The following is a 124,728-nucleotide window of genomic DNA, read 5'->3' on the forward strand; positions in this document are numbered from 1 at the left end:
ACAGTACGTGGGTTCGAGCCCTGAGTCAGGATCTGTGCTGACAGCTCAGAGCCTGGAGCCTGCTTTGGATTCTGTGTCTCCCTCTCACTCTGCCCCTCCCCCCTGCTTGCGCTCTGTCTCTCTCTCTCTCTCTCTCTCTCTCAAAACTAAATTGCTATTAAACAATTGTTAATTGTTAATTTAAAAATAAATTTAAAAGTTTATATATATTGTCCATTCCTCTCTCATATAATATGAAAATAGTGTAATCTTTGAAGCATCTTATGTCAGTTTTACCAGAGATGCTGATTTAAAATGCAGATTCATTACCCTGCCCAAGATGTACTGAACCAGTATGTCTCTGAGATCCGGCAGTGACATTTAACTGCATGACCCAGTGATTTTTAGGTATCCTAATGGAATCTATTAGGAAAACACATCTTGAATTATCCTAAGGTATTTTCAATTACAATAATTTATTTTTTATTAAATTTATCCTCTCAGGATAGGAAGTTAATTTTCTCTCACAGCTCTGAGATATAGTGTTGATTCTATCAGTCTTTAACCACAAGATCTCATTCTGTTGTTTCATCATTATAGTCTTAATTTATTTGTCATATTGCTCTGATTTCTCTATCCTTACTCATCAGATAATGGTCTGGTATTTTATACATATATTAATTCCATTGCATTCTCAGGAAGTTCAGTAGAAGAATACCTCACAAGTATTGTTCAAAAGGGGTGCCTGGGTGGCTCAGTCAGTTAAGCATCTGACTCTTAATTTCGCCTCAGGTCATGATCTCACAGTTCATCAGATGGAGCCCCATGTCAGACTCTGAGCTGACAGTGTGGAGCCTGCTTGGGATTCTCTCTCTCTCTCTCTCTCTCTCTCTCTCTCTCTCTCCCTATTCTACCTGCCTTCTCCCTCAGAATAAATAAATAAACTTAAAAAATGTGCCTTTCAAAAGAACCAAATAAGTATTGGTCAAAATATGACAGTGGAGTATAAAATAAAATCTGAGGAAAAAATATACTTTAAAAAGCTGTGAAGACTGACCCAAAAAAGGAAACAACAAACAGTAAAAAGTGAAGAGCTATGTGTTGTCCAATTCAAGAAATTAAAAACAAAATAGAATAAATCCAAAGAAAATGGAAGCACATAATAGAATTCCAGGCTGACATTTATTTTCCCTCAAGACTTTAGATATAATTCCAATGTGTTTTTATATTTATTGTTGCTGATTAGAAGCTTGATGTCAGTCTGATTTTCTTTTCTTTTTTTCTTTCTTTAGTAGATACTCTATTGATATTTTCTTGCACACTAATATGTGTGATAGGAGAGGATGAATTTGGGGTATTTTAAGGAGGTAAGGGGGCAGGACTTGAACACTCCTTGATAAGGAGGATGGAAGAAAAGAGAAAAACCAAAGATGATTCATTCCATTGGGAACAACAAAAATACAAGCAGATACGGGGCAAAGATGAGATGGGTTAGGTCATTCCAAGAGAAGATTCTTGTGTCTGGAAGCCTCTCTGGGTTTGAAACTCTGGAAGGGGTTTCCATTTATAGATTGAAGCTACAGATACAGGAGCTAGCATATAAAAATGTGATAGATGTTGGAGCACCCCACGAATGACATGTTGAGGATGTGGAGTGCAAGAGGGTACAGAGTGAGAAGAAAACCCAGGACGGGATCCTGAGGAATACTAATGCTTTAGGAAAGAGCAGTGAAAGAGAAGCCTGAGAAGTGTGTTGAAATGGGGGAGCCAGAAAGATGGGGGTGGAAATAGTGGAGAGTGCCATCAGAGAAACCAGCAGAAACAAGTTCAAGGAAGGGATGTTTAACCAGGTCAAGTGCAGCCAAGAGGGCAAGCAAGAGAAGGGATCAATTTTGTAAGGAGGATGTCACTGGCCACCTCGGCCAGAGAGACATCTTCAGAAATGCAGAGCCGAGGAAGGTGAGGAAGGAAAGCAGGGAGAGAAGACTCTGGAACAGCTGAAGTGTGGCAAAGAAAGAGACGGGGTGGTGGCTAAAAGAGGAAGAGGCATTTTATTTTGGTTTAAAAACATTTGAGTTTTTCTGATAACAAAACTAGTTACATATTCTTGTCATAAAACCTGTGGAAAGCAAAACAAAGTGTAAAGAATAGAGAATTCTATAAACTCAGCTGACAGGGGTAGGTGACAACTATCCATCCCTAGGTGATGGTCCTTTCACCCACGTATGTTTAAATAAAAATTGGCTACTTTGAAGGATGCTTGTTTCATTTCATACATCATGAGCATTTTCCATTTCAATAAATAACCCATGGTTTTTATGATGAAGGAAATGATGTTCATTGTAAGATAAAATGTCAAACAGTATGGTCTCAGATAAGGTTATCGGTGGTGTGGGCTTGATGTGTGTCCACTGAGAGGAAAGCAGGGGCAGAGCAGGTGTTGAGGACAAAAGAGACTCTGCAGTGAGGTGGTGGCTGATGCCAGGAGGTGGAGGAGGAGGCTGGAGGGAAGGGACTCAGAAGCAAAAAGGTGGTATCTTCTGCTGAGTGATGGGGGCGTACACCAAAGTATGACATGATGGCTGCAGGGAAATGGTGACAGGGCTGACCACGAGGGCTGCTGAGAAGGGGAAAGAGCTGTTTCCTGGTGACACACCTTCCGGGGAGAGCGACCTGGGTTTTGATCCTGGTTCTGTCCCTTCATCAGCTAAATCCTTGGCCAAATTACCTAATCTCTCCTAACCTCAGAAGTTGAGATAAAAAGGTTGAAAAATAGATGGTTCGAGGATCAGTTCAGGCTTGGGGTTCAGCTCAGCTTGGGTGGAGTGAAAAGGAACTTGGGAGATGAAGTTACTGCCAAGACAGTGGTTTAAATGATAGATTATGAGATCTTTCCTCTTGACAGATGGGAGCAAAGCAAGGAAGAAGCTAACAGTAAAAGAAAAGAAAAGAAAATTCTTTTCTTTTCTTTTCCTTTTTTCTTTTATTTTCCTTTCTTTTCCTTTCCTTTCCTTTCCTTTCCTTTCCTTTCCTTTCCTTTCCTTTCCTTTCCTTTCCTTTCCTTTCTTTTCTTTTGAGAAAGGGCATGAACAGGGGAGAGAGACAGGAGGAGAGAAAGAGAGAGAGAGAATGTCTTAAGCAGCCTCCACATTCAGAATGGAGCACAACACAGGGTTTGATCCCATGACCCTGGGATCATGACCTGAGCCAAAATCAAGAGTCAGACACTCAATCAACTGAGCCACTCAGGTGCCCCAAGGAAGTTATTTTCAATCTAGTGAAGTTATTTTTACATGTTTTACTGCACTGCAAATTTCTATCCCCCAGAAATAAATACTATGACATTTTCACTTATGTTTTGCCAGTGCTTATAGAAAGAAGGAAATGATTGATACAATGAAACATGTAAGAGTATGGACCCTACAAGGGCACTTGTCTGGCTCAGTCAGTAGGGCACGCGGCTCCTGATCTAGAGGTCATGAGTTTCAGCCACACACTGGGCCTAGAGCCTACCTTAAAAAAAAAAAAAAAAAAAAAAAAAAAAAGCAGGGACTCTACAACCAAATTTCCTGGGGTCTGTCCTCTGTTCCATAACTTCTGAGCTGTATAACAGTGATTCTCAAAATTTTTGGTCTCAGGATCTCTTTCCACTCTTAAAAATGGAAGATTCTCAAAAGGCTTCTGTGTATGTAGATTATACAGAGAGATATTTATTATATTAGGAACTAAAAAACTGAGAAAGATTTTAAATATTAATTTATTTAAAATCACAACAAAAATGTTAATATTCCTTAGTTTTTATGAAAAAATAACTGTATTTTCCAAAACAAACATTTAACGAGATGGGTATGCTATTTTACATTTTTGCAAATCTCTTTAATGTCTCGTTAATGGAAGAAGACAACTGGGTTCTCAACTTGTTGCAATATGTTGTTTTGGTTGAAGGATATAAAGAAAATCTGATCTCACAAATATGTTGTTGGAAAAAACGGAAACATCTTTCCCTTTCTTCCTGCCTTCCTTCCTTCCTTCCTTCCTCTTTCTTTCTTTCTCTTTCTTTCTTTCTTTCTTTCTTTCTTTCTTTCTTTCTTTCTTTCTTCCTTTCTTTCTCTTTTGTTTTAGTTTTTAATTCCAGTTAGTTCATATATAGTGTTGTATTAGTTGCACGTGTAGACTATAGTGATTCAAAGTAGGCATATTTCAATAGCTTTTTCAGATAGCAGTGGGTATTTTTTTTATAGTATACCAAAACTTGACAAATAGTAGTTTCTTAAACGTTAGTTGCAACATAGAATCTGAAACCATATCAATGAACTTCTTGTAACCTGTTACATTTGAATCCATTTCTTTTCTTGTATTTGGAACAGATCATTTGGAGGCTATTGGTTCGATGTGTAATGCAGATCTTCCAAATGCTGGCACATTACCATATACAATCTGATACAGATGAAAAAGATAATATCATCCATCTCATTTATCCAAAGGATACAAAAATGCTGATTCAAAAGGGCACATGCACCCCAATGTTTACAGCACTATCGACAATAGCCAAATTATGGAAAGAGCCCAAATGTCCATCCATTGATGAATGGATTAAGAAGATGTGGTTTATGTATGCAATGGAATTCTACTCAGTGATGAAAAAGAATGAAATCTTGCCATTTGCAATGACGTGGATGGAACTAGAGGGCATTATGCTAAGTGAAATTTGTCAGTCAGTGAAAGGCAGATATGATACAATTTCACTCATGTGGAATTTGAGAAATTCAACAGATGAACATAGAGGAAGGGAAGGAAAAATCAAAACAGAGAGGAGGCAAACGAGACTCTTAAATACAGAGAACAGAAGGTTGCTGGATGTGGCTGCGGGGTTGGTGGGGGGTTAAGTGGGTGACGGGCATTAAGGAGGGCACTTTTAGGGATGAGCACAGGGTATCATATTTAAGAGATGAATCACTGGGTTCTACTCCTGAAGCCAAGACTACACTGTGTGTTAACTAACTTGAATATAAACTTTAAAAATATCATTATCCATCTCAAAACTTCTGAGAAACTTGTGGCACTTGGAAGAGCATGCGGCTCTTGATCTTGGAGTTGTAAGTTCGAGCCCCACGTTGGGTGTAGAGATTACTTAAAAATAAAATATTGGGGCGCCTGGGTTGCTCAGTCAGTTAAGCATCCGACTCTGGATTTTGGCTCAGGTCATGATCTCACGGTTAGCGGGTTCGAGCCTCGCATTGGGCTCCACACTGACAGTGCAGAGCCTGCTTGGGGTATTTTCTCTCTCTCTCAAAATAAATGAACTTAAAAAAAGAAGAAAATATGAAAGATGTGCACTCAAGGGTTCAGATGTAATAAAATTAATATGTTTTACTGCTTCATCAGGAACAGTATTTTTGTCTGTTTTTTAAATTATTTTTTTAATGTTTATTTATTTTTGAGAGAGGGAGAGAGACAGAGTGTGAGCAAGGGAGGAGCAGAGAGAGAGGAAGACACAGAATCCAAAGCAGGCTTCAGGCTCTGCGCTGTCAGCACACAGCCCGAGGTGGGGCTCGAACCCACAAAGCGTGAGATCATGCCCTGAGCCGAAGTCAGATGCCCAACCGACTGAGCCACTCAGGCGCCCCTTGTCTGTTTTTTTAAGCCATGAGGATGTGGGGGTGAAGAATACTATGACTAGCGGTATAATTTGGTGCTGGTGTCTTGGATTTGTACTAAGGCACCAGCAGTTTCCCCTCACTGCCTTTGCATTGATGCAAATCCCAGCACAGCGGAGAGTCAAATGACACCTTCGTGTCATTATGAAAATAGTTTTGACCTCACAACCCCCTTGAAAGTGTCTGGGGGATGCCCAGGGGTTTGTGGATCCCACTGTGAGAATCATCGTTTGCAGAGGAAGTTACCTGGCTTCACAGGGTTTCAATTTCCTCATTTATCAAACAGGATTAATAATGCTACACCTACCTCATAGGATTGTCATGAAAACTAAATCATTTAAAACACGTAAAACATTTAAAAATAGTGTCTGGCACATTATGTTATGCAAGCATTTACTAATATTATAGTCATATATCCAATGTCATCAAATGGTCTTCCAAAATAAGTTTATTGATAACTTTGGTCCATACTAATGTAACATAATTGTTGGATATCAGGTTGTTTCCAATTTTTCAATACCTTTATGAATAAATCTTTGGTACTTCTCTGATGACTTAAATTCCTACAGCAGAACTGCCCAAGGAGTATACCCATTTCTTCACAGTACTATTGAAAAGTGTACAGAGACTATCAAAGTAGGACAGCTAAAAAAAAATAGGGGCCTATGGGCCCAGTGAATATTTGACTTCAACAGGGAGCATTACTTAAGGTGGACATGATCTAGGGTGTAGCCGTGAGTGTGTGAGTGGCTCAGTTGGTCAAGTGTGTGACTCTTGATTTTGGCTCAGGTCATGATCTCGGGGTCGTGAGACTGAGCCCCATGTCAGGATCCTCGCTTGGCTTGGAGCCTGCTTAAGATTCTCTCTCTCTTTCTCTCCCTCTCCTACTCATGCTCTCTTTCCCTCTTAAAAACAAAAGAAAGAAAAAGAAAAGAAAGTTCCAGAAGTGTCACAGTATAAAACTATTAAAAAAATTTTTTTTAATATTTATTTTTGAGAGAGAGAGAGAGAGAGAGAGACAGTGAGCGGGGGAGGGTCAGAGTGACAGGGAGACACAGAATCCGAAGCAGGCTCCAGGCTCTGGGCTGTCAGCCCAGAGCCCAATGCAGAGCTGGAACTCACAAACTATAAGATCATGACCTGAGCTGAAGTCAGCTGCCCAACTGAGCCACCCAAGGGCCCCAAAACTATTTTTTTCATAAAACTCAAAAACAAGCAGTACTGAAAAAACTATGAAAAGGAAAAATGATAAAATGTAAAATTCTGGATAATAGTTATCTCTGGGGAGGCTGTAGAGGTGGGTTCAAGAAGATACACAGAGGAATGTGGCATTAGTAATATTCTAGCTCTTAAGTTGAATGCAGATATGTTCATTTTGTTGTTATGCTTCATGATTTATATGTAGGTTATTTTATAGGTCAAATATCAATTACCTCTTTAAATATAATAAGAGGATTATGTGATTTAGAAACTGAAGTAGAGCTGACAGTTACATTAGTTTCAGGTGTACAACATGGTGATTTGCCAGGTCTATATGCTATACTCACAAGCGTAGCTGCTGTCACCATACAACACTAATACAAAACCATTGACTATATTCCGTTTGCTGTCCCTTTCTTCTGTGTGCTGTGACTTAATCATTCCATAACTGTTAGACTGCACCTCCCAGTTCCCTTCACCTGCTCTGCCCATCCTGCAACCTCCACCCCTCTGGCAAACCACCAGTGTTTTCTGTATTTACAGGTCTGTTTCTGCTTTTTTTGGTGTTTGTTCCTTTAAAAAAAAAATTTAAGGTTTTTATTTATTTTTGAGATGGAGAGAGACAGAGCATGAGCAGGGGAGGGGCAGAGAGAGAGGGAGACACAGAATCTGAAGCAGGCTCCAGGCTCTGAGCTGGCAGCACAGAGCCTGATGCGGGGCTTGAACTCAAGGACTGTGAGATCATGACCTGAGCCAAAGTCAGACACTTAACCAACTGAGCCACCCAGGTGCCTGTTTGTTCCTTTTTTTTAGATCCACATCTAAGCGAAATCATATTTGTCTTGCTCTGTCTTACTTAGCATTATACCTTCTAGGTCTGTCCCTGTTGTAAATGGCAAGCCCTTTTTTATGGCTGATATTCCAGTGTGTGTGTGTGTGTGTGTGTGTGTGTGTGTGTGTGTATCTCACATACATATCTCACATCCTTATCCATTCATCCACTGATTGTGTTGCTTCTGTATCTTGGCTATTATAAATAATATTGCAATAAACAGAGAGGTGCATGTGTCTTTTCAAGTATTTCTGTGTTCTTTGGATAAATACCCAGAAGTTGAATTAGTGTATTATATGGTATTTCTAATTTTTTGAGGAACCTCCAAACTGTTTTCACCAATTTCCACTCCCTCCAGAGTGTACAAGGCTTCCCTTTTCTTCATATCCTTGTCAACACTATTCTTATTTTCTTGATACAAGCCATTCTGACGTGTAAATTGAGATCTCATTGTGGTTTTGATTTGCATTTCTCTGACGATTGGTGAGGTTGAGCATCTTTTCACGTATCAGCCATTTATATGTCTCCTTTGGAAAAAGGTCTATTCACGTCATCTTCCCATTGTTTAGTTGGATTGTTGGTTTTTTTTTTTTTGGTTTTTTTGGATGTTGAGCTGTAGAAGTTCTTTTTATTTACTTTAATTTTTTAAAGTTTGGGAGAGAGAGAGAATGCAAGTGGGGGGGAGGGCAGAGAGAGACAGAGAGAGAGAGAGAAAGAATTCCAAGTAGACTCTACACTGTCAGCGCAGAGCCGATGTGGGGCTTGAACTCACGAACCACAAGATCATGACCTACACCAAAGTCAGGAGCTTAGCAGACTGAACCACCCAGTGCCCCGAATTGTAGTTCTTTATATATTTTGAATAGTAACCCCTTATCAGATATGTATTTGCAAATATCCTCCCATTTAGTAAGCTGCTTTGGGATTATGTGAATTTTGCATTCTATTCCATACCCTATGAGAAAACCGTCCTCTAAATGTGGTGCTCCAAGAAGATGGAACAGGTTTATCTTGTGGCTTCACAGGCCTCACCTTGTCAAAGTCAGGTCTCAAGGATCCCTGGTCTTCAGTGTTTTCACTGCTGACCACTTTCCCATCTCCTCCACTCACCCAGCCAGTCTCTGAGCTACTCAGTTCTTCCCAAGTGCCTCTGTGTCATCAGCACATACGGTTCCTGCTGACTGGAAACATCCCCATCTCTTCCCTGTTGGCTGATGGACATTTCGCCCTGATGAACATAGAGGACTCAGGTGTTACCTCCAGGAGCCTTCCCAGAGGCTGTGAGGGTTTGGCCCTTTCTCCCATTCTCACAGCGCCTCGCTCGTGGCCCTCTTTGGGCACTTTCCGAAGTGTGTAAACACACATTTCCAGGCCGGCCCTGCTCCAGACTCGAGTCTCCAAAGGCCAATATTGTTTTATTTTTAATTAATTAATTAATTAGAGACCAGGTACTGAGGACTCAGTAGGGGACACTCTCCTTCGTGCCAGGCACTCCTCCCCTCTCTCACACTTACAGCTACTACTACTGGAGGCAAAAGGAAACAAAAGTTGCCAAGCTTTATTGAGGCGGCAGTGGTTACAGGTAACATATCTAAGCCTACACCCCGTCCCACCCTGTGCGGCCCCTGAGCAGGCTCAGCCACCCTTGCCCCCAGTCTCATTTCTTGTCCTCCTCCTTCTTGTCTTTCTTGCCATCCTTGTTGGCCTGGGAGGCGAGGGACCCCATGGCATTTCGAATAGCTTCATTGTTGGGATCCACTCCTGGCAGGTTCTCCAGGACACTCTGAAGGAACTCGGGGTCCTGCATCACATCATAATCCTCCTCCTCCTGAAAAAGGGCGGGGGGCCTTGGGGTAGGGGCTGAGCCATCTGGGGAGCACACGGCTGCCTGAGCCTCTCTCTCCACCTGACTGGGCGCGGGGACACCTCTGGCCAAGAGTAGGAAGGACAATTGAGGAAAATATCCGGTGCCTATATGCGGTACAAACTCACACATTTAGTACTGACCAGAGAAACTGGAACTCAGCTTCCTGAGCATACAGCATAAAATCACATGCCATCACGTTCAGATTTCTTGCTCTCAGATACCCATTCTTTTTTTCCGCCTTTCACCCTGGTGGGAAGACAATATCCTACACACCCGTCCAGACTGCTCCCACCAAAAAGGAAGGACAATTACAGAACATGAGGACACTTACTCAACCTTGACTGTGAGCGTCCTATTGCCTTAGCAAAGTTTACCAACAAGAAACGTATATACCTCTGTTTCTTTCCCTGCGCTCCTCAAAAAGCTCAGCTGTGAAACCCGAAGAGTGGTTTCAGGCCTGGAGGGTTTGAGGACGTGAACACCAGGGGACTTTAAGCATGATGGGGATGGGGAATCACTGCTGGCCCTCACCTTGGCAGGCTCAGATGTGTCCATGGCTGAACTGGCATCAATGTCGGCTGATTCTGCCTGGCCAAACTCTGAGGAAAAGAGGTCAGTGTGTTGAGCTCCACTTCCGGACCCAACCTCTCCGCCTGAGCACTGAGTCCCGGGGCCCTGACTCACCTGCACCCTGTAGGGACATCTGCATGGCGTAGGCAATCTGCTCTTCCTCGGTCATACTGCTCAGGTCGGGGAGCCCGGTGCGGCCAAACTCCTGCTGGCTGATGGTCATCTTCAGCAGGGCATCATCCGAGTCTGGAAAAAGAAAGAGAGTGGTAGAGTAGAACCGGTGCCAGGGTCCACACAGACCCACCCCCAAAGCGTTCCCCCAGCCCATATACTCCCGGGGCTGCCGGGCCTCCCCACTCCTTCTCCTGCACCTCTATCCTGGGCCACTGGGCACCCTTCAGCCCTATCCCTCACCTTCGGCCCCGGCTGTAGCAATCCCGGCCTCAGCAGCAGAGGCTGCAGCTGCCCGCCGGGCTTCCTCCTCCTGCCGCTGCCGCTGCTCTTCCATAGAGACACGAAGGGCCTGGCAAAGGGCAGGGCAAGGTCAGTCATTCTGCCCGCCCTCCTCGCGGGCACTGGGTGAGTCCCCTGAGGGGTGGGAAAGGAACACAAAGGGGCAGCTTCTGGTTTATGTACATGGGGAAGAAGCTGGGAGGTAAGAGATGATACAGGGGAAAAGGGAGGACTTGGAAGAAGCCTGGGCTTTAATTACAAGTGAACAAGAGGCACTGACACTGGTGCCCCCGGAGATCACACAGATTTAAGGGGAAGAGGGACCCGAAGGGAGTGTGGGAAAATGAGCAAGGGTGCTCGGGACTGTCTAGCCCTAGAGAAGCTAGCTATGTGGCGTGTGGGTGTGTGAGTAAGGAGGACAAAGAAGGACCCCTGGGCTCTACGTGAGGTCAATGTTTGCTCACCAGGGCCAGCTCAGGATCAGCACTGGGATCCACTCCAAATTCAAAGTCACTGGCACCAAGTCCCAGCATGGCACCACCTTCACCAGCCAGAATCGGAGAACTGATGAGGGCATCGGCCAAGCTGGGCCCGGGGGGCACTGTCACCAGATGAGAACCGGTACCATCTTTGCCATTCAGTGTGTTTACAAACGCTGTCAGCTTCTCTGTGTTCACTTCCTGAGGGAGGCAAGGACACAGCAGGCTCTCCTTCCTGCCCTACTCCCCGTCTTCTGCCACTTCAGCTTTTGTTTGTAGCTACTCTCTCACAGTGCAGGCACTCCTCTGGGGAAGGACTGTTCTATTTACAGCCAAATCAAGTCCATGCCCCCCAACCTGGCCTTACTCACCTCTTCCCCAAAGTTGATAATGTCAACATTCACTTTTTCCTTCTTGAGACGTTTAGCCAGCTTCACCAGCTAAGAAGAAAGAAGAGAAATGAGGAAATCTGTTCCATACCATGAGGGGAAATGACACACCTCACAAAAGCATACGGAAACTGGTTAACCTCCCCAAGGCCCCCCAACAGAAACACTGAATTCTGTAGATCCACCTCTCCCCGAAGTGATGAACCCAATGACTCTGCCAGGCTCCCTTAAGGCCTGAGAGACCCCATTCCCAAATGTCCCAGCTGTCACCTGGACTCACATCCTTCTCATTGTCCTCCACAGGACTTCCCACAAAGGCAATGATGCGCATCTTGTGATTCTTGCCCTGTCGGTGCTTCAGAGCCAGCTTGTAAAGAGAGAGGAAGTTCTCACAGTCAGCCAGAGGCATCACCTAGCTCGCTCCCTGTCACTCTTTTTTTATGGTTCTTATGGTTTCTACATTCCACAAGTCCACCATCCTGCTCACACACATTAGACACAGAAGGGTCTAATCCCTCCTTCACCCTTCCTCCTTACTGTGCCTCTGTGTGGACAAGGAAGAGGGGTGAGTCTTAATTCCAGGGGTCTTTTCCCTCACTGTCATCACTGGTCCTGGAATTCATCCCACCGTATCTTTTCTACTCATTTCTGAGTCCTTTCTATTCCCCTGCTCTGGTTCTGGCTCAAGACTCCAGGGGAGAAATGAACAACGTTGGGGGCAGAACTTCAGAACACGGGGAAACAATCAAAGGGATCCAGTAGGACTCACGTGGGCCACGCGGATGCCAGTGCAGAAGGTGATCTTGCCCTTGGGTTGGACAGTGTGAAGCTTGGAAAGGATGCGGCCGGTGTCAGGAGTGAGTGTGGTCAGCACTTCACAGTCACTGGGATGTAGGGAAACGGTTTCTGTGACTTCAGGTCAGGACAAGTGCCTCAAAAACTGTATTTGACTCTTCTTTCCTTTTTTTAAGTAAGTTCTACGCCCAATGTGGATCAAGAGTCACATGCTCTACCGACTGAGCCAGCCAGGTGCACCTGACTTGTCTTCTCTTTAAAGACCTTTATAATAACTGTAATCTCTACTTTTCTTAATCGAACGCCCAGTGTTTAGAGAGTAGACCTTAAAAGTTCTCATCACAAGCAAAGAAAAATTTGTGAGATATGGGTGTTAACTAAACTTAGCACGGTGATCATTTTCACAATATATACATATATCAAATCATTATGTTGTATACCTTAAACTTATGCCATGTTATACGTCAATCATATCTCCATAAAAGTGGAAATAGTATTCAGTAGATATGAGCGCAGGAAATAAGTAGTTGATTTTGCAAACTTGCCCTCTTCCTCCCAATTTCCCTTGAATTCCTGTTATCCTGCCTTCTGGGGGATAACATGACAATCCCTCTACCATAGCTCGATGCTATTGACTATGTCTCCCACCTGCTCCATCTCTAGACCCACTGGCCAGCTGACAACACGGATACTGGGACGGGAGGCTACTCATCTGAGGGTTATCAGTCCTTAGACCACTTCTAGGGTAAGAGGACATGTGATAAATGCCCTGGGGACCCTTATCCCAAATCACTTTTCATTGAATTTAAAATATATTGTGAACTCTCACCCCAGAAGATCTAGTTTCATAATTGTATTAAATTCAGATTAATATTAAACTCAAGTTATGATTTACATTTCCACCAAATAGTGAAGAAACTAGTCTAGAAGGTGGATAGGCAAACACAACTTCACAGAACCTACGAAAGGGTGGCAACCTGGATACCACAGTGGGTCACATGTGGGAAGCCACCCACCCACCTACCAAGCCCCTCCTCCTCTGCCCCATGTACTTGGCCAGTGTGATGAGGCCCACGTTGTTCTCAGGGTTGCTGCGGGTCTTGGAGTGACACACTATGTTGACAGCGTCCTGCTGGGCCTGCAGCCGGGTGGGTAAGAAGTCCCCATTCCGCATATATTCACTGTTGTCCACGCTGTCAGATTAGGAGAGAAGGAAGGGAAAGAAGACATATTGTAGGATCTCTCTGAGACATTCTCTCTAGTTCTAGGGACCCCCTACCTCCCTGCAACACTTTTCCTTTGAGAGACATTGTAATGTACAGCAGTGCATTTATATGTGTGTGTATGTGTGTGTGTATATATATACATATATATATACACACACACATATACACACACACACACACACACACAGACTTCCAAGCATTACACCAGACTTAGAGACTCAAAATGAGAGAAGGGGGAAACAAAATTTAAATCTTCACTCCACAAGTGACTCTGATAAGCACCAAACATTGAGATCCACTCATGTACCACAACCACCTTCTCATAAGAGGCATGTAAGTGTTATTAAGCACTGTCATGGATGTATATTCTAAATTTGCCTTTAAAATGTGAGCATTCCAAAAGTAGAAAATATTTATAAAATAATACATGATTGGCAGCACTGAGTGCAGGAAAACACAACGCAATCATTTGGTTAAATGTTCAACAGCTTTGACAGCTGGACTAAATTGCAAAAATGAGATTACATGGATTTGGAGTCTCACTTCTTTTATCCTTGCAGTTTTTCCCAATCTAAGGGACCCAGATAATATGAAATATAAGCTCCAGCTTCCCAGAGACTATAAGAAGGCAAGTAAATGAAGCCGTTACACAAGCCCTGAGCAGGATCAATTCCTGATGACTCGAGATCCTCTAGAACTCTGTCGATGATTCTCTGTGCTGAAGGGAGGAAGGAGGGTCCTCCTAGATGAGACACTTCATTTCCCCTGGCTAACAAAATATGGTCCAGGTGGCAATCTTTTTCTTTAGTATCCTCTGGCAATAAATATAAACCAAACATGATGAAGAGAGGTAATTAAGAAACTACCCTAAGAAACACAAATGGGAGTAAAGAACAGTGTTCAGGTTCAGGTTCAAATCCCCAATCTGTTACTTATTAATACTATGATCCTGAGGAAGTTACTTAATTTCTCTAAGGTCTAGTTACTTCATCTGTAAAATGAATTTTTACCTGTACAGGATTGCTACGATGATGAAATTCATAGAAAGTACTTAGCACAGGGCCTAACAATAAGCATGAACACACAGACTAGTTTTCATAGTGGAAACTCCATCTATGTAAAGGAGATCAAGGGCTGACTCGACTGACCATGCATTATATTCTTTTTTCCCTGATACACTGTTTCTGATTATTCTCCCAGCAGGGAAGTAACAGTCTCTCTAGCTTCAAATACAGTAGTGAGTCCAAATATAAAAAACAATGGAGGCATTGAGGACCATCCAACTGGACAGCTACTAAGTATAAGTACTCTGGGCAACAGGGCAAGAGCAGATGGCTAAGGGCTGGAAGAAAGGCCTCATGTAAGCAAGGGGACTTGAGCAGTAGGGAGAACAGACAGTGGAGAATGCGGCAGCAGGGCTCCCACTTTGACAGGCATCAGAACACAGGGAGGGTGATGGTAGTATGGTGGGATTAAAAACACAGATGCCTTGGGGGTGGGGGAAACACAGATGCCTGAACACCTACGTATGCATCCCTAGAAAAGTGTATGTGCACTGTTTAGTTTTTCTAGTTTTGACCTCTATATGAATCAAATAATGTATCTATTTCTTGACTACTTTTGCTCAAAGGTATATAATTTTTCCCAACAAAAACCCAACTCAAAATAAGGGCTTAGGGGCACCTGGGTGGCTCAGTTGGTTGAGCATCCAACTTCAGCTCAGGTCATGATCTCTCGGCTTCTGAGTTCGAGCCCCACGTCGGGCTCTGTGCTGACAGCTCAGAGCCTGGAGCCCGCTGCTGATTCTGTGTCTCCCTCTCTCTCTGCCCCTCCCCCACACATGCTCTGTCTCTCTCAAAAATAAAAACATTAAAAAAATTTTTTTTAAATAAGGACTTATGATATTATCCACCTATTCCATAAAGTCTTCATTTAAAAAAGAATACAGATGCCTGGACTTCCCTGGCTGGGAGTCTGACTCAGCAGATGGAGAGCGGAGTCAAATACTTGCAATTTTTAATAAACTCCTCCAAAGAATTTTCATGCACAGCAGATTATGAGGCTCTACAGAAAAAGAGGAGTGGCTCTCATCATTATTCTATGACTGGACTGCTACAATTGGCCACCAATATGTCTCTCTGGACCTAATCTTTCCTCCTATACATCAAGCCAGGCCAATATTTTTTTAATTTTTATTATTTTTTTAAGTTTATTTACTTTTGAAAGAGAGACAGTGTGTGAGCATGCACAGGGGAGGGGCAGAGACAGAGGAAGACACAGAATCTAAAGCAGGCTCCAGGCTCTGGGCTATCAGAAAAGAGCCCGATGCGGGGCTTAAACCCACAAACTGCAAGATCATGAGCCAGGCCAATATTCTTTTTTTTTTTAATGTTTACTTATTATTTTGAGAGACAGAGTGCAAACAGGGGAGGGGCAGAAAGAGAGGGAGACACAGACTCCAAAGCAGGCTCCAGGCTCTAAGCTGTTAACACAGAGCCCAACATGGGGCTCAAACTCACAGACCGCAAGATCATGACCTGAGCCAAAGTTGGACACTTAACTGACTGAGCCACCCAGGCATATCCCATGCAATATTCTTAAACGCCGTTTTGTAAACGGCTTGGCATCCCCATGGCATGAACTCTTTCAGAAGTCCTCTGTGGAAGGTACCAGACAGAGGTCGACCTCCTGAGCCTGACATCCATCTACCTCTGAAAAAAGAAAGAAACTACCTTACACCAACAACCTTATAATCAAGTCACACTAGCCTATTTCCTAATTCCTAACCACACCTTGGGCATTTACACTTCAGCAGCTTGGTTTCTGCCCTTCCCCCTAACTGTCTGTCTTTCCTCAACATTTGTCAAAATCCCTTCAAGGCCCCTCTTAAATTCCCTCTTGAGGACTCCTCAAGTACACTGAACCTAACAGATGTACAGCGCTGTACAGTTTACAGAGCACCGTCACAAACATTTTACCCACCTGTGCTGTAAGGCAAGTGGAGGTCACTACTCTCCCCAGTGAGAGATTTACTAGATTCTCCAGAACATAGAGCTGGTAAGTACCAAAACCACAGGATTTTGTATTCCAAATCCTGTCCTTTTTCTACTCTAACATGCTCTCTCCCAGAAGTTGCCAGATTTAGCAAATAAATAAATAGGACTCCACTCCCAGTTAAATTTGAACTATACATAATTAACAAATAACTTCCAGGGCACTGGGTGGCTCGGTTAAGCTTCCGACTTTGGCTTGGGTCATGATCTCACGGTCCATGAGTTCGAGCCCCACTTTGGGCTCTGTGTTGACAGCTCAGAGCCTGGGACATGCTTGGGATTCTGTGTCTCCCTCTCTCTCTGCCCCTCCCCCACCCCATCTCTAAAAAATGTTAAAAATTTTTTTAATTTTATTTTTAATTTTAAAAAATGTTTATTTATTTCTGAGACAGAGACAAAGCGTGAGTGGGGGAGGGGCCGAGAGAGAGGGAGACGCAGAATCCAAAGCTGGCTCCAGGCTCTGAGCAGTCAGCACAGAGCCCAACACGGGGCCCAGGCTCAAAATCACAGACCACGAGATCATGACTTGAGCTGAAGTCGGACGCTCAACCGACTGAGCCACCCATGCGCCCCCCAAGCAAAAAAATTTTTTAAGTAACTTTTTAGTATAAATGTGTCCCATGCAATATTTGGGACATACCTATGGCCATTTTTTATATTAAAAACTATTGTTTATATGAACTATTCAAATTTAGCTGTGTATCCTATATTTTATCTGGCAATGCTATCCCCCGCCCACCAAAAGAAAACTCAGGTGGTTCTTCCATCCAACTGGCGATTTGTGTTTGTGTACTATTTTGTATTATATTTTACTCTCATACTTCGAAGAAATCGTTGAAACCTCGCAAAAGTTTGTGTCATCTTCTACTCCAACTTATAATAAAATACTCAGCCCAAGTCTGAGACTGATTAAGAGATTTAGCTCACCAGATAAGGGCTTTAATGTCAGACAGCCTGGGGTTTAAATCTTGGCTCAGGCAAGTCATTTAAAATTGCTGAGACTCGGTATCTCCATCTGTAAAATGGACAGATATTTACCTAGGAGTGTTGTGAGGTGTAAGTGAGACAACGTAAATTCACGCCTGACACAGAGAAAGCAATTTACAAATAATACCTTTCGAGATGATACAGGGAAAGGTAATGGAGACAGAGATGAGCAACCGGGGCTGGGAAAGAATTTACAATTTCCCTTCCTAATACCCATTATTTTGAGAAGCGGAGGGTAGACTACACGATGAGTCTGAGAAGCAGGACTCTGGCTACAGACAGCAGAGTTGGGGATAGTCTAGAGAAGATGACGCTAGACTAGAGCAAGGCAGCAGGGATCGGCTGGTCAATGACAGTCCGACAGCTGAGGGATACTGGGGGTACTCCGGGCCCATCCACCTCTCCCGGGCCCTGGGATGACTCAGGAAGTCGATGGAGCTCCTTCCTTCCTGGCCCTGGGCCGCATCTCGCCGACTGGTCCCCCACCCCCATCCCAGCCCACCCGGCCTCCGCGCGACATGCGTCGCCCACCCCATCCCGCCCCATCACGGGGCCCCGAGGCAGCTCCTCACCAGACCATAGTGCTTTCCAACACCATCTTGCCACCTTCCTCCCTCCCGGACCGGTTCTCCTAGACTGACAAACAACAACTTCTCCGATTGGTCCAATGCTCACCACCAATCATAAGGCCCCGCTCGGCGAGGGGCGTCCGCCTCCAGCCTCCGCGCTGCATTTTGGGAATTGTAGGCGCAGCCAAAATGGAATGCACTAGGGACGTAGGACGTGGGTAACACGCAAGAGAGCCCTTCTTTGCTTTCCGTGTCTTGCAGGTTCTGTGGTTGAATTCTCTGCTGGCTGATCTACGAGAAGCGGGGAAGGATCCTTTGAAATTACTGTGGATGTGTCTGCCAGCATCGTTTTTTTAGAAAGTGGTGGGATGGCCAATGACGTTCCAGCTCCGTCAGTTCCCCATAGCGCTTTGTGCACCCAACCACCAAGCCCTTAGCCTCCTGAATTGAATGTGTATCTCTTCCTCCCATTTAATTAAGGGCAGGAAAAGTGTCTTAATCTTTGCAATCCCTAAGCCCAGTACAGAGCCTGACACATGGTAGGAGCCAAGAAAAGGTTTGACAAATCAATCCTTTTAACTAATCTCCCAAAGAATGGGAGACAAACTAGTAAACCATTTTGGTTTGTTAATCAAGAACAATATTCATGGGAATGCAAGCTGGGGCAGCCACTCTGGAAAACAGTATGGAGGTTCCTCAAAAAACTAAAAATAGAACTACCCTACAACCCAGCAATTGCACTACTATGCATTTATCCACGGGATACAGGTGTGCTGTTTCAAAGGGACACATGCACCCCCCATGTTTATAGCAGCACTATCAACAATAGCCAAAGTATGGAAAGAGCCCAAATGTCCATCGATAGATGAATGGATAAAGAAGATGTGGTATATATGCACAATGGAGTATTACTCAGCAATCAAAAGGAATGAAATCTTGCCCTTTGCAACTACGTGGATGGAACTGGAGGGTATTATGCTAAGTGAAATTAGTCAGCCAGAGAAAGACAAATATCATGATTTCACTCATATGAGGACCTTAAGAGACAAAACAGATGAAATAAGGGAAGGGAAACAAAAATAATATAAAAACAGAGATGGGGACAAAACATAAGAGACTCTTAAATATGGAGAACAAACAGAGGGTTACTGGAGGGGTTGTGGGAGGGGGCATGGGCTAAATGGGTAAGGGGCACTAAGGAATCTACTCCTGAAATCGTTGTTGCACTATATGCTAACTAATTTGGATGTAAATTTAAAAAAATAAGAAAGAAAATTTAAAAAAGGAAAAAAAGAATAACATTCAAAAATGCTTTGGATTACTTTTCCCTACACACACATGTAAAACTGGAAATGCCAGGCCTCTCCACTGGAGGGAAAGCGTAGCAAGGGACCAGGCATGGCTACAGAACACCATATTTAGAGATGGGAGAGTGGAGTGTTGTGGATATTACCTAAATGTTGGTTTAATAGATATGCTCAAAAGTTATTGGTAGGCATCACAGCTTGTATAGGAGTAAAATCTCCCTATTACTAGAGAAAAAAACTGTCAACATAACCATAGACAGGAATGGGGAAATAAGCACAGAAAAATAATTGCAAGTTCAAACATAACCAAAATATTTTGCAAACAAGACAAGAAATACATTTAAAAACTAGCTACACATTGTAAATAGAGACACACAAAACTAGTGATAAAAGGTAAAAATTGGGGCGCCTGGGTGGCTCAATCAGTTAAGCGTCTGACTTTGCCTCAGGTCATGATCTCACAGTTCTTGAGTTCGAGGCCTGAGTTGTGCTTGCTGCTGTCAGAGTGGAGCCCTCCTTGGATCCCCTTTCTCCACCCCATCCCCGCCCCTCCCCTGCTCACGCGCTCTCTCTCAAAAATAAACATTTTAAAAAGTTAAAAATAAAGGGAGAGAGTTAAAAAAACTATATATATGTATACATATACATGTATATACATACAATATATATGTATACTATATATGTATATATATATATATATATATGTATATATATATATATATATATATATATATATATATATATATATCAGGCAACAGTAATGAAAGAAACCATGTATACCTATATTAATATTATACAAAATAGAAATCAACACAAATAGCTGAAGTAAGATCAGGAGAAGGGTATTTCATAAAATATAAAATCCATCAACAAAAAAATATTCTGGGTTAATTGCAATAATACAATTCCAAAGACAAATTGAATATCAAGGATAACTATAAGTTAGTATTCTTTTAAATGTATAAGTAAACGAAGACAAACATTCAACACAAACAAACTAGGAAATGAATGTTCTGGAATGTCATCACTGTTCTGGGAAAACGTGATCCATGATACCTGTGCAGGGAAGTGTCACCATCTCAGCATTAGTCAGACATTTAATAGGTTGTGACCAGTTTTTAGTCACTACACTTTTTTGTTTAATTTTTAATGTTTATTTATTTTTTTTTTTTCTTTTTTTTCTTTTTTTTTTTTTTTAAAGATTTTTTTAATGTTTATTTATTTCTGAGACAGAGAGAGACAGAGCATGGGTGGGGGAGGGGCAGAGAGAGAGGGAAACACAGAATCCCAAGTGGGCTCCAGGCTCCGAGCTGCCAGCACACAGCCCAATATGGGGCTCGAACTCACAAACCGTGAGATCATGACCCGAGCCAAAGTCGGTCGCCCAACCGACTGAGCCACCCAGGCGCCCCTTTATTTATTTATTTTTAAGAGAGAGAGAGACAGAGGGCAAGTGGGGGGAGGGGCAGAGAGAGAGGGAGACACAGAATCTGAAGCAGGCTCCAGGCTCTAAGCTGTCAGTAAGTACAGAGCCAGACGCAGGGATTGAACTCATAACCTGAGCCAAAGTCAGATGCCCAACCGACTGAGCCACCCAGGCGCCCCTAGTTACTACACTTTGAAAAGTCTATGGAGATATTGCAAAGAATGCAAAATATAATGACCATCAAAAAATGAGATAGTGAGGGGTGCCTGGGTAGCTCAGTTGGTTAAACGTCTGACTCTTGATTTCAGCTCATGTCATGATCTGATGGTTGGTGAGATGAGCCCCAAGTTGGGCCCCACACTGACAGGTCGGAGTCCCCTTGGGATCCTCTCTCTCACTCCTTCTCTCTCTGTGCCCCCCCACCCCCGACTCCCCCTCTTGCTCTCTCTCTCTCAAAATAAATAAATAAACTTAAAAAAAATGAGAGTGAAAAATAGATTGACTTAATTCAACCTGGAGAATCAAGAACCAATACTCTTTGAACAGAGATGTCCTGTTAGCATTATGTCAGAAGTTGTTAAGAGAAATGAGAGTTGCAACAATGTGCACAAAAGACAAAATCTGACAGCATCACATTTTGGTAAAACGAGAGCTCTATAATGAAAAAAAGAACAAAACAATCCACTCATTTACCTGTGGCTCAGGCACTATTCTGGGCTCTTGGAGGGGAACAAAACAAAATCCTGCCCTCACAGAGCTTACATTCTATGGGGGAAGGCAGACAGTAGTAAGCCAGTGAGGAAGCAAGCAAATAAATGAATAAATAAAATATAAATATTATGTATTTATATAATTTAATATATATACTTTTATATTTATATATTATTTTATATATTAAAATGATATATTTATATGTGAAATATATTGCATTACATTAAAAATATAAATAAATATATAAATTTGTTTTCAAATAATGGTGATCACTTCAGAGAAAATTAAACCCGGGTGGATGTGGTTTCTGTTTTATATAAATAGGACATTAAGGAAGCCTTATATTATAGACACCTAAAGGATACCTGGGGAAAAGAGCAAGTGAAAATGACCTGAGGCAAGAGTGTACTTAAGAACTTGGAGTCTACTAGAGGTGGGAGTAGAAGGACAGAGGGAGGGGAAGACCAGAGAAGCAAATGTAGTAAAGAGGTTGGTGTACAGTCTCGTAGATCATTTTAAGGATTCTGAGTGAGTTAAGGAGCTGTTGCAGTTTTCAACAGACGATTGACAGGATTTGACTTGTGTTTTAACAGTATCACTTTGGCTGCTACAGAGAAATGCCCTTGGGGAAAAGAGCAGGAGATAAACTGGTTTAGGAGACCACTTCACTGATCAGATAATATGACGATGGCTTATTCTAGGGTGGTAACAAGGGTGAAATGGTGATACATGGTTGGGTTTCAAGTATTTCATAAGATACAAAACTGACAGAATTTGCCAATGGATCTGATGGAGGTTTTAAGGGAAGGGAGTGTTAAGGAAGACACTAGTTGATTCTAGACAACTAGAAGCATGGAGTCATTATTTTTTTTAATAAAAAAAAAAATTTTTTTTTAAAGTAGCTCCATGTGCAACGTGGGGCTTGATCTCACAACCCTGAGATCAAGAGTGGCAGGCTCTACCCAGCCAGTCAGATGCCCCATCACTATTTCTGAAGATGGGTTAGAAGGGACAAGAACCAGAAATTCAGCTTTGGTCATGGTTAGGTTTAAGATGCCTATTAGACACCTGGATCTAGATGTCAAGTAAATGGGTGGATATAGGAATTTGCAGTTCAAAGGAAAGGTCTAGGCTGGAGACGGAAATTTGGGAGCTTTTAGCCAATATTGAGATAGTCTTTAGATCATGAGGTGATATGGGGTTTGAACAAATTATATAGGTCTTTAGGCTACTGTGAGGACTTAAAAAATTACTTAGGGAATGAATGTAGACTGAAAGAAGGGGCCCTATTATTGAGTTTTGGGGCACTTCAACATTTAGAGGCTAGAGAGGCAGGCACGAAAAAAGAGATGTAGCAGTGTAGCACCATGCTACAACCTAGTGAAAGTAGTATCCCAGAAGCCAAGAGGAGGGAATAAGAAGCTGTCAGATGCTGCTGCCATGTCAGAGGACGGACAGATTTAGCCAGATGGTCACCAGTGACCTTATTAAAAGTTTTGGTTGGGTGGTGGGGGCAAAACCTTAGAGGGAGTTCAAGAGAGATTAGGGACAAAAAAACTATTAACAAAAATTCATCTGTAAGACAATTAGCTAACTCTGACCACTGGCTGGAGATTTGTTATTAAGAAAATTTTAAGGCATGATAATATAGTTATATATATATTAAAGTTTGTAAGTTTATTTTGAGAGAGCAAGCACAAGCAGGGGAGGGGCAGAGAGGAGAGACAATCCTAGTCTGTGCTGATGGCACAGAGCCCGATCAACGTGGGGCTAGAACTCATGAACCTCGAGACCAAGAACTGAGCCAAGACCAAGAGTCATACTTAGTCAACCTACTGAGCCACCTAGGTGCCTCTCTCTCTCTCTCTCTGTCTCTATATATAATTTTTTTACCCCTATATATTTTTTTATTTAAAAATTTTTTTTAAACATTTACTTATTTTTGAAAGACAGAGAGAGACAGCGTGCAAGCAGGGGAGGGGCAGAGAGAGAGAGGGAGACACAGAATCTGAAGCAGGCTCCAGGCTCTGAGCTGTCAGCACAGAACCCGACATGGGGCTCGAACCCACGAACCGTGAGATCTTGACCTGAGCTGAAGTCGGACACTTAACTGAGCCACCCAGGTGACCCTACCCCTATATATATTTTTAAAAAGGGTCCCTATCTCAGTTAAATGTTGAAGTATTTGTGGATGGAAGAATACAGTGTCTGGGATTTATTTTAACTTAATCCTTTGGAGGTGCAGAAAGAAAGTGGGGATGGACTAGAAAGTAATAAGTGAGGGGCACCTGGGTGGCTCAGTCGGTTGAGCGTCCGACTTCGGCTCAGGTCATGATCTCGCGGTCTGTGAGTTTGAGCCCCGCATCGGGCTCTGTGCTGACAGCTCAGAGCCTGGAGCCTGTTTCGGATTCTGTGTCTCCCTCTCTCTCTGCCCCTCCCCCACTCATGCTGTCAAAAATAAATAAAACATTAAAAAAACTAAAAAAAGAAAGTAATAGGTGAGATAGATTGGCCTTACTTCTGTTTATAATTATTGAAAGCTGGACAATGCATACATGGTGGTTCACTACTCTTTTGGTTGGAAATTTCCATTAAGTGAGAGAATTAATTGGAAAAAGATGCTGTATAATGAACTTCTAGACAGTAATTTTTCAAATGATATTGACCTTTTTGTGTCCTTGCAAAACTAAAGAGGAGCACCTGGCTGGCCCAGTTGGCTTGCGACTCTACTCTTGATCTCGGGGTTGTAAGTTCGAGCCCCCACGTTAGGTGTAGTGATTACTTCAAAATAAAATATTTAAGAAAAGAGGAAGAAAAACTAAAGAATACACAGTTTAATCTGGAATCTATGGCAAGAAGGGATGAGACCCCAATTCTAGTGAATAACTTTCAGAATAGCCGAGATCGACATGCTTAAAAGAAAAACGTTAAACCATGGTCTCTTGCTTTCCTAAACTTTTAGTTTTATGTGGAAGTAGCAGCTGCTGCTCATTAGAGGGGCCCTTTGACCATCAGAGGGTGTCTACTGCACCTATTCAGCATAACAGGTAAACTTATGCCTAAAACATGTTCAGATTCAAGTCCTATTAGGGAAGAAGTTTTCTCCTTATCCAGTCTAAAGGAAGGCTGAGCCTATGGCTTACATTCAAAACTTTGAGAATCCCCAGTTCCTTTTACTCCAATTACTTGTTCTATCATAGTTTGCTTTTTTATCACCACCTCACTCCTGAATTATTATAGTCTAATCAGTCTGCTTCTCCTATCCGATACTTTGAGAGAACTTTGTCAACAGATTAGTCTTGGAATTATTTTGATCGTGTCCTACAGGCAAAAAACATTCTACAGTTCCTCACTGCCCATAGTAATTTAAAATAAAAAATTCCGGGCACCCGGGTGGCTCAGTTGGTTAATCGTCTGGCTTCGGCTCAGGTCAGGATCTCGCGGTCCATGATTTTAAGCCCTGTGTCGGGCTCTGCTGACAGCTCAGCTGACAGACTCTGTCTCTGTCTCTCTGCCCCTTCCCCCGATCACATTCTCTCAAAAATAAATAAACATTAAAAATTTTAAAAACAGGGGTGCCTGGGTGGCTCACTCAGTTAAGCGTCCGACTTCGGCTCAGGTCATGATCTCACGGTCCGTGAGTTTGAGCCCCACGTCGGGCTCTGTGCTGACAGCTCAGAGCCTGGAGCCTGTTTCAGATTCTGTGTCTCCCTCTCTCTCTGCACCCACCCCCCACCCCCCCCCCCCGCCATTCATACTCTGTCTGTCTCAAAAATAAAATAAACGTTAAAAAAAAAATTAAAAAAAAAATTTTTTTTAAACAATAAAATGAAATAAAAAATTCCTCAGTCTAGCAGTCAGGGTTTCCTGTGTGTCCTCCACCTACACCAAGATTCTCATTCAAGTCTCCTCCACCATTGCTTCTGCTGTGGTCTCTTCCTTGTTCTCTGTTTTGGAGAGACACCTCTAGGACCTTGGGCTCAAGTACAACTTTCTCCAACACTTCTGGTCCACAGTGACCTCTAATTTTCTTACATATTCCATACCATTCTCCAGACAGCTGAAATCCTTCACTGTATCCCATCTAACATGTTGTTTTTGTGTACACACATGTATGTACACTATACGCTCTTGAAGGTCAATTACTTCTTTTGACCTCCACTGCCCAGTGCATTGCTTGCTACCTGCCGCTTATATATTTGTAGAATGATCTTAACAAGGTAAGGAATAGTGCTGTGGAAAGAATAGTATTAACTTGCTTCTCTCCAAAGCCCCCCACCTACAAGCCTTAGAATGAACACCCCCTCTTTGGCCTAGTTTCCCATCACAGTAAAAGAGCCTAACTAAGCTCAACCTCACAGAAGAGGAAAACAGAACTGAGGGATGCTTTCTCTATGCTCTTCTAAGTGATGCCTTAGGGCCAGGTTGGGGGAAGGAAAGAGAGGGAATCTGAAGACCAACTTGTCTCAATCTTGCTTTGTCCCTCTCCTTTCCTCCTAAACTTGAGGAAGATTTTCGGTGCTGGATCCCAAGATCCATCAGTTAAAATGGGTTGCCTTCTAGGCAACAGACCTACGGTAATTCCCTTCTTCACTCACCGCTTTTCCCTGTCAAATTGAAGTTGTTATGGTGGAGGGGTGGCTGGAAGGTAAGGAATGAAGCCAGCACCAGCCTGCACCAGACTGAAGGAACCTGGGGAAGACACAGTATTCGCTCAGAAAAACACAAAGAACATGGAGCCTGAACTGGGGCAGGAGATGGAGCGTACGGTGTTATGAAAAAGAATTAGGAAGAAACAAGAGGTCTAAATAACTGATGAAAGTTTAATACATTAAAACCAAGGATTTATCACTTTTATATTGCATTTGCGATTTCTGAACAATACAAAGTAGAGGCAAATAATGACACTTCATAAAAATGTTGATTCCCCATTCCCTTCCCTAAGACCCAGCCTCCCTCAAATATTCCCTCCCACCCCCTACAGAACTCTGTCCTGAATAAAACACTTAAATACATCATAAATAGTAAATTATGAAAAAAAATAGCAAGAATTGTTTCTTTCCTTCTTGTAAAAAAGAACATGGCAGCAAAGACAGGCAGCCAGAAACTGGCTGGGGGTGTCTAATATAGACAGTTACTTGGGGGATGGGCTACCCTACTATCAAGGTCGGGTGGGATGGACAGGAGAGTCTTCAACAATCTGCCTGAGATGCCAGGCCTCCTTCTTCCCCTGGCAGGAGTAGGAGGATCAGATGGGGAACCACAACTCTTGGAGACGGGAACAAAGGGATTACAAAGCCCCCATTTCCGAGTTCTCTGTATGAGAAGGGGCAGGGCATGTGGCACAGCAATGACCTCACCTAGGCAAGAATCTGCTGGCTCCCTGTGAGTCTAAGAAAATATCCTCTAGCCTCATAGCTAGACTGCCTGTTAAATGGACACAGGTGTCCCCTTTCCACTTGAACTCCACGAACAGAACTTTGTCAGAAAAGGTGGGAAGGGCAAGGAAGAAACCTTTCGAGAAGGATCCAAATTCATTTGATTAAGTCTTCGTATTTAGAAAAACAAGCAGAATATATTTCAAATTGCAGAACAGTAATAATCGTGATGGCCCCTCAGTGAGTCGGGTCCTGCCTAGGAAGGGCTCTGATCTTCCAGCCCCATGACTGCCCTTCTGTTTCAACCAAAGGGGTAAAGATTACCCCATGTCCCACTCTCTCCATTCCTTCAGCCTTAAGAAATTCATCAAGAGAGGAGGAGTTAAAGAGGAGCTGCTCTTGGCAAAGCAGTTCCACACTTCCATTTCTCAAACACCAGGGGGCTCTTCTGAGGGAACCCCATGAACAGGCAGCTCTCCAACACTTCTGGAGTTTTGATCTGAAACTAGCTTGAAATTGTGTGCTGTGCGCTAGTCTTTCTTTTCCTTTTTTTTAAGAAAAAAGAAAAAAAAGGAAGTTGGGAGTTGGTTTAACACCATTACTCCCCCAAAACCTTTACAAAAGTTACCAGGGTCTTCTTCCAGAGAAAGAGCTAAGGTGGAGATAAGGTGCCAGCCAGTCTGTCCTGAGGAAATTAAGAGTCCAGCTCCTGGTGAAGGGTAGATGAGGAAGAAAACCACCAAGTCCAGCAACCCCGCTTCTAGCAGGAAGAACTGGGGGCTTGAAAACAATTCATTTGTGGAAGCCAAGGCTGGCCAGTTGAAAACTCATGCCACTCAACTCAGAAGTGGGGAGGACGCTGCTGTCCTCAACTGTCCGAGGCACTAAGGCCCATTTGTAAGGAAAGGGATGGAGAAGACGATCTTCTTCAGGAAAGAGACAGCCCCCCTAGCCTCCAATATGCTTCTTCTGTGATGACCACGAAGAAGAAAACTCAGCATTGCTGGGGCAAGGGCTGGCATCTTGGGATCACCAAGCTGGTAGAATCTTGTTCTAAGTCTTCTGAATTTTTTTGCTCACTGGAAAGGGAAAGAGTGTAAAATTAAGGATGTGGAGTATGAGATGAGGAGCCAGGAATGGAATTCAAGTTAATTTCAACCTGATTAAAAGAATTAAGAAGTCTTCTTCTATTTCAGTCTCTGCTTGCAAGTACAAGGTTCCCAAACCACAAAATTCAAAAAGGCAAGATTCAGGGGGGCACCCAGTCCCTTAACCTTGCCAATTAACTCCTTGTTCCACTCCATCAGTGATCATCTTTATACCCTTCAAAGCATTTACCTCCCCCACATCCCAGACACTCACATGGGTGAACTCTGACTCTGCAACTTCAGGCTTTTCCAAGAGGATTGAACTAACAGGAGAAAAAAAAAAAATGGAGGCAGAGAGAAGTATTAGAAGATAAAAAAGAAAAAGGACCCTCCTTTCAAGTCAGATCTTATACTGCTTCTCCATATTTCACTTCAAGATCAATTTAGGATTCAGAAAGAAAAGGTTAAGAAACTACCAGATTTAGAAGCATGCCATTTTAATTAACTATTTATCATCTTGAGTACTACAAAGTATTTCCTAATATCCTCCCCTTCTGTCCTCAATTCCCAGGTGTGGCAGGCACTCAGTGATCACTGCTGCCTGATATTTATGCCATTGTAAAATTTTCTTTTGAATGTAGGCTGGATTTAGTGATTCTCTTCTAGTGGACAGATGAGAAAACATCAATTCTGAGATTAGGTTACCAAATACCCTACCTAGCTTCCTCTTTGGCTCATGCTCTGTTTGCTCTGAGAGAAGCATGTGACAAGGAACTAAGGAAGTACCACTGGCCAACAGCCTGCAAGGAACTGAATCTTGCCAACAACCACATAAGTGAGTTTGGAAATGGATCCTTCCTCAGGCGAGCCTCCAGATGAGGCTACTTCCCTTACAAACAGCTTGAATGTAATATCCTGAGAGACCTTGAGCCAAAGGCACCCAGCTAAGTCACAATGAAGTATTTAAGCCACATAAAATCTGAGATAATAAATGTTTGTAGTTTTTAGCTGCCAAGTTGGAGGTAATTTATTACACAATCGATAATACAGCTTTTTGTACTTGAAAGTGAAGTGCTGCTGAACTAAAAATCTAAAAAGTGGAAGTAGCTTTGGAAGAGGGAAGTGGGCTTTAAGGAGAGTTTTAGTGAAAGTTTAAAAGTGCCATGAATATACTGTAGAATTTTAGACTTGAATAGGTGAGTGGCCAGTGTGGGCTGACAGGAGAGTAAGAAAGATCTTACTGGCAAGTGAAGGAATTTAGTGGAACAAAGTTTAGCAACAATATCATATGCAGTTATGTGAAAAGTAGAATATGTGCCTAATGAACTGGGTGATCTAGCAAAGGAGAATTCTAAGCAAAGTCCTGAAGGTGCCATGCAATTCCTTCTTAATAATGCTTAGAATAAAACTTAAGAGAAGAAAAAGATTAAGGGAAGGACTATTAAATAAAAGGAGGACTTGCCAGGACTTAACGGTTTTGAAAATTCTGAGCCCCTCCAGATAGCAAACCACGCTGAAATTAAGAAACGGCTTGTGAACAAGCAAGGTTTTATAACCTGAGTACTACCAGGAAAATGTGCCCTAAAGACAAAGCCAATGGTATGACTGTAAAACATTTTTTTGAGACCTCAGAAAAATCAAAGTTTGTTGGTTAGAGTACTATTCAATCATGCAAAAGGCCATCCAAAAAGATTAATATCTTGTAGATCCTCTCAACAACAGGCTCTCTAAGAAGCACAGGGCTTATATCAAGACGGTCAGTATCTGTGGGTGTGGCTTTTGTCTGAAGGACTGAATCCCAATGAGATTCATAGGAGGTCCACAAAATCTATGAGGGCATTATAACAACAGAAACATTACCAGCTTGGACTGAAAGGGACAGAAACAGTACAAAATGAAGAGACCACTGGACCCTAAAATTGTACTGGCAAGAGAGCAGGCTGACAAAACTACTCAGCTGCAAACACATTCTACCTTTTGTGAAAAGGGAAGACCCAGAAAGCAAAACCAAGACTCCAAAGGGTGGAGCCAAGAGCCATGGAGAATTACCCCCATGTTTTGAGACTCGATAAAAGAAACTCCAACAATCGCTGGATTTTGGACTTAGCTATGCACCAGTGACTCCTCTGTGCCTCCTTCGCTCCTCTTTTTGTACAGGAATGTATACAGTGGTTATCTCCTTACTGCCTCACCACTGTCTGCTGGGTATGAAGGGAGAAAACCTCTTTATTTTTCACAGGTCAAAAGACTGAGAGGAACTATACTCGAGGAACACCACCTGGGGAATTCGTTCAAACCAAGACCTAATTCAGAGGACAAAATTCTGGAATTTGAGCTGCTGCTATAATGGGGATGGGACTTTTAGAGACCATGGGAGCCAATGAACGCATTTTGCACATGGAGGGATGTGAATTATTGGGGGCCAGAAGATGGACTGTGACAGGTCACTCATTAGGTGGCTCCCCATGATCTCTGCTTCCTGATATTCATACCTTTGTGTAAGCCCTTCTCCTTGTGAGTGTGGGCGTGTGGGCCACATTTAGCGACTACAATGCAGTACAGGTGACAGGATGTCAATCTTGAGGTTAGGTTACAAAAAGATTATGGCTTCTGCAAAGGTGCATGCACTCTCATTTACTCACTCTTGAGAGAAGCCAGCTGCTATGTGCTGAGTTGTCCTAACAGAGAGGCTCACGTGGCAAAGAACAGGAAGGTCCCCAGCCAACAGCTGGTGAGGAACTAATGCCCTCTGTCCAGTAACCCACAAGGAACTGAATGCTGCCAATAAGCACATAAATGAGCTTAGAAGTGAAGCCTCTCAGTCAAACCTTCCAGACAAGACAGTAATCCTGGCCAACACTTCATGAAGACCCAGATTCTGACCCACAGAAACTATGATATATGCTTGTTATTTTAAGCCACTAAGTTTTAGGTTAATGTATTATGATGGAATAATCAACACACCATGTAACAAAATTAAATCACAATCTTCATACTGGATTCTTTTGCAAGATTGACTGTTCATTTTCTTCACTGCCCAGGAATCTTCCCAGGCTTACAAAATAAGCAGAGAATTCTCATCTAACTCATCAGGAGATAAAGGGTTGGTTGGGGCGTGTTTTGACTGAATATCAGAAAAGTCTTGCACACCCCCCTAAAGATGGAGAGATATTGACACTTTTCCAAATCACTAGAGATCAGCTAAAAGAAAGTAAACCTGCAAAAATCTAGTGAGGAGCAAATGACAATGATCTCTTGAAGAAACAACTTATGGAGGTTCCTAAGGACCTGAAGAGAGACATGAAAAGATTATATGGAGAAAGGGGCCAAGGAACCAACCTTGTAGATTGCATTTGTAAAGTCTCTCCAACTACAGGTGAGAAATAGGGGTCAGGAATAGTCGTGACCTCACTGATTTTCTCCAAAGGTGGAGTCTGAGGTAAAACATCAGGACGACCGAAGTGGACGCCTGGAAAAAAGAAAAGGGAAGAAAATCAATAAATAAAAAAGAAGACAAAATGGGGTGGGGAAAATATGGGGGGGGGAAAAATGAAGCAACTTGGCTTTTCCTGGACAGGAATGGAGAGTAGAGGTCCTAGGCAGATAAGACAGGGCTCCGAAGGAAGGGAGGGAGTGCCCACGCACATGGGAGCCCCAGCCCTGGCGCTGACCTGGCTCCACTTCCGCCTTTGTTGTCACTTGTGCCTTGTGCTCCCCAGAGACCGATGTCTGGTAAGTAATGCAGGAGTTGCCGCTGGGGCCTGCTCGCCGAGAGAAAGATGAGCCAGACCGAAACTTTTTGGAAGGAGAGGGCTTCACTTCAAAAGGGAAAGAGAAAGCCTACTTAGCACCCACCTAAGAAACCATCACCAAGACACAGATACAAATCGCCAGCACCCCCAACACAAACCCAAAGGTGCTCTGCAAAGCGGGCAGAAGGACTAATGTCAACAAAGACAAGCTCTATTAACTACTCTTCAGAGGACAGGGTGTGCATCTTGGGTCACCTCACTTTGGAAAGCAGAGAACCTAGACGAAAGGAAACACACACACACACGCACATCTTTCCCCTGCTACATGCAACCTCGATGGCTTTGCTTCCACCCGATGAGATGTCCTCCGCTCCGTCATCCCCTTGTTCTTTAGTAACGTCCTCCAGGTCAAGCTGATGAAGATGACCCTTTCACTCTGCATCCTTGTAGCACTTACGCACACAGCACCGTGATACTTTACACTTGTTTATATATCACTTTGAAAAGACTTTGAAAAGATTTTTCCATGTTTCTTTAAGACTGTCTGGCATGCCTAAGTCCTCTCTGCCTCACTGAGGGACGACTGAGGCCTAAGATGAGGAGATGGGAAGGAGGAGTTGGAAATGTGCCAGGGTCAACAGCATGGAAGGTTTGGGAAGAAGAATACTGGCACTTTCCAGTCACAAAAGTTGAGGAAAGAGAGTGAGAAGGACTGCTAAGCAGAAATCAGTAAATGCTTCTCCAACCCTTTGATCCCACTCTGAGAATTCCTTGGCACTGGGGATATGAACAGAAAATAGAACACCTGTGATATCCTTGTCTATCTCTGTAAGTCTGGCTCTATCTCAGCCTGTGGCGTGGATCCTACTCCCACAACGACACTTTTTCCCCACCAATCCCACTTCCTAGAAATGCCCTTCACCTCAATGACACACGGAGGGACAGCCAGGGGGAAAGCAGCAACTCGGAAACCACGGGGACAGACAGTGTGACTGACATAAAGACGGGCAGCAGTTCTCACGGGATGTGGGTAGAGCAGAAGAGGCTTTGGCAGTTCCCTGACAGAGGTGTCTTGCCCCCCCATCTCCTGGAGTAAGGGAGGCACTGGGGGGTCATCTGGTAGAAGCCACTTACAGGGTATCTTCTTGAACACTGTGTTGCACATGAAGCGTTGGAACCGTTCAGCATAGAAGCCTGGCCGATGCACCGATACGGTGTCCTGCAGAGCAGAAGAGAGGGCTGCAGAGTTAGAGATGGGAAGGCCCAGCAAGAGGGCCTCTATTTAGTCCTAGGGCTGCTTTCCCCTAGGCTGAGACCCAAGCAGAAGGGCAGAACCCACAAATGAAATAAGAACAAACGGAGGGGGCAAATCAGAACTGAAGGAGGCAGGAGAGCCTCTAGCAAACTGCTACTCACCCCATCATGTACCAGAGCTTTCCAAGAGTGCTCCAACTTCTTAACAAACCTGCCGAGAAAAATGTTTATCACACAGCCCCACAGTTTTTAAGTGAATGACACAGTTTTCTCTTTTAGAGTTGAAGAAGCTGGGAAAGCACTCCCTCTATAAAACTGGCTTTCCAAAGAACAGACACAGTCATGCTTGTTCAACATGGAGATCAAAGCTGTTTCCAGGGAAGTCACTTAGCTTCCCATAGAAAGAGAGCAGTAATTATGTCCCTGGTAAGTCAGAGACAAGAGCATTTATTACAAAAGGAGAACTGAAGGAATAGATGGGTATGCTACTAGGGGGAAGAGAGGAATTAAAACTGGATGATAAGACGCTGAAACGGTAAACCAAGTATTGTCCAATCCTCAGTAGTAGCTGAAACCTGGGATCCAGCATTCCCAGCTCTCCCCTCACTACCACCTCACTACCTCCGTTCCACAGGCTAACACTCTGCACAGAACACAGTGATCCTCTTGTTTTTCCTCTGAGGAAAGAGGAACGTGTTTCCAGCTGTATCCCAATGTGGAGTGTGACTCATCTCACAGGTTTCTCACAAAGAGCCAGACAGATGGTGTATTCTACCCTGGTGCTTCTGAGGACTGACTCAGCTCTCCACAGAGGTGTGTGTTATGTTTGGGGAAGTGGCAGGGTAATGAAGCCAGGGAGACAGGCAAAATCAATGAACCAAACCATCATTTAAAACCTAATGAGGTAAGCAGCTGGGCTGCAACTCACTGTTCTTGTTTCAGGAAGAATTTAGTGACAAACCCACCTGAAGGAGAAATGTGAGTGGTTATCTGCAACCACTCTGCCCCCTCATTTGGGATCTGTGCACTCCTCACCTGTAAGACTGAAGAATGTCAATGATCCCAATATAAAGCAGCAGCCTTTCCCCCTTACTATTGCGGGCCGGGATGCCACCCATACTGTTCCGGAAGACAAGAAGAAAAGAGTTAAGAAAATCTTTGGCCTGGCACACGGGGTTCTCGTAACCTCGAGTCAGATCAGGACACGGAACTGAGACCTAAACATAACCGTCCCATCTCCCATAAACTGGGGAAGAGTGAGAACCTTCCTCCATCCCCAAGAACCACTCTGGAGTACGTATTACAACCTCTTTGCCTCCAAGTTTCACTCACCTGCCCCCTCCGACCCTAATTCCACCAAAGAGAATCTAATATCACCTCTACTCAGCCATGTTGGAAACGTTCCGATAACTGAACTTCCTCAGTACTTTCATATTTTAATTCACGCCCACTAGGACACTCTTCTTGAGAGTCATGGTATCCTTTACCGTGACTTAAAACTGAAACTACCTACAAGACATTTATACTTCGCGGTAAATATGCTTCCCTGATAGATCCACCGTGGTAAGAAGGACATCTTCCATAAAGCTGCCTATAACAAATTGCTTTTGGTGAAGTTTTAATATAATAGGCAGATGTGTCTAAGACCCTGAGTAGACTCTTTTCAAAAAGTCTTTTAATTTCAAATAGTTCTCTTTCTCAGATGTGCTATAAATCCCCAATTTAAGACTTCTTCCTTTCTTTTCATATTCTTAAGAAAGTTCATTCTATAGTTCTATAAATACTAATACTGTCAACTTAACTCCTGAATCAGGGTTACTCTTATTCCAGAAGCTGGGTCCCCTCCTCAAGAAAAACCTACAGTGAGTCTATGTTCTCCTTTCCGGTGTCCCTGAGCCCACTCACTGGTCATCAGTCTCCATGGTGCCACCTCGCCGAGCCTCGCCCTGGATAGATTCCATAGCTGTAGAATAGAGAGCCTTTTGGGGGGCTGGTCTGCGAGTATCAACTGAATACTGTGTTTCATTGCCTAAGGGCTCTCGTTGGGCATGATCTATGTTATGGATTGACATCAAGAGGCTATAGTCCATTATCTTGAAGCTCTGCAGCACCTAAGTGGAAAGAAAACAAAAACAAAAACCATGATCTGAGCCTTGGGAGGTAAGAGAACTCTTTTTCAGGACCTCACAGCTTTCCTGATTCAATTCTTTTTTTGTTTTTTAAAGACATATTTTTTAAATATTTAATTTTTTTAAATTTATTTATTTTGGGGAGAGACAGAGTGTGAGCAGGGGAGGGGCAGAGAGACAGAGACAGAGACAGATAGACAGAATCTGAAGCAGGCTCCAGGCTCAGAGTTGTCAGCACAGAGCCTGACATGGGGCTTGAACCCACGAACTGAGATCATAACCTGAGCTGAAGCCTGACACTTAACTGACTGAGCCACCCAGGCACCCCAATGTTTATTTATTTGAGAGAGAGAGAGAGGAATGGAGAGAGAGGAACGGAGAGAGAAGTGAGAGAATCCAAGCAGACTCCACATCATCAGCATGGAACCCGATGTGGGGTGTGGGGCTTGATCCCATGAACCATGAGATAATGACCTGAGCCAAAATCAAGACTCGGACTCTCAACCGACCAAGCCACCCAGGTGTCCTTCAATTATCTTTTTTTTTTTAATGTTTATTGGTGGGGGGTGGGGGGAGCAAAGAGAGGAAGAAAGAGAATCTCAAGCAGGCTCTGTGCCGACACAAGGCTCGAACTCACAAACCGTGAGATAAATGACCTGAGCAGAAACCAAGAGTCAGATGCTTAACCAATTGAGCCACCAAGGTGCCCCTTGACAGTAAACCTCCAGGGTTAACTACATAGGCTTATCCTTTGCTCCTCCTAGTCCCTGAAGAAGAACACATTAACCTCCTCTGGTCACCATTTACATCCCCTCAGCTTTCTTCCTTTTGAGTAAATATATATTAGACCACTGCCTAGCCCACAAGACGCTCTTTGTTCTTTCCTTGTATCTCTTTATTATTATTATTGAGCATTATTTTCTCAAGGGAACAAGGAATACATACTTGAATTGTAAAGAATCCACAAGGAAAGTCTGGTAAAGTACACTTCGTGATAGAACAGATCTGCTGCAGGACCTTATATGCCCAGCTTCAATTCAGTTCAGTATTTAGCGAAGCCCTAACATCTGTATGCGCTGTGCCTGCTTATTGGGGTACAAAGATACTTGAGAGGTTCTGTCCTCAAGGATATTATAATTTAGGAAAGAAAACTACAAAAGTAAATGCAATACAGTCTACTATGTGCAACAACAAAACTGCTTACATGACTAGTGTAGAAGTCAAGAAGTGATACATAAATAAGCTTATGAAGGATAAATTGGAAAATAAGTCCAAATAAAGGCCTAGAGACATGAAACAAACAGCATGTTACATCCTGTGAGATGTAATTTGGTACTGCTAAAACAGAAAATGCAAAAAAATGGTGTGGCAGATTACAGAGGTTGATAGGGGCAAAACAATAACAGGCCTGATGTGTCATATTAAGGAGCCTCGATTGTGGGGTGCCTGGGTGGCTCAGTCGGTTAAGGGTCCAACTTTGGCTCAGGTCATGATCTTACAGCTTGTGGGTTCAGGCCCCATGTCAGGCTCTGTGCTGACAGCTCAGAGTCTGGTGCCTGCTTTGGTGCCTCTCTCTACCTCTCCCCTATTCATGCTTGCGGTCTCTCAAAAATAAATAAACATTAAAAAAAAAATTGTTTTTTAATAAAAAACAAGGAGCTTGAATTGTATCCCACAGTTCTCAACCCTCCTTCCATCCCAGAACAGTGTGTGAAAGGGTGTACTCCCACCAGTTCCAGTGGCCCACTTTGGTGATGCAGCTCAACCAAGGGTGTTTTGGTAGGTTGGTGGAGGAAGGGATGAAGAGAGCATAGGAGTGATTCTTTTTTGTTGTTGTCATTGTTGGAGAAAGAGGGGGGTGGGCAAAGTGAGTGAGTGAGAGAGACAGTGAGTGAGTGAGAGAGACAGAGAGAGAGACAGAGAACTTCAAGCAGGTTCCACACCCAGAGTGGAGCCCAACACAGGGCTCGATCTCACAACCTGAGATCATGACCTGAGCTGAAATCAAGAGTTGGATGCTTAACCAACTGACCCACCCAGGCACCCCAGGAGTGATTCTTATTAAAGTTTGAAACCAACTCTCTGCTCCATTGTATCTAGTCCTTTCAACCAAAGGACTCAAACTAACATATAGGCATTGCCCTGTAAATAGATGCAGAGTAAGCAAAGAACAAGGATGGACAATGTTACGGAGTAGAGAAAGATCCTACAGTAACAGCTGAGGAAAAAAAAAATCAGTAGGAAAAAGTGTCACGAAAAACAAAAAAAAGGTATGTTAAGAAAGTGGAAATAGTCAACTGTCAAGCTGCAGAAAATTCAAGGAAAGACTCTGAAGTAGTCTCAGGGCACTTGGGTGGCTCAGTCGGTTAAGCACCTGACTTTTTTTTTTTTTAAAGCTTACATTTTTAAATTTTTTAAAATGTTTTTATTTATTTTTGAGACAGAGAGAGACAGAGCATAAGCAGGGGAGGGGCAGAGAGAGAGGGAGACACAGAATCCGAAGCAGGCTCCAGGCTCTGAGCTATCAGCACAGAGCCCAATGCGGGGCTTGAACTCACAGACCGTGAGATCATGACCTGAGCTGAAGTCAGACACTTAACCGACTTGAGCCAGGCACCCCAGCACCTGACTCTTGATGTCAGCTCAGGTTATGATCTCAGAGTTCAGGAGCTCAAGTCCTGCTTTGGGCTCTGCATCGACAGCGGGGAGTCTGCTTGGGATGGTCTCTCAAAATAAACATTAAAAAAAAAAAAAAGTAGTTGTCTCTATTTGGCATCCCAGGTCGTCACTGGGGAGAACAGTTCATTTGAAGAGAGAGCAAAAGCCAGGACAGTGGGTTGAGGCAAGAATAGGTGAAGATAAATGAAAAGGAAAAAATAGAAACATCATTAGATAGACACACTGAAAAAGGACCCTCCTAACCTTAAGATAAAAGAGAGAAAAGTTTGTACGTAGAAAGAAAACAGTTGGTAGAGGCGGAAGCCAGGGGAGGGAAAGGAAGGAAGTTGTGAAGCAGGATCCTAAGGAAATAGTCCTGCAAAAGGGACTGACCCGGACTAAGACACCAAGTTGGGCAGAAAGGAGATTAAGGATGGGTGACTGCAGACATATTTATAAATTGGAGATGGGGGCAGGACAAAGGGATGCTATGGAACAGAAGAGCAAGGTAGTCTGTTGAGAAACAAGGCTGGGGGATAAAAGTTAGAAAATGGTTTGGAGACAGTCCCAATCATGTGACATCTGTGCTGAAAGGAACAGGAAGTGGACTGGTGGACAATATTGAGGCTGGACAGCATCAACCTATAGAGATGCCAGTAGACACAGGTGTGTGATTTCCTTCAGCAGCACACAGCTTCCAAGATATAAATGTGGATTTGGTAGGCAGGACCAAGATCTGAGGAATGATGCTAATATGCAAATAAGAATACAGGATTATGAGGCCTAGGAGAGGTAGAGAAGAAAATGAAGCCAGGTGTGGGGAGGATAAACAGAATGTAAAAATGTAAAGGCTCAGCAATGACCTAATGTAAAAGTTATTTTATTTCAATTTTTTAATTAATTTTTTTAAATGTTTTTTAATGTTTATCTTTGAGAGAGAGAGGGCGGGGGAGGAGCAGAAAGAGAGAGAGATACAGAATCTGAAACAGATTCCAAGCTCTGAGCTGTCAGCACAGAGCTCGATGCAGGGCTTGAACTCATGAAACAGGAGATTATGACCTGAGCTGAAATCAAAAGTCAGTCACTTAACTGACTGAATCACTCAGGTACCCTGTAATTAATACATTTATATAAAACAATTTTTTTTTAATGTTTATTTTTGAGAGAGAGAGAAACAGAGACAGAGTGTGAGCGGGGGAGGGGCAGGCACAGAGGGAGACACAGAATCCAAAGCAGGTTCCAAGCTCTGAGCTGTCAGCACAGAGCTCGCTGCGGGGCTTGAACTCTCGAACTGTGAGATCATGACCTGAGCCAAAGTCAGATGCTTAACTGACTGACCCACCCAGGCTCCCCTGTAAAAGTTATTTTAAATGAAGTCTGGGACATATAGAGCTAAGGAACTGAGTCCCATCTCGTACAGATTTGATGGGAGAATAATAACCTGTTTAAGTGACTGAAATTTTTGGTATCTGAGAGTAAAGGAAATATGACAAACTCACCAAACAGTCACGCTGTAAGGTCTTACATAGAGCATTGTACATATCAGCATCCAAAAAAAGACCATCTGGAATGTCTTGTAAGAAGTCCAGGTCTTTAAAGGTGGGTAGAGGCTTCTCTCGCTCTTTTTGGGAAGCCCGCCGTTTGTAGGTTGAGCCCTTGAGGTCATATTTCATGTGCATCTTGACTGACCGTGGTAAGAGATTGTTCATCACCACAATTCGAATGTTCTTACCACCTGCCTGCACACAGTACAGTCCATAGAATTTAGGCAGCAAAGTGCGAGGGTTCTGGTTGAGGTTCTGTGGGCATGAAAGTAAAAAGAAGTAAGACAACAAGTCAGCTGATTTTCAGTGAAACTCAAGGGCAAAAAGTTGCCACCCATCTTTCTTTGTCTGCTACATGGGGTTCAGGTCCAATATGTCTGCCCATAAGGCCACATCATATTTGCTTACAATTTTCCAACACATCTATCTCAGTGATCCGATTACCATCAAGCTGAGCCACAGACCCTCCAATCCAGTAATCAGTCAGCATACTCAATGTATGATGGACATATTCTTTCAAAGAGGTTCAAGAGAAGATCGTATTGAAAAAGTCTTAACTCTAAGCCCTTGGTATAGCATATTCTTGTGGGTGTGATGTGAAGCAAAACTAACTTCTCCAGAAGCTCCAAGGGCAGTCAATCAGAGTAAGATGGAATAGAGTACTATCAAGGGAAGTAACCCTCATTCTCCTGGTGTAGGAGGTAGACTAAGAACAGAAAACAAAATTATCACTGAATATCACCTTTGGGTAGGACGGTCTAAGCCAAATAACATTTAAAATATGACAGATAAAACCCTTTTGGCCCCAGAGAGGCAAGAGAGATGGGCCCAAAAGCCCCAAAATGAATTACGTCTTTAAGACAGAAGTGCTGACATCATGTTGCCCTGCTGACAAGAACCACCCCACACCCCAACCCCCACCTTGCTCAAGAGTGGAGTGGGCAGCACAGGTGGCCAAGTGCTCTTCTTTTCTCACCATGTAGTATCCTGGAAGCAGCTTCTGCAGAAACTCCGCCTCTTTATGCTGGACCGTTTTAATGATGAATTCATCGTCACTGGACACATAGAAGAGGGAACCACTGGCCCCAGAGCTGCAGAGTTCAATCAGTGGCTCACTGCAGAGGGAGTACTAGGGCCCAGAAAGAAGAGAGCAAGAGGTTCAGAAATACCAGGGCTTGTCCAACCAGAAATTAAGTACAGATGCAATTCTAAAGTACAGAAATTAAGTACAGATGCTATTCTAAAGAAAGACTAGAAAAGCAAGACTGTGGAGAGAGGGTTTTCCTTTGGGAGGATCCCTCTGGTACTGGAGTCATAGGGTCCTGAGATCCAGAAGCTTACCAAGTAATCATCAGGCCGGATACCAAATAACTCCCGAAAGTAACGGAAGGCAACAGGTGCATAGGTTTTGAAGCGAAAGTCATTGTAGTGATGAGCAGGAGTCAAGTTGCTCCCTTCACTGTAGGGTTAAATAGAAGAACTTATAATTTACCAGTCCCTGTCAACCAAGGAGTCTACCCTGGACAGACACTCAGTCACCCAGAGGCAGGTCAGTACATCCCTTCTGAGAGAACCAGAGGTATTAAAAGAGGCAGTTACTTAACGGGACATTGGCACAATATGGGGATTAAGACACGGGCATAGAGAATCACACTGCCTCTTACCTAGTGCACTAAATTGCTTTTACGGCTCACTCCACAGGCCAGAGGCTCATGGAAGTACTCAAAAAACAGCATCTGCTCTCCAAATTCTCCAGTCCCACATCACCCCAACTAAGATCAAGTTAAGGACTGGACAGTGGGCACATGCCTATGTTAGACCTGAACCCCTAAAACTGCCCTCAGGTTGATATGAAAAAGCCACACTTCCCAGGAAATTCCCATGAACATTAACCTCTGTACCTGGGAAAGAAGATACTCTCCACCACATAGAAGTCTTGCATGAGGACATCACGCTCTGGTTTGGTGCTCAGGCTTCCCACAGTGTGAGTAATGCCTAACTGGATGGCACCTTTCAAGGCAGATGAGGTTGTCTGAGAAACAGAAGAGAAATGAGAGGAAAGATTCTAGTATTAAATCTGATCAGAACAATAAAAACTCTGGAGGGAAGAGCCAGAAGCACTCCAAAGGCAAATGCCCTTCTAATACTTCAGACTAAGCTGGGGCAATCCAGTTCCTCCAACCTCTTGCTTAACTCGGCAGTTAAGCCTGGTAAAGACTGGCAGGGTACAAAGATACACAGTAGCAATGGCAGACTGTCTGAGTCAGCCTCAGCTAGGCAAGGTGTTCCTGCCTATCCATATCTACATTTGGAAGATAACGTCCTGAGACAACAATCTTATATCTCACTCCAAAGGTTCCTGCCCCCAGAGGACCTGGGGCTTCTCCAAACATTTTATTCATGGAATATAGAATGTAACTAAAATTAACTGATATTTTGATTGACTACCTGGCTACAAAAGGCCTTTTAAGTCCTTTTAAGGCAGAGCCTGATTGGTGTCCCAAGGACAACAGAGTGGCACAAAATAGTTCCTAAGTGAAAAAAGCCTGAAAGACTCAAATTATTTCCGCGGGAAGTATTTAGATTTAAAATGATCACCCTATGGTCAAGAGCCCCACTCTTACAATCCTATAGGAAATTATCAGATCATCTAGATCTGTGCTGCCCAATACACCAGCCATGCATGGCTATTTGTCAACTTAAAATCAAAATAAACTAAAAATTCACCTTTTCAGTCTTACCAGCCACATTCAAGTATGACCAGTGGCTACTACTGGATAACACAGATTATAGCACATTTCAATCACTATGAAGTTCTACTGGACAGTTTTGCTCTAAATGATTTCCCTCATCCCCAATCCCCATCAAGTATTAAATTACTGGTACTTCTATTTAGTCCTCATTAAGCATTAAAATTAAAACTAAATAAAATTAAAACTAGAGGCTGGCTCAGGCGGTAGAGCATGTCTCTTGATTTTGGTGTCATGAGTTTGAGTCCCACATCAGGGGTGGAGATTGCTTAAAAAAATTTTTTTTATAACTAGATTTTTAAGTGTGTGCCTCTCCAATTAGACTAGAAACTCATCTTTTTGTCTCAATGTTCAGCACATAAACAGAGCTCAATATATATCTGTGGAATTGACACTGGGCCTTGGGCCCATTCCCAGGGAGGGCCAGGTGCCCGACAGACTTCAGTCCACCTCTATTACTTGGGACAGTGCAATAAAGGCAGAGAACACATGTAAGAAAAATCTACATGGGCCAGAAACAGGACTCCAAGAAATCATCACACCCCATATTAAACAAAGTATAGATGCTCAATGGAAGGTTGAACACTGTCCCTTGGGAAGCCTGAGAATCTCCAGAGTAGTCCAGAACTGCAAGTAAACTCTAAAGTCCAAGTTGTATGATAGTTCTTGCACAAAGGCTTAGGATATCAAGGAATGAGACAAAATGTGGAGAATATCATCAAGGGGACAGAATTATCCCTTCCTGGAGTAAGATGAAAGGGTTCCACCCAGACATACCTTTTTTTTTTTTTTAAATGTTTATTAACTTCTGACAGAGACAGAGAGACAGACAGAGCATGAGTGGGGGAGGGGGGGGGAGAGAGAGAGAGAGAGAGAGAGAGAGAGAGAGAGAGAGACAGACACAGAATCCGAAACAGGCTCCAAACTCACAGACCGCAAGATCATGACCCAAGACAAAGTCGGATGCTCAACCAACTGAGCCACCCAGGTGCCTCCAGACATACCTTTTTATATGTCGTCTCTCCTGAGGAATCAACACCTCGGTGGCCTATTTTCTTCATGGGCATGCCAGAGGCATATGGCACCTGGAAAAAGAAGAGTCAAAATTAGCACACAATCCCCATGCCATACACCATACAGCTACTGTGATGGTACATTAAAACAAACCGAAACACTCAACCTACCCTTTCTAGAAGAACATTTTATAAAGTCTTCACAAGATTCATTCCGTGCAAATACACAGCTCTAGTGTTGCTTCCCAATGAATTAACTGGCTAAAAGAACACAGAAAATTCCTAGGCACAAATATTTCACTTTTTTTGAGAGAGAGAGAGAGAGAATGCAGGCTGGAGGAGATGGAAAAGGGGGGACAGAGAGAGAGAATCTTAGGCAGCCTCCACGCTCAGCACAGAGCCTGATGTGGGGCTCGATCCCATGATTCTGGGATCATGACCCGAGTTGAAATCGGAGTTGGACTCAGCTGCCTGAGCCACCTAGGTGCCCCACATGCTTCACCTTTGATCCTCAGAAAGATGACATTTAAAAAATGAGTACCAGGGTGCCTGGGTGGCTCAGTTGGCTAAGTGTCTAACTCTTGGTTTCTGCTCAGGTCATGATCTCATGGTTTGTGAGTTTGAGTCCCTTATCGGGCTGCGCTTGCTTGGGATTCTCTCCCCCCCACTCCCACCTCCCCTACTAGCACTCACTCACCTATGCTCTCTCTCTCAAAAATAAATTAAAAAAAAAAATGAGTATCATTAAGGAAAAGCAGAAACAAGAGAACTACGAAATAGCTGCTCCAGGAAAAAGAACAAACCTCAGTTCACAGAAGCAGATAGGTTAAAAGTAGTTCCACAGACCTTCTTTTTTTCACCAACCTCCTTTCAGAAATTACTAACTCTCTAACCTTCAACCCGACCTGAACACTATTTGCCCAAAGTGAATTCACCAGTAACAATGATCTAGCCACTTGCAAATGAAAGTACTGCTAGTTGAGGCACTAAAAAGCTGAGGCAATAAGAGGACTCCTGAGACAGGGGCCTCAGGGCCATGAAGAGATTCCTGTGAATGAGCTTTGGCTTTGTTTTCCACCCACATGACAGCCCCTGAAATGAGGAAGGAGTAACACAGTACAGCAGCTGAGCCTAGAAGGCAATTCCCCACATCAAGATGAAGCACAAGACACAAAGGTATTCTTCATGAAGTCAATACTCCTTAAGTTAACAAGCCAGAGGCAAAAAAGCCCAGTGTAAATAGGGTATGATAATCTTAGGGCCTGATATTCAAGTTTTACTGTTCTTGCTGAGGCCCTTAGTGTCAGAAAACCTTCAGTAAAGAATCTCAAAGATCTTGAAAGAGGTTCTCAAGAGAAAAATCTAAAATCACAGGCCAAAGGGGGTCTGCATTCTGAAGCCCTGTCATAAAACCGAGGAGAGAGGCAAGAAGTAAGAAGAGATTCAGGAAATAATGAATAGAAAGAAAGTTAAGCAAATGGAAGATATTCTGCACAGAAAAGAAAAATTTGGGCAATTAACAGCATCTGTATGGTTAAAAGTTGTTCTTTAAATTCACTGAAGCTATGTAACCAGAAGGCAGTAACAGCAAAAACCAGAGAGTGAGCTTTAGTGCCAGACTGTGCAGGTTTTAACCCCAGCCTTATTGATTCCACTTGTTGTGTGACCTTGGGCAAGTTACAGAACCTCTAATCCTCACTCTTCTTATCTGTAACACATGGATAACAATGGTACTTAGTTCACAGCGGTGTTTACAGGACTAATTAAGAATAAAGGGCACTTAGGTAAATTATTTACTCTCTGGTACACTGTATTTGATACATTAAAAAAAAAAAAAAAAGATAGGGGCGCCTGGGTGGCTCAGTTGGTTAAGCTCAGCTCGGATTCTATGTCTCCTTCTCTTTCTGCCCCTCCCCCACTCACGCTCTATATCTCTCTCAAAAATAAGCACTAAAAAAAAATTTTTGTAATCATCAATGTGAGCTATTAATACCTACAATAAACTGCAACAAAGGTAGTTGTATAATTTCTAGCTTACCAAAGACATGTAAGAATCTAGTCTAGCTTCCAAGATCCGAGGGTTAAAAATAAAGATGTTATAAACAGGTATCCTTCTATCCCAGAATTAAAGCTTTAGAAACATGATATCAATATAAAACTCACCTCAGATGCCATGGGTCTCTTGATTCCAGATGCTGGTAAAAGAATAAACAAAACACAATTACAAGTGTGTACACACACACTAGTACCCACAATCTCTATCAAGCACACTGAAACAATCGGGGTTTGCGTCAAACTAAACCCATGAGCCCCTGCCTCTTGCTCTGATACTAGATCCTTTTGGGAAGGGGTTTTAAATATTCATTCCTCTTCTTCCTCCATACTCACAGAACCCTTATGCATATTCCATTCTTGTTCTAGTCCCTTTTCTTACTCAGGTGATATTTTTTCTGGAAAATATATCTGTTCTTGATACATTTAACCATCAGTCAAGAGGGTCTCATTTGATACCAGGGCTGAAAGAGAACAGGTATAAGAGATACCTAAAGACCCACTGGAGAGTCTAGGGCTTGATAATTTTTCCTTTAGTGGTAAAAGGGTAAGAACTTTTAGAGCCTATCTATGGTGCTTTATTCCTAATTAATTATTTCAGAAAAAAAGGTAAAGAGTTGATCTATGGAAATGAGGCAGCTAAAGACGAGAAAATGCAATGTCAAAATAATGAAGATTCTGCATCTCTACCTCCTCACCTTGATTTCTGCTGTAAACCCAACAGGAATTTGTTGGCATTTACTTACTAAAGTGAGTTTTACTTACCAAATATTTAATCAATGCAGATGTGTAAGACAAGTGTGTGGTTCAATCTTGTATTATGACTTTTATTCACTTAAGTTTAGGAAAGATTGTAAGAATATATTTAGCTAAAGTGACTAAAAGAACCTATCTGTAGAAAACCTACCCTGAAAGGTTAAATCAATTCTCAAGGGTCTGTCATCCCCATAACTTTCATCCATGATCATACTGGAGACACATGAACACTCAGAGACAGACTGTCCTCCCCTTCATATTGGAGAATATTGATCTATACCTTCAAAGACTACTGATATATCACTTCAATCTAATTCTAACGAATTCAAAGGGAATAAAGATTACCCATATTAAAGAAAATTAAAAAGAGACTGATGGGATGGATCTTCAATAATGTAAGTTAATACTTGAGTAGGAAGACCCCGGTTCCACTATATGTATAAGGATTAATGGTGAGGCAACAGACACATGGGATTAAGGGCAATAAGGTAAAGCTCTAATTATGACTGTTTAAGACAACTGATCAAGGGCCCTGAGAATTTCAGAATACAGCTGGGCTCAGAGGCAAGGTTGTGATAATTAGCCGTTAGTTGTACAGAGGCCACAGACCAAGTATTTCTGTTACCAATAAACAGAGCAGTAAAATTTCCTTCCCGATAGTGAGTGAGTCAGGGTGGCAAAAAATGGGGAACAGATAGTTTTCACTCCTCTTCCCAAAAACGGAGGCAATGAAAATGTCACCTAGCTGTTAGGAAGATATGCTACATAAAATGACCCAGAAAACTGAAAAACCAGTAGAGCCCAATAATCTATACCCTTTAGAGATGCTTCATCTTCAATCATCAACTTACTTGGGTAAAAGACTAGGTAAATTAGTAATGGAATCCTAAACTAAGCTTCCAAGGAACAATAAGCCAGGATGATTCAGATTTAGGATTAAAACTGCTACTGACCTACAATAAAGTGTCCACCACCAACAAAAAAAAGTCTAACCTTTTATATCTTATAACCTTTTAGCCAAGAGTCAACATGCTGAGCTATTTAAAAATCAGAAGACCTGGGTTCAAATCTCTTTTAAATCAGGAAAATTGTTCTCTATACTTAACTAAAAAAGAACCTATATTAGAAGGCTTATGTAAAGATTAGATAAGCTAAATCAAATAGACTATAAAGTGCTATACAAATATGTTCTTTCTGCATGATTTCTTTGTTGTTGTTGTTTATACTTGACACACACACACACACACACACACACACACACACACACACACACAGAGGCAGTGAGACAGTGGGGGAGGGGCAGAGAGAGCCGGAGACAGAATCTGAAGCAGGCTCCAAGCTCTGAGCTGTCAGCAGTGAGCCCCACACAGGGCTCGAACTCACGAGCCATGAGATGATGACCTGAGCCGAAGTTGGACGCCTGACTGAGCTACTACCCAGGCACCCCGATTTCTTTTTTTCTTAATGTTTATTTTTGAGAGAGAGCGCACTTGTGAATGAGCGGGGGAGGAGCAGAAAGGGAGACAAAGGATCTGAAGCGGGCTCTGCACTGACAGCAGAGAGCCCGATGCAGGGCTCAAACTCACAAACTGTGAGATCATGACCTGAGCTGAGGTCAGACGCTTAACCGACTGAGCCACCCAGGCGCCCCAACTCTGTGATTTCTAAAGCAAGAGCAAAGTTGGGCCCGTAGCAAGGTTTAATGTTCAATTACCTAGACCTTCATGAAATTTTAATCAGCATCTCAAATTACTTGGCTCCTCCCAACGCGCCCCCCCCTCCCCAACCCTCTTGCAAGTGCGTACATGCAACTATGGAATCAGTGATTCTCAATGAGAAAATCAGTAGGCTTTCAGTTAAGAAGACGAACACTGATTCTGCACTCCTTGGTCAATGCTTGGCCTATCCCTTCCTTTTTTATCCCAGAGGAAGAGGTTTGGAAGCGATCTGGCAGAACCAAGAAAAGCCAACATCCAGCCCTAGTCTGACAGTATTTCCTCCTCTGTAGAGAAGTAGTCACTGGACAAAGTTAAACAATGCAGATAAAAAGGCAGATTAAGTGATTTCAAGGCACAGAGTTAGGTATATGGCTTTCTTACTCCCTGAAAAGTTCTATTTTGCTAGTTTTATCCCACAAAAATTGTAGCTCTACAGCTGCTACACTCTTGCAAAAGTACCCAGAACCAGGATGGGAGGAGTTCACTTAGCAGAATTTTGGTGCCAATGGCTTAGCTATCAGCAAGCGCAAAACTGGGATTAATCCCAAGGACACTATAGCTGAAGCAGTTAGAACAATATTGGGATCTAAATAGTAACAATCAGACCAAGTAATATTCTCTTCAAAGAGAACATGGACCTAAGATTTACTCTATTCCTTGCTTGAAGTTCTGCCCCTGTGGCACAGACCGGAGCTCGAATCTAACAAAAATGAACAATGGAAGGGAAGAAAAAAATATCTAGAGAATTTTACCAGTGTTGCTGTTAACACCCAGGTTGGTCTACAAACCTAATAAAGAACAGAGTGACATTTCAAGGAACCAGATACCACCTGCTAAGGCTTGACCACTTGGTCCAAAGCTCTGTCAATAAGAAACTGTCTACTAGAGAAGTCCATGAGACCGAAGAGTCAACAGCATTGTACCTGTTCACCTCATAATCAAACTTTCTCTTCTGTAAGTACAGAAGGAGGAGGAAGAGGAGCTGAGGGAACTGAAGGAGAAGTTGGGGGGTTGGGGGGAGACCAACTCAGCATGGCAACACCGGGCTTGGTAATGCCAGCCAGCCAATGTTTAAGGGAAATGAGATTCATCCCTATGGATAAGACTAGAATATGGTTTAGCAGAAAGTTTGTTTTCTAGCATCTTTGTGAAAAATTCTCTCTGATAAAGATATGTTATTATCTTATAATCCATATCCATGATCTATATATATCATTCTCTTTTTGGGTAGGGAAACAGTATAGGGCAGAGCTCCAATGTTAAAATTTACTTTACTCAGGGAAAAACTTTTCTCCTGAGAAACTGGGGGCCTGCCTCTCCCATCTAAGCCAAAACTCTCAAGGATTATTAAAATGCCTACATATTGGGGTGCCCGGCTGGCTTAGTCAGTGAAGCATGCAACTCCTGATCTCAGGGTGATGAGCTTGAGCCCCACATTGAGTGTGGAGATTATTTTTAAAATACATAAATTTTGAAAAAGCCTACATCATCAGTCCACACCATGAAACGTGGCATGTGCTACAAGAAAGGACAGCACATTACCCAGGGGGGGCAGATATGGAGGCTGACAGCTTAGCTATAAAGAAGGTCCTAGAGGGGCACCTGGGTGGCTCAATCGGTTAAGTATCTGACTTCAGCTCAGGTCATGATCTCACGGTTTGTGAGTTGGAGCCCTGTGTTGGGCTCTGTGCTGACAGCTCAGAGCCTGGAGGCTGCTTCCGATTCTGTGTCTCCCTCTCTCTCTGCTCCTCCCTCACTTGCACTCTGTCTCTGTCTGTCAAAAATAAACATACATTTAAAAAAAAATTAAAAAAAAAAAAGGTCCTGGACCCACCTCTCGCCAGCTCAATTTTAACACCTCCCAACACCAGTTCAATGCTGAATTATTTCTGCTCCCCCACCTCATTCATTTATTTAAAAACTATTAATTGATCATCTGTTACATGTCAGGAACGATGCCAGGCACTATGGACAGAGTTTTATGTTCCTGACCTAGAGGAGCTCACAAATTTTTCTTTTTTTTTCTGCTATCACTTGGGCAGATCCTCCTAGTTTTCCTTAATGCTGACTGCAAGACTCAACGGAAATGCTGTTACTTTTTTAGAAAGTATTTCTTTCCACTGGCAAAATGTTTATTTGTATAGCACTTTGAAAGCTTACAAACGTATCTCATTTGACCCTTAAAACAGTACTACAGGCTTTGGGAACCATTTAAATTAAGGACTTAAGAGACATATCCACCAAGTATAATGTATGAAACTTGTTTGGATGCTGATCAGATAAGTAGTAAACTAAAAAGATTTCTGGGACAGGAACCTTGAGAGGAGAAATAAATAACGACTACTAATTTTGTAGATGTGACAATACTACTATGGTTATGTCATAACTCCCTCCCTCCTTTTCCCCCTAAAATACAGTCCCGATCTGTAGGAATAACATTATGAAGTATTTATGCTGAAATCACATGAAGACTGGGATTGCTTTAAAATATTCTAAGGGGTGGAGGTAGGGAAATGGGAGAATAGATGCAACCAACTTGCAAAATATTGCTGCTGAAGCTAGATGATGGGCACAGGAGGTTCTTTATAGTTTTCGTTCTACTTTGCGTATGGCTTAAAAATTTTATAATTAAAAGTTTAGGGAAAAAATACCACAGAAGGAAACAAGTCTGGATAATCAACTTCGTCTGACCTGGCTTCTTTCTGAGAGGTTTCTCTGGTAAAAAGTAAGCACCCAGATGAAGTTCTGAAGTAAAATTCTTTATATATTGCACTAAATTCCCAAGTCATGTCCATAGTCTGTTTCCTTCATGACTATGGGACTCCTTCTCATTAACAGGCCCTGGACCAAGAAACATTCTAAACAACTAATGTTGCAGCACTGAAAGCAAGAAATGAAGCCTTGACAAAAAGGCTGCATCAGAAAAAAATTAATCGTTCAAATAACTTATTTTTGACCGGGACAATAGATGATATAGAAACAACCATGGCAATATCGAACCCTAGTTACTCTGCAGAAAGAAGAAAATGGAAAAGACCTAGAGATGCAAGGGTGTACTCACTTTGGGAATTTTAAAAAATTCTAACAACACAAGCTCAGTCTGGCTAAAATCTACAGATGGGTTGTTTGTTTGTTTGTTTGAGAGAGAGAGAGAAAGACACCCCAGGATATGGGGAGGGGCAGAGACAGAGGGAGAGAGATAATCTCAAGCAGGCTCCACACCCAGTGCAGAGCCCGACCCGTGCGGGGCTCCCACAACCGGGAAAGTCAGATGTTTGACTGAGCCACCCAGGCGCCCCTGAAATCTATAGCTATTGATGAAAGTTGATTTTTAAACAAAAGTTGAAAACTCAGCTCCTTCAGTCATAAACAAAGCTACTTGCCCATTGTCAAGCTAACAAATCAATAACCATTTATATTATGAAAAAAGTAATTCCAAAAGGGCCTTTGAGAATTTTAGTCTAATCTTCTTTTTTAAGTAAAAGCAAAAGCATTAAGGGATGTGCTCAAAAATCAGAAAGCAAAGGTAGTGACAGAGCCAGAACACGAATTCACATTCCTAATCCCCAATTCAACTCTCTTCTAAGAGAGTTTTGTTTTCAATTTCCTGGCCACCTAGTGTCTAGAGAGCCCAAGCAAGCACCAAGGGAACTAGAATACTCTACTAAACTAAATTAATCTCAGAACTTCTAAAAGACAATATGAACACAATTTTCTTCCCCTGAGACCTTGCATTTCTTCGAGACAAGGAAATCTTTTTTTCATTTTCACTGATAAGAGTCCTTCTCCTTCAGTCCTCCTCCTCTCCATCTTAAATTAACAATAATGACAATTCTGTCCCTCTGGTAACAGTCATCAATGTTACTGGCAAGAAGAGTAGGAAAATACCTTTTGCTTCTTTTAGTGAAGTTATATTTGTTCTGGACCAAATAATGCCTGTATTCTAGAGCAGTAGAAACCTCTTTCAAGTCTAATATTTGCAAGAGCAGTTTTACAGACGTTAAGGTCCTCACTAGTAATAGAAAAGTACCTTTTTGTCTCTGTAATAAAACATCAATAACTTGGAGACAAAAAAAGAACTCCATCTCAGATTAGAGTTTTCTTTTTGGTGTGTGTGGGACCATGACTGGCTCTGATTAAAAGCATAAGGCTTTTAGGATTATTGAATTTTCAGTGGACAAAAAGAAGGCATCTGATAGACAAACTTTTTGTGTTTGTTTTGTTTTAGGGATCTTGGAACTGAATGCATAATGCATAACCAATCCTTGGCACGTTAACTTCTAAGATACTTTCTGAAAGAATGAAAGAATCAATAACTCCACATCTTATGCACAGAAGAACTCAGAATTTTGTTGTTTTTCTAGGAGAGCTAAGGTCAGAAGGGGAAGTTGTCTTCTGTACTACTTTCTCCTTCACCAAGGATTCCTGGTTCAGTCAGTAACCATTCAACAATAAATAGTTAATCTGGTTTAAAATCACATTAGTTCACACACAGACTTTCAGATTAGTCAGGGGAGCAATAGCAGCACAGTGGGTAGAAATGTGGGCTCTGAAATCAGAACACCTGAGGTTTGAATACCTGATCCATCACTAACTAGGCAAGCTTGCACAAGTTAGTGAAAACTCTCTAGGCCTTGGTTACCTCATGTATAAAATAAGCAAATAATAACATGTTCCTCATATGGCTGTTAAGAGAATTAAATCACGTATAGCATTTAACATATGATAAATGCTCTATAAATAACTGGTAACTATTATCTGCATGTGAATTAGGAAACCTATCTACAGGATGGGAAGGGTCAGAGAAATGAAAAATGCAGTAGAAAGGGAAAAGAAGAAGAGTTTGGACTAATTTAATGAAACAAAAGGAAAGGAAGTTATGTGAAGATTTTGAGGGAGACAAAAGGTAGTTGACTGATTTGTATCATACTGTGGAACTGTAAGAAAAGAACTTTCTGTGTTAAGATAGCATCTTTTTTGGGAAGGGCAGAGAGAAATGGGAGCTAGTATCAAATAATGCTTGCAAGACACCCACAGCCTTCCCAGAAGAAGGCCATGTAGTGACCACTACACAAAGTCTGTCACTGTTATGGGGAAAAGACGCTGGCTGCTAGTTACTGCGAGGAGCTCATGCTTCTTCAGCACAGATACACATCAGATCTACCTCTCTTACGGCTGACCCCACAGCACAGAAAGTTGAAACCTAAATGAGGAAAAACAGAAAGTTATCACTTACTTCGAGGGTTCTACTTGCTTACAGCAGAATAAGCATATTAAAAAACCAAAAACAAAACCCCTCTAAAGTTTAAAATTGTGAACAGGGCTTACTTAACCCGATCCCCAGCACCATACTTGAAATGTACAATTTTTTTGCAGTTCTGAGTAAACGTCCAAAAAACAAGAGAAGCTCTGGCAGAAAATTCCAAGAGTGGTCACAAAATTTGTAACCCAAATCATTTCACTCTGGAGTGGTTTCATATTGACAAGAAAATTTCAGGTGCAAAGCTCATCTGTATATAGGCATCTACCCTTTAAAAAAAAATGTGGGGCGCCTGGGTGGCGCAGTCGGTTAAGCGACTGACTTCAGCCAGGTCACGATCTCGCGGTCCATGAGTTCGAGCCCCGCGTCAGGCTCTGGGCTGATGGCTCGGAGCCTGGAGCCTGTTTCCGATTCTGTGTCTCCCTCTCTCTCTGCCCCTCCCCCGTTCATGCTCTGTCTCTCTCTGTCCCAAAAATAAATAAAAAACGTTGAAAAAAAAAAAATTAAAAAAAATAAATAAATAAATAAAAATAAATTTAAAAAAAATGTATGTACATTTTATTTGAGGGTCTTCCATTCTTGAAGGATAATCTGGTCATGCCTAGCAAAAAGTCTTAAAAACATATATATACAATTTGACCTAGAAGTGAGAATTTATCCTAAAGAAATAGCCAAGTGGATAAAGACGTATATACAAAGATATTTACTGCAGCATTGTATGTAATAACTATTATTGGATAGATACTGTAATTAGAAAAAAATCTAAACAAAAGGAGATTGGTGATATAAATCATGTCATGAATAGAATATATAAACTATTATTCTTATGTATATTTAAGAATAGGATATGAAAAAAGTTAAAAAAATTATATAGTACAATACTTTTGTCAAACACTTATCTATAAATTCACATGTATTTACATACAATGAAAAGATCCAAAATTAGGTTGATTTTGTAATTTTAAATATTAATTTTCCCTTATCTATGTAAAATTTCTGGAAAAAATAATTACATAGATAATTTCATAATTAAAGAAAAGAGATACACAGGGATGGCTTTACTACTCCATTTTCCCTAGTAAACCACTACAAGATAGTCCCACACATACAGACCAATATCACTCCCTCCTCACACATTATCTCAAGCTCATTATAATCATAGTGAGCGGCTGCAGAGATACACTAGAAGAAAAATGTGAAAAGAGAATGTCCAGAATGCACACAATCCCAAGCTACAAATAAGCATGACTCCTCTACACTCACTCTCTGCCACAAATCACTTTGAGATGTTTGTACAACCTGAAACATTCATCAGCACATATAAGAGGCTCTCTCTGAAGAGGTTTATCTTTCATGTCCTCCAGAATATCAGTATTTTCCTATAAAACGGGTACTTAATTTCAGCGCATCTCCTGGATACCAGGCCCTGAAAAATATAAAAGATCTACCCTCCAAATTATGAAAATAAGCTGGGAAATCTTTAATGTTACTAAAATAATTTCAAAACAGCTGAACCAGTCAAGTGCTAAAGTGGAAACAATCCAATCAAGTTTGCTAAAATACAACACTGAATCATCACACCACGTCACAGAGTACTTTTCGGAGAACTCTGGACCAGTCTTAAGGAAGCACTCCATTTTGGTCCTCAGCCCCACCCTAACTTATGTTTCTGATGAAAAAGGTACTGGAGGGGCTGGTTTCTAGTCACTTGGCAAAACACCAATGGGATTCTCCATATATTTGCTTGTTAGCACTGAACTACTTGCAGACTAATATTCACTATTAAGAAGGAGAAAATGTAGAGGAAAAGAAAAACCATCAATATAATTCTGAGAAGTATAAAAAAGCAAACTTCAGAAGGGGAAATGAGTTGACTTTAAAAGAGGAGATAACTGAAATAAAGATATTTCCCGACCATAAAAACCTCCGACATTAGAGTTGTTTCTCCCCCCACCAGAGTGTAGAACAAAACAGACTTGGCCTTAATACCAGAGCCTCTCCCTGCACTTTCAGAACAGAAGCATTTCCGTTGGAGATGAGATGACATCATCCATCAGATGAAAAACTAAGAGGCAGTGTGTGACTGACTTCAATGTTTGAAGTACACATATAATTTGGGGACGCCAGAGGCTGGCCGGATGTGCATTCCTCAGACAACTGGAGTTGCGCCTGGGCAAGTCCTACAGAAGCAATCCCAGAGACCTAGCTCAATGACTTTCCAATACTACCACATCAAACGTGTCAAGGATACCTACACAGAGCACAAAGAGATATAAACAGACTTTTGGGAAGCAAAATGCTAACTCTCAGGGGTTCTCTTGGTTGAGAAGAGTGAGAGCCAGAGGTTTTAAAAGGAAAAAAAAGGCAAAAGCAAAAACCTACACAAAACAGAAACACAATCAGCCCAGTTATCTGCTGCACTTTCTAAAGCAATCTCTCTGGTCCTTGTTACCCTGAAATACTGAAAGCCATTTTAATTACACCCCTGTAGGTGCGAGGCACAACATGTTCTCCAAATGAAAATACTGAGAAATATGTTTGAGGTATCAGCCCACCTCCTAAGCACTCAAAAAACTGTTTAGAAACAAACAAAAAGGTACCATTACCACCCCCTCAATAAGGACTAAACCAAGCCACATCCCAGAGGAAAGCTAAATGTTGTTTCCTATCAAGTGTCAAGTTTTCCTAAGGATCTTCTAGAAAAAAGTCAGAAAGCCAAGGATGCTCCTAGAAACAAAAGCTACAAAGCAGTTTGATCTACCAGTCCTGAGGTCACCTCAGATAACAGCCAACTAAGTAGCAAGGAAATGAGTTACAAGATTACTAAAACTCATCCTGGTAACATACAGCCTTTCTACAACACCTCTGCCACTAGTAACAAGCTCTCTGAACCTCAGTTTCCAGATTTGGAAAATGAGGTTAATTAAAATACCTCTTCATTTCCCTCTAGTGATAAACTTTTACTTCTACAAGGCAAATTTCATGGTTCTCAGGCCTCATATATGTTTTCTTGGCACTAAAACTTTGGTTGAAAAAAAATTGTGTCCTTCCGAAGAGACAGGAGTCTCCTGGATAAGCCACTCATGGCCAAAAAGTATTTGATTTCTTGGCAGATCACCACCTCCTATTTCCAAACCTGGCTCTATCTATCCTCAAAAAGCAAGGACTCTTGATGGATCAGAATGTACAGGCTTTAGCAGAGAAAGTCTATAATTTTAATGATATCATTGCCCCAAACAATGCACTTCAAGGCAATTACAAGGAAAATAAGAGATAATGTTACTTTGTTGTCATCCCTTTTATACAGGTTCTTTTTTTAAGTTTATTTTTATTTATTTTTTGAGAGAAAGAGAGCACGAGTGGGGGAGGGGCAAAGAGAAAGGGAGAGAAAAGATCCCAAGTAGGCTCCACACTGTCAGCCCAGAACCCAAAGCAGGGCTTGAAATCATAAACTGTGAGATCGTGACCTGAGCGATATCAAGAGTCAGACACTTAACCAACTGAGGCCACCCAGGTGTCCCTATACAGGTTCTTGTCAATGAAAACTTGAAGTTTACCAAGTTTGTTTACCTACATTGTTCACTGGAAATCTACTCTACTTCAGCTGATTATGTATGCTAAAAAGACCTCTTCCCATTCTTTCCCCACAACTTCCCTTGCTTACCTTCCTTTAGACCACTCCCCATCAACACTGCTGATCTTTGGGATAGTGCTTCTTCTGGGTTAAACCCACATTGCTCAGTTAAGTATATAAGGTAAATAATAAGATATACTGAACTCCCTGCAAAGAACTTGCCCTCCTTACTCTTGCCAAAGTCTTCCTCAGACTCAACAGAAAGGAGCTTTTTCTGGAATCAGATGTTTACCAATACATTGTCTACAGGGACAACTGACTGGCTCAGTCAGTAGAGCATGTGACTCCTGACCTCGGGGTTCTAAGTTCGAGCCCCATGTTGGGTGTAGAGATTACTTAACAATAAAATCTTCAGGGGCGCCTGGGTGGCTCAGTCGGTTGAGCGTCCGGCTTCAGCTCAGGTCATGACCTCACGGTCCGTGGGTTCGAGCCCCACGTCAGGCTCTGTGCTGACCGCTCAGAGCCTGCAGCCTGTTTCGGATTCTGTGTCTCCCTCTCTCTCTGACCCTCCCCTGTTCATGCTCTGTCTGTCTCTGTCTCAAAAATAAATAAACATTAAAAACAATTTAAAAAAAAAAATAAAGAAAGGAAAAAAAAAATTAAAAAAAAAAAATCTTCAGGGATGCAGAGCCTGCTTGGGATTCTCTCTCTCTCTGCCCCTGTCCCACTTGCGTGCATGCTCTCTCTCTCTCTCAAAATAAATAAACTTAAAAATTATCCTTAAAAAAAATAAAACCTTTAAAAAGAAATACATATTGTCTACAGCCATTACAAACAAACAGACTGGAATTTCACAGGAGAAGAAAGAAAAATGACTGGGAGACAAAGTTTAAAAAAATGGAGTGGTTGAGGAAAAAAAGTTCATTTCAAATAGAAAACTGTAAAAAGAATGATGGAAGCTCACAGGAAGTGTGAACAAAACCAATCAACACATACACAGAAACTAAACAATGCTCTCCTTTGATAGGAAAGGGTGGGGGAGTGAAGCGAGATAGGGGAAACTGGCTAGGAAGGGGTTTCCTCTAGGAAATAAATACCATCAACCCAAACACTCTCTCTTTGAGACTGAATGGCGGACTGGGGTTTGGAACACAGAGAAACAGAGATTCCCTCTACCAGGCTATCAGAAAATAGTATACTTCCTCAAACATACTTTTATCTATGATCAAGAAACACACCCAGTCAACAGAAAGAGAGAAGAAACTAACAACTTTGCTCTTACTTTATGTCAAGCAAGAATACCCTAAAATTCTAGGAAAGAAAATATCCAGATTAAAGGATAAAAATAACCACCTTCCTTCTTTATCCCCAGTTCTGTCTTTGGCCTGGTTTTATCTCTGTTATTCACTTCACAGGCTACAGTTTCCATTATATTATCAAAGAAACACAGACTAATAAAACATGTAATAACTAGTAGCTGGCACCTATTTGGGCAAATATTAATCAGAAGACGTTTGTATCAACCCAGAACCGCACACAGAAACCAACAAAACATACAATTTTGAATCCAAAGCCAACTTATCAGTACATTATTACCAATTAATATCTGATACTAGACACCTAAAAAATCTGTATAAGCATACTTGACCAAGTTTGAGCAGCCATGGCAGAAATAAATGGTTAAACAAAAACAGTGACATTCCGATGTCAGTTTTCTGTCAGAATCTACCCAAGGGAACAAAAGTAAAAAAGAAGTGTCAAAACCCTAATGGAGAAAACAAACAGCAATATCTCTCCCTACTTACAAAATGTCAACCAAAATGGTGAACCTAGTCATATTCTGACTACATGACATTCTGTTCTATCTTTATATTTCCAAATTTCAGTTTCTCACTCCAGTAAAGTGGCTTAAATTGTATTACTATCCACTAGAACAGAAGCACTGAAGGGTAAAGGACCAGCCTACAAATGTTTTACACTGGACACAAAGAACACGGATGGGCGCCTGGGTGGCTCAGTCAGTTGAGTGTCCAACTCTTGATTTCGGCTCAGGTCATGATCCCAAGGTCATGAGATTGAGCCTTAGACTGAGAGTGGAGCCAGCTTAAGATGCGCTCTCTTTCTCCCTCCCCTCCCCCTCACACGAGCGTGCACACACACTCATTCTCTCTCTAGAGAACAAGACAGAACACAGACAACAACAACAACAAAATACTCAACAAAATCCCTACCATTTGGAGTTATCAGATTACAGGCTAATTGACTAGTAGGGCTCTTCTGGGAAGAAGAGAGCTACCAAAATCAAGGATTTATGAGGCTGGCCCTACTATAAAGGTCCCAAGCAAAAATGCTTCAGTCCTGTGTTCTCTGGGGTTTCCCTCAGCAGTTACATGAAGTCAGGAAAGGAGCTATAAAGTTATTTCCAAATCATTTGTGCTCATGATAAAATCACATAGGTGAAGGGCCACAATTTCAGAAATGTTCTTGTCTGAAGCAAAAAGGAACTACAGGTTCATGATCTTCTAATGTTTCGAGTACTTTTTCTTGGGGGAGTCACGCATGATTTTATCACAAAGCTCTTATTTCAGAGAACAGTGTACACCTTAGCATTCTAACTTTACTTTCTAACTCCTTCAAATCAAGTCTCCAAAACAGAAACTCCTTACTCCCTTCATGGTAGTTTAAAAAAGGGATGCAGTGGCTTATTTCAAATCCTTTTTTTTTTTTTTTTAAGATTTTGTTTTTAAGTAACCTCTGTACAGCAATGTAGGGCTTGAACTCACAACCCTAAGATCAAGAGTCACATGCTCTACCAACTGAGCCAGCCAGGCGCCCCTGAATTTCAAGCTCTTGATAAACTAGTCAAACTACAGATAGGGAAACAGGCTCTCTGCACACCGGTGTGACAGATGGTCATACTGTCAACAGCACCTCATCAGGGCTAATTTTATTTTTAAGTGGTGCCACTGTCCAAATAATGAGGATGGGGAGAAAGCAAAAGAAGGAATAAATTTCCTTTGCACACCAAATAGCTGAGACTAGAAGGCAAACTGCATCAACTTTTATTAACAAAGTGTTAAGAACAAGCACATGATGATGGCTGCTGTAAGCTGATATTCATTTATAACTGCTTCCCCCAAATCGAAACATGGTAATTAATTATTCCAATGGGAAAAGATGTCAAACATCACTTAGAGTGTATGGTTTGATCTAACCTCTGTATTTCACATGTCAGCAGAATAAAAGACCAGCTCTGACTTAATGGTGAAATAATCTAGACAGGGAATGACTGTTCCAAATAATCTGTCCTTCTTAATTTGAATTCCAAAAGATTTTGAGCCTCCAAAGGTTATAGGCAGCTTATCTAAGACATCAATCTATCCCTGAATCCTAACGTTCTTAACCTTGAATCCATTTTCAATATTGTCAAAGAGAGTTCCACCAAAACTTAAGTGAGCTCAGCTAAACATCTAAGAACAATAAATTGGTTTTAGAATGGTTACAAAACCCACACACACAATCTCCTACTTGAATTTCTACAAAGCCAGCCTTCTTACCTTTAACAATTTAGGAAATCATAAACTATCACTCATTCATGTCAATGTCCTAATTCCCCTGGTACCATCCAGACACAGCAACACTCACCCCCAATCACAAATAAAACCCATTAAAAAAAATAAAAATTAAAAAAAAACTCTAATAGCCTTTTTTTGCATCAGAATCTAATATCCTTCTTCTTCAATCACATCCTTAGAATGAAATATTTTATTAAATTAAATTTACTAAGGCCAAACCTAAGTGAAAGTGAAGATACACAAAAAAAGTCAACACTATGGATCTGGACACAAAAATCCCATCAGGTTTTCAGGATTATTTATAAACACTTTTTCTTAATTTCTTAATCCAATTGTTTCAACATTTGTCAAAGAAGCAAAGATGGAAGGTGTGAGAAACAAAAGTAAGAATCTGAAGCTATTTTTAGACATTTTTATACCTTGACTTCTCATATGAACATCATGGAGTCAAGGAGCTGTAACGTCCACTGAAACCCAGTATTTTATTTTCTGGTGAAAACACAATAGGACAAAAACATTTACACCATCTGAATTACTAACTGCTAGCTGTAGGATCTGGCAGTAAACATAGAAACATAAAAATATCAAACAATGACATCTGAAAAAGACAGCAGGACTATCCAAAGCAGTAGAGATGAAAGAGGAGGAAGATGATTCCATTAAGTGACAAAAGAAATTTTCCTTTACTCCTAAATCTGCCCACATGGCCAATACTTCCATGGGACAGAGGCTGAATCAAATCCTGGAACATAAATACATGGCTTTTAAGGTTACCCTGGTTCTAATAGAACACCTAACTTCTTATAAGCTTAAGAACTACACACAACCTTCTTTTCTGCATTGGGGGAAAGAGAGAAAAGGTTTAAATTAAGGGACTACGCTAGAAAAACACCTGTTATTTTACCTCATCCTTCGCACTTAGAATGCAACACGAGTTGCTCTGGTCCTCTAATGCTTTTACAGGAAAGGCAAAAAACACCTCTCAAGAAACTAAAAATAGATGTACATAAATAAAACTGCAGCTTATGAAGAAGATACTTGTGACCATGTAGCAAAGCTCATCCCAGCTGGAATATGAAAGCGGGAACCCTCTATTTAGCCAAGTCAAAAGGCAAGGATGCAATCGCAGGCCTAAGGAAATGTCAACCTCTCAAGTACAGCATCCAACATCTGACAGCTTCTCCTGCCTGTAGAGGCAACAGTAACTGTGGAACACCAGACATTTCTGATGGAAGCTCTAGAACAGTTTGACTCAATTTCCACCCACCTCCCCACACTTACACGCATTTTCCCTCCTACACACAATCTGCTGCTTTTCTTGTGGGCTCCTCCGCCCTGCCTCAATCTCCAGTAGTTTCTAACTACCCTGGCTCAGTGCTCCAAGTGCCGGTTTCCTGATACAGCCTAAGCATTCTTCCAGTGCATTTCCTATTATGCAATATTTCTCCACAGCACGTACAACCACCTCCCAAGCACTCCATCATTCCCAGGCCTAATTCCCATCACAACCTCTCTCAGCCTCTAGTGTGCATCATTCCATCTTCTCCATCTGTTTTCTAGGGTCTAGAAACTTCATGACTTCATGACTTTCATGACTCTAATTTTCCGCCTTCCTTCAAAACGCCCTATTCCTTCCCAAAGGTGGGCAGTCTGGAAATGGGAATCCTCCAAGGAGGGTGTCTGATATAAATGCATGTGGGTCGAGCGCGTGCGCGGGGGTCGGCACTGGGAAGGGATGACGCACGAGGGGGGAGGCCTCTAAGGAAAAAGGTCTCCAATAACTCCCACCCCCAACAAAACCCACAATTCCCTAATTCCTCAGCAATCCAAAGAAAACGTCACATAACCCTTAAACATGTTTTAACCCCATGGCTTCTCTTCCACATTTTTATCCGATTAACCCCATAGTCAACTTGAATTCCACCTGCCTCTCACACTAATTCCTCTAAATACAAGGCCTCCGTTTACTTCAGTTTTCTCTACTTCTTTCGGTTTCCCTTCTGTTACCCTCCTACCCCCATTTTCAATCTCCATCCCTTTTCAAGTTCTCAAGTCGGTCTCCTCGAAGACAGCTTGTGTTTTTGAGAGCCTCCCTTTCCTCAATCAAATCCATCCTTTCCTCAGACTCCCCCTGCCCGCTCAGAAAGCCCTATTTGAAAACCCAATCTCCGTCCTCCTTACCGGCAACTCCTCGGACATCCCGTTACAGGTGCCCTCCCAGGTCTCGCTCTCGTTCCCATCGCACAGCCGCCATCAGCCCCCTGCCCACGCCCCGCCATGATTACCTGAGGACGAGGCGCAGGAAGGGACGCCGGGATCCGCGAATGAAAACCCGACCGACGACGGCCCTGAGGAGGCCGACGCCATCTTGGCAGCCCCCTCCCCCTCAGCGGCCTCGCTCCCTTTCAATCGGGCTCTTCCTCTTCTCCGAGTCGAATTTTCTCCACGTCTCTTCACAGAACCCGCGTTCTGCGGGCCACCTCCCTGCCCCCTCCGGGGCCTCTCTCAGACACGTCGGGCTGGGTCCTGAAACAGCTCAGGGCCGCACCATTTGGCTGGCATAGGGGAAAACCGCCGTCTCGCACCCGCTCCGCAACTTCACCAGTGCTCCGAGGGAGCTACTTTCCCCTTTCACAAAGAAGTAGGCTCCAGCCCGCCGCCAGGACCCCGCGTCCGAACCTAACCACACCTAACGAAATAGGGGGGCGTGAAAAGTCCCGGAGGAACAAACGTCCCCGCCCCTCCTCCCCAGCCACAGCCTGTTTATCGCCCAACCTCACTGCTCCACTCGGTGGCCAGGGGAAATCCGGGAACTGCGCATGCGCGTAACCTTTCCAGCGTTCCAGCCCACTTAATGGGGAGGAGAAGAGGGAGGCCCTGAGAGCCAATCGGAAGGCTGGTGTTGGTCACATTACACGGGTTCCTCTTGCCCTAACGAATCCACAGGTCGAAGACTAGCTCTTCCCCGACTGTGAACCAGCGCTACGGTGGCTCTGTGGGTCCAGTTAAATTCGTCTCTGGAAAGGACCCGGCTGAGTTGCCGGAGCTCGGGATAAGTAAGAGCCGGCCCGGCTGGCCTTCAGTTTTAGAGCCCAGGGTTAGAGCTCCCCACCGAGGCGCTGTTGTCAACTCAGCGACGTTAAGCCCTTGAATATCACAAAACATCACATGCGACTATTCTTCCGGCTTTACTGCTTGTTTACTGTTTGGCTTAACATGCGTGCTTGTCTTGCCTTCCTCTGAATGACATTCAAGACAGATCTACACTTGGCTTCAAGCGCAATGCTGGGCACAGTTATAGAATTCAGAAGACCTCTCAGAAAAAGCCACGGAAGGCGACCATATCACAATCTATCTGCGATCCAGGCAAACCCTTGGTTCTGTTAATCAGTGCACCGAACTGCACAGAGAAATTCCCCATTCTAGTCTAGCGTTCGGATTAATAAAGTACCCTGGAGATTGTGAAAACCAGATGGGGAGCTGAAGACTGATCGGACTGTAAGCTGCTGAAAAGCAAAGACTGTTTCACTCTTGTATCTCCAGCTCCTCCCATCTTGTGAGCCTGTACATGGTAGCGGCTCAATAATTATTTGTGAAATTAATAAATGAAGAGAAATTGTGTGTGTGTGGGGGGGGGGGGGGGTCTTGGTTTGCAGCCCCCAAGATGGCCTGGTTATCCTCTATCCGGATGTCTTCCGGGTCCTCGAAAGGGAACCTAGGACCATGAAGTCCAGAGACTACCACTGCCTATTTACCTCTGCCTTCTACCCCTCTCTCAAGATAGAAATAATTGTTTCCCTGCTGCCACTTGCTGGATTATTCATATTCCATTGGGTACTGAAGGTAGACAAACTACATGATTTGCCATTTCATTCAATAGCAATGGAATTGAACGACACTGAAGTATTTTACGGTTGCCTATACATATACCCCTCCACCCAACTAACAGTACAGGAACTAGACAGGTGGGAGCACACTGTCTAGCACAGGATTTGGCTCATAGGTCAAATAAATATTTATTGAATAAATTATACTTGTGTCCATAAAAGGCATGGAGTTGCTACCATTTCCTGAGTTATTTTAGAAATCAGCTGGTGTAGAAATAAAGCTGTTTCTGATTTAAAAATTGGAAATAGACCAATAAAGCCCTGACTCACACAGGCAGTAGGTCAAATAGAGGGATCTTCTCCCTGGGATTTGATCTATGAATTTGATTTCAGCCCTCCTGAAAAGAAGAGATCCCTGTTTTGTAGCTTCTTAGGGGTCTTTGTTTCTCTTTATGTACCAGAAAATGGCTGCTATTACTCCTACTACATGGTACTATGTCAGTCTGTTTACTTGTTGTCTTCCTCACAAGACTGAATATTTCAGGGCAAAGATTACATCTTACCCATTTTCATATCTCAAGCATTTTATATCTCAAGCATCTTTGTGCCTGGCACAAAGTAGGTGCATAATACATGTCTCCTGAATATACGAAGGAATGAAAGCAAAATTCAAAAAGTGGGGCCAGGGTGTCTCTCATCTTTTCCCCCTTTACATTATCTCTGCCTCCACTCCCACTCAATCCCTGGGGTGTCCTCTTAGTCACAGAGCTACTCTTCCCCAGTAACATTCCTGGCATAGAAGACCTGGGGTGACGTGGCAGGGTGTGGAGGCAGAGGCAAAGCAGGACATGTTGGCTTGGTGCCCCAAGGAAATTGAAAAAGGAGTTCACCAATATATATTTTGGAAAAGTAGAGCAATCTGGTGATTTCAAAATAGGTCCACGTATACAGATTTGACAGAAATATGTGAGTGTGCACACACATGCACACACACACAGATTTTATCATATCTTAGAATAGTCCCTAAGGTCAGAATGGAGGGGGCTAGGGGCAAGCAAGATCAACTTAGACACAAAATAAGAGGATGAGTACCTTATTCATTCAATTGTCATTCATTAATTCATTCACTGAATTGACATTATTTAGCCCCAACAATGTCCTAGGCACCATGAGAGTTCCTGGTATACGCAGGTGAAGATAAAGTCCTCGCCCTCAGAAAGATCACAGACTAATGAGAGAGGCAGACCCATAAATCATTAGAGTAAAATGTAATAGCTGCCATTCATAAAGTATGTACAAGTGCTATGGGTTGACAATCATACTCTCAGAATACAAGATAGGAAGAGAAGTTGATAGAAGTTGATACAGGGTCTTGACAATACCACAGACTATTTGATATTGGAAGTATTCCAGAGAATCAAGGCGGCATGACCTCCGTGTTTGTGGAAACTGTGCCAGGAAGAGAGATTGGCGACTGTAGAAGACTTTACTGTCTTATAGAGCCAGAATTTGGCCAGGTAGACAAGTAAGGAAAAGAATCCTAAGAAGGAAAAGCAGGCAGGCACGACGAAGAATTGAAAAGTGATACTAGAATAGGACAATGAGGCAGGAGGTGAAGCTGTAAAGGTAGGGAGAGGCCAAACTATGAAGGATCTTGAATGCCATGTTAATAGTAGTTAGCACCTACTAACCATATGTGCTTACTAAATCCTGTGCTAAGCAGTTTACAAGATTAATATCTCTTAATCTTTGCAACAACTTTAAAATATAAGTATTATTCGTCCCACCTTGTTATTTTCTTACGTAGGTTCCACGCCCAACGTGGGGCTTGAACTCAAGACCCTGATATCAGGAGTCGCGTGCTCTACCCACTGCGCCAGCCGGCGTCCCTAGTTCCAGTTTACAGTTGAAAACTGAGATTCAGCAACTTGTCCAAAGTCACACAGCTAAAAGATCTTAAACTCAAACTCAGGTATGGCTGGCTCTAAAGCTATGCTCTTAAAACACACTACTATTCTGCCTCAAGGATTTTGGACTTTAACCCGTAGATGATAGGGAGTCATTAAACATCTTCGAGTAGAAGAGTGACAAAGTCTGGGTTTTTAGAAAGGTTCCTACTAGAAGCAGAATGGAAAATGGACTGGAGCAGAGGTAGAAGACTGACCTCTTCTAAGTGAAAGTTTGTTGACTCCTAAATTCTGGACTTAGGGTAGTAGGACTCCTGGAGTCACCGAGCCCAATCGTTCCACAGTCCAGGTCAGCGCGTACTGGAACGGGGAGCTCGGTGGTCTCCGCGTTCCCGGTGGGCGGGGCTGCAGAGTGAGGAAGGCGCGGCTGAAGGGACTAGGAGCCTCTCGAAGCTCTGCTACCTCTGCCTGTAGACTACTGGCTTCCGCCACCGCCTACCACCCGCAGGTAGTGGTGTCGAGCGCCGAGTTCCGCTACCCGCGCTGGGTGAGGCGCCTCTGATCGCGGCGCAGTCTCGGTAGGCGGTATGAGTTTGGCTGGGGGCCGGGCCCCCCGGAAGACCGCGGGGAACCGGCTTTCTGGCCTCCTGGAGGCAGAGGAGGAAGATGAGTTCTACCAGACGACTTATGGGGGTTTCACAGAGGCAAGAGCTGGGTCCAGGAAGAGGGAGGGGAGGAAGCTAAAGGGAGTCCTGAAGGGAGAAACCTCGGACAAAGAAGGGGGCGGGGAATGGAGTGGAGCCCTGGTAGCTGATACTCGCGACGGGGTGGGAGAGTCGGGGGTGGCGGGGGTTTAAAATGGAGTACTAGAAGGTAGAGCCCTAGATGGGGTTGGAGGGGTCGGGGATGGTAGGGTCTCCGGAGGCACCCCAGAGTATGGCAGAAACCGACAGTGTACTTTTCTAGTTGCCTGTTTTCACCACACTCTTGACGTCTAACGTAACGCGAGCTTCTCGCAGCCACGCGGTATATAGTCGTGGGCCCACGGTATGGTTCTTCACCAGAGGTATAGAAAGGAATCTCTTTTCAAAAAAGAAAAAATAGAGGAGCTTAGCCTATGCTTTTTCCAGCTTTCAAGTCTCAATGTAAGTGTTTCCTTCGATAACCCTTCTTTGCTATAAAAAGTGTCCCATTTATTTCCTTCATAGTATACATTTCAAATTGTAATTAGATTTGGTTTGCCTGCTTGTTTATACTTTCCTATTAGGTTGTAAACTCTGTAAGGTTAGAGATGGTCTGTTTTGTTCAACAGAATACGTCTAGTGCCTGGGCTAGGGTCTGGATTGGATTGGCACTTGTATTGATTGAATATGTCCATTCTTAAAATAGCCGTTGAGAAGCTAGGGCAAACCAACTACTGTGACAGGTTATAAGGAAGCAGAGAGTATTAAGAACACTTTTTCTTACCTATACCAGACCCCAATGGGGGAAGCAGCTGAATAAACAGTTGAAATACTGTGTGATAAGGAGTAAAATAAGTGGTAAGGATAGGGTGCTGTGGTAACATGTGGGAGCCAGAGTCATTGGTGGGGATGGGCATCCTGGGGGACACGATGTTTAAACTTAGGACAGTATGAAAAGTAAGCTGTGGCTGTATGTACAGCAGTAGGGCTGAGAGCAGGGTAAGGAGAAAGGTTAGCCCACTGAGGGGGTGGAGCAGATGTGTAAAGGTACTGAGTCTGGGTCTGGAGCCTGCATGTCTACTCTCATTCTCCAGACCTTGAAAGAGAATAAAGATTGGTAAGGCTGGAGAGAGTAGGCGTGGGCCAGATCATGTTGGGCCTTGTGAACCATGTTAAGGAGTTTGCTCTTCATCCAGAGGACTGAGAAGATTCATCAAAGTACATGATCAAATCTGTACTTTATATAGTTTTTAATGTTTATTTTAGAGAGAGAGTACGAGCGGGGAAGGGGCAGAAAGACAGGGAGACACAGAATATTTTTAAATTTATTTAATGTTTGTTTATTTTTGAGAGAGAAAAAGACAGTGTGAGCAGGGAAGGGGCTGAGAGAGAGGTGGACACAGAATCCAAAGCAGGCTCCAGGCTCTGACCTATCAGCACAGCCCAATGCAGGCCTTGAACCCACAAACCGCAAGATCATGACCTGCGTGGGAGTTGGTTGCTTAACTGACTGAGCCACCCAGGCGCCCCCAAATTTGTACTCTAGAAACCTCACTCTAATGAAGAGAATGAAAGAGGCAGTGGGAGTAGAGAAACATGGGCAATAGGTTTCAAGACACATTAAGGAAATTGAATCCACAGGACTTGATGACTGATTGGGAGTCATTACTTACACAGCTATAGTTTAAAATAGAATGTTCTCTTCCCTCCCCCAAAGGCCATTTTCCTATTCCTGTCATTTTACGAGTCGTTATTTAATATGTACCCTTCACGCTTCCAAAAAGGATTAAAGGAGGCTTACTATATAAACAAAAAGTAGGAACAGTAAAAATAGAGACAGATCAGAAGTAATTGTACCAGGAGCCTTGGCTAAAATGGTAATAGCAATTGATACTAAATTTAGCTGTGAGCTTCCTGGCAGCCAAACCCTGAATTTCTTTTTTCAGTAAGAAAGAAGCATATACATTCTTTAAAAGAGAAAAACTTATTCAACGCTAAATTCTAGGAATTTAATCCTTATATAAGATGTATAAACTAACAGGGTTTCGGCAGATGATGTAGAAATATTCTCTTATCTAGTCATGTCTATTAATGACCCTCAATAAGGGCCAAAGGAATGGTAGTAAATCCCTAACTTAATGAAAGTATTTTGATTGGATACTAAGCTAATGTGTAGTTGAACTACTATTCTCTGGTGAGATGACTTAATACCAGGTTAAAGCTGAGGGGATTAATGTGTTCCCAGGCTGTCTTTCACAAACATCAGTTGGGAGGAAATGATGGTCATCAGTGCAAGATTGAACTCTGGCTAGCTTGGAGTGTCAACTCTCTGTGCTATTTGCTTGCTTTGGCAGCATATGTACCAAGATTAGCCTGTTGGTCTACATCATTGATTGAAGAGAGAGCCACATGTTTGAGATGCCACCCCGCCCAGTTGACTCCCCTGCCCCCAAGTGTATTTTTCCCTTTACTTTTTAATGGGGCTGCCGTTCTAGACTTAACCTGCACTCTCTCAATTTCAATTCTAGGCCCCATGTTCTCTACTCCACTCAGCTAACCATCTTCAGAACTTTCTGAAACACTCCTTGTATACAGTCTTCCTATCTCCCCAAGTCTTCATTGGCTCCCCATTACTAGTACTTGTACCCAATTATTTTTCTGTTCCAACACACCTGAGGAATGAGACCTATTTCTCAGTAACTTTAGTTTACCTCAGCAATGATTATCAGTACTGGAAAAAGCAAGGAGAGGGAGAGGATTGAGAATCCTTGGCCTGCAAATTAAACTCATGAGTTTATTAGCCTGATAATGTAAGTCTCTCTGTAGACTGAATGCAACCTTTTCAAGTCTTAGAGCCTTATAGGGCAGTCAGGAAATGTTGGAAGAAGGCTGTGCTGGAGTCAAAGGCAATCAGCTAGGAAGATTTCTTGCCCAAGAAAAACTTTCTGCTTTACTTAGGTCTAAATCTTTATTCTATAAATAAGCTATGCACATTCCTGCTTCTGCATCTTTGTTCTTGCTGTTCCATCTACCCATGTTACCTCTGCCCTCTTGGCTGTCTAAACACTACCCACGTTTTATTTTATCTTATTTTATTTTATTTTATTTTATTTTATTTTATTTTATTTTATTTTATTTTATTATTAAAAAAAAATTTTTTTAATGTTTATTTATTTTTGAGACAGAGAGAGACAGAGAATGAACAGGGGAGGGTCAGAGAGAGAGGGAGACACAGAATCTGAAGCAGGCTCCAGGCTCTGAGCTGTCAGCACAGAGCCCGACGCGGGGCTCGAACCCACAGACTGTGAGATCATGACCTGAGCCAAAGTCGGAGGCTCAACCGACTGAGCTACCCAGGCGTCCCTATTTTATTTTGTAAGTTTATTTATTTTGAGAAAGAGAGTGCATATGGGAGAGGGGCAGAGAGAGAAAGAGAATCCCAAGCAGGCTCTGCGCTGTCAGCATGGAGGCCAAAGTGGGACTCGATCTTACAAACTGTGAAATCATGACCTGAACTGAAATCAGGAGTCAGACGCTTAACTGACGGAGCCTCCAAGGCGCCCCAAAACACTGCCAGTATCTTAAACCATGGCTCAAGTTCTCTTTGTTCTTTAGAGTCTCAGCAAACTGTGACGTGATGACCAAATCTGGCCCGCTACCTGTTCTGTTTTAGCCCTTCACAGAAAAAGTTTGCCAACCCCTGCTCTAAAGGAATAAAGTCTAAAGTTTAGACCCTCCCAGATGACCAATCTATAGCAAGTGTGCCTTCCTTTGAGCTCCTATAACACTTTAGTACCATTTGATACCTTATATGTTGTCTTGTATTTAAACTTCCTTTTATAATTATATCCTGTCCTCTGCCTGACTGTGAGACCCCTGAAGGTAAAGACCAAACCAAATCCTTTCTGTATCCCAGGACTTAACGCTGTGTGCTACGGGTAAAGGGCAGTTAATGACTGCCGAAAGAGGTGGTGCTGGAGCCAAAGGCCATTAACTAGAAGAGCTTCTTGCCTAAGGAAATTGAAGAGCTGGGTTGGGAAGGAGAATGGGGCAGCTCTTACCAAGAAACCAAAGAGATTCTGTACCTGGAGGGGCACTGATGACTCCAGTGACAGTGAGAACCTTCTCTCCTTATATCCTCAGGAATCTGGAGATGATGAATATCAAGGGGACCAGTCAGACACAGAGGATGAAGTGGACTCTGACTTTGACATTGATGAAGGGGATGAACCATCCAGTGATGGAGAAGCAGAAGAGCCTAGAAGGAAGCGCCGAGTAGTCACCAAAGCATATAAGGTGCAGGGGTATCCTGGTTTTCTTGGACTCCTGTAATTTCCCATAATTTCTCTTCTGCCCTTCATAAGGTCACAGGACTCCCCATGCCAGTCCTATTTCCCACAGGACTAGTTTTCTCTTAAAATCCTCATCTTTCTCCGTATTACTTCTGTTCCATGGTATCTGATTCCAATTTGTTCCCAGGAGCCTCTCAAGAGCTTGAGGCCTCGAAAGGTCAGCACTCCAGCTGGTAGCTCTCAGAAGGCCCGAGAAGAGAAAGCACTGCTGCCATTAGAACTACAGGATGATGGCTCTGACAGTGAGTGTGGAGATGTTTGGGTCAATTGACAATTGGGTCAATTGGGTCAATCAGAACATAATGAAAAAGTATTGTATTCATGGCAAGTTAACTGAAGTTGACAACTGTACTATGGTTATATAAGGGAAGCCCTTATTCTTAGGAAATATACAATGAAGTATTTAGGGTCGAGAACTAAGATGTGTGCAACTTAATCATTCGGGAAAACACACGCGATGCAAATGGGGCAAAAGGTTAACAGGAAGTGATCTGGGTAAAGGATACATAGGTACTTTCTGTGGACTCCTCTTACAACTTTTTTGTAAGTTTGAAATGATTTCCAAATAAGTTTTAAAATTAAAAATAAAGGAGGTGGACATGAATTCAAAGATTTCTTCCTCTCTGACTTCTTCCCCAGGTCGGAAGTCCATGCGTCAGTCTACAGCTGAGCATACAAGACAGACATTTCTTCGGGTACAGGAGAGGCAGGGACAGTCACGGCGGCGAAAGGGGCCCCATTGTGAGCGGCCACTGACCCAGGAGGAGCTGCTAAGAGAGGCCAAGATCACAGAGGAGCTCAACTTACGTTCACTAGGTCAGTCTGGTTTTGAGACTAGTGGGCAGAGGGAGGGGGAATCTTAGAAAAACGGAGACTGAAGGGCCTGAAGAGCTGGGGGGGGGTTGAAGATCCAGAAGAAGGGAATCAGAGGAAGGAAATGGGGAGAGTGAGGGATTAGGAGCAAGGAGTGAGGCAGTTAGCTGGGCTCTAAAGAACAAGTTACATTGAAGAAAAAGTGTGTTTGTATAAAATAAGAATCGAATAGAACTGAGTTCAAATCCTAGTTCTGCCGTTCAGTTGCTTGTAGGACTGCTGACAGATTGCTTAACCTACTTGCATCTTGCTGTCCTGGTTCACAAGGTGGGGTGATAATGCCTCCTTTAATGATAATCATGAAAATTAGAAATTCGCCAGAATTAGTCCATGAGATGAGCTAAAGTCAAAATTCTTTAAAATCCCTTCAGTTTATGTGCCGAGTACACTGTCACGTAAAGTAATATATTGTACAAAACATATATTTCTTTATAGGGCGTTGAGAGTTGCAAATCATGAGAGGTACACGAGGGAATGGCAGGTTATACACATCCTGTCACATGCTCGATCTGGGGCATACTTCTATTGAGTGAAATAACACATACAATCACCTATAATATGTGCTTTGTTCTCTCTGTCTTTCTCCCCCAACCCCCGTCGAATCTTTCTCTCTCTGAATCTTTTATTTTTGGTCAAACACATATGATTAAACATGGATAGCCCAAATGTGGAGTTGAGTATTGTTTATGCAGAATATCTGGGACCCATCCCATTCTACTTTTATATTTCTCAAATGTAGATAACTCCAAAAGAACACAATGATTGAGAAAAGATTTACTTCAGTTGCAACATCTTCAGGGTTTGTTTTCCTGTTTTGTTATGGTGACTTTAACATTGAATATTTAATCTTTGATGGTAATTCAGTACTTTCAAACAGTAGCTATCCCTCAAAACAGAAATGACTGAGAACCATCACAAACAGTGAGGTGACCTTGATGTCACTGTAATTACAGTCCTCATCCTTTGACCACATTGGTTGGTTTGGGCCACTGTAAGGAGGGTAACACCCGGGCTTCTTGTACCAGTAGCTGACATCGGAGACCCTGCAGAAGCAGGTTCTGCAGGGGGGACAAGAAGTTCATTTTTGAACATGTTGAATTCGAGGAGTTTTTGAGTGGTCCATGCAGTGCTGAGAGTTCAGTGTACACATCTGGGCTTGGACAAGAGATCTAGGCTGGAAACAGAAATTTGGAAGTCTGTAGAGTATGGATAGCATTGATGAGATTGGAGTGGATCAGATCACCCAGGGAGAAAGCATGGGGAAGAGAAGACAGGCCGAAGAGAACCCTGCAGATGTACAAGAGGAGCTTAGCAGTGGCCAGGATTTGGAGAACTTCAGGAGAATTTATCTTAAGAATGCCAAGGAGGGGCACTTGGGTGGTCAGTCAGTTAAGTGTCTGCCTCTTGGTTTCGGCTCGTGTCATGATCTCACAGTTCGTGGGTTTGAGCCCCACACTGTCAGCGCAGAGCCTGCTTGGGATTCTTTCCTTCCCTCTCTCTCTGCCCTTCCCTCCCCCCCAAATAAATAAATAAATATTAAAAAAAGAAAAAGAACACCAAGGAAAGAAAATGTTTGAGAGAGAGTCTCTGCTGAATGCTGCAGAAATGCTACTCAAGAGGAGAACTGTGAAGTGTCCATTTGTTTTGATGACAAGGAGGTCAGATGAACTTAGGGAACACTTTTTGGAGACTACACCATTTTGAAGCCAGCTGGGGAGCCAAACTTATAGAGCTTGGCTGTGAAGGGTGGTTTAAGGAGTAAAACCTATAGGATCTGGGGTCAATGTACAGTTTTCCTTGTTTGTTTTATCTAAGATTAGAGGAACTCTTGTCTTTGGTGAGAAGCAACTGAAAGTTTAATGACAGAGAAGAAAGAAAGGATAGTTAATAGGGTGGGTTTTTGGAGAAGTGAGATGTGGGGGGAGTGGGGTAGCTAGAGTACAGGTGGAAGAATTGGCCTAAATTATGGAGGAGGAAGGAAGGATGGCTTGTAGTTGGAGGTTTATAAACCCATAGCAGGACATTGGAGTGGTTCTCATCTGATGTCTTTTAGGCACTATCACCTGTCAGGTGTTGGGCATAGAGTTGGAAGCTTGAAGATAGTGAAATGTGCTTGAAGTAGTTCAGGGGCGCCTGGGTGGCTCAGTCGGTTGAGCATCTGATTCTTGATTTAAGCTCCGATCATGATCCCAGGGTTGTGAGATCGCGCCCCGTGTCGAGCTCTGTGCTGAGCATGGAGCCTGCTTAAATTCTCTCTCTCCCTCGCCTCTTCTCCACTGCACGCACATCTTCTCTCTCCCTAAAAAAAAGTAATAAGAAGAAGAAGAAAGAAAAGAAATAGTTGAGATAGAATTATCTGCTGGTGTTGGGGGAGTCTGTTGAATTTGGGGAACATGCATTCATGGTGGTTCCAGTCTAGCCTGTTGTGTAGTATTTTTCCAGGAGCACTCAGCAATCCAGGTCTGGACCAGGGAGTGTAGATTGATGAGAGTGACTGAAATGATAGGTTGAGGAACCTAACCTTGATTTAAAAAGGAAACTGGAAGAAAAAAAAGAACAATGAAGACTGGAGGGGGGGTGCCAGATAGAATGAGGAGAGATCCATGTATGGGAGGTATAAAGGACAGAGGATATCTAGAATTGTGGAGCAAAACACCCAAAGCATAGGATGTTGCGGCCAGAGCCTGGGATGTGTGATTTTTAGTATTTCAGAGCTGGGGCAGTTCCCGGCTGTAGCCATAGTGGAATGGAGCAACAAATGTGTCACGGACAGGAAGATGAGATCCGTAAACTGTGGGGATGGGATGTTGAAGGGGCTACCCATGTGCACTTTGAGGTCACCAGGGTGATGAAGGATGAGAAGAGTTGAGTGGAGAGGAACAGTGGAAAGCATTGCTGAAGTCTTCAGAGAGTGAGGGAGTGAGCATGACAGGAAAGAAACATGATCTAGCCTGGTGGCATAAGTCTCCAGAGAGAAGTGGGTTTGCGCGTGGGGAGAGAAGCAGTGGTCTAAAGTTGCAGTGTGGGCTCAACAGGACCCAGGCACACCCTGCATGGGAGGTGGCAGGACGAGAGACCTCCACCAGAGGGCTGCAGGGAGAGCAGAGGCCTTGGGATGACAGGCTTCCAGGAAGACAAGTTGTGGAAGGAATTCACAGTGAGAAACTTGAGGACATAGATGAGTTGGCTGGAGTTATAGAGCAGGAGTTCCAGAAGGTACAGGGAAGTGTTTGAAAGGGGAAGTGTTGGAAGGTTGGCAGAAGGGAAAGAAAGCAACATTACCAACCAGAATTCCAAGTACGAGAGAGGCTAAATCATTGGTGGGGTTTCCAGAGCACACTTTTCTGGTCAGACTTTATCTAGAAGATTGGATGCGCACTTAAGAAACAGAAATTTGGAGTTCATTCAGAGGAAAGGGATCAGGAATATTTTGCCCTACTGAACATTAACAAATACTTGTTGAGTGCCTGTAATGGGTGGCACACCGCATGGCCCTGATAATATGTAGGTAACATGAGTCACAGTCACTGCCCTTCAGGAGGAGACCTGTGTACCAGCGATGAACTACCATAGAGCAGTGTCACTGTCCAGACGGGACTGTGGCGAATAAGAGGAGCGCTCAGAAGGAGGATTGGTTCTTCTGCCCAGCTCGTTGTTGCCATGTGACAACGCAGATGCCAGGTTGCCCGATTTCCTTGTTAATTTTTTTTTTTTTATGTTTATTTTTGAGAGAGAGACAGAGACAGAATGTGACCGGGGGAGGGGCAGAGAGAGAGGGAGACACAGAATCCGAACAGGCTCCAGGCTCTAAGCTATCAGCTCAAAGCCTGATGCAGGGCTCCAGCTCACAAACTGTGAGATTGTGACCTGAGCTGAAGTTGGACGCTTAACCTAAGCCACCAAGGCGCCCCTCCTTGTTATTTTTTTAAGAAGGACCAGAGGGGCACCTGGGCCGCTCAATCAGTTGATTGACTCTTGATTTCAGCTCAGGTCATGATCCCAGGGTTGTGGATCAAGCCGTGCGTCTGGCTCTGTGCTGAGCATGGAGCCTGCTTAAGATTCTCTCTCCTTCCCTCTGCCCTTTCTCCCCGTTTGCACATGTGCCCACTCTCTCAAAAAAAAAAAAAAAAAAAAGAAGGACCAGAAATCTCTGTATTTAAACGTAATTTCCTCATTTTCAAATATCAGTAACTATTTCAAATTTTCTCTAAAATACAATACAGATCAAACAAAACACTTAGAGGAGCTGCCAGCATGTGGCCTCTGCCATAGACTGTGAAAAGTACAGTAATGGAAGTGTCCTAGGCACAGGGGTTAGCAAAAAGAGAGTGTGTCTCAAAACCATGTTTTATGAGAAATGGTTCAAGGAATGGGTGTTGTGATCGGCCTGGAGGGAGAGACCTGGATACTAATTTCAACTATGTAAAGGACTGTCATGGGGAAGACAGGTTGGACCTGTGTCCTTTACAGCTTGAAAAGGTGAAACAGTGTCATCAGGCAACATATTTCAGCTGGAAATAGGAGAGAACTCTGTAATGACCAGAGATGCCTGAAGACGCAGCGCGCTGCCGTGGCTGGGAGTGAGCGGACAGGGCAGCTTGGGCAAACAGGCTCCTCATCCAAGGGTTCCTTCCAGCTCCAGAGTCCTGCTGTCTGAGTGCGTGAGGAGCTGAGTGAACGGGAGAGGTGGGCGGAGAGGATGTCGGGGGTTGGGGGGTGGTCAAGCAAAGAATGTCGGAACTAGGAGGTGCTAGGGGGGCCTCAGAGGATTGGTGTGAGTGGCTTGGGCAGGCAGGGACTAGACAGGACAGACATGAGTGTGGGCACGGGGGAACTCACCGCCCCCTCATTCCTCCCTTTGACCCTGAAGAGACCTATGAGCGGCTTGAGGCTGACAAAAAGAAGCAGGTGCACAAGAAGCGGAAGTGCCCTGGGCCCATAATCACCTATCATTCGGTGACGGTGCCGCTCGTTGGGGAGCCAGGCCCTAAAGAAGAGAATGTGGATGTGGAAGGGTGAGTGCGTCACAGGGGAGAAGGGAAGAGAGCCTTCTCCCTGCCATCCTCAGTTCTCCTCACACAGCTCTCCAATACACAGATGTCCTTCAGGGTCCTCTTCCCTCAGCTGTGTTTCTTTCTGTTTTTAGTCTCTCTCCCCTCTCTCAGCAGTTTTCCCACCCAGCACAGCTTGCTTCTCCCCATCTGTCACTTAATAGATTCTCTCCGATTGTTGCCATCATTCTGCCTCCTTCCTCTCTTTCCTCACCTGTCTTATCTCTTTGTCTGTTGTTTTCTCTCCTCAGACTTTTTGTGTTTCTCTGTCTCTCCCCTCAGACTGGATCCTGCTCCCACAGCTTCTGCACTGACTCCCCGTGCCGGCACTGGACCCATCGTCCCTCCTGCTCGCTGCTCCCGTACCTTCATCACTTTCAGTGATGATGCGACATTCGAGGAATGGTTTCCCCAAGGGCGGCCCCCAAAGGTCCCTGTTCGGGAGGTCTGCCCTGTGACCCATCGCCCAGCTCTGTACCGGGACCCTGTCACAGACATCCCCTACGCCACTGCTCGAGCCTTCAAGATCATCCGTGAGGCCTATAAGAAGTACATCACTGCCCACGGACTGCCGCCCACGGCCTCAGCGCTGGGCCCTGGCCCGCCACCTCCCGAGCCCCTCCCTGGCTCTGGGCCTCGAGCCTTGCGCCAGAAAATTGTCATCAAATAAGGAGAGGAGTAGTCCTTAGAAACCTCTTTCCTGCCCTGACTTGGGGCTCTTAATGTTCCCCTTCCTCTCCCTGGTTCTCCTCTTGGTCATCTCTGACCTTTGCCTGGCCCTTTTCCATCTTTCTTTCCCCCCAGTTCCTATTGGTTTTATTTGTGTTTTTTAATCTAATAAAAGAGAAAGATCCCCTTTGTCTGGTGTCTCATTGAGTTGGGAGCAAGAAGTCTTTGTGAATGTCTGAGTATATATGGGTCTTTATTTTGTTTAATAGCATTTATTATGAGCTGCCCTTTTTAAATTGTAAGTATTCACTCCTCCAGCTGGATTATAAACACCTTTAAATTAGACCTCCAAACGAAATTCCTGTACTCCCCTTTATATCACCTTATATTCACTGCTTTGAATATAGCAAGACACTAAATAAGAAGGAATGACATGATTCCCCTAGTTTCTAGGACTCTGGCTTACATGCAGGAAGGGAAGGAAGTGCCATGGCTGTGAGTGGCCACTAGAGGCTCTCAGGGCTGGGCAGGGTATGGGGGCTGTGTATATGTGATCTCCCACCACCCCCCACCTGGCCAGAGCTAAAATAATAAAATGCTGAGCTCACTGTTCCCCCACCCTCTCCCCGGCACTGGGCTCTTCCTGCCGCGGGGACAGTGCTCCAGTAGCACTGACAGACCAACCGACAGAAGGGGAGGTGAGAAGGGAGGTGGCCACCAGGACTGGTAGGTGGGAAGGCAGGGGGCTTATGGACCAGAGCCTGGTGGGAGGTGGGAGGAGAGGAGCGGCTCCTTTCGGGAATGATGTGGAGTGTCTCCGTCCCTCAGCGTATGTTTCTGCCACTGTCTGTCCTATCCCTTAACCATAGTGTACATTGTCCATGCAAATATCTCACACACTTTCTGGATCTTTCATATTCAGTATGGTGTGTATGTGTAGCTTGTGTGTATTTTCTGTATTGTAAGAGATTGTGCAAGTTTAATCTTCCCACTGTTTTTAGAGAAACTATCGCATTTAGAAGGTATTTCCCACCCATTGGTCCGGTGTCACCTTCCCGTCCAAAGTCAGGGACAAATTATGGGGACTCAGCCCCTTCTCCTGAGACCATACCACCCTTCCCCCAACCCGGCACTCCCCCCAGCTCCTCTGAGCCCTTGCTTTCCCTTAGGATTTAGAGTTTTGGCAAACATAGAAAGTGAAATCTTGATTCCCCCACAATAAAAGAGGAAATGGGGGTAGGGTAAGAGAACTGTCTCTTTTCCCCCTTGCTTTCTTCGAGTTTAGGAAAAAAGACTGGATCGTGGGGAAGAGAAGAGGAATTTCCCTGAAACTCTTTGTATGCCCCCCTTCCTTTCAATAGGAACTGGGCCTGGGGCCAGTTGTGTTGGCAGGGCCCTTGGCAGCTGTGCTTGGGCAAGAGGCATGGACGGACGAGGTTATAAGGGAGGGTGTTGCCAGGATTTCTCTGTCACACAATGGGCAGACAAATCACGCTTGGATGCCTGGGATCCCCATCCAGGGTGGCTGAAGCTGGGGAAGCAGGAAGAAGGAAGCTCTGGTTCTAAACAACATAAGTCCCCACCTTCCCCTGCCCAGCTAGATTTCTAGCCTCCAAGGCATCCAGTTCATCGTTCTGCCCCCTGGCTCATCTGTGTCCTGCTGTGTCCATGTGTATCTTTCCATCATCCAATCACTTTCCCCATTCCCCCCAGGCTCCGTGAGCACCAGAGTGGGGAGGGGGTGGGGCCATCATGTCATCGTATCAGAAGGAACTGGAGAAATACAGAGACATAGATGAAGATGAGATTCTAAAGACCTTGAGCCCCGAGGAGCTGGAGCAGCTGGACTGCGAGCTACAGGAGATGGACCCTGAGGTAGGGGCTCTGGCACAAGGAACCAACGAGGAAACGGGCAGCCTCCGAGCATTGGGGAAGGGGTGGTGGGCCCCGGGTGGCTGAGATCAGGGCTGCCTACAGGGCTTGGAATCCCAAGAGGGCCAGGGAAAAGGTGTGTGCAGATGTTTAGGGAGCCCTGGAGGTACCCCAGATCAGAGGTCTGACTTCCTCCCCAAAACTCATCCCGAAGAACATGCTCCTGCCCGCTGGACTAAGACAACGTGACCAGACAAAGAAGAGCCCAACGGGGCCACTGGACCGGGATGCCCTTTTGCAGTATCTGGAACAGCAGGCACTAGAGGTCAAAGAACGTGATGACTTGGTGCCCTTCACAGGCGAGAAGAAGGGTATGGAGACACTAACAACCATGCCTACCAAAACCCAATGGTCATCTCTCAAGTGCACCCCCTCCAGCTTCCCTCTGACCTTCCAGCTTCTAGCTGCCCAGGGACCTGGCCACCCTGAAACACACATGCCTCTTTCACTCTCCAGCTTTTAGGAGAGATTAGGGGACCCAGGAGTCCTGAGCTGGTAGAGGACTTGGGCCTTACAGTGGCCCCTAGTGACCCAAGACTCCACCTCCTGGAGAAGGAAAGGAAGGAAGCTAGAGACAAGAATCGTAGGAGGAATGACCTCCACCTGAGCCACCCTTCATCTCCCCATCAGGGAAACCCTACATTCAGCCCAAGAGGGAAATTCCTGCACAGGAGCAGATCACTCTGGAGCCTGAACTGGAAGAGGCATTGGCCCATGCCACAGACGCTGAAATGTGTGATATTGCAGGTGGGCAGCAGTGGAAGGTTAGGGAGGGTGGGGAGATCCAGGGCAGGGCAGTTCTAGCCAGGCCATGGGACTAGTGAGGAAGGCCCTGAACAGGACATGAATGTTAGAGAAAGCCTCAGGTCATGGTTTTAAGTTTTTGCTTATGTATTCACTCATTCATTTTTTAATCTAATACATTCACATCTCAGAGACAAGTTTATAGGGATTATAAAGCAGATAAAAGTAGAACTATTCTGGCTGGAAACAGGAGGAAGTCTAACAGACTCCCTCACTCTTTTCTCTTTTTTTTGAATGTGAAACACTGTTGTTTTTCCCTCCCTTACCCTCTAGGGGCTCCTTAGGGACCTTCCCTTAGCCCTGTCTCAAACTTGTTTGTTTGATTTTTTTAAAGTTTATTTATTTATTTTGAGGTGGGGAGGGACAGAGAAAGAAGGAGAGAGAGAATCCCAAACAGGCTCTGTGCTGTCAGTGCAGAGCCCGATGCGGGGCTCAATCTCATGAACCATGAAATCATGACCTGAGCTGAAATCAAGAGTTGGACATTTAACCGATGGAGCCACCCGGGTGCCCCCCTACCCTCAAAGTTTTAAAAACTACCACCTTAAGCAGTTCATAGAAGGAAACCCTGGGACCTAGGGAGAGTGGGAACCTCTTTGGAAGAGGGGGGAGAAGTCAGGCTTTAAAAAACTGCAACAGATTCAGAATGAGAAGGGAGGGGATTTGGAACAAACTCCTTCTTCTCATTCCCTGTCCCCCCTCTACGTACTCTCTCCAGCAATTCTGGGCATGTACACACTGATGAGCAACAAGCAATACTATGACGCCATCTGCAGCGGAGAAATCTGCAACACCGAAGGCATTAGCAGTGAGTGTTTGGAAGCATGGCATCCAGGGCTTTGGGAAGGCAGTCCCAAGGTCTGATTAAAGGTGGCGAAGGGTGAAATGGGGATCATGGAGAGGACATGGTACAGAAGTAATGGGAGAACCAATGGGGAGGAGGTTGTGGGGGACATGTCGTGGTTTCCTTCTGGCCCTTGCCCGCCAGGTGTGGTGCAGCCTGACAAGTACAAGCCGGTGCCAGATGAGCCCCCAAATCCCACAAACATTGAGGAGATACTAAAGAGCGTTCGAAACAATGACAAGGAGCTGGAGGAGGTGAACCTCAATAACATACAGGTATCTGACCCCTATCTATGTTCCAAATAATAAATGGGATAACTATGTGAGTCCCAGATATGTGGGTCCCTTAGCCCACCATCTCTTCTCCTCTGACAGGACATCCCAATACCCATGCTAACTGAGTTGTGTGAGGCCATGAAGACAAATACCTATGTCCGGAGCCTCAGTCTGGTGGCCACAAGGAGTGGTGACCCCATCGCCAATGTAAGGCAACTTGAAATCCCAGCCCCCTCCCCATACATGCACCCCTTGACATGCATCCCTGCCAGGGCTGTCATAAGGGGTTGGGGTTGTGCTGGGGATGCTATTCCCATCATGTAATCTTAGGATGGCCTGATGGAGACTCCTACCCTCAGTCCCATGGCTCTTAGCTCGGAAATCCTCAGATCACCTTCTCGGAGAGCCACAGCTTGCTCTACCACCCCGCCAACTCCACCACACACTTAACCTCCCTGCTTCCCCTACGACCTATGCTCCCTTCCATCTCCCTCTCTCCCCACCTACAGCTCCTCAAGGACTCTTCTCAAAGAGCTGTGTTTCCCTCTTGCTCCTGTTCTTTCTCTCCTCAGTCATCTGTGAAACTGTCCCCTAATCCTAACCCAAGTCCCTACTACCCAGGCGGTGGCTGACATGTTGCGTGAGAATCGTAGCCTCCAGAGCCTGAACATTGAATCCAACTTCATTAGCAGCACAGGGCTCATGGCTGTGCTGAAGGCAGTTCGGGAAAATGCCACACTCACTGAGCTCCGTGTAGACAACCAGGTGAGCTTTCCCTCCCCTGGTCCCCTGGTCATTCAACTAATATTCACCGAGTCTCCTCCCTGAGGCTGCCACTGGGTCAGGATCTCACCAATCTTGTCTGAAACCTCTTCGTTGTCTCTATGAGGGGAGCCAAGGTCAGCACCTCTTATCACCCCTTCTGATGAAACAAGCTTTTTCGACCTCCCAAAGGGTTGGTGGTATGGCGCGGTGAACAACACAGAGAGGGGGGCTGACAGGGTTCACCTCTCCGTCCCCCAGCGCCAGTGGCCTGGCGATGCAGTGGAGATGGAGATGGCCACCGTGCTCGAGCAGTGTCCCTCCATTGTCCGCTTTGGCTACCACTTCACACAGCAGGGGCCACGTGCTCGGGCAGCCCAGGCCATGACCCGGAACAATGAACTACGTGAGTAAATGCAGACATGCTGTATGGGGGCAAGTAGATCCTTCTGAAGCCTGACTTAGGGACTAATAGCTTGGGGTACAGCCAAAGCAATATTCGCACGTGAAGTTTAAATCCCCTAAGTGACTAAAAAGTATAGAAGAGTCTCCCTGACCCCAAACGTATACATGTAGAAAGGCATGAAAGGAGCTAGACATACCCGTTTGGGAGCATGGTACTTTTACTTGCCACATCATGTCTTATTTCGTTTTGTTAATGTGGGGTGGGCGTGCTTGCTGGCCAAAGACACTACCTCTTTATGAGTCTGGCCTCAAGGACCTGGAAAGAAGAGCACCTCTGCAGGAAGTAAGAGATGGAAGAAAGACTTGTGTTTACTGTTCCCTGTTACAGGTCGCCAGCAAAAAAAGAGATAACACTTCCTTTCCCTTTACCAACCAGAGCTGGAAGCCCTGAATGCTTAAATCCTCATCTCTCCCCCTTCCTGTAAATAAAGGCCCTTCTGTCCACTCTGCCTGCCTCCTTCCTTGGGCTCTGGGGTGGGAATCTTGGCGCTAACCCCCAAGGGTTACTGCCAGTTCATCAGGGGATTATTTATACTCTGGGGATCAGCAGACAGAGAGGTTCAAGTTACTAGGAGGAGGTGGGGGAGCTCCCTCCCTTGGTGTTCCCCACACCCCTGTCTTTTCATTTAGTCCTTTCTGCTCTCACAGAGTACCTACCCCAACCCTCTTTCCAGACGTGGCCAGGTCCCCCGGCGTCTACCCACAACCCTGTGTGATCTGAAGGAGGAAAGGACTTTGAGTGGAGGTGGGGAAGAAGGCAGACAACATGAAGGGCACAGACCTCCTTCTGACAGACTTATTAATAGGGCATTGGGCTACGTGCAGCTGACGCTTGGCATGACATTGGTAGAAGGTGGGGGAGGGGTTAGAAGTATGGGGAGTCATGTACATTGCAGGGAAGAATTGGCCAGGCTGAGAATGCAGATTTGAAATCCTGAAATGGAACAAGGAAGGAGACTCGAGGAAAATTCGGCTTCCAGAGCCCACTGAAATTTAGTTCTGAACTGAGTGGGGGAATGGAATGTGTCAGTCCAAGGGGAGGTCAGGGGGTTCCTCTTCATCAGAGTCAAACTCAACATTCTCATCTTTTACCCATCGACCTTGTCCATCTGGGATCCATCCAGAGCTGGAAATAACAAAGAGAATAGGTCAGGAAAAGAGATTTAAGAAGTTAGTAGGGAATAAGGAAAAAAACCAACAACAACAATTGAGAAGGATTGAAAAAAGGAGAGTCAGAGAGAAAAGAGAAAACTTAAGGAAGGTGATTCTGTATCCTCACCTTCGAAGGGTGAGGTAATGATCCAGGGCACGTCTTCTCGTGGGGCTCATGGGTGCAGAGGATGAGACAGTTGCTGACTCCTTGGCCTGTGGGCCAGCCCCAGGCACAGGTTCCCTACTGATCTTCCCACTCTCGGGTTCAACCTCTGGGGGTGGCAAAGGGAAATGGGAGACAGAGGGACGAGGGGTTTCTGGTCTGGGTAGAGAAGAATCAACGTCTATAAAAGTGGTAAAGGATAAGGGCCAATTCTCTTATGAATCCCAACCCCTTACAGCAGTGCTTCCTAAATTGTTTCCCTCAAGGGACACCTGACTGGCTCAGCCCGTACAGCATGCAACTCTTGATCTCAGGGTTGTGGGTTCAAGCCCCACATTGGGTGTACAGATCACTTAAAAATAAAAATCTTAAATATAAATTTGTGTATCATATATATATATATACACACACACCATATATATATCTACACCATATGTATATATATATGGTATATATATATATATACACATATGGTGTAGATATATATATGGTGTGTGTGTATATATATATATGTATATGTATATATATGTGTATATATATATATGTATATATATATGGTATATATATATATACATATGGTGTATATATATATGGTATATATATATATACATATGGTATATACATATGTTGTGTTCCTTAAGATGTTTTAATAAGTGTTCTGCATGAAAAAGAATTTTGGGGGGGCGCCTGGGTAGCTCAGTCAGTTAAGCCTCCGACTTCAGCTCAGGTCATAATCTTGTGGTTCGTGAATTCGAGCCCCGTGTCAGGCTCTGTGCTGACAGCTCAGAGCCTGGAGACTGCTTTGGATTCTGTGTCTCCCTCTCTCTCTGCCCCTCCCCTGCTAACACTCTGCCTCTCTCTCATAAATGAATAAACAATAAAAAAAATGTTTTTTGGAATCAAATTGAGTTTTTTAAAGGCTAGGTTAAATTTTTTGAAGTTTTTTAATTTTAAGACTTTGTAGAGCCCTTAATATATACTAGCCAAATTAGGATTACAAAGTGCCATTTTTCCAAACCTAAAAAAAATTCTCTTTTTCCTGAAATACCAGTTAACATCTCTGGACTACTAGTATTCCTGAGAATACAATTTGGAATACAATCATTTTTGAGCCATCTATCTCCTCTGCCCTTTCCAACCTCTGGCTTTCCTACCCCACAGACCTGTACTTCCGGCGGCAGCAGCTGTTATAGTGAGGAGCTCTGTGCAGAGCACTTTGGGTGGTAAGTCGGGTCTGAGTTAACAGAGGAGCCTGGTATAGAGAGGGGAGACAGAGTCAGAGTCTTCAGAGCCAGAAAGAAGTCAAAACCCTTCAAGCAGACCCACTGGGAACACACTCTCCCCACCCTGATTACCTCAGCTTTGGTCTCTGACCTCCTCAATTCATTCTGCTGTCTTGGATTCTGCTCTGTTCCCTTCCCTGGCTGCTTCTTGCCATAGAAAAGCTGCAGGCCTGAGGAGACAGGGGAAAGAATTAAAAACAGAGAAGCAACAGTGATCTGCAGAGATCTGGAGGATTTCTTCTCTAACCCCTGTCTTCCCTCAAACTTACTGGACAGATGTTTCTTGCCTGCACGGTGGGCAGTCAGCATGGCCAGGGTGTCCAGGACAGGTCGGTGGGGACAGATGGCACAAGCAAAGCTGGACAGGAGGAGAGAAGATATTTGCTCCCGTGGGGGGAGGGGGGGGGTCTCGGTTGTAAGTCCCACCTTGATCTAGCAATTAATCCTAGATACTCCAGCTCTCCCCCCTGATAAAATTTTATTGAGCCTCTAACTGCAGAACCCTCAGGCTTGATCACTCCTCGTCCTCACCGTCCATCCCGTAGCATCAGCGCCTCATCCTCTGGGATGTAACTGGCCAGCAGATCTCCGACTCTTCGTTTCTACAGGGGGATCAGAGAGTTAGGAGAAAGGATCGGACGGGAAACGACAAGGACGAGGATTGAAAGGGAGTAAGGACCATGAGAACAGAGATCACAGGGAGAAAAAGGGGTCACTATCCAGCTCTAGTCGCTCCCTCGCGCCGCGCCCCCCCACCCCGACTTGTTGCCAGAGCAGCAAAACAGCTCTTTCCCAGGGCAGTGAAGCTGCTCCCGGCGCTCTCCTCTAGCGCTTACTTTCAGCACATTGAGTTGACTCCAATCATCACCTTCCCTCTTGAAAGACATCACGACGGAGGCCCAGAAACGAGCAACTCTCCTGGGTTGCTTCGCCTCTCCTTTCAGGCCACCGTAGCAAGATTGGGGCGTCTCCTTTCCTTCGGGTTCTTTTCCGGTTGGCCTCCTTACTTCCCTGGAAGCGCTTCCCAGCATGCACAGCGCTACAGCAAGCCAGCCCCAGCCTGCCGAGGGGCCCGCACTTCCTACACCACCCGGCGACCGCGCGCGTGCGGGGCATTTTGGGAAATGAAGTCTTTTTTTCAAAGAGCTTGCCGCTCAGCCCTCGCATCTTGACAGATTCGGGGCGTCTGCAGGGGAAGAACCTAAATGTGGAGACTGATTTTGAGAGTGTGGCGGATTTGGTGCTGTGCGGGCCTTAGAGGATCTCGGATTGGAAAGTGTGCTACGAGCTCTCGCACTCATCACGCGCCTAGTCTCCGGCCGACAGCCCACCGGGGGTGGGCCGGGTTTATTCCTGACACTAGTGGACCAACCCCAGGACGGGGCGGAGCCAGGGTGGGGGGAATTCAGGAGGTCGGGGCTGTCCGACTAGGGGGCAAACTGAGCTGAGTGTGGAGGAAGGTAACTTGAGTTCAAAGGTCAGAGGTTAGCGTAGCGATCTGTGGCGGCGGCAGGGGCGGGGGGGCGGGGGTCGAAAGTCGGCGGGGTCCTGAGGCTAGACACCGGTAGGGACTGAACACTCAGGGTACAGATTTGTGGGAAAGGGGCTTGGAGGGAGGAGGCGCGAGAGCGGAGGGGGTGCGTAGTACCGGAGGAGTAGGGAGAATTAGGAGAGAAGACAGAAGGGAAAAGGATCCTCTGGCTATCCATTCCTAGACCCCGGCCCCATCACTATTGAGCGCTTAGCCGGGCCTCCCTTAGTTGCAACCCCGGCTGTCGGTAGGGTCAGGAGATGACTTCTCCCTCTAGACAGGCCTCCCTTGGGGGGTCGGGACTGCTTCAAGGGAGCCGGGCTCGTTCTTACGGAAGCCTGGTGCAGTCGGCTTGCTCCCCGGTGAGGGAAAGACGCCTGGAGCATCAGCTGGCCCCCGGAGACACCCTGGCTGGACTAGCACTCAAATACGGGGTGACGGTGAGTCTTCCACGACTGGGATGCAGGCAACCATGTAGAAGAGATTTATTCCTCAGGAGAATGTCATGGCCCTTCTGGGCAGCTTCCCCTGAAATTGTCCCAATTCTGTTGTGGTCTGATCCACCCTTTATCTTTTGGTTTTCCCATCTCAATGTTGCATTGTCTGGTTGGGACAAATCTTGTGCCACTGCTCCAGTGGAGAGGAGCTTCTTCTGTTTATCATGTCGGTCTCTATCCTAGAGGCTTTCAACGTACATTAGCCCATTTGGTTCTCACAGTCCTATCGAGCATACAGGTATTGTCCCCTGTTTACAGATGAAGAAACTGAGACCTAGATTGGTTAACCAATGTGACCAAGGTCAAATAACTAATGAGTGTTAGAGTGGGAATTCAAACAAGTCTGTCAGACTCCAAGGCCTGTACTGTTAACCACACATAAACGTTTTAATTGCAAGTGATTAAACATTTACAGCAAACAGTCGAGGGCTGGTTTCTAGTTCTGAGTTTTGTGAGACCAGTACTCTAATCCCTCTAGTTCTAAGTTTTTAAAGTCTTTCTCTTCTGGGTCTTTATACCTCATCACTGCTCTGCCTTCTTCTTTCCAGTAAGGTGGCCTCCTTGGTGCAAAACAGGTACTCTCTACACCAGGCATTTCAGGTCACGCGTGGGGTCTCTTTGATAGGTGTAAGAAACATCGCATTAAAATGGATGAATTTTTTTCCATACCCTGTTGAGTTCAGCCAACATTTCTATGCTTGGTATGTTTCAACAGCTGTGCTAACCATCCTAAGAGATAGAAACATAAATACAATGTGTTGTTGTTGCCCTTCTGTAATTTGCAATCTAGTGAGAAATGAACAGGGACGCAAATATGGATTGCAGGTGACAGAATGTGGTGACTTTGTAGAAGTATTAATAAAGGGTAGGAAATCAGAAAAGAAGATTAATTTTTATTTGGAAGGAGGCAGGGGAGGACATTAAGTGCAGGTTTTAAGGAGCCGTGAAACACTTAGAAATTCCTTGCTCTAGCTTCTCTGCAAGCCTATAATCCAGTTGTTTATACCTTTTGCGTGTTTGTCTTTCCAATAATCTGTGCTTTCCTTAAGGGACAGAACTATTTTCTTTCAGTTTTATATCTCTAGAGTCTGGCATAGTCCCTAGCACATAGAAGCTAATAGATGGTTTTTTTGAACTAATGAAAACGTGGCTAAGATTCCCACAGGTGGAGATTGGGAGGATTAGGAAAGCCACATTTCAAGTAGAGGCCATGGCCCACACCAAGGAAGGAGATATGAAAGTACTGAGCAGCTCCTGCATCCAAGGAGAGACTCCGAAGCTGTGAAAAGAAGGAAACTGTGCTACTGTAGATCGGTTATATGTGGAGGTTTTCTTACAGCCCTGTCCCCTCCTGAGTACAAAAAAAAGCTCTGTAGCCTAGTGAAGGGTTCTAGGTTCTGGCCTCATTCTGCTGCTTACTAGCTGAGTGACTGCATAAGTCACTTCACCTGTCTGGGCCCTCAGCTTCCTTACCATTTGTAAAATGCAGAAGGTATATTAAATAATGATAATTACCTAGATTATTACCTACCTAACACTAGGTAGTTACCTAACACCAACTACCTTAGTGTTAACACAAAGTGTGTGCCAAGCTCTATATATTATCTCCATAAGACTTTAGGAGGTGGCTAAAACTATTCCCCAAATATTTAAAGATAAGGAAAGAAAGGCCTAGGAAGATAACCTGCTACAGATTACAAGTCTACTTAGTAGAACTAAGATTCAGACCAAGTTGTCTCATTCTAAAATCATCACTTTGAACTGCTCTGTTAAACCAGCTAGATTCTTAGGGGCGCTTGGGTGGCTCAGTCGTTAAGTATCTGATTTCGGCTCAGGTCATGATCTCATGGTTTGTGAGCTCAAGCCCCGCTTCAGGTAAAACATGAGCCCTGCTTCAGGTGAGCCCCGCTTCTCCCTCCCTCTCTCTTTCTCTCTCTCTCTGCCGCTTGCTCATTTGCACGCGCTCTCTCTCTCTCTCTCTCAAAAAAGAATTAAATAACTAGATTCTAATGGCCTTTCTAGCTCAGTGGACTGTGGCTCAGCAGTCTAGGACTCCTCTGGAGTTTGGCTTTAGTTACATTCTTTTTTTTCTTTTTTTAATTTTTGAGAGAGACAGAGAGCATGAGCGGGGGAAGGGCAGAGAGAGAGGGAGACACAGAATCCGAAGTAGGCTCCAGGCTCTGAGCTGTCAGCACAGAGCCCGTCGCGGGGCTCAGACTCAGAAGCTGTGAGATCATGACCTGAGCCGAAGTCCTATAGTCAACTGACTGAGCCACCCAGGTGCCCCTGGTTACATTCTGTTAAAAAGTGGAATGATGTTCGGGCGCCTGGGTGGCTCAGTTGGTTAAGCTTCCAACTTCGACTCAGGTCATGATCTCACAGCTTGTGAGTCTGAGCCCCGTGTCGGGCTCTGTGCTGACAGCTCAGAGCCTGGAGTCTGCTTTGGATTCTGGGTCTCCCTCTCTCTCTGCCCCTCCCCTGCTTGCACTGTCTCTCTCTCTCAAAAATAAACATTAAAAAAAAATTTTTAAGTGGAATGATGTGGTCTTATATGGAATTTCTAGTAAATAATAAAATAACAAAATTCACAGAATAATTCATAGCATCTTGGAGCTAGAAGGGACCTAGGATACTATCTAGGCAAAATAAAATTAATAGCATCAAAACACTGGGCTAAATAAAAATACAAAACTGCAAGCCAATTTTAACTTTTGTTATTGTTCAGATTAATCCAATTTTATTTTAAACACATTATAGCATATGATTTTTACTAATATACTACATCTGAGATTTCTATATTTTGTTATCTAGTTTATTTACTCATAAAGCATTAATGAACCTCTGCTGTATGCCAAATTTGTGTCATGCTGAGGAGTGCCTTGGGATACAGAGACAGCCTCCCTGCCCTCAAAGGACTCACAGAGTTTGGGCAAGACAAATGTGCAAAGATGTGAATGACAGTACAATAGGGTGGTAGATGTTACATGGCAATGTTTACAGTGTACCTTGGGAGTCCTGGAGAAGGTGACACCGAGGGAGTGACAGTTGATGAGTGGAAGTTTTCCCAGCAGAGAAGGGGATAGTGGAGAAGTGTGTCAGACAGATAAAGACACAAAAGTGTGGAAGATCATAAAATGTTTGAAAAACATGAAAAGTTCAGGATGGCAAAATGTATAGATGGCAGAAGAGAGATGAGGCTAGACATCATATTGGGGTAGATCGAGAATCCTTGAATGCTAATTTGAATTTTATCTCTGAGCCAATGGGGAGCCATAGGAAGTTTATACACAGGATAGTGGGTTGATCAGATTAATTCTTTTTAGGAAGATAGATGTCAGGGATCCCTGGATGGCTCAGTCTGTTGAATGCCCAACTGTTGACTTCAGCTTAGGCCATGATCTTAGGGTCATGGGATTGAGCCCCTCGTCCAGTGTGGAGCCCAGTGTAGAGCCTGCTTAAGATTCTCACTCTCCTTCCCTCTGCCCCTCTCCTCCTCTCACTTGCATGCGCGCTCTCTCTCTCTCTCTCAATGAATAAATAAATAAATAAATAAATAAATAAATAAATAAATACCAATGTCAGCAGGGGGAGATGCATAGAAATGGAGAGAGGAAGACTGGAAGAGACGTTTTTTGCAGTAACTTGTTGACCAGCTGGGTATGGGTGGCGAAAGAAAAGTATATGAAAAGTATAAGTTGAGGATGGCATCTACCCTCATTTCTACCTTGGGCGGCAAGTGGATGGTCATGCCAGACACTATGTCCAGTGATGGGTAAATAGGTACTAAATAAATAATTTGGTCAGCAAAATTATTAATATTCGTGTGAAAAGCATTCCCAGAAGGAGTAAAAAGGCCCAGAATTCGAATTACACCTTTGTCATTAATTTGCTGGTTAATCTTAGGCAAGTAACAACCAGTCTGAGCCTCAGTTCCTTCATCTTTAACAGAAGTTCCCAGCGTGAGACTCTTCAGGGATCCACAAGGTCAAAACTACTTTCATAGTAATGATAGTAAGACTTTGTCTTTTTCATCCTCATTCTCACGACTGTACTGTATTTTTCAGAAGCTACATGACATGTAATATTATAGCCCATCGGATGTAAAGGCAGATAGGAGAATCTTCTGTTGTCTTCTGTTAAGTCACACATTAAACTGACTTGAAAAAATATAAAGCACTGCCTCTCTTTTTGCTCCATTTGTTGTTGTTTTGGAAAATAGTTATTTTTCATTAGCATATTTATGTTAACATGCAATGGGTTATTTTTAAATAAGTACACATTTTTCAATTTGTTCACTTTTACTTTATAAGAACTTGTATTGATAGCTATAATCTACATAAGTGAAAGGTTTTTTTTTCCTCAATAGTTTTTTAAAATGTAAAGGGACCCTAAAACCAAAAAATATGAAAACCGTTGATCAATAAAATAGGAATAGTATGGAAACCAATTTGACAATAAGTTTCATATTATAAATAAATAAATAAATACCCTAAAAAATAAATAAAATAGGAATAATATCAGCCCTCTGTATTTTAGCTTGGTTGTTATATGGTCAAATAAGACTCTGTACAATCACTTTAAAAGGCCTGAGGTGCTGTACAGATATAAGATTGATCATTACTACTGTCATTAATTGCGGTGACTTTTTTTTAAAGATGGAACAGATTAAGCGTGCAAACCGCCTTTATACTAATGACTCCATCTTCCTGAAGAAAACCCTCTACATCCCCATCCTGACAGAGCCCAGAGACCTGTTCAATGGTTTGGATTCTGAGGAAGAGAAAGAGGGAGAGGAAGAAGTACAGTCAAGTAAGGATGAAGTTCAGCCACACTCAGCTGACAGGAAGAAACGAGAAACAGGTTCAGGACGTGCTAACGGTGAAGTCCTTCCCACACCTGGCTGGGAACCCCACACTCCCATCCATGACCTCTCTGCCTCTGATTTCCTTAAGAAGCTTGATTCACAGATCAGCCTGTCAAAGAAGGCTGCTGCCCAGAAGCTGAAAAAGGGGGAAAGTGGGTGAGTCTTGAATGGTTCCTTTTACGCCCCTCCATAGACTTCTTCATTCTTCCAGCCTTGCCTGACCAGACACACAAGTAAGTAAGCATAGTGTTAGCAGAAGCGAAGTAAAGCCTTTCCCCCACATGGCCCTGAAACAATGACAGAGCCAATGGCTGCTGGGACGGGTAGAGCAGCGGGAAATGGTTTTGTATTCTCATTGGAGTAAAATAGTTGAGTGTTGTTACGGCTCTGATGATCCGTGAAGGAGCATTAATGGTTAGAATTTACAGAGAAGTTAACGAGACTCCATCTGAGAGCAAGCAGCTCGTGTATACTAGGGGAGGAGGACAGCTTCCCCTATACCTTTTCACTGAGCCCTTTCTCAGGTTCTTCCCCTGACCTGTCACTTTGCCCCCTTTCCTCACCTGCAGGGTACCTGGGGAGGAGTCAGGCCTTCACCTGAGTTCCCCTCGGATGCAGCAGCGAGCAGTCCTAGGTCCGGTCCCGTTGACCCGGACCTCTCGGACCCGGACACTTCGGGACCAGGAGGATGAAATCTTCAAACTCTGATGTCCCCAGAAATGATTGAGAGAAGCAAGATGTTGAAGTAGCAACTTGAGGGGGAGAGGAGCCTGAGGTGAGGCTCAAGAACACAGCTTCCCGGCCTGCCTCCCTCCCTCCTGCCTTCATTCCAGCCTTCTCGTTGATCTAGAGTTCCTTGGCCCGGGGCAGCTTGATTGGCAAGAGTAGAGGGTGGGGAACAGACCCCTCCTCAGTTCTTTGTCTGAATCTAGAGCTGTCCTTTAGATTCAAAAGGCTCTTTTTACGTCCCTGTTGGCTTCCCCGTCCCTTTTACCTTCCCTTGGCCTTAGAACAGGGTGGCGAGGACTCCCTCAGCCCCCAGCCTCCTTCCTCTCCGTCTCCAACTATGTTACCTAATTTATTTGGTGCTATATTGAAGTAGTATTTATTTGCTGTATCGTACGTTTCCCTCTTATAACTGAAAAATGGGATTTCTATAACTCTGGGGTGAAGGGAGCCCAGGAGTAGCAAGCCAATGCCCGCTGGCTCCCCACCTTCCCCACCTTCTTAGCCAAGCATGTCACTGAGGGTGGGGCAATCCGTGATCTAGCCCCTCTGCAGAGAATGGTGGACCGTGCTGGGGCTTTTCCCCAGTCTCAACGTAAAGAATTTGGGCTCAGTCTTAACCAACCAGTCCACTATAATTTGTTTAGAACTCTTGCTCTGAGAAAAAGCAGCAACGTAGGAACCGGAACTCTCCACATCACCAGTTCACCCTTCTGACCTGCTCCTCTGTTCAGCCTGTGTGAGGCTAAGGGATGAAAGAGGAATTACTTTGGAGTTTGAGGAGGAGGACAGTTGGGGGAGACTTGCTGGTGCGGGAGTTTCTTTGTTACACTTCCTCCCCACCAGCACTGTTGATCTATGCCTTGCTCCTCACTGCGTATTTATTTGCAATCTGTAGCACTGATCTGTGGTACTGTTTTTTGTTTTTTGTTTTTTTTTGTTTTTTTTTGTTTTTTTTTTTGAGTTTCTTAAGCAGCAGTAGGCAAGGGAACCCCAATACTACTGGCACTATGCCTCTGTCTCCTGTCTGGAAATGGTGAGAGGCTAGATAAGCGGTGTTTCTCTTTCCCTCACCTCTGTGATGGTCATAAGGTGTAAGAAGCTGGAGAGATTAAACACTGAGCCCTGTGCATGCTTTAGTAGTTTTATTTCCCCTGTGAGAATCTCCCCTGCCCTAGCCCCTTCTTCCTGCACTCTGGAACAGAGCCTCTGGTGTCCATCCAGGCTCTACTTGGAGCTGGAGGTCTAGGATGGCTCTAAGGGGCCCCCACTCCCACTTCTGTCTTTAGGGTCCCCTGACGGGTTAGATGGGCTATGCCCTCTTACCCTGGTTCACAGGGGAGGGGGCTTCCCTGTTTCAAATGTCCCTTATGGGGGAAATAGAGATCCAAGTTTCACTTCGTCTTTTTCAGGCAGCTTTGTTTCCTGTCCTGGGGCTGGAGTGGGAGAGAGGCCTCAACCCTCAGCTTTGCTGCTTCTCCACCAGCAGTTCGGGGGTGGGGTGGTCTCAGAGTCCAAAGCACTCTTGGGAAAGACTGAAGCCCGAGAACTGACAAGCATTAGTGCAGATGAGCAGGGTTAGAAAGCTCGCTCCGGGTTGTTTCCTCAGTCAGCTCTCTGGCCAAGGTGGCATGTGCTGGGTCCAGGGCCCTCAGAGTTTCCCCTCATCCAGCATCTTCCTGAGCCCATCACAGATCTTGCCCAGGTGCTGAGTGAAGTCGGGCCCGTAGAGGGCGGTGAGCAGGCCCGCGTCAGAGAAGTGATCGAACACGTGGCGGATGCGGCCGTGTGACTTGGGTGTGAGGTGGTGCTCCACCAGCTCCAGCAGCACATCCCGGCACTCGGTCAGCAGGCCAGCCAGCACCGCAGCCTCAAAGGTGAAGTCCACCTCGCCAAAGCTGAGTGCCGTCATGGCGCCCTGCCGCAGCTTTTGGCGGAAGCGGGCGGCCAGGGCCAGCTCACCGGGGCCAAAGCAACCGCTGCGGTGCAGCACGGCCACCTTGACCGCCACCTTGATCAGGTCCTTGATCACCCGCTGGGCCTGGGGCCGGCTGTGCGTGTACTCTTTGGAAACACGGTAGAGCTCATCTAGCACCGCGCTGCTGGTCTCGTCGATGAACAGATGAGCCACGGACCGACCTGCCATCTTACTCAGTAGCTTCTTCTCCGCCTGTAGTGCCAGACTCTTTGAGCTGAAGGACTCCATAGTGCCTGGGGAAGGGGGCGGTGGGGGCATGTGGTTAGTCGCCAGAAGACAGCCACAGGCATCCTTAGAAAGAGAGACGTGGCTTTTCCCCCTTTCTCTGGTTTCTCGCCCATTGTCATCATTTCATCTGTTTCCCCTGGGCCCGCTCGGTTCTCTAGGCCTGTGCCTATTTCTTTTCACGTGGTACTGTAGGAAACTTTGATTTCTAAACCCAGAGGAGCAGTAATAGCTTTGGCTGGAGGAGTGAAGGCTCACAGGGGCTCGGCCTCACACGTGAAGTCTCAAGGGGAAGTAGGCCATTGCTGCCCTACAGTGGAGAAGATCTGGCTTACCTGGCTGATCATTCTGCCCTTGTGGACGCTGACTGTGTGCCATGTGTCTATGAGGTGTGGCTATGACTCTCTGTTTTACAGCTGAGCAAACTGAAGCTCGCTTTAAAGAATTTACCCAACGTCAAATGCCACCATTTTTCTGGCCCCAAAAGCCCATGTCAGCTCCTGTGCTCTACTGTCTGTAAAGAAATGGGGTGGGGGTGGGGGATCTCAGGAGTCCTAATAAAAATAACAACTAACGTTTACTGAGAACCTATGTGCCAAGTACTTTATGGGAATTGTCTTCCCGACCCTTCGTAAGGTCGGTGTCACCGTCTTACGGTGAGAACACTGAAGCTAAGAGGAATTAAGCAACTTGGCCAAATGATAATGAGCAAATAGCAAATATAGCAAATGATAGTGAGCTTTGAACTAAATAATCCGAAGAAACCTCCTTCCCTGGAATGTTCTCAGTGAGGTCCATGCACATGTGAGCATGAGAAACAAGCACCCCAGGGCGTGAGGGGGCTGGTGGTCCTAGAGGCCTGCAGTCTTCTGCTGGGACTGACCCCAGGACCCTCCTGGTGGCACATCACTGGCATATATCCAGGGTTCTCTCCCCGTGGTCTTCGCCCGTGGTTCTGGTTGTTTTGCTTCTTACTTCCCCCTACCCTGTGCTGCAGGATGTGGCTGTGACCGCAGTGAGGAGCAGCCTCGCCCTCTCCCCCAAACCCAAATGGGAGCCTGAAGACTCAGGGCAGATGGGTGCTATTGACTGGGGCAGGGGTTTCTTCCCCAGCTGTACTGGTTCAATGGGAGCCCGAAAAGCTGCTTTGCTCCTGGGCCTGCCTGGGGTTTTCTGGCCCGGGCTCCACAGCCGGAAGAGGAGATTGCTCCATGCGAGCCTGCCTTCCTCCTTGGCCTTCCTGTTCCCCAGCTCTTCATCGCACCCGTTGTTATCTCCCATTTGCTCCACTGTCCTCTCCCTCCCTGTTTCAGTCTCCCTTTTTCTCTTGTCTGGGTCCTGCCCTGCGACCCTCTGCTCCAGCTCCCCCTCTGGCCCTTATGTCTACCCCCATGTCTCCTAGGATGTCCTTACATGTCTCCATACTCTGTTGCACACCCACATCACCCCCATGCCTCGGCCCTGCCTCTACACTGTCCCAAACCCCGTCTTTCTTTCTGAGGCATCCTTGCCCCAGGGAAAACTGAGTTGCACCTTTCTGCTGAGGACCCAAGAATTCTGTCAAGTGAGAGTCTCACAATATGGAAGGCTCAGGTTGGCAGGGCTGGGACCTTTCTGCCACCACCACCCCTAAAGACTACCCTCCTGTCATTGCTGGCCCCTCACCTGCTGCGTGCACTGGTGCCAGTCTTGCCTTGGGTGTCCCGGGAGAGCTGATAGAATGGAGAAGCTCCTAAGTGAGAGGCTCTTTGGCTTGGCCCCACCCCTGAAGCCCCGCCTACTAACTCGGTGCTCAACCTCCGGTTCATCACACTGTCTCTAAGAAGGTCTGTGGCCCAAGAGCCTCCCAGAAATACAACAAAGGTTAAAAGGAATACCAAGCACTCTGGAGGAAATAGCCTTGATTTGAGGTCATGAGGAGGGTTTGCACATCCCCTGCTCTCAAATGGTTTGCTTCTTTCTTTCCTCGATGCCCAGTTCCTTGAGATCTTCGATTTCTGTGGTACTGGGAAGGATATGAAGTACAAATTGCTGGAGTAGGGGTCAGTGGGGAAGGTTTTGAAGATTGAACTGAGCTTAGGCTGGAGATGCCAGAGGCAGACCAGAGACCAGCAGGTGTGAGCGTGTCCCTGGAGTCTCCAGGGGAGGGTGGTGCTTGGGGCAGCGGTATCACGAGCATAGAGGCCTCCAGTGCCTGCCTGGGTAAGGGGTGGCATGGACTGTCTCTGCCCTTAACCCTAGAGAGGAAGGTGCTGGGGCCAGGGCGACCAAGCCAGATGTGACCAGCAGGTGTCAGCACAGCACTGAACCACTAGAGGAAACGCAGCTACTTACGGTGCTTTGTAGCTGCTATAGGGACGAAGGTAAGAGTTTCTGAATGAGGCCAAAATGTTTACCATCAAGAATCTGACAGCCTGGACAGGGAGATAAACTTAAGCAAGTATAACTATAATGCAAGTCAAATGACGTCATTAGCTTTAGTAGAAATTGGAAGAATAATGAGTAAAGAGATGTTTAGATTATTTCTGAGAGGAGGGCTGACAAGGCAGAAAGAGGAGAATGGATTCAACTATTTACGAGGCAGAGATGGTGAAGTGCTTCCCAGATGATGGGGAAAAGCATAAGCCATCCAACAATTAAAGGTAATGTAGAGCATACTCAGGAAGCAGTGATTTATTCTGTTTGTGACCCAGGTTGCTTGAGAGAGAAGGAAAGAAGGAAAAGGCAGATCATGGTAGGCTTTAACAGATTTGCTCAAGGGCTCACACTTCTGTGGGCAGTGGGGAGACATTCAGCATTTTGAATCAGGAGAAAGAAATCATTAGCTCAGTGGGAATGGGTTAGAGTCTCCAATAAGTTTTTAGCGGAGGGAGGGCCTGCTGGATCGGCATATAGCTTGCACAGGATGAGGCCTGATGAGAGACCTTGGGCTTTGGCGATTTTACAAGAAGTTCTAGCAGAAGGGGAAGGGTTGGAAAGTGGGTTGGCTTGCAAAAGTTGAAGAGGTTCCGGAATAGAAGCCATCCACATGACACGGACTCCACGGTTGAGAGGCTTCAAGAGGTGAAATAACCTGTCCCCAAATTCGAAAGCTAGTCAATGGCAGATTGAGGGCCTTAGGTGATTCCCAAGACTTTCCGGCTCATTTCCTCACAAGATGATGAGGCAGTAAATTCTACCTCATAATGAACATGGCAGGGGCCAGAGCTCCCGTATGCTCTGATCAATTCACTGATCATACATTCTGGGGACAGTCATAGGTGGTACTACCAAAATCACAGGGACAGTGAGAGTCCTTTTTATTTTTTATTATTTGTTAATGTTTATTTTTGAGAGAGAGAGAGAGAGACAGACAGAGCATGAGCGGGGGAGGGGCAGAGAGAGAGAGGGAGGCACAGAATCCCAAGCAGGCTCCGGGCTCTGAGCTGTCAGCACAGAACCTGATGCAGGGCTTGAACCCAGGGCTTCAACCTGAGCCAAAGTCAGACGTTCAACCGACTGAGCCATCCAGGCTCCCCGAGAGTCCTTTTTAAAAGGAATGTGCCATCTGGGGTGCCTGGGTGGCTCAGTTGGTTGAGTGCCCATCTCTTGATATCAGCTCAGGGCATGATCTCACGGTTCCTGGGATCCAGTGCCACGTCAGGCTCTGTGCTGTCTGCCCCTCCCTGTCCCTCCCTTGCTGGCGTGCTCTCTCTGTCAAAAAGAAATAAACATTTAAAAATGTGCAATCTAATTGGAAAATAAGGGAAGTGTGAATACAAGAAGCTGCAAATACAGTAATACTTTCTGAGTCCAGAATTCTCTGCCAATTCCTTACCCACTAACCTCTCCAGCTTCTCCTCTTGTCTGCTCCTTGTGCTCAGCTCTATCTGTCCCTTGTCCTGGGCTCCAGCTGTGTTGTAATTGTCTCAATTCCTCCAGTACTCACCATGCGTGGTTGCTGTTTCCCTCCTTCCACCTCATTCTGTGTTCTAGACTTTGCCCCTTCTTGTGTCTCTGCCTGGAACTCTTCACACACACACACACACACACACACACACACACACACACACACCTCTTCCCTGCCTACTTAATTCTACTCAGCTTCGGGTCTCAGCTGGAAAGTCAAATCTGTGGAGCCATCACAAGTCCCTAAACCAGGTTAGACCCTTCTGATACATAGTGCTATCGAACCGTATACCTCCCCTATTATAATTACCCTCTTCACTGTAATTTGTGGGTTTTTAACTGCATCCCCACTAGACTGTAAACTCCATGAGGGCAGGGATGATGCCTTAGTGCCTGCCGAGTGCCTCACACACCCTGCTCAATCAATATTGGCTGAAAGAATAAATTCAAAACCCACCCAAGAAGCAGGAGATAAGGGGGAAACAGTAGCAACACAACAGTCCCATGGAATATTGTTCATTTAATTCACTCATAAACAAGTCTTTCTTTGATTTTCTCTTTTATTTATTTAATTTTTTAATGTGTATTTATTTTTGAAGGAAAGAGAGACAGAGTGTGAGTGGAGGAGGCGCAGAGAGAGAGGGAGACACAGAATCTGAAGCAGGCTCCAGGCTCTGAGCTGTCAGCACAGAGCCCGACGTGGGGCTCGAACTCACAAACTGCGAGATCATGACCTGAGCTGGTCAGTTGCTTAACCGACTGAGCCACCCAGGTGCCCCTCTTTGATTTTCTCTTAATCTATACCCATTTTTAGTAATCTCCAAACCCACAGCATATAATTAGCAGCAAATTAAAAGAGGAAAGAGGAGGTTTTAGAAGCAAGAACACAGATAACAATGAGAATTCACAGAGATCGAAAGAGGAGACTAGGAAAACAAAAAAATGAAACCTAGCATTCATGGCCATACAGAAGAGGAGCCAACAGTATTAACCATGCATATTCTATCCTTTGGCATCCTCACTGGTTTCCTGTACAATTAAGTTCACAGTGCTTCCTCTGAGTAAGCAAAAAATTGGTTAAATGGTGGCATCTTAAATGTGTGAAACACTTTTGGATTTACCAAACATTTCCCCTGCATTATCTCACTTGATCCTGTGAGGTAGGCAAGCAGGGAAAGTAGCCGCTCAAACAGATGACAGACTCAGCCTTAGAAGTGATTTATCCAAAGCCATACTTCAATAGCTCAGTTGAGGTCTTAACGACCCAGTCATGCTCTTTCCACTGTATAATCCACAGGAGATTAATAATCCCTTTTTGAATAAGCCCTATTTGAAACAGTTAGAATGAAAATGTTTTGCACGTAATTGGATAAACTTCAGTTATCTGGGAAAATAGGCAGAAGGGAACATTCCTATGTTTCTGTTTCACTGAGGTTGCACCATGGTTAAAATCAGTACTCGTATCATTTCAGGAAAAGAAAATGCAGTGCGATTTGAAGCAGTCAACCAAGACTTCAGCCTGACGTAGCTGGAAACAGTTCACATCTTTGATGCGTTTATATCTTCCTCCATTAACCAAACTCTGGGCATTATTACTAAGTGCTGGGGATACAAAGATAAAAGACAAGCTTCCTGTCTTTACACTAAGTCGTAAAAACCTATGGCAAGCCCATATGGAAGTATCCAATAAACAATTGTAAAAGTGAGCTCTGGAGAAAGACCGAGGTTGAATAGCTAGGTTTTATGGGGAACAGCACATTAGTCATTATTGTAATGTTTGGTGGGGGTTATCTTGACCAATGAGAATGTGTAAAGCAAGAAGAGATGGGTACGGACGTGACCCTAGGGAACACCAGCACATAAGGAAAGATCAGACAAGGCTGAGAGAGAGAGAGGCCATGGTAATAGAAGTTAAGTCACTCATTCATTTAAGACTACCTATTTTTATTAAACCCCTAGTCTCTATCAAGAGAAAGAAGGACCCAGGAGCCAAAAGAGGAGAGCGTTTCAAGGAAGGAGGGGCCAGTAGGGCCAAATGTCATAATGAGGGCAAAAGGATAAAGTCTGAAGAACTGTTCATTGAATGTGACAAAGAGTCATTAGTGGCCTTGATGAGAACAATCTCAGTGGGTTGATGGGGGCAAAAAAAGAATAATAAGATGATTGAGAAGTGAACGAGTAGAGGGAAATGCATACAGCAATTCTAGTTGACTCTAGAAGTTTAGCTGTGAAGGGAAGAAAGAAATGGAGAGATGGCTAAATACAGACAAGGATCAGGGGAAAGTTGAGAATTTTTTTTTTTTTTTTTTTTTTTTGATCATGTGAGATACTTGAGCATGTGTAGATGCTAAGGGGAAAATGTCAGTAAAAAAAGGCAAGGTTAAAAATAGAGGAAGGAGAAAGGATTTGAAGACCCAGGGAATAAAGCTTGTAAGTAGGAGATAAAGAAGACAGATTTATTCAACCAACGTGTTAATAGTTAACACCTGCTATATGCCAGGTAGTGTGCAAAATACAAAGTGTACAGTGACAGGCAAGATGGCCATAGCTAGGCCCTGGGTACATGGAACTTACAGGAAGGTGGGAAGGTGGACCTTGGACAGGAGATACAGATGCCTCATCTACTGGCATGACCAAGATGTGAGGATGTCCCTAAGGGCATCTGGAGAGGGCCCAAGAAATTGGTGGAATTCTCACATCACTACTATTTTCTCTGAAGACAGATGTGGCAGCTGCTGAGATAAAGGAAGAAGTAGTGATGAAAGAAACTTGAGGAGTGAGGTGGAAGTTTGAAATAGCTACTTGTAAGGATTGGGAGAGGGTGATTTTCCAAAGTTGGAGATCCTGAATTTATTAGAGGCTCTGATCTGTGGGACTGTGGGATTTTCTCCGTAAGACCCCGAGAAGCAGGAACAGAGTCATTTGGATTTGTCCTTTGATGTAGCTCTCTGGTTCATCCATTTCTTTCTATACCCAGTGTCACCATCCTTACCTGAATGCCTCTCTCCCCTCAACCTTGAACCCCCTATTTTCTTGCTGGGAGGTCTCCTTGTCTCCTTGCTAAAATAAAAGCATTTTGATAAGGAACACCCTTATTTGAGAACTTGAAATGACATCCTATTCCTGTCAGATTATTTTAACCTACTCACTTTAGCATTCCAAGCCTTCCATAATTTGTCTCCCTCTTCCCCTTTACTCTGATTGTTACTAGTATCTTTCTTACATCACTCCTGCCCAGCGTTTTGCTATCTATGCTTCAGGCTCCAGGCTTACCAACAAACTTGCTTAAGCTATGTTGCTCTTGGGAACATTTTCTTCTTTCGTCTGCACCAAACTGACTCCCACTAAAGTTCTCCATCTTCCATGATAAAATATATCCAATGGCTTTCCCTGCAGTCATCATGAAGAACATTTATTGTGTGTCTTTCATTTCAGAATTATATTTAATGTAGCTCTTTTTTCTTTTTCTTTCTCTCGAATGGGTATTGCATTTTAATCATTTAGTGCATGTAAGTTTTATTTTAACCTCAATAGATGGCTATTTTCTTTTTTTTTCTTTTTCAAATATTTTATTTTTAAGTAATCTCTACACCCAACGTGGGGCTCAAACTCGCAACCCTGAGGTCAAGAGTTGCATGCTCCACTGACTGAGCCAGCCAGGCACCCCAATTGACATTTTCTTTGTATTTTCTTTCCCTTTCTTTCTTTTTTAAGTTATTGTTTTTTTAATGTTTATTTATTTTTGAAAGAGATGGTGTGATTGGGGGAGGGGCAGAGAGAGAGGGAGACACAGAATCCGAAGCAGGCTCCAGGCTCTGAGCTGTCAGCACAGAACCCGATGTGGGGCTCGAACTCATGAGCTGTGAGATGGTGACCCAAGCAGAAGTTGGACACTTAACAGACTGAGCCACCCTCGCGTCCCTTAAACTTTTTTTAAATGTTTATTTATTTACTTTGAAAGAGAAAGAGCACACATATGTGAGCAGGGTAGGTGCAGAGAGAGAGGGGGAAAGAGAATCCCAAGCAGGCTCCCTGCGGACAATGTGGAGTCTGACATGGGGTTCCAGTTCACAAACCATGAGATCTTGACCTGAGCCAAAATCAAGAGTCAAACGCTTAACCAACTGAGCCACCCAGTGGCCCCTCTTTCTTTTTATTGAAGTATAGTTAACACACAATGTTACATTAGTTTCATATGTTCAACATAGTGATTCAACAAATTTGTAGGTTATGCTATGCTTACACAAGTGTCTGTCACCATACAATGCTAATACAATGCCACTGACTATATTCCCTATGCTATCTCTTTCGTCCCCATGACTTGTTCTTTCCATAACTGGAAGCTTGTATCTCCCACTCCTTTTCACCTATTTTGCCCATTCCCCAGCGCTTCTGCCTCTGGCAACTATCAGTTTGTTCTCTGTGTTTATGGGTCTGTTTCTGCTTGTTGTTTGTTTGGTTTTTAGATTCTACATGCAAGTGAAATCATATAGTATTTGTCTTTCTCCTCTTGCTTTTTTTTTTTTTTTTTTTGGTGATTGATAATTTTATGTAGCGTTGTTTGGTTTTCTTTCTCTTCATTTTTTTTGTGTATCTATTACAGGTTTTGGGTTTGTGATTACCATGATATATCATGGCTTCTATATCACATCCTAAATATATAGCATTCTATATTGACGGTCATTTAAGTTTAAACACATTCTAAAAAGAACTTCTCTTGGGGCACCTGGGTGGCTTGGTTGGTTGAGCGTCTGACTCTTGATTTTGGCTCGGGTTGTGATCCCTGGGTGGTGAGATTGAGCCCCACATTGGGCCTTGTGTTGATTGTGGAGCCTGCTTAAGATTCTCTCTCTCTCTCTCTCTCTCTCTCTCTCTCTTTCTCTTTCCCTCTCCCTCTGCCCCTTTCCCCTCACTCAAGCTCTCTCTCTCTTTCTCTAAAATAAAAGAATAAAAAGAACTTTTTTAGTCCCTCCTCCTCACTATATGTATATATGTATGTATGTGCATATATATATATATATATATATATATATACACACACACACACACACATGTCTTTTGTCTGGGAAATGATTTCTCTGTTTCTATGTAAAAAAACATTTGTGTAATGTTTTATTTATTTTTGAGAGAGAGACACAGAGACAGAGTATGAGCCGGGGAGGGGCACAGAGGGAGACAGAGTCCCAAGGAGGCTCCAGGCTCCAAGCTTTCAGCACAGAGCCTGACACGGGGCTTGAACTCATGAACTGTGAGATCATGACCTGAGCTGAAGTCAGATGCTTAACCAACTGAGCCACCCAGGCGCCCCTATTTCTCTAATTCTAAATGATCACCTTTGCCGGGTAGGGTATTCTTGGTTGTAGGTTTTTTTCCTTTCAGCACTTTGACTATATCATGCCACTCCCTTCTGGCCTGCAAAATTTCCACTGAAAAAAAAATCAGCTGATAGGGGTTTCCCCTTGTATATAACTTTTCTCTTTCTGCTTTTAAAATTCTTTCTTTATGTTTAAACTTTGACATTTTATTTTATTTATGTTTTTAATGTTTGTTTTTGAGAGAGAAAGACAGCATGAGCAGGGAAGGGGCAGAGAGAGAGGGAGACACAGAATCTGAAGCAGGCTCCAGGCTCTGAGCTGTCAGCACAGAGCCTGATGCGGGGCTCAGACTTACGAACTGTGAGATCATAACTTGAGCCAAAGTTGGATGCTCAACCGACTGAGCCACCCAGGCCCCCCATAATCTTTGACATTTTATTTTATTTTATTTTATTTTATTTTATTTTAAATGTTTATTTTTGAGACAGAGACAGAGCATGAACGGGGGAGGGTCAGAGAGAGGGAGACACAGAATCCGAAGCAGGCTCCAGGCTCTGAGCTGTCAGCACAGAGCCTGACATGGGGCTCGAACCCACAGACCAGGAGATCATGACCTGAGCTTAAGTCGGACGCCTAACTGAGCCACCCAGGCGCCCCTCTTTGACATTTTAATTATTATGTGTCTAGTGTGGATCTCCGAAGGTTCATCTTATTTTGGACTCTTTTTGCTTCCTGAACCTGGATGTCTATTTCCTTCCCTAGATTAAGGAAGTTTTCAGCTATTATTTATTCAAATAAATTTTCTGCCCCTTTCTGTCTCTCCTCTCCTTCTGAGACCCCCTATAATGCAAATGTTTATTCTCTTGATGTCATCCAACAGATCCCTTAACCTACCTCATTTTAAAAATTCTTTCCTGGGGCGCCTGGGTGGCTCAGTCGGTTGGGTGGCCGACTTCGGCTCAGGTCATGATCTCACGGTCCGTGAGTTCGAGCCCCGCGTCGGGCTCTGTGCTGACAGTTCAGAGCCTGGAGCCTGCTTCATATTCTGTGTCTCCCTCTCTCTGACCCTCCCCTGTTCATGCTCTGTCTCTCCCTGTCTCAAAAATAAATAAACGTTAAAAAATAAAATAAAATAAAAAATAGAAATTCTTTCCTTTTTGCTGTTCAGCTTGGGTGCTTCCCATTATCCTACCCTTCAGATCACTGATCTTCTTCCGCATCCATTAATCTACTGTCGATTCCCTTTAGTGTGTATTTAATTTCAGTTATTGTATTTTTCAACTCTAATTTATTATTTTGTGTATTTTCTCTTTGTTGAAGTTCTCTTTGAGTTCCTCCATTTTTTTCTCTCCAGTCTAGTGAGCATCTTTATAACCATTGCTTTATTTTTTAAAAGTTTTTAATTCCAGTTAGTTAACATGCAGTATAATATTAATTTCAGGTGTACAATATAGTGATTCAACATTTCCATACATTACTTGGTGCTCATCACAACTAGTGCCTTCCTTTTAAAAAAAATTTTTTTAATGTTTACTTTTGAGAGAGAGAGAGAGACAGAGTGTGAGTGGGGAAGGGGCAGAGAGAGAGGGAGACACAGAATCTGAAGCAGGCTCCAGGCTCTGCGCTGTCAGCACAGAGCCTGATGTAGGGCTTGAACTTATGAACCGTGAGATCATGACCTGAGCCGAAGTCAGACGCTTAACTGAGCCACCCAGATGCCCCAACTAGTGCCTTCCTTAATCCCCATCCCCTCTTCCCCCCCACCCCAACCTCCTCTCTGGTAACCACCATTTTGTTCTCTATAATTAAGAGTCTGCTTCTTGATATCTCCTTCTATTTTTTCCTTTGCTTGTTTTGTTTCTTAAATTCCATATATGAGTGAAACCATATGGTATTTGTCTTTCTCAGACTTATTTCTCTTAGCATTATACTCTCTAGATCAATCGATGTCATTGCAAATAGCAAAATTCCATTCTTTTTATGGCTGAATAATATTCCGTTTTATATATATATATAAATAATATATATAATATTCATATATATATATATATATATATATATATATATATATACCACATCTTCTTTATCCATTTATCAATTGATGGACACTTGGGCTGCTTCCATATCTTGACTATGGTAAGTAATGCTGCTATAAACATAGGGGTCTGTGTATCCCTTTGATTAGTGTTCTTGTCGATCATTACTTTAAACTCTAACAGGAATATTGATCATCTCCATTTAGTTCTTTTTCTGAGGTTTTATCTTATTCTTTCAATTAGAGCATATTCCTCTGTCTCCTCATTTTGCTTGACTTTCTGTGTTTGTTTCTATGAATTAGTGGAACAGCTACTTCTCCTAAACTTGAAGGAATGGTCTTAGGTATGGGTCATCACTTGTGTAGACCCTATGTGCCTGGTGACTTTTGCTGGCTGGCTGGAGTTGTGGGTGACATGGGCTGGGGATCGCGAGGCACTCCCTGCTAGGTCTTCTCTGGTAGGATGGTAAATGGCCATTTCTTTAAAGACTGGGACTGCATCCCACAGCGAATTGGATATGAAATAAGTGCTTAATACTTTATAGATGGAACTGAGATTTTAATTGGGTCCTAAAACTTTAAATAAATTACACCTCAGTCTCCATTCACTAACCTATTTAATGAGCATGTATTTGAGTCCCTAAGTCCTTTGCTAGAAGCTGGGGAGATACATCTCTTGCTTACTCACTGTGAGGCTTAGCCCAGTCAGTGAGCCTGATCGGAGTTCAGTAAAGACCAGCAAACCCTTGTGCCTCCTTTCCTCTTGTCCAGAGATTAGTATGTGGGAGTAGGGGGCAGGAGGTGTCCACTCAGATAAAACTGTCCAAGAATGCCAATGTCTCCCAGGCCACCCACTATCCTGGGAATTTTGAGAACGTCTTTTGTCCCAGCCCCCACGCAGGGAAGAATCTTAGCAGGCGATACCAAGGTGGGAGCCAAGCAGTGCTGTCTGAAGTAGTCTCATTCTCCCTCCCCACTGACCTTCCCAGAATCAAAGAGTCTTTATGGAGGATGGGGTTGGAGAAGAAGCAGTTTTGCTATTCGAAGGAATGTCCAGGGCCCTCTGAAGAAAGATGGAACACTAATCCTGTGTCTGGGGCCAGTAAAGCTATACGTGGGGCTGGGACACTGGTCACTTTCCCTTTTTGGAGTCTCCATGTTGCTCCTCTTTCTGTGTGATTCTCTGAGTCAGTTTGTCCCAATCTCCACGTCTCTCTTTTGGCTTGAGCCTCACTCACCTGTCCTCTTCCATCAACCCAACAGCCTGCCAGCCACCCTGGCTTCCTGGCTCCGTAGTTCCTGGCCTAGTGGCCTAAGCCCATCCTGCTCTGACAGTAGGGGTGAGAGGGGAGGAGATGATGGGGACAAGGAAAACCTCCTGGTGACACCTTCCTTTCCTTTCCCAGGCCTCAAGCCCTCAAGCGCATGCTAGGCCTCCCTTATTGGGGTCATGATGAACCAGAGGAGGCACGTGGGAAGAAACAAGGAGGTCGAGGTAAAAACAGTAGAGAGGAGGGACAGAGGGTTGGGGGCAGAGCGGAGAGCCCCCCCGAAGTGGAAGCCGGGTAGCCAAAGCCATTGGGGAGAAAGGAGGGAGGTTGAGTCGCGCGGCTCTGACAGTCCAGCCCAGCCGAGTCTCCGGGTTTCCCGTCGGTCTCTCCTTCCAGCTTCGCTTCCTTGCTCTCTTGTAAGATTTCTCCCAGGACCTCTCCGTGAGACCCCCTCCTCTGTACGAGTCTCGGCGATGGTCCACTGGTTTCTCCATCTCGCGCCTGGCTTTGGTCTCTGGCTCAGCCTCCCGACCTGGCCCTCTCGGTGGGCGGTGCTCCTTACGCCCCACCCCCAAGGAGGACTATTGGTGAAGAGGTGTCGAGAAGGCGGTGTCCAGCCAGCTTCCGAGAGCCAGATTGGTTGCGGCGACCCAGAGGCGGGCGGGAGGCGGAGCCGGCCGGGAGGCGGGCGGGGCGGCTGGGGCCCGGCCCAGAGCCCCGGGCGGTCGCATTGTTTTCCTGCACGGAGCCGCGGCGGGAGTGGGGGCTGCGACTGGGACCCGCGGCTTGCCGGACCCGACAGGGGCCGGGAGCTCAGATCCGGGCTCCATCCCATTCGGACGCTCATCACATCTCGCCAGAGCCCCAATCACGGATTGCGAACTCGGCGTGGTGCGGGGCTGCTGCCCGCCCGCTGCGATCTCGGTCCCGCTGACCCGGATCTCGGAGCAAGTACCCCGGAGCTTGGGGAGATGGGGCTGCAGGGGAGGCCAGGAGGACGGGGGACGCCGCAGCTGGGGACAACGTTCCGAAGTGCGAGAGGGAACCGGGAGGGTGCCAGCGCGCTGTGTGCCTGGCTGGTGGAGAGGGTCAGCGGAGTTGGGGTGCTTGGAGGGAGGAGGGGACCGTGGCCGAGCCCCGTCAGTGCACTGTTGGGCGCAGCGTCTGGGCGCCTCTTTCCACCAGGCTTCTCTGAGTCGCGTCCCCTGGATTGGGGAGCGCGAAAGGGGATTATCTGAGGCGCGCACCGTGCAGAGGGTGGAAACCCTGGTGCCTTGACTCCCGGGCAGGGAAACTAAGGCTCCGAAACCCGCGGCGAACTGGACCCTCCTCTCGATGTCTCTGCAGGGATGGGAAGGGGGACGCGTCGTTCCGGACTTTGGTGTCACGGTTGCACCTCTGTCCTTGTGCAAGCGGGAGTCTGAGCACCTCTCAGGAGGTTGGCTGGGGCAGTGTCGGGGAAGGGGGCCCCCGAGAAACAACAGTCCCCGCGCCCTTCTCGTTTCTTCACCCCACTCGACCCGGGGCTTTGTTAGACCAGGGTCTCCCAAGGAGGAGAGCCTAGCTGGAGACTGGACCTTTAGCCCGCGGACCCCGCTCAGCGCCGGCCGCAGGCCTGCCCTCTTTGGTTCCCAGCCTCTGGCCCTGTTTCTCTGGCCTGGGAGACCCGCCTCCGCTCCCCAACCCCCGCTCTCATCCTCACTCTGTCTGCGCCTGCAGGCCCCTCCAGCCCCTCCTCCCGCTAACGTGGCTCTGGGACCCGGTCCCGGCCCAGACTCTGCTGCCCGCCCCTCTCGGAGCCCCAGATCCAGTGAGGGGGAGACACGTCGAGCCCCTGGCCCTGGGCCCATCTTATGCCAGGCTCTAAACACCTGGATTATCCTCGTTGGGGGTTGGGTGGAAGGGAGAGTAGGTGCGGAACCAGGGGCAGAGGGTGGGAGAAATGTCTTGGAGAAGGGAATGCGCCTTCAGCCTGTTTCTCGAGGATCCTCACCGCGCCCCCCACCCCCTCTATCTCCTGTCTGCTCCCCCAGAGGAAGGTGGACTGGGGCGGGAGACCAGCCTGAGAGCTTCCTGCTATTGTCCCCAGCCCGGTCTCCCCTTCTCCATCCCTTCCCCAGCCTCCCCCTCCACCCGCCTTGACTCTGGTTGTGACTCTGGCTATGACCCTGGCCACTCCCCAGAGGTGGCTGTAGGGCCAGGAGGAGAGAGAAGGGCTGTTTTCTCTCCCAGCAAAGAGAAGACCTAGGAGGGGAAGAAAGGTTTGGCCAGGCCTCCCCCATTTGCTTCAGATGGGGGGTATGATGCCTTTCCCCAGGCCCCGGGTGGGATGGGAACTGCTCAGATGCTGCTCCTCCAAAAACCAATGTGGGAAGCCTTCTTAAAAAGACATATCATACAAGTCTAGGGGGCCAATGCGAAGGCCAACCAAGTGTTTTCAGAGGCTGGACTAATCCAGTCCAAGGCAGGGGGTGGGGTGCAGAGACACTGGGCAGGAGGGAGGCAGGACCTGCTCTCTCAGGGAAGAAAGAAGGGGCTGGGGATGTGTGCTATCGGAGCATTTTGCCTAGAAATGAAGAGCATGTAAATGAGATGCAAATTAGCCTCTATTGTCCCCAGCTAGGGCGCTTTCTCCGTGAAGGCTGCTGGATTCTGAGGGTTTTAATGTGGGAGTGGTCGTAATGCCCCACAAACTCCCCTTGTCACCCTTTTCCCCAAGACTGGTCCTTCAGTTCCAGGAGTTTCCAGCTAGGGGCCAGCCCCTGCCCCTGCCCTCACATCTTTGGGTTTGAAGCGGCCCGCACCTTTGTAATCTAGCTCACTGTCAACACCCTGCCCCACCCCACCCCACAACACACCCACACCTTTCCAGGGCCGCACGTCCCTTTCCCTAGCCTCAGTAGACTTCTCCTAAATTTTCACATTTACTTCTAAGGGATGTGGTAAGGAGGTCTAGCTAAGCCTCTTCCGTCCTGTCCCTTCTTCCATCAGGTCACAGGTTTCCTATCCCCCTCAACCCCCACAGGAGTCACGACCCCAGGTGAGGAAAGGGCAGCAGCTCCTGAAGGCAGAGGATGGAAACTGGCCTGGTCTGGGAGCAGGAAGAGGGGTCTGGCTGTTCTCCCCACTTGCCAGAGGCCAAAGTTGTTTCCTGGGTGAAGATACCAGTTGCCCAGGGCAACTTGGAGGGGGGGGGAGCCGGAGGGGGAGGATAGGAGACAGGCTGGGTCCCTTTCTCTTCCCCTGGGAGCACCAGCATCCGGGGATGGGGGTGGGGTGGTTAGGGAGGCTTGGCCTTTCAGCACCAGAGGGTCGTTAGCTAGCTGACTGCTCTGCCCCTGGGGAGGGGGTCATCATTAGATGTTCCTACCCCTTCCCCTCCTCCAGCCCTCTTGGGACCCCAATCTGACGTCAACCTCCCCACCATTGACGCTGGACTGGGGGTGGGGTACACTTGGGTCCTGGCTCCAAGAGTGGATTTGGGGAGATGGAATGGGCTGGGCTTGGAAACCCAGGGTCTGTTCTTTAAGGGGACATGGTGGGATGAACAACTAAGGATTGGTGAGGGATAGCTGTCTATTCACAGAAAAGAAGGATTCTCACCCGACCTGGTTTCAGGAGCCACTCAGCCCCTCGCTTCAGTTTGAGGGGAGGGAGGGCAGGAAGCTGGAGTACACCTCCCACTGCGGGGCCCAACCGGGGTCGGCTGGGGTGGGGTTGGCAGTGCCTGATGAGTGGGAAGGGCAGTCTCACCACGCTTTCACCATATCCATCTTTTCCTGGACTTTGGGCTACTGTTGCCTGTGCCTGTCGTTGAATTATTTATATTTCCATTTTGAGGCAGCCTGAAGAGGGAAGGAAGGGAAAGAGGGACATACGTGTTGAGCCATTTCTCATCACCAGTATAGCCAGTTGCATCCCTGGCTCCTCATAGGCGTCTGCTCCTCCTCATCAAGTACTTGCACTGGTTCTTGGGAGCCAGGGAGGGAGCAGGGGGTTGGAGAGGCTGGGAGGGGGCACAGTGGTCGGGCAGACAGCTGCAGCCAGAGCTAAGTTTAGCCTCTGATCTGGCTTTGATGCAGATGCATTTTTGGCTAAGGCAGCCCCCCACCCCACCCCGTACCCCTCCCTACCCAGCTTCTCCCTAGCAAAGAGAAGAGCCCTTGAGGCATGAACTTAGACTAAGACAACGACCCCTAGGCTTCCTGCCCCCACTCTGTCCTTCCCCAACCCTAGAGAGGGGATGGCTTCCTCGCAGCTGCCTCTGCCCAGGCACAGCGCCTAAATGGCTCCCAGGGTGCCGTCCGGGTCTGTGAGGGAGGGTGAGGCAGACACGGTGCCCTCTTCCTCCTTCCAGTGCCAAGGAGTCACTATTTATAATTTTAAGGCTTCAGTGTCTAATTATAACTGAGAAGGGGTTAGTAAGAGGGGGGCCGGGAGGTGTCACCTACCAAATGTCCCAGGCCTGCTCAGAAGAAAGGAGAAGAGGCCGGGTGAGAAGGTTTGGAAGGGGAACGGGCGTGTCCTGTCCTTACCTGGGGTCATGCCTGCAGGTCTCACGCCAGCCAGTTTGGGCCAGTTGGAGAGAGAAAGGCCTGGAGTGACAGTGACAGCTGGCTGGGACCGAGGCAGTGCCAGAGAAAGGGTTGATTCCCCCGGCCCACAGGGTCCTCTGGGGTCAGACCAGGGGAGGAGCCCGCCTGGGCCAGGGGGGAAGGGATCTGGCCCCTTCCCCCACTTTTATCTGTCTCCTCTTTCAGGGCCGGCATATGGGTGAGGGGGCACCCCCTGGGGCCTGAGCTGCCCCGCACAGGATGCCCCGTGCCCCCCGCTTCATGCCCTTGCTGCTCCTGCTGCTCTCACTTCCCCATACCCGGGCTGCCTTCCCCCAGGACCCCCTCCCTCTGCTGACCTCTGACCTGCAAGGTGAGTGCCCTGCCCCGACACCCCGCTGGGTGAGCTCTGCACTCCAGACCCCTGTGTAGGAGGCCAGGGTACAGGAAGACACCCAGCAGGGGAAGCAGACAGGTAGAGGGAGCGGGCGCTGCTGGCCCTGCTTCCTTCACTTGGAGGCAGTGCGGTCATTTGGTGGTTAAGAGCACGGACTCTCAGCCAGACCAAACCTTAGCAGGTTTGGATCCCTGCCCGGCGACTCATTAGCCGCACAACCTTGGTTAGATTGTTTAACCTTCCTTTGCCTCAGTCTCCTCATCTGCAAAATGAAGAGAGCAAACAGCATTCTGCCTCAGAGTTATGTAGGGATTAAATGAGGCGCCAAGAACACGGTCTGGCACATGGTAAGTGCTGCCTGTGTGTTTGCTATTACTGTTAGGTATGCCACAAAGGCTCAGGGCTGGTTCAGTGGTTCCCCACACCTCTTCCCTCATCTCCACCATTTGCACCACAACTAAGCCTAGGTCCCACTGTGAGGGAAACCATACACCCACTTTTTTCTGAGAAGAACCTTGATCTATTTGCAGGTTCCTGTTATGGATGTAGAATTTAGAGTAATTTTAAGGACCAAGGGACTGCAGTTGGGTCCCTGGGAGTAAGTGTTGGGGGATAAGAATAGCAAACACTTGCATGTGCCAGATGAGGTTCTGAGCACTGTATAAACATTAAAGCATCTATATCTGAACTCTGAGCTGCCTCTGGGTGCTGATGATCATGGTTGCCATGGTCAGGCCAGCGGACACGGAGGGTGGTCAACGGAGACAGTGACCTGGGACGGCTGAGGTGGCTTCTGAAGAGCCTTGAGGGGATGATACCAAAAGCTGGGAGAAATGGAGTAAGTGCTCCAGACAGGACAGTGTATGACACGGGAAGGAGAGGGGAGCGCTAGCCAGCCCTACAGCCCTTCCAACAAGGGACTGTGAGCGGGCATTGGTGGTATAGTGGTGGGCACACCTGCCTTCCAAGAAGGAACTGTGTTCAGCTCTGGAGTAGGACAGACCTGGATCTGAATCCCAGTGCCTGCCACTTCCCAGCTAAATAAACTAGGCAAATTCCTTAATGGCTTTAAGCCTCAGACTCCTCATCTGTAAAGTGGGGCCAATATTAGTATAGTAAAACCTTGTGGCAAGATAAGCAAACATTATTTTTAATTTTAATTAAAAAAATGTTTATCTTTAGAGAGATGGAGAGACGGAGTGCGAGCAGGGGAGGGGCAGAGAAAGAGGGAGACACAGAATCCAAAGCAGGCTCCAGGCTCTGAGCTGTCAGCACAGAGACAGATGTGGGGCCTGAACTCACAAACCGTGGGGGATCATAACCTGAGCCAAAGTTGGATGCCTAACCGACTGAGCCACCCAGGTGCCCCTCTAATAAATTTTAACTTGATAAATGAGCGATGTCTTGTGATACAAGTAGTATGTGATACTGAGTATCACTTGATCACAACTGAACCAATGGTTCTTGAAATTCACTTTAATGTACGAGTGCTTTGGATTACAAGCATCATTCCAGAATGAATTATGCTTGCAAACCAAGTTTTACTGTATTTCCCTTACAGGGTTGTATTAAACGAGGCATCTAAAATGCTAACATGGTGGTTGGCCGAGGTTAAGTGCTCAGGGCTAGCATTATTTTATTAATAGTTGTATTAATAGTTTTTTTTTAATACCTCACAACTTGTCTTCCTCATCCACAATGTCCATGGCTGGATTTCATCTGGCTGGAAAGGGTATTGAGGGAGTGCATGGTGTCCTGGCTCGGCCTCAGCACCCACCTCTCTGTGTCTTCTAGGGACTTCCCCATTATCTTGGTTCCGGGGCCTGGAGGATGATGCTGTGGTTGCCGAACTTGGGCTGGACTTTCAGAGATTCCTAACCTTGAACCGGACCTTGCTAGTGGCTGCCCGGTAAACTGGCCGTGGCACTGTTGTGGGGCCGACATGCATGCTCCTGGGCAGACATGGGACCTGCATGGCCACTGCAGCACCTTGCAGGGGACACATGCAGGTGTACAAGCCATGGGACGTGGACATGCTTGGACCCAGAGCGCAAATGCCGAGGCATGGAGTAAGGGGGGGATAGCAGGAGGTCTGCGATGTTTGTCTCTGACCACTGAGCCTGAGCAGGGTGGCAGTAAGGAGCTCAGGTGGGGTGCCTTTGTTTGGCTCTGATCCCTCCTTACCTCTCTCTGCAGGGATCACGTTTTCTCCTTCGATCTTCAAGCCCAGGAGGCAGGGGAGGGGCTGGTGCCCAACAAGGTAAGAGGCATGTGGCAGGAGGTGCAGGCATGGAGATGAGGCCTGGAAAGGTCTGCTGGGGGTCCAGCGGGTGGGAAAAAGAATCCAAAAAGAGCCATCATATGAGGGGGCATCCAGCTTGCCCCATGATGTTCCCTCCCTTCTGCCTCTCCCTTCAGTATCTAACATGGCGGAGCCAAGACATGGAGAACTGTGCTGTGCGGGGAAAGCTGACGGTGAGGAGTGTGAGGAGCGGGGTGACAATTTCCAGGGGAGAATTTCCCGCCTCTCCAGGCTCTGTCCAGGACCACAGTGGTCCTCCGCTGTGCCCAGTTTTCCCGCCCACTTGCATCTGGGGTGGGGGGGTGGGATGCAGGAAAGGGGATGAATAGTTTTTGCCTTCCTTCACAGAAGAGCTAGGCTCTAGTAGGCCAAAGAATCTGTCTGAGGTTGCAGAGTAGCAAATAGCTTGGCTGGGACTTTACCCCACATTGCTCTGACCATCTCAGGGGAGGTAGCCTTAATTCCTGTGGCCCCCTGTCCCAGTCCTAGGGAGCCCTGTCGCTGACCTGGAATTTTGGCTTCTCTAGGACGAGTGCCACAACTATATTCGTGTTCTTGTTCCCTGGGACTCCCAGACACTCCTTGCCTGTGGAACGAACTCATTCAGCCCCGTGTGCCGCAGCTATGGGGTACAGAGGCGGAGGGAGGGGGTGTGGGGCAGGGAAGGGGTCGTGATGGGAGTGAGAAGAGAACCCAAGGTGGGCAACCAGCGAGGGTAGGGGAACCGGAGTGTCCAGAATGCAAGGGTCCTGAAGGGGTTGGGGAGAGAGGCAAGGGGACGCGGGGAGGTGGGTGATGGAGCCAGACTCCGAGACCCTGATGGTTCCAAGAATCTGTTCCCTCTCCCTGCAGATAACTTCGCTGCAGCAGGAGGGTGAAGAGCTGAGTGGGCAGGCTCGATGCCCCTTTGATGCCACCCAGTCCAATGTGGCCATCTTTGCAGGTGTGCACCTGGGCACGTGAGAAGCGGGCCTGTGGCCAGAGGGGGCTACCACCTCAGCCCTTCTCCCAATTTGGTCTCTCCCTATGCTCCTGAGTGGAAGGTTGAGGTAGGGGGCAGGGCCAGGGTGAGTGAGGTAGGGGTGTAGGAGGCCCAAGAAGCGCCAGATCCCTGGGCCCTCCCCTGACTCCCCCCTACCCGCCCCTCCAGAGGGCAGCCTATACTCAGCCACAGCTGCGGATTTCCAGGCCAGTGATGCTGTGGTTTACAGAAGCCTTGGGCCTCAGCCCCCACTCCGCTCGGCCAAGTACGACTCCAAGTGGCTCAGAGGTCAGGGCGGGCCTGGGGGAGGGAGGCTGCTCTTGGGGAGGAGGTACAGGGGGAGGACAGGGGGAGGTGCAGGGAGCAGGCAGAGGGTGGTGGTACTGGTACTGTGCCTGTGTGAAAGGCAGAAGGCTGTGTGGGGCCTGGAGTCTCTGAGCATGCTGTTTCCTGTCTCCGCCCCTTCAGAGCCACACTTCGTCCATGCCTTGGAGCACGGAGACCATGTCTACTTCTTCTTCCGAGAGGTCTCTGTGGAGGATGCTCGGCTGGGAAGGGTAAGGAGGTGGGCACCAGGGGTGGGTAGCTAGAGAGTTCTGCTGGATCCTGAGGAGCCAGTCAAGAGTCAGTGAAGAGCTCCTGGCCCTAATCTCCACCATACAGTCCCTTGGACTCTGAGCCCCAACTTGGAGTAGCCCCCAACCCTCTGCCCCCACATCCTGCTGTGTCCCTCATCCTTGACCCCAACCGATCTACCACGCTATACCCTTCCTTTGCTGTGCCCCTAACATTGGTCTCTCGGTCCTCCAACACTCCAGATTCGTGTCCCCGCCACTGGCCCTGGGGCCCTCCCTGTTCTCCTAGTCCTGGCTCTCCCCCCCAACCCAGGTGCAGTTCTCCAGGGTGGCCCGAGTATGTAAACGTGACATGGGCGGCTCACCTCGGGCCTTGGACCGCCACTGGACATCCTTCCTGAAGCTGCGGCTCAACTGCTCTGTTCCTGGAGATTCTACCTTCTATTTTGACGTCTTACAGGCCTTAACTGGGCCTGTGAACTTGTATGGCCGCTCTGCTCTCTTTGGGGTCTTCACCACGCAGACCAACAGGTTAGTAGTAGACTAACCGACATGGCCCAATCTGTCCCTTGTCCCACCAGCGTCTGAGCCCCCCTCCCACAGCCTGCTGATGCCTTATAATGAGGGGAGATTCCATTCAAGGCCAGTTTACTGTTCTGTTCATTTTTTTTTTCTCCCAGCATGGCCCCCAGAGACTGTCTCACCCTCTCAGGCTCCACGTCTTAATATGGTGCATAAGGGCAGCTGCCGTGTCTCACCTGGGAGGGGCTGTGCTATCCCTCCCAACCCCCAGCCCACATCCTTTTCTGGCTCCTTCAGCATCCCTGGCTCTGCAGTCTGTGCCTTCTACCTGGATGATATCGAGCATGCGTTTGAGGGCAAGTTCAAGGAGCAGAGGAGTCTGGATGGGGCCTGGACACCCGTATCTGAAGACAGGGTTCCCTCCCCCAGGTACCCAGGATGGGGGTAGCTTTTGTGGGGGCAGAAGCAAGCAGTGTGTTCCCACATGGGATTATGAAGAGAGGGTCTATGGGATTAGGGGGAGGGGGCTCAGTGGGGTGGCATGGGACTGGAGAGCTGTGGAGAAAAGGAAGGCAGTAGTTGAATGTCTGTGTGAAGGGGTAGAGCAAAGGTTACCAATCATGTTTGGGAGCAGCTGGGGGGGTGGGGTACTTAACTAAACCCTGGGTCCCCGTCCTAACATGGCTCCTTTCCATGTGCCTACCAGGCCAGGATCCTGTGCAGGAGTAGGTGTGGCTGCCTTGTTCCCCTCTTCCAGAGATCTCCCTGACGATGTCCTGACCTTTATCAAGGCTCACCCACTGCTGGACCCGGCCGTGCCACCTGCTACCCATCAGCCTCTGCTCACCCTCACCAGCAGGTATGTGGCTAGACAAATGACAGCTACTGCCCAACTCCCCCCCCCCCCCCCCGCCCCCGCCCCTTTCTGTCTCCGACCTCACAAGCTAAATCATATTGGTGGGAAGAAGAACCCACGAAAGTGGAAGGGAGAGCGAGAAGAAGAAAAAGTCTGGGCGGGAGGAAGCACCCGGAAGTGGGCACCAGGATACATGGGCCGTCTTCCACTAGTCAGCTTGCCCTGACCTGAGGCCTATCCCTCCAGGGCTCTACTGACCCAGTTAGCTGTGGATGGTAGGGCTGGTCCCTACGGTAACACCACAGTCCTGTTCCTGGGCTCCGAAGATGGGACAGTGCTGAAGGTACTGCCCCCAGGGGGGCCATCAGGGGGCCCTGAGCCCATCCTGTTGGAAGAAATCAATGCCTACAGCCCTGCCAGGTGAGGCCTTCGTCTGGCAGTCCCTCCCACCCACCCCCGCCCCCCTTGCAGAGCAGGAATGGGAAGTGAGGTAGTGGATGGAGATGTGGGGGGATAGGGTGGGAACTCCCCAGAAGCTATAGGGTATAGGGATTTGGCAAGAAGCTGGGTGGTTTGGTGGGGCAGCCCTATGAGTTGTGTTCAGGGCTTGTGCACCTCCCCACCTTCTGTTCTTTAACCGTCCCCCCCCCCACCCCTGGAGACAAGAGCCTCACCTGCGCCGTCTCTGATTCCTTCTGGCTCCATCCTAGGTGTAGTGGGAAGCGGGCGGCCCAAACAGCACGGCGGGTCATAGGGCTGGAGCTGGACACTGAAGGTCACAGGCTCTTTGTGGCTTTTTCTGGCTGCATCATCTACCTCCCTCTCAGTCGGTGTGCCCGGCACGGGGCCTGTCAGAGGTGAGAAGAGGCTGAGGGCAGGCCTGCCTGGGGAGGTTTCTTGGGCCGGAAGGAGCATGGGGACACAGGCATGGGGGGGTGGCAGAGAAATGCAGGGGAGGGTCAGGAGGGAGGGTTGCCTGGAGCATTCTGTAGGTATTCAGCAACCAGGGACTAGAATAGGAATCAGGGTAGGCAGGATGGGATCTGGGGCTGGGGCATGGGCTGTGATTAGAGGGGAGAGCCTCAGATGTCTCCGTCTCCCCCAGGAGCTGTCTGGCTTCTCAGGACCCATACTGTGGATGGCATAGCTCCAGAGGCTGTGTGGATATCAGGGGACCCGGTGGGTAAGTGAGGGGCCCCTGGACCTCCTGAGGAGAAAGCTCCCCACTACTAGGAGAGGGAGCTGAGGGCCGGGGCAGGGGCTGGGGGGCAAGATGGATAACTGCACTGAGACACCCCCATCCACCTCATTTCCTTCTAGGACTGATGTGGATCCGGCTGGGAACCAGGAATCCACGGAGCACAGTGACTGCCAAGGTAAATGGCCAGGGCAGGGGCAGCTGTAGCCACAGCTGCACATGGCTCTGAAGGCCCTCAGCGACCATCCCGGGTGTGGGTTTCTGTCCTTCTGTAGCACAGTCACCCCTTTCAGTTCTTCTAGAAGCTTCCTCTGCCCCTGTCTTCACCCTCCGTCTTCCTTCTTCATAGACGGAGCTACTGGGAGTCAGTCTGGTACAGGGGATTCTGCTTATGGTGAGTCTGGCTATTCCAACTTCATCCCCCCTTGCCTGGCCCACACTCACCTGAGTCTGTGCTCCCTGGCAGCAGACCAGCACCCCGGACCCACTGAGAGAGTCTCAAGGGTTAGCATCCTCCACACACCTGGCATATAGCTCAGTGCTTGGCATACAGTAGGGTGCTTAAATAAATAGTCTTTGAAAAAACTACATGAAAGAATGCCTGCATGGTGAGCCCTTCCCCATGCCCAGAAGAAAGGAGAGGCTGGAGTTCTGGACTTTGGGGTTCCAAAGGGGGTGGGTGGGGGTGGGGAGGACCCTCTGAATGGGTGTCAGAGGTGGAAAACAGGAGCCTCACTGGCTCTGACCTGGTCTCTGTCACCAGTGCTTCTGGGTCCTGGCCCTTCCCCTGAGACCCCCAGCCCCCTCAGTGATGCCCACCCCCGGCCCCAGTCTTCCACTATTGGAGCTCACACTCAGGGTAAGGGGGCTGGTTGGGAGGGACAGGAGTGAAGTGTGGGGCTGCTCATTCTTGAAGAACTCCAAGCCCCTCACTGACACGTTTGATGCTCACTAATGCCTGTCTGGTGCCCCCTCTCCCCAGAGCTGGGCATCTCCTATCCACCTTCTTCTGCACTGGCAGAGTTTGGCACCTGCTCTTGGCATGGCTCCAGGGGCCAGAGCTGGGTTGGGGACTCCCCAAGGCCCAAGCTCTAGCCTGTGTGTGAGGTCTGGTGTGATGGGCTGTGCGTTGAGGGGTCGGGGGAGGTCATTCTGAGGAGGGTCAGGCTGTGCTGGAGCGGAGGAGGCGAGCAGCAGCGGGAGCGAGGTGCAGCGCCCTCCCACACCCCCCTACCTCGGCTGAGCCTCCCTCCTCCCTCTCGGTCGGCAGGCGTGCGCCGGGACCTCCCCCCAGCCTCAGCCTCCCTCTCCGTCCCCATCCCACTCCTCCTGGCCTGTGCTGCCGCAGCCTTCGCTCTGGGAGCCTCGGTCTCTGGCCTCCTGGTCTCCTGCGCGTGCCGCCGAGCCCACCGACGTCGGAGCAAGGACGTCGAGACTCCGGGGCTCCCGCGCCCTCTCTCCCTTCGCAGCTTGGCCCGGCTGCACGGTGCGGGCCCGGAGCCGCCGCAGTCCAAGGACGGAGACGGGGCGCAGCCGCCCCAGCTCTACACCACCTTCCTGCCTCCCCCCGAGGGCGTGGCCCCGCCGGAGCTGGCCTGCCTGCCCACGCCGGAGTCCACGCCCGAGCTGCCGGCCAAGCACCTCCGCCACGCCGGGGGCCCCTGGGAGTGGAACCAGAACGGGAACAATGCCAAGGAGGGCCAGGGCCGCGCGCGGGGCGGGAACGCGGCGGGCGGCCCCGCGCCCCGCGTGCTGGTGAGGCCGCCGCCGCCCGGCTGTCCCGGGCAGGCGGTGGAGGTCACCACCCTGGAAGAACTGCTGCGCTACCTGCACGGTCCGCAGCCACCCAGGAAGGGGGCCGAGCCCCTGGCCGCGGCCGCGTTTACCTCGCGGGCGCTCCCGCCGGAACCCAGCCCCACCCCCACCCTGTTCGCGGGCCCCAGCCTCCTGCCCCGGGAGTGTGGCCCGCCGTTGAGGCTGGACGTGCCCCCCGAGGGCAAGTGCGCGGCCCCCTCCACGCGGCCCGCCCTCTCCGCCCCCGCTCCCCGGCTAGGGGTCGGGGGCGGCCGCAGAACGCCCTTCCCCACGCATCGTGCCCCCCCGGCCCTGCTCACTCGGGTCCCCTCGGGGGGTCCCTCCAGGTACTGTGGGGGGCCTGGGAGACATCATCTGTACCTGGGCCGGCCGGAGGGCTATCGGGGCCGCGCCCTAAAGAGGGTGGACGTCGAGAAGCCGCAGCTGCCCCCGAAGCCGCCCCTCGTCGCGCCCTCCCCCCCGCCGGCCGTCCCCAACGGCAGCCATTTTCACTTCTAAAGGGAGCTGCGCTGCGTCCTCCAGTTGGGCCCCTGAGGCCCGCGCCCTCCAAGGCCAAGAGCATGGACGCGTCTCCAAGGACAGAACCCCTCCCTCTCTCCGCGTTCCACACCTCCAGCCTTTCTGGACTCTGAGAGTCTCCCGGGGTCTCAGCCCGCCTTGGGTTTATTTATTGACTGTCTTTCCCCCTGTCCTCGAGAGAGGAGTGGGAGGTGAGAAGCTCGCCCCCTCAGTGAGCCAGCTTTTCGGGGGGAACTGGCGCACTTCTACTTCCCCCTCTCTCAGCCAAGCTGCCTTAACTCGCCCCTTCGGGCTTCCTCCATAGACTGAGCCGCGGGCGGGCCGCAGGACGGATGGACGGACCGACGGGGCTGGGGCCGCGCGCGCGCTGTGTACGGAGTCCTCGGGCCTCCCGGGACGTGCCTCCTCCTACTGTGTAGGAGCCTCCGCTTCCCAATACAGCTTTTTGTCCCCGAGTCGTGCCTGACTTTCCTAGCGGAGGGGGCGGGGCGGGAACCGGTCCGCTCGCTAGGCGCCTCTGCCCCCGAATCTGCCTTTATCTTGGCCTCGCACTCTCCCGAGTAATTGGGATGGCTGCGGTCCCACCGGGGTTAATCAGGAAAGGTTTCCTGAAGGAGGCAAGCAAAGAAATGGTGTGTGGCGATGAGCCGGGGCCCAGGAGACCCACGGCCGAGCTTAGGTGGGGTGGGGAGTGCACCGGAGCACGTTCCTGGATCGAGGACGTTTTCCTAGCTTGTACCATGGGGTGGGGGGAGGGTACTTTTTGAGAAATAAAATGAAGCTGCAGCGCAAGTGATTTACGTTTCACAACAGGAAAACTTGTCCTAAAGAATTTGGAGTCTAGATCGCACGACCGGGAGGCTGCACAGAAGAGCAAAGGAGTCCGCGCTGTCGGAGGCAGGGGCTACCCTTGGCAGTTCCCTAAGGAGCAGTTAGTTTCCCTTCGCAGAGCGGGAGGGAGTATGCACAGCGTTTGTTCCCTTGCACGCATGCGTAGCCTCCTCTCGCGGAGGAGTCTCCGGCTGCAACCCGCGTGCCGAGGTTCAGCTAGCGGGTGCCCGTTCGGTCGTTCATCTAGCTGGGGCTGGCTGAAGATACCTGTCTGTTACCCCGCGGGCCAATGGGAGGGGCTGACAGGACCGTCTGTCCCGCCCACTAACTCGAGTCTAAGGGTTCTTAAAGCCTCTCGGGGGCGGTGACTGCTTTTGCGGATTTACAAGTCCGGGGTTTTGCCGGCGCGTGGCCTGAGTATCCGCCCAGTTGGAGCCCTAGGCCGCCGTCCCACTGGCGCCGCCTGGAGGCCGGCCCAGGTCCTGCCGCTAAGGAAGCCTTGGCAGTCCATTGCCCTGTTTGCCGCGGAAGGGCCTTTGATGGGAAACCACTGAGAACAATTTGGTGAAGAACGGAGACTGTTTCTTGCTCCTCCCTTGACTACCTGTAATCCTGACAAGTCACAACTTTGCCCCAAACCTCAGTTTCCTCATCTGAAAAATGGGGTTGAGAGGCTCAAGTAATGATAATGTATGTAAAAATACTTTCAAAGGAGAAAGGAGAAAACACGGTACCTTTTGAGATGGTGATTCTTCCAAACTCATGCTTAGGCGTCCTAACTTTGCGATCTTCTAAGCAATCGGTTTCCCTTTATATCCTCACAGTCTTAATAGATTTTACCCTCAAGATTTTTTTGAAAATTACCCTCTGAACTTTCCTCACACCTTGTTCTGCCATATTTGCTCTCTGCAGTCTACCCTCTGCTTGGAGCTTGTTCTCCCAGGTTGGAGAGGTCCTTTAGGTCTTAGTTTAACCCTCTTTGGATGCCTTACATAAACCAAGATGTTTGAAAACCGTTGCTAGTTTCCTAGATGGTGAAGGAGAGCAAGGGAGGAGCGGAGAATCTTTCCAAACACGACTTCACTATCCTCTTCAAACCAAGGTGTTAAAGCCAGGACAAAGAAAAATGTTAGGGCTGCATCCTTTCTCAGCCTTCTGTTCTGAGGGACAAGGCTCAAAATACTTCAGTGCTTGCCCTGAAGGTGGTCACAAGAAAGGGGTAAATGTTCCTCAAGTTTAAATACAGACTCAAAAGAGAGGTGCAAGAGAAGTTAATCCTGTGACTCTGTGCAGGCAGCAGCAATTTACAGGTTAAAGTCCTTGTTTCATTTTAATCATGAAGGGTGTTCATTTATTAACATTTACAAAGTATGACGACTTCTCTAGCCTAAAGAGTGGACTAAACTGGATTCTCAGAACGTTCTCAGGGCTAGCAAAAGCAACTATGTTGCACTGAAAACAAAAGTCTTGGACTCTGCCACTTTAATAGTTTTGTGTGTGACTTTGGCAATTCAATTAACCTCTCTGAGCCTCAATTTCTTTTGTAAAGGATATATGGCAACAGGGAGGTTATAATAAAGCACCATATAAATACATAGGTTTAAATTAAGTGCTTTGTGGGAAAAGCCCCAAATAGATTACTACCAAGTATGCAATTTGTTAATACTCATGAAATACCTCACCCTGGCAAAGAGTAGTGAATAAACTAAGGGAATGAATTCAGACAACTTATTGACACTGACAACGAGGGATAAACATGACCACATGACCTCTTAATTTAAGGATACTTAAAGATAATGTTGATACACTTTTTTTTTAAACTAAGATATTAGTTTGGGATGCCTGGGTGGCTCAGTCTGTTGAGCATGTGACTTTTTTTTTTTTATAAGTTTTTTTAAAGTTTATATTTGAGAGAGACAGTGTGTGAGCAGGGGAGGGGCAAAGACATGGAAACAGAATCCAAAGCAGGCTTCAGGCTCTGAGCTGTCAGCACAGAATCCATCACGGCACCTGAACTCACAAGCCATGAGATCATGACCTGAGCCGAAGTTGGACGCTTAACCAACTGAGCCACCCAGGTGCCCTGAGCATCTGACTCGGGTCATGATCTCTCTGTTCATGGGTTCGAGCCCTGGATCAGGTTCTACTGGCAGTGTAGAGCCTGCTTGGGATTCTCTCTCCCAATACATACATACATACATACATACACAGACTTTTAAAAATAAAAATTAGGGGGGCACCTGGGTGGCCCAGTCGGTTAAGTGTCCCACTTCAGCTCAGGCCATGATCTCATGGTTCAGTTCATGACTTTGAGCCCCCAGTGGGGCTCTCTGCTGTCAGTGAGGAGCCGCTTGGGATCCTCTGTCTTCCTCTCTCTGCCCCTCCCCCACTCATATTCTTTCTATCTCTCAAAACCAAATAAACACTAAAAAATTAGAATTAAAAAAAATCAAAATTAGGATACTAGTTCAAACTTTGTCTTTAGAAAAAAACCAGTATGTGCCAGCAAGAGGATACAGTTGTCCCCCTGAGGGATTTCTACGCTGATTTCTCAGAGGCATCCTGGGAGGTTATGGAGAAACCAGGGCCCCAGTGGGTAGAGTGCATCAGCTTGTGTAAGACTTTGGGGATCTGAAACACAGAAGGTTCTATAGTCACAAAGCTTGAAAAGCTGTTCAACATCTTGGGTACTTTGGGAGCTAAGTCACAGGGGCCTGAGCTATTATTGTCTCTCAGATTTGTATCTCCTTGATGGCACTACCCCACACTTGGGAACCATACAGGTATGAGTCACTTTCTGCTACT

General features: G+C 45.9%; 8 protein-coding genes and 2 long non-coding RNA genes across 26 annotated transcripts; 5 read left to right on the forward strand and 5 right to left on the reverse strand.

The window, feature by feature from the left end:
• Positions 1–9,206: 9,206 nt before the first annotated feature.
• On the reverse strand, positions 9,207–18,346 carry PSMD4 (proteasome 26S subunit ubiquitin receptor, non-ATPase 4). Of its 2 annotated transcripts, none has more exons than XM_053889685.1 (10): positions 18,163–18,346; positions 13,274–13,414; positions 12,196–12,310; positions 11,707–11,793; positions 11,409–11,477; positions 11,023–11,238; positions 10,520–10,628; positions 10,220–10,351; positions 10,067–10,134; positions 9,207–9,496 (listed from the first exon to the last, which is right to left on the reverse strand). In XM_053889685.1, the coding sequence occupies exons 2-10, from the start codon at positions 13,393–13,395 to the stop codon at positions 9,326–9,328; spliced, it is 1,089 nt and encodes a 362-aa protein (XP_053745660.1). In that variant the 5' UTR covers positions 13,396–13,414; positions 18,163–18,346; the 3' UTR covers positions 9,207–9,325. The 2 variants fall into 2 exon arrangements, with proteins under 2 accessions (XP_053745660.1, XP_019288332.1); XM_019432787.2 differs by lacking the exon at positions 18,163–18,346 and adding an exon at positions 18,060–18,160.
• Positions 18,347–27,842: 9,496 nt separating this feature from the next.
• Positions 27,843–66,123, reverse strand: PIP5K1A (phosphatidylinositol-4-phosphate 5-kinase type 1 alpha). 8 transcript variants are annotated; one of them, XR_008417275.1, is made up of 17 exons: positions 62,287–62,814; positions 52,757–52,795; positions 45,230–45,261; positions 43,058–43,138; positions 41,205–41,335; positions 40,645–40,762; positions 40,280–40,432; positions 39,259–39,558; positions 34,878–35,083; positions 34,008–34,091; positions 33,135–33,183; positions 32,853–32,937; positions 31,638–31,784; positions 31,306–31,435; positions 30,609–30,744; positions 28,241–28,289; positions 27,909–27,957 (listed from the first exon to the last, which is right to left on the reverse strand). XR_008417275.1 is itself a non-coding variant. In XM_053889678.1 (16 exons), exons 1-16 carry the CDS (start codon positions 62,366–62,368, stop codon positions 27,955–27,957), a joined length of 1,689 nt encoding a protein of 562 aa, XP_053745653.1. In that variant the 5' UTR covers positions 62,369–62,813; the 3' UTR covers positions 27,843–27,954. The 8 variants fall into 8 exon arrangements, 3 of the variants coding, with proteins under 3 accessions (XP_053745653.1, XP_053745659.1, XP_019288327.1); XM_053889678.1 differs by lacking the exon at positions 30,609–30,744 and having other exon boundaries at positions 27,843–27,957; positions 62,287–62,813; XR_008417280.1 differs by lacking the exon at positions 31,638–31,784 and having other exon boundaries at positions 27,906–27,957; positions 62,287–62,815.
• On the forward strand, positions 56,738–57,248 carry LOC128773049 (uncharacterized). The gene is made up of 2 exons (XR_008417296.1): positions 56,738–56,851; positions 57,117–57,248. It is a non-coding gene; the product is annotated as an uncharacterized LOC128773049 (long non-coding RNA).
• A 115-nt stretch (positions 66,124–66,238) lies between the features above and the next one.
• Positions 66,239–77,552, forward strand: VPS72 (vacuolar protein sorting 72 homolog). Of its 3 annotated transcripts, none has more exons than XM_019432789.2 (6): positions 66,239–66,439; positions 70,562–70,714; positions 70,898–71,012; positions 71,410–71,586; positions 76,514–76,658; positions 76,977–77,552. In XM_019432789.2, exons 1-6 carry the CDS (start codon positions 66,323–66,325, stop codon positions 77,362–77,364), a joined length of 1,095 nt encoding a protein of 364 aa, XP_019288334.1. In that variant the 5' UTR covers positions 66,239–66,322; the 3' UTR covers positions 77,365–77,552. The 3 variants fall into 3 exon arrangements, with proteins under 3 accessions (XP_019288334.1, XP_019288336.1, XP_019288335.1); XM_019432790.2 differs by lacking the exon at positions 66,239–66,439 and adding an exon at positions 66,694–66,880; XM_019432791.2 differs by lacking the exon at positions 76,514–76,658 and having other exon boundaries at positions 76,977–77,123.
• Positions 77,553–77,958: 406 nt separating this feature from the next.
• On the forward strand, positions 77,959–82,892 carry TMOD4 (tropomodulin 4). Of its 2 annotated transcripts, none has more exons than XM_019432792.2 (10): positions 77,959–78,061; positions 79,077–79,238; positions 79,450–79,606; positions 79,926–80,042; positions 80,818–80,907; positions 81,088–81,218; positions 81,318–81,425; positions 81,840–81,983; positions 82,242–82,386; positions 82,774–82,892. In XM_019432792.2, the coding sequence occupies exons 2-10, from the start codon at positions 79,116–79,118 to the stop codon at positions 82,794–82,796; spliced, it is 1,038 nt and encodes a 345-aa protein (XP_019288337.1). In that variant the 5' UTR covers positions 77,959–78,061; positions 79,077–79,115; the 3' UTR covers positions 82,797–82,892. The 2 variants fall into 2 exon arrangements, with proteins under 2 accessions (XP_019288337.1, XP_019288338.1); XM_019432793.2 differs by having other exon boundaries at positions 77,984–78,089.
• Positions 82,893–83,413: 521 nt separating this feature from the next.
• On the reverse strand, positions 83,414–86,059 carry SCNM1 (sodium channel modifier 1). The gene is made up of 7 exons (XM_019432794.2): positions 85,880–86,059; positions 85,575–85,645; positions 85,313–85,401; positions 85,116–85,213; positions 84,924–85,012; positions 83,725–83,919; positions 83,414–83,571 (listed from the first exon to the last, which is right to left on the reverse strand). The coding sequence occupies exons 1-7, from the start codon at positions 85,928–85,930 to the stop codon at positions 83,472–83,474; spliced, it is 693 nt and encodes a 230-aa protein (XP_019288339.1). The 5' UTR covers positions 85,931–86,059; the 3' UTR covers positions 83,414–83,471.
• Positions 86,060–86,562: 503 nt separating this feature from the next.
• LYSMD1 (LysM domain containing 1) lies at positions 86,563–93,791 on the forward strand. The gene is made up of 3 exons (XM_019432796.2): positions 86,563–87,014; positions 91,727–92,091; positions 92,505–93,791. The coding sequence occupies exons 1-3, from the start codon at positions 86,835–86,837 to the stop codon at positions 92,641–92,643; spliced, it is 684 nt and encodes a 227-aa protein (XP_019288341.1). The 5' UTR covers positions 86,563–86,834; the 3' UTR covers positions 92,644–93,791.
• TNFAIP8L2 (TNF alpha induced protein 8 like 2) lies at positions 93,792–96,660 on the reverse strand. Its single transcript, XM_019432797.1, has 2 exons — positions 96,530–96,660; positions 93,792–94,872 (listed from the first exon to the last, which is right to left on the reverse strand). Exon 2 carries the CDS (start codon positions 94,865–94,867, stop codon positions 94,313–94,315), a length of 555 nt encoding a protein of 184 aa, XP_019288342.1. The 5' UTR covers positions 94,868–94,872; positions 96,530–96,660; the 3' UTR covers positions 93,792–94,312.
• Positions 96,661–107,464: 10,804 nt separating this feature from the next.
• On the forward strand, positions 107,465–121,272 carry SEMA6C (semaphorin 6C). Of its 6 annotated transcripts, none has more exons than XM_053889714.1 (19): positions 107,465–107,597; positions 112,134–112,299; positions 114,118–114,232; positions 114,520–114,583; positions 114,742–114,798; positions 115,153–115,254; positions 115,478–115,568; positions 115,776–115,895; positions 116,076–116,164; positions 116,496–116,713; positions 117,002–117,133; positions 117,411–117,563; positions 117,807–117,980; positions 118,271–118,417; positions 118,666–118,743; positions 118,881–118,936; positions 119,108–119,152; positions 119,522–119,617; positions 120,029–121,272. In XM_053889714.1, the coding sequence occupies exons 2-19, from the start codon at positions 112,188–112,190 to the stop codon at positions 121,069–121,071; spliced, it is 2,892 nt and encodes a 963-aa protein (XP_053745689.1). In that variant the 5' UTR covers positions 107,465–107,597; positions 112,134–112,187; the 3' UTR covers positions 121,072–121,272. The 6 variants fall into 6 exon arrangements, with proteins under 6 accessions (XP_053745689.1, XP_053745686.1, XP_053745682.1 ...); XM_053889711.1 differs by lacking the exon at positions 107,465–107,597 and adding an exon at positions 108,080–108,324; XM_053889707.1 differs by lacking the exon at positions 107,465–107,597 and adding an exon at positions 108,081–108,320.
• LOC128773056 (uncharacterized) lies at positions 113,782–115,285 on the reverse strand. The gene is made up of 2 exons (XR_008417304.1): positions 115,132–115,285; positions 113,782–114,635 (listed from the first exon to the last, which is right to left on the reverse strand). It is a non-coding gene; the product is annotated as an uncharacterized LOC128773056 (long non-coding RNA).
• Positions 121,273–124,728: the final 3,456 nt, after the last annotated feature.

The sequence above is a fragment of the Panthera pardus genome, unplaced genomic scaffold, assembly GCF_024362965.1.
Source record: "Panthera pardus isolate Hobbes unplaced genomic scaffold, ASM2436296v1 HiC_scaffold_11, whole genome shotgun sequence".
In the NCBI taxonomy this organism is placed as follows: domain Eukaryota; kingdom Metazoa; phylum Chordata; class Mammalia; order Carnivora; family Felidae; genus Panthera; species Panthera pardus.

Coding starts and splice junctions, on each gene's coding strand:
- TNFAIP8L2 (XM_019432797.1), bottom strand. CDS start 94,867: ATGGAGTCCTTCAGCTCAAAGAGTCTGGCACTACAGGCGGAGAAGAAG.
- LYSMD1 (XM_019432796.2), top strand. CDS start 86,835: ATGACTTCTCCCTCTAGACAGGCCTCCCTTGGGGGGTCGGGACTGCTT. Junction 87,015..91,726: donor CACTCAAATACGGGGTGACG/GTGAGTCTTCCA, acceptor TTTTTTTTAAAG/ATGGAACAGATTAAGCGTGC. Junction 92,092..92,504: donor CTGAAAAAGGGGGAAAGTGG/GTGAGTCTTGAA, acceptor CCTCACCTGCAG/GGTACCTGGGGAGGAGTCAG.
- PSMD4 (XM_019432787.2), bottom strand. CDS start 18,085: ATGGTGTTGGAAAGCACTATGGTCTG. Junction 12,311..13,273: donor GGCCTCATCACACTGGCCAA/GTACATGGGGCA, acceptor CCTACATCCCAG/TGACTGTGAAGTGCTGACCA. Junction 10,352..10,519: donor TGCTACAGCCGGGGCCGAAG/GTGAGGGATAGG, acceptor TTCTTTTTCCAG/ACTCGGATGATGCCCTGCTG.
- SCNM1 (XM_019432794.2), bottom strand. CDS start 85,930: ATGTCTTTCAAGAGGGAAGGTGATGATTGGAGTCAACTCAATGTGCTG. Junction 85,646..85,879: donor GTCAACTCAATGTGCTGAAA/GTAAGCGCTAGA, acceptor ATCCCCCTGTAG/AAACGAAGAGTCGGAGATCT. Junction 85,013..85,115: donor GGTCAGAGACCAAAGCTGAG/GTAATCAGGGTG, acceptor TCTCTATACCAG/GCTCCTCTGTTAACTCAGAC.
- SEMA6C (XM_053889714.1), top strand. CDS start 112,188: ATGCCCCGTGCCCCCCGCTTCATGCCCTTGCTGCTCCTGCTGCTCTCA. Junction 117,134..117,410: donor GACAGGGTTCCCTCCCCCAG/GTACCCAGGATG, acceptor TGTGCCTACCAG/GCCAGGATCCTGTGCAGGAG. Junction 117,981..118,270: donor AATGCCTACAGCCCTGCCAG/GTGAGGCCTTCG, acceptor GCTCCATCCTAG/GTGTAGTGGGAAGCGGGCGG.
- VPS72 (XM_019432789.2), top strand. CDS start 66,323: ATGAGTTTGGCTGGGGGCCGGGCCCCCCGGAAGACCGCGGGGAACCGG. Junction 71,013..71,409: donor ACAGGATGATGGCTCTGACA/GTGAGTGTGGAG, acceptor CTTCTTCCCCAG/GTCGGAAGTCCATGCGTCAG. Junction 76,659..76,976: donor GAGAATGTGGATGTGGAAGG/GTGAGTGCGTCA, acceptor CTCTCCCCTCAG/ACTGGATCCTGCTCCCACAG.
- TMOD4 (XM_019432792.2), top strand. CDS start 79,116: ATGTCATCGTATCAGAAGGAACTGGAGAAATACAGAGACATAGATGAA. Junction 79,607..79,925: donor CTTCACAGGCGAGAAGAAGG/GTATGGAGACAC, acceptor TCTCCCCATCAG/GGAAACCCTACATTCAGCCC. Junction 82,387..82,773: donor GACCCGGAACAATGAACTAC/GTGAGTAAATGC, acceptor TCCCTGTTACAG/GTCGCCAGCAAAAAAAGAGA.
- PIP5K1A (XM_053889678.1), bottom strand. CDS start 62,368: ATGGCGTCGGCCTCCTCAGGGCCGTCGTCGGTCGGGTTTTCATTCGCG. Junction 34,092..34,877: donor ACCATGGAGACTGATGACCA/GTGAGTGGGCTC, acceptor CTTCCGGAACAG/TATGGGTGGCATCCCGGCCC. Junction 31,785..32,852: donor AGTGTTCAAGAAGATACCCT/GTAAGTGGCTTC, acceptor TCCCTTTTGAAG/TGAAGCCCTCTCCTTCCAAA.